The sequence below is a fragment of the Strigops habroptila genome, chromosome 9 (assembly GCF_004027225.2).
Source record: "Strigops habroptila isolate Jane chromosome 9, bStrHab1.2.pri, whole genome shotgun sequence".
Lineage (NCBI taxonomy): Eukaryota > Metazoa > Chordata > Aves > Psittaciformes > Psittacidae > Strigops > Strigops habroptila.
This window is the reverse complement of record NC_044285.2, coordinates 42,136,727-42,246,714: the sequence shown is the minus strand read 5'-3', so window position 1 is coordinate 42,246,714 and position 109,988 is coordinate 42,136,727. Positions and strand designations below refer to the sequence as shown.

Genomic DNA, 109,988 nt, shown 5'->3' with positions numbered 1-109,988 from the left:
GACACAGGGGCTTGGAGCAACCTGCTGTAGTGGAAGGTGTCCCTGCCCGTGGCAGGGATTGGAACTGGATGAGCTTTAAGGTCCCTTCCAACACAGACCAGTCTGGGATTCTATGATCTTTTTGTTGTTTGGGGATGGAACCCTTCTGCAGAGGCACCAGCTCCCCACTCTGCCCTTCCTTGTCTTTGCAGTTATTTGTGCTGTTTATTTTCTGCAAAATCTACTGCATTGCCTGACATTTTTTGGTTATCAAAATATTTTGATTATGTGCAGGGAGGGGGTGGGTTGGTAGTGCAGCTGACATCTCCATAGGAAACTGCCTGTAAAGTATTCTAACTACATTCAGGGCGGGGAAGAGTGAGATCCTCCAGTCTGTCCCAGGCAAACCCTTGCTGTGACCTGGACCTGTGCAGAGCCTGGTGCAGTTTGGACCCATTTGCCTGGGTATTTCCAACCCTCTCAGGTCTGAGAGCTTAGCTGCAGTGTAAGCCTTCCCCATGGATGCAACGAGCACTGAAAGCACAGAAAGGAGGGCAGAGGAGAAGACGATGCTGCATGAAACACAACCTGAAACTGATGCAGAGGCTTTTTGGTGCAGCATGAGAGGGGACAGAGGCAGGATATGAAAAGCAGAGCTCGGAGGGGTGGGAGGGGAGTTGCACTCTGAAAAGGGCTGGAACACTTTGCACTTGGTTTGCTCTCGCTGTGAGGAGCAGAAGCGTGGCTCTTCATGGGATAACCACCAGCACATCGGCTGTGGAGATGTCTTCTGGCTTTGTCTTCAGGCAAGTGCCACCAGCAGCAGATGGGCTGACCCATGAGTGCAGAGCCAGGCGCTCGCATCTTGAAAGCAGCGCTATTCTCATGCATTTGACACAGCATTGAGACATCATCTGTTACAGCAGCGCTCTGGCCTCTGAGTGCAAAGCTGTTAACAACTTTGAAGATCAATATTTCTTCACATGATAACTGTGTCTGCTGTGATGGTTTTCCTATGTCTGAACGAGCTCGTTTTACTGCCCCTAAGCTGACAGGTTTAAAACTTCCCTTGACTTGTGTTACCAAACCTGCAGTTTGTCATTAATACAGTAATTCTGTCAGAAATGCAGGACTATGGGCATGGATGTGTAAATATTGTGCTCTCCTGGCAAAGCAAGATGTCGTGACAGGATAATGTGTTATTTAATAAAGAGCTGTAGATTAGACAGGGACATTTGCAACACAAACCAGTCCCAAATCAGGTATTTGCAAAAGTTCTTGTTATGGTGGTATAGTAGGAAAACTGATATTTCCAGCTGAATATTTGTTGTATTGTGCTCCTTGACCCTGCCCGTGGCAGGGGGTTGGAACTGGATGAGCTTTAAGGTCCCTTTCAACACAAACCAGTCTGGGATTCTGTGATTCTATTCATAGAGAAAGAAGTAGTATATCTATGTCTATGCTTAACATCATGGCTGGGCATCTGTCATTTGAGAGCTGCAGTCATCCCTGCGGTTTCGATGTCTCTGTGTCTCTGTACCTGGGACGTGCCCGGGCTTGTGCCTGTGGCTGCAGGCAACCAGAGCTCTGCATGCAGGGGAAGGATGCAGCACAGCCTGGGGAGATGCAGGTAAACTCCTGCCTTGCACCGAGCAAGGGGGGCTTTGATACCCCCCAGCACCAGGGCCAGCCTCCGTGGAAATCCCTTGCAAATGTGCTGGGAAAGGCAAGAGAGGAGATAACGTGGGAGAGGGAAGCTGCAGCAAAACCAGTCTAACCCAAAAGGCAGAATGCCAAAAGGAGACCACCCAGAATGCATTTAATTGGTACTTTTCCTAAATCAGTGCTTCTCTCTGCTTTCCCTGCTCATCTTTCATTCATTTTCGCCTTCATCAGATGTCAAGTCAAATGGGTGAGAAAACATGTTGTGGGGAATGGGAGAAGGGTGTGCAGGCAGCAAGGAGAGGGTGCAGGCAGGCATTCCGGGCTGCCCTCGGGATGGGGTGCAGGATTGGGCCCCATGCCAGCCCCAGAGCCAGTCCTGCTAGGTATGGATCTGGTTTTTAACAGTGTCGGTGGGGGGGACACAATGGGGTGTGATGGGGGGGACACAATGGGGTGTGATGGGGCAGAGCAGAGCTGCCTGCAGAAATGCACACATAGGTTTAAATGCTGTGTAGGGCAGAGTCTTCATCCACCTTGTGAGCAGCATGATTTGAAAAGCATGTACAGTGTCTGAGTTCGCCCAACTTTATTTATTTAGATGGTTTGTGTTGGAAGGGACCTTAAAGCTCATCCAGCTCCAACTCCCTGCCACGGGCAGGGACACCTTCCACTAGAGCAGGTTGCTCCAAGCCCCTGTGTCCAACCTGGCCTTGAGCACTGCCAGAGATGCTGAAAACCATGAGAAATCATTAATATCTTCTAATGGAGGGGTAAGGAGACACGTGCAGCACCTGGTTCTGAGCATCTTGGCTTCATGGGAGTGTGCCAAGGAGGTGGGACACATGGGAACCACGGAGAAGCAGGGCTGTGTAACACATAGGGCAAAGCCAAGGTGGAAAGCAAGGCAACATCCTTTTGTTTTCCAGTCTGATATGTGATTTGGGAGCGGTGGTGATGGGATGGTCTATTGGAGCCGCTGCCTTTTAGTTTAGTCTTTTGCACTGACTACATCTAATAAACTATTGTAATAAAAAGAAATAATGATTTCTGAATCTTGCTTCTGGGAATGGGATCCATGTTTCTGTACTCCACACAGGAAAGAAATCCAATTCTGTTTGAAAGAAAGAGAAATTTCAGCCTCCTGGGGAAAATACTTCTGTAAAGAGACAGGAGAAAAAGCCCAAATTAGTTTCATGATGTCAGTAAATGATACCATGAATTGGGAAATCCGTGAGTTTCGCTGAAACCAGTCACGGTTTCCACCTCCCTCTGCCTCTCATCTGCCTCAAAACACTTTGTTCAGGCTCGGGGCTGGAGGAGCGCAGAGGTAGCTAAATATTTCCACATCTGGTTTGGGGAAGATTTGGAAAAATCATTTTGCTGCAGAATTAACAACAGTAATGGGGTTTATTTGTGTCTCCCAGTATATGGCAAGGTATTGGAGTGTTTCTCTTTGAGCACACGTGTGCCAGGGCTGCCTGGCCTGGTGCTGCCTCCTCACCTACTCCTTGAAGAGGAAGGTTTGCTGCCTCCCTGAGAGGTAACAGGGCTATTCCTAACCATGGAAAGACTTTGACTGTTTCGTTTATAAGCTCTGGGCTCATGGGTGGGTGCCTGCACTGATGGGTGGGTGCCCCCTGCCAGCGCTGCCAAGGACACCACTTGTGGTGGTGGTGAGATGGGAATAGCCCCATGATGCTCAGAAACCAACAGTGAGCTCTGCATGAGCAGAAATGTCTGCGGGACATCACCCAGTGCCTGCAGTTGGTGTTGAGGGGGCTTCAACAGGGTGCCCCATAGCGAGGTGGGTGCCTTGGGGCTGGGAGAAGCCACAGCGCATGGTGCTGGTCACCTCTGGGCTGCATGAGTAGAAGGCATCGGCGCCTCCTGAAGCTTCTGGGCAGGTTTTGTTGCTCCAGCAGTATAGTTCACAAACCAAACTGGAGCCAGCACTCACCTCCTCTCTGCTGTCCCCCCGGGAATGTGGTGGGCAGGGAGCCACCATGCTCAGGAAGGGCCTTTGTTGCAGGGCTGAGCTGTTGAATCCAGCCACTTTCAGAGAACCCCACACTCAGTTTAAGGATTTATTGTTTGCTCTGGAAAGCGGCTCTGAAAGGCTGAGACTGCACAAGGCTGGACTTGGACCCCATGTGGAGCTACCCAGATTTGGGGTGGTGGTGGAGAAGCCAGGGTGCAACGTGTGCCTGGCACAGCCTCCTTCATTGGTGATGCTCAGTGGGTCACTGTGGCTTCCCGGGGTGCAGTGGCAGTGCTGGAGAGAAGGAACGGATAACATCATTATTGTTGTTGTTCAAATTCCATTCTCTTTCTTCGCCCATGCCTTGAAGCTCCCCATTGTGCTGGGCTGCTCCTGGGGCATCATGAGGATTTCAGCTCACTTGGAGCAGGTATTTCACCTTTTTCCCTAAGCAGCAGCTCCTCTCCAGTCCCAGGAACTTCAGGAGCGTGACCAAACCATGGCAGTGAGTGGGGCAGCAGTTGTGTGGACAGGGATGTGGATGAGAACGCAAGGCTTTGAGCTGGGAGGGCCGGCTGTGCAGCAGCCTCCTGCTCAGGGTCACCCTCTGAGATGTCTGGCTGAGACGAGGCAGCCTGAGCCATAACCAAGCTTTAACGGGGCCTTGGAGAAGGTGTCTTGGCAGCTGTCACTTACACCGTGCAGCGTGCAGACCCCCACCACCGTCCCTTGTTGGCAATAACCGCTACAAAGCAGCCTTGAAACAACAACCAGCTTTCTAATAAAGCTGGCAAGCATTGCCAAGGCAGAAAACGCAGGAGAACCGCACGCGATCACGGAGTGCAGCCTGCAAACCAGACCTTGCTCCGTGATGTCTGAGCCTGGCTTGGTGCTTCCCTGTTCCCTTCCGCAGGATGGTGGATGGTGGCCACTGAGCTGAGCTGCAGTGTTTGCTCCGTGATGCTGTCCCCTTCCCGCTGGTGGCACATTGTACCAGTGCAATGGGAGAGCAAGGTGGGTCACCTCTGACAGCGGTGGTATGTTGCACAGGGTGCACAGATAGTGCAAGCTGTGGAAGTGTTGGTGCAAAAAGATGATTGTAAAAAATGGATTAACAAATCATAGAATCGCAGACTGGTTTGGGTTGGAAGGGACCTCAAAGCTCATCCAGCTCCAACCCCTGCCACGGGCAGGGACACCTTCCACTAGAGCAGGTTGCTCCAAGCCCCTGTGTCCAACCTGGCCTTGAACACTGCCAGGGATGGGGCAGCCACAGCTTCTCTGGGCACCCTGTGCCAGCGCCTCAGCACCCTCACAGGGAAGAGCTTCTGCCTCAGAGCTCATCTCAGTCTCCCCTCTGGCAGGTTAAAGCCATTCCCCTTGTCCTGTCCCTACAGGCCCTTGTCCAAAGCCCCTCTCCAGGTTTCCTGGAGCCCCTTTAGGCACGGGAGCTGCTCTAAGGTCTCCTTGAGCCTTCCCATGTGTGACAATTCAATACAGTGATCCCTGGAGTACCAGTACAGTTTGTGTCATCTTCACCATAGCCACGTGTTGTAGCCTTGCTCAGAGACGTGCTTTGGGGTGTTGCTGGCCCAAGGGCTTGGGGATACCAGTGCTGGTGCGGGTGCGGTGCCGGTGCGGTGCGGTGCCGGTGCGGTGCCGGTGCGGTGCCGGTGCGGTGCCGGCCGCGCCGGGCTGAGGACCAGCAGAGGGAGCACATGAGTGCAGAAATCCCACCTGGGAGCTGGGGGGACCAGGGCTCCGGCCGTACTGGGGTGCACTGGGGTGCACTGGTGCGCTGTGGGCACTGTGGCAGCTCTGCCCTATGGGCGAGACACCCGCTGCCCCATCCCCGAGCTGCGGGGCTCCCCAGCGTCAGCCCGCGGGACCTACAGGGAAAGCACCAGCAGCCTCCATCGCTTGTGCTGGCCGCCAGCAGCCCCCGAGCCATGTTATCTGGTGGGAGGCAGTGGAGATAACGGGTCCTGTGCTCAGGACACAGCCCGTGCAGGCACTCTGCACCTCAGTGTAAGGCATCGTCACAGCCAGAGCGATGTTTCAGGCTCTGGTCTCATTTCAGTTCAGATTTTCCTGTCCCCTAAACCAAGCTGTTCTCCTCCATACACTGCTGGGGTGAGCAAACCCCAACCCCAACCAGCTGGGGCCAGGGGAAGAGGCAGCGGGTATGTGCTGTACCCCAAAGCGCCGGCTGCCCTCCGGCTGTGCAAAGAAGCTTTCAGCACCTCTGAACCCGACTTGAATCTGGAATTCACTTTGTAAAAGACACTGTGGCAAAGTCCAGGGGTTTGGTTTTGATGGAAAACTATATGAGAATGAAACCAGAGCAGCCATGCAATTGTACCCAGAGGACTCAGTGATATCCCCACTGCGGCTTGATGCTGCCTTTCTTGCTGCAACTCTTTTGCTCCCAGAGCCAAAGATACCATGAGGCTCCAGTTTGCACTAGGTTATTCACAGGGAGAGGGGATGTGCTCTCATGTTTCGTGTCCGGAGCTGCTTGTCTTCATCGAATGAGTCTCTGTCTGCATTTACAAAGTGATGGGACCTCCCTGTGCTTGGCAGCAGCAGCCAAGATCCTTGCACCAAACAGGCTCTGCCTAGGCCAGGCGATTGAAACAGGCTATCACAGGGGCTCACAAAGTGAAAAGACAATTTCCAGCACGTCACTAGTTGTGTGGTGCTGAGGGCTGGCTTTGCTTGTTCTTTCAAGAAGAGGTGAATTCCACCCGGGAGGAATTCTCTCCTTGCCTGTGCTAATATTAAAAACATGCTGGATGGTTTAATTTTAGGCCGGGTTATCTTTCTCGCCGCAGAATTTAACACAATTGCGTGGCAGGATGTCTGCAGAGGTCAGATGGGAATAATAGAGGTGTTAGTCACTCCAGAAGAGGAGTTAAATTGCACTGGGGAGTTTGCACGGTTACTTCTGGTGCTGCTGTGGGGACAACTGCTTGGTCTTGTCCAGCAAAGATCCAGCGTGTACTTAGGAAAGCATAGCCAGCATTTCGCACATTTTTGGCTGCTTTACGTAGTGGGGCAGTGGGTCCGTGTCCCAGCTGCGCCGAGGGAGAGTTATTGTCCCATTGTGCGGATGGGAAATGCAGAGCTCTGCTCAGAGGCTCACAGCGGCTGAGCTCGAGTCTCTGGGGGCCTTGGCCTGAGCCTTAACTACAAAACCATCTCTTGCAGTCCTCTGTGTGCAGAGGAACGGGTTTCAGAGCATCCCCCTGTCCCGCTCATGACCCTTCGCCAGCAGTTTCCCTATGCTTGCTGTGGAAACCCTGCCACTCTCTCCAGCTTAGGCAAGAGCATGGAGAAACCTCCTTTACAAAAGCTTGAGCCACAGCCAGCTTTCCCAGAGACCAGCCGAGCTCCAGCAGCGCAGAACCACACAGGGTCCAGCTTGCCCTGGCACCGATGCCCAGCTCCAGACCCCAGGGCTGGTCCCTGGGATGTGGGTGCAGGTAACACCATGCATGAAATCCATGCAATAAAAGTGACCTGAGGGACTCAAGCTCCTCCTCAGCTTAAAACACGAACCAGAGAGCACAGCGCATCCACCTGAAGCTGCCATGGAGGAAAGGGACTGAGCTAATGCCGGGAACGGCAGGGTTGGAACTGGGTCGTGCTTGGGTCTGGCATTCCAGATAGAAAGCCTGAGATGAGCAGCCTGTGCTGGTTTCCTCAGCAGGCACGAGGGCTCTGGTGGGTGCATCCTCACACCCACCACCCCGGGGCATCCAGACACACAAGAGCAATTGTGGCTTCCTCACTGTTGGGCAACGAGCAGGGCCTGAATATTGTTGTGGATTTCAATAGAGAATGCTTTCAGATTGAAATGACCTTGATTACAGCTGGTTGTATAATTTGTTGTGAATAAGGTTCTGTGCAAAGTTTGGCATTTTCGGTTTCATTGCATAATAATTAGTGATTACATTTTTTCCAGTATTTACCCTGTGATAATCTTGATATGAGCCTGAAACGCCAGCAGTGTGGTGACAAGAGCCAGCATCCATGCCAACAGGGGCATTATTTGCTTTCTATAGGCCAGGAACATCAAGCTACTCAGAATTACTTCCCCCTCAGAAACATACAACTCCCTGATTCCCGTTTGGCTATTTTTAATGTTATTAAGGGCTCTGCAAGTCCCCCTTGGGGACAGATGCAAATGGGGAGATGTGTTTGTCAGGCCTGTACATGCTGTGAACAAAAACTTGCTGCAAATATGTATTCCCATGTAAACCAGTTTATTCGTTATTATTATAACTTTCCATCATTATGGGGTTATTATGGTTTTAGTCATGAAAATGAGGAGGAATAGTCTGTGCTATTTACACTGGTCATTTACAGAACCAGAACGTCTTGCTGGTCATTTACAGGACCAGAACATCCTGCCCTCTCACCTTCTCTGCAACTTCCGGCAAAAATGTGTCAATGGAATTATTTAACAAAAAAAAATAATTAAAAATCAGTGACTGCTCAGTGACTGGCACAGGGTGCCCAGAGAAGCTGTGGCTGCCCCATCCCTGGCAGTGTTCAAGGCCAGGTTGGACACAGGGGCTTGGAGCAACCTGCCCTAGTGGAAGGTGTCCCTGCCTGTGGCAGGGGATTGGAGCTGCATGAGCTTTATGATCCCTTCCAACACAAACCAGGCTGGGATCTGTGATTCCTAGAAACATAATTTAGATTCTATGCATCTTTTTGCACACAATATGGATCTGTAGACACACATGGAAAAGAATTGCACTGATTAAACTACAGTTACATCATTTAAGATGGAAAAATCCCCTATATAAGCACCAGTATGTCTTACTCTAAGCTGGAATATGCCCCATTTAAATTGTTTGGGAGTGGGTTTTAAGTAAGCTGCAAAAAGCCTGCTCTAAACCACCCTGATCGTGCCTGTGCAGGAAGTTGCTTCAGTGCCTTTGAGCCGATGCAAATTGGCGTGCAGACAAACCCTGCGTGGCGTGTCCTTGTGGAGGGTCACAGCTCACTCACAGCACGCTGTGCCCCTTGTGCTGACTGCGAACCAGGGCAGCACCATGAGCTAGGGCAGCAGCTGGATAACATGGGCGATCACTAAGGCTTGTCTGTGGTGATCAATGAACTGGGGACAGAAAGTTGCACTGAGTCATCAGCTGCAATGAATTGATCACCCGGGGTTGTTTGCTGTTCTGCTTCCTCCGTTGGATCTCACTGAATAGTAATATTCACAGGAACCTAATAGCATTTATAGGAGCTTATATATATATGTATATATATGGCATTTAAGAAACTTTATTTTTAGGTGAAATGTGATTTCTGTGAAGGATAACTGTGAATTGCAGTCAACAATGCCAATCCTTGCTCTAACTGTCATCATGGTAGGTTGGTTGACATGAAGATGAGCCTGTCAGTCTCTGTATGGGCTTAGGTTGCTGTACAGCATCAAGATGGCTTTGGGACCTGCTGCTGCTTTGAACCCAGCAATGCAAAAAGACAACTTCAACTGTGCGCAAGGATCAGGTGGGAAAGACAATGTCAGAGCATCTCCAATGGGGCACCTCCAATGGGACATCTCCAAGGGGCTGCACTGGGAGATGGACTCATGCCTTCCTGGCACGGGCAGATGCAAACACAGAGCTGGAAGGTGGATTTGCAGCCACAGAGCCCTAGAAGTAGGGCTTGTCCCACGCAGGAGTGGGAGATGAGACCCCTCTGGCTTCTCCAGCCCGGACCCAGGGGAATCCAGCCGGCTCAGCTGTAAATGTTAGTGTATATTTATAAACAAGAGCAGGCTGGAGGGATGACATGGCTCTGTTTACCCCAGTGGCATGTAAAAGTAAACACCCCGGATGAGTTGATCATTAACTCGCCTCCCCTGCTTTGCTTTCGTGCCTTCTTATATGAATAGGAACATTCCCCCTCTCTGCTCCGTCTGGTTTTGTTTGCTCTATCTCCACAGGGCTGATTTAATAACCCTCCTTGAACTCGGAGAAGGCTATCATTTGCTTGCAGATCAAAACAACGCTGCCTGCCTTATATCTGCAAAACCCCCAGATTCAGCTTTATGACCGAGATAAAAACCCTCCTCTCAGTTTCAGAAGACAGAAGCAGTGAAACTTTGCATGGTTTGGGACAGTCCCATGAAAACCCAGACTTTACAGCGAGTTTGGGAGCCGGCCAGTTTGATGCATTAATCTCAAGACATAAATCACACAAAGAAGAGATAAGCACATGTTTCCCCCCAAGCAAACCGAGGCCGCTTGGCTGTGAAAGCCGCGTCCTTCTCAAATAATGAGTGGGAGACTCTTAATTCCGTGCTTGCAGCCGGTGTTTCTGCAGGGGCTGCGAGTGGAGGAGTGGCTCAGCGTTATCAACCATCTCCCGAGAGGCCGTACGTCGTGCTCAGCTCACACGGAGCAGGAACGTCGGCGTCGGCTGCTTTCCCACCCACCCGCTTTCACAAGGAGTCACCGGCGCCAGTGCTGCACAGGTCGTGTAAAGGGTCAAGGATTTATTTTTCTTGAGCAAGCCACAAACTTCTTTTTCCACCAGCAAGAATATTCAGTGACAGAGAGGCACCATCCCTAGGAAACAGCAGTGTCTGGTCCAACCGATGCTCAAACTGCTGGGTGAACACCCACCCTTCAGTGGGGCACTGAACCCCCTCCTTTGCACCGGGTAAGATTTCCAAGGCTTCCAAGATGCTGGAAAGGTGGGAAATCTTAATCCACCTCCTTCATGTTCCATGGCATGAGCCTTGGTAATGAGGGCTCTGCAGGCAGCTCCAGGGATGCTGTTTGGGATGTCGGGAGAGAGCGATAGGCACTGGTGGGGCAGGGGGGTCCCGGGTGGAGGCAACCAGGTACCATCAAAGACCGAGGCTGGAGGATGGGAAGTGAGGCAAACAGTCTGTGGTACTTTGCACCACCTTGGTGGAGCAGGTCCAGAGAAGGGCACCAGAGCTGGTGCAGGGCCTGGAGCACAAGTGTGATGAGGAACGGCTGAGGGACCTGGGGGGTTTAGTCTGGAGAAGAGAAGGCTCAGGGGGGACCTTATCACTGTCTACAACTGCCTGACAGGAGGATGGAGCCAGGAGGGGGCTGGTCTCTGCTCCCAAGGAACAAGGGATGGGACAAGAGGAAATGGCCTCAAGCTGCGCCAGGGGAGGTTTAGATGGAGCTGAGGAACAATTCCTTCCCCAGAGGGTGCTCAGGCATTGGAACAGGCTGCCCAGGGCAGTGCTGGAGTCACCGTCCCTGCAAGTGTTCACACACCGTGTAGCCGAGGCCTCAGTGCCATGGGTTAGTGGTGGCCTTGGCAGTGCTGGGGAGCGGTTGGACTGGATGATCTGAAAAGTCTTTTCCAACCTGGTTGGTTCTATGATTTTCCGTTTGGACAGTGAAAAGCCAGGGGAGAGGGCTTCCCTATGGAGAAGCCACATGGGTCAGGTCTGGTGCAGAATGCAGCCGTAAGCCTGAATGCCATAACTTGACATAAGCAACTGCAGCAGCAAACTCTGGTTAATCTGGAATTCAGCTTTTGTGGCTCAGGAAGGAGCTTCATGAAAACCCAAACCATTCAAGTCAAACCAGGGTAAATTACAGATGCTCCTGAACAAGAATCCACAGACGTGGTAGCCGGACTCTTTGCTAAAATTAAGTGCCCTGAGATGAGCTCCTTTAGTCAGTACTTTCCTAAACTTGTCTTTTCTTGATTTTCTTCCCTCTGCAGCATCCACAGAGCCAACATTGCAGCTCCCTAGGGCCACCCATCCCTGTCTCCATCCCTGGCTCCCCATTCCTGTGGTGCCCTCGAGGTGGCCCGAGCGTTTTGTCTCTCCATCCCCATTTATTCTCTCATTTATTCTGGGCTTGATTCTTGCAGAGCTACCAAACCACATTTCATGAAGATTGATTGCAGAAGCCATTGTTGTCCTGTGGAAAGCCATTTATTTGCTGGTGAATCCCCAGGGTGTCTCCAGAGGGAGAGGGGGCAAGTGGACAATAACGGGAGCAAAGGGACCCTGCTCAGCACAGGCTTTCTCATGATGCAAACCCCCCGGCTAACCACAGCGTGCTTCCACCCAGACACTGCTCTATTTTTAGCTTAACATTCTGGCTGGGTTGATGTTCCCTCCACTCAAAGCCCAGATGTGCTCTTTGGACATGACTAAGCATTGCCATTGCGAGTGGCCTGAGGCGGGCGGGTGGCACAGCTCTTCCCTGCACACTGGGCATCCACCGGGATGTGAAATCAGGGCAGGCAGCAGATCCAGGCTCTTCAAGGCATCCTCTGGTGGGGTCTGCGCAGGTAACTCACGTAAGGCACCTCAATGACGGCACCTTAAGGCACTTAAGGCACCTTAAGAATGGGCATCTGCTGCCCTTCTTTCTCTGTTCAGGCTCTGTGGAGTTCCCAGTGCTGCGTGCAGCTCCCAGGCCGTGAGTCCCAAAACCAGCTCCATGTCCACATCCCAGCGAGAGCCATTTCCCTCTCCTGGTGGCAGAAGCCAGCCCCTCTGCAGAGGCTTTCGCCATCGGCTGAGGCCATCAACGTGGGACAGCATCGCTCCTGTTCACGAGGCCTTGCTGTGCTGGAACAGGAATGACTGCTGACCCTGGGACACAATCCTCCGGGGTAAACAGGAGAAGATAGAGCATAAATACCCTATTACAGTGATTGTTGATGGAGACAGAGGTAATAACCATAGCAAATGAGTCTCCTTTGGGGGAAGAGAAGGGTTTCTGGGCAGAGCTGGGTTGCTTTTGGGTGCCAAGGTGCTCACCAGAGGTGTGGACACTGCTTTCTGCCCACACTGACAATGAGCCCTGACACGGGTGCTGGTGTACCTGGGTGCCTGGGCATGGGGCGGCTGTTCCCGTGCCTGGTCTGGGGGCATTTAAACAGGAGACTGAAGGGCAGTAAGTAAGGAATACCACACTCCATCCCGAGGGGTTTGGGTGAGTAATTATTGGTGTTGAAATATATGAGACCGTGAGTCTGGGCTCTGAGTGTTTCTTTCTTTGCTGGTGGGCTGCAAACCGGCTGTGCTGGCTCCGAGGGGCTCCCAGCACCACACAACTGCCCTGTCCGTGTCCAAGTGTCATGTCTAGGACTCACCCAGAGCTTTTTCCATGAAGAAATCACCTTGGGAGCCCTCGGCTGTGGCAAGATGGTTCATACTGCCTTCAACAACCTCCAAAAGGTCTGTGGCCATTTGAGTCTTAAGCTGACAGCTCCAACCAGGGAAGTGGGTTAGCAAAACAAGGACAGATGGCAAGGGTTTAACTCGAGTGGTTTTTCATTACTGCTATCACCATGCAGCCAGTGGGAGCATCTCTGTTGTGACTGGAGGGCTGGGCTACCACACCGTGCCCTGGCTGGGGTCTGCGGGCAGCCCCTGCACCTTCCCTGCCAGCACTGGGACCATACTGGGAGCAAGGATGCAGGGGCTGCTGTGTTCAGAGAAGGTCCAATTGCAGGGTAAGAGCCCTGTCTAAGAGCCATGTCCCACTGGGATGGGGAAGCAGATGGGCCATGCAGGGAGGGACCCTGAGAGGGGATGGTGCTGGTGGGGATGGGGACGTATCAGGCCAGGTTTCAGCACCCATGAACCAATCACAGCAGCAAATCTGCTGCTCCTCAGAGCCCTAGCATCAGCCCTGACTACACAGGTTTATGGAAAGATGTTGCTGCCTCATCACACAGGGACCACCTCACTTCTCAAGGCACACAGGAGTTCAGACTGCTGTCTGGGCTTAGGGTGGGTACCTAAAGGGTTCTGGGCTTCATCCAGCATCCCACATGCTGCAGGGGATTAAGTGCATCCTGCTGCCCTGCAAACTGGGGGTTGCAGATGCAGACCCATGCCTGGCTGGGTCTCCCCACATTCCTCATCTACCCTCCAAGTCTGCAGGGGGAAAGTGTGTCACTTGTTCTTCAGACAACACTGGTCCAGGCCAGCATCCCCTTAGTCCCACCTGGAGTCAGTCAGAGGCTGATTTCAAATCATTACTAGATAAATGCAAGAGGGATCTATTAGTGACAACATGAGATTCGCTCCTCGCACAGTGGAAAGAATACATCCCAGGGGATGTCTGGTTTCCTGCAGCAATTTAAATGCCTCTCTGGATGTGAGATGAATACATCCCTTTGCCGGGAAGCCTGGCACTGCGCTTGCAGTGCTTCTCCCTCTTCCAAACCCGGCTGCTGCAGAACTGCAGGCAGGCAAAAATGTCCAGGGTCAGGAGCTACCAGCACTTGGTGTTTGAATAGTTTGGCTATTTAAAATGCTGACAGTGCTTGTTTGCTGGCCGCAAGCTCTGCACAGCCTCCCCTCCGGGCCCACCTGAAGCAGAGCTGCTGGCACGGGCGCTGCTCGGTCTAACCAAGGGGCACAGGAGCCGTCCTCACACACCACTTCGAGCACCACAACAGCATAACCTCAGCCAGAGCCTCGCCGAGCGCTGGGGCTGGGTGGGAGCCTCAGGTCATTGTTTTGGGTGTCCCTGAGCACCACTTGTCCGTGGGTTTTTCCTGCCTGCATTGGAGCGGCGGGTTGGTGCTGGTGGCTGTTGCTCTGGGTGGCTGTGCTGGGTGAGTTCAGCTTAGCCAGCAAACCCTCTGTTCAAATCAGCTGCACGAAATCTGTACGAAGCAATTCTCATGCTGTCCAGATGCCACTGCTTCTAAAAATAGCCCTGTCCCGTCTGTTTTCCCAGCTTCTTGCCTTTTATCAGTAAGACTTCTAATAGTCTTTGCAATATTTTAAGGCACCATTTGTCCACATCAGGCCAACAACTACTGGGAACAAGAGTCCTTCCCAGTTCTCCCATACTCCCATTCATGCCCTATGCAGAAAAAGACCATGGAGAAGCAATTTTCTACACTAGAAAACAGAAGGTTCTGGTGCACACTCAACAGGAGCTGTGCCGCTTTGGGTCAAATCCAGGCTTTCCCTGCAGACAAAAGCTGCTGTGGGCCCTTCCTGTGCCACTGTTGCAGCATCTGGAATGGGAGCAGGATGTCCCTGAGGGTCACCAGCATGGTGGATTGTTGTCCAACATGGCCAGGCAATGGAGAGCCATAGGATGGATGGGTTGGGATTGGGTGGGATGATGAGATGAGAGATTTGAGATGAAATGAGATGGGATTGAGAGGGATGGTGTGGGATGGGATGGAAAGGGATGGGGATAGGGTAGGAGGGGGTAGGATGGGGAGCCAGACCAGCATCCAGGGGCAGTTCCCTCCTGTTTCCAGCTTTTTTGGAAAAGCTGTGGCATGGACTCTTGCCTTGGTTCCCTGTCTCTCCAGCTCTCCTGCTGTTTGAGAGCCTGAGAGTCTTGTGGCTGGAGGTCACCACATCAGCAGTGCTGTTATGAGTGTCAGAGACAGATACTATCTGTGACACTATCTCGCTCGCTAATACTTCACTTCATGAAAAATTTATTATCATGCCATTTCTGAAGCATTTCTGCAAACACAAGCAGCTTTTAAGAACCTTGGCATCATTTGAGTATCCAGCGACGTTCTTCAATGTTGTGGCTTTTCCTGTGTTTATTTTTTCTCCTCCTGGACCTTTTTCTCAGCAGACAGGCCGGGTTTTCTCTATTGGCTCTGCCTGCCAAGCGTCCCAGGAGGTGCAGCACTGGCAGAGCTGATGCAGGGCCGTGTTGAAGCCCACGGGGATGCTGGGGGAGCAGGAGGAGATGCATGTGCTGGGGGTGGCCGCAGGAACAGACACTGGAATTCCCTTGTCCAATGGGGCACACAACATCACCTTTGCCCACTGGGGCAGGCGAGCAAGCTGGGAGACCCTGTCCAGGCCCCCCTTTGCCAGGGCTGCCCTGTGCTTTGGAGTCTCGGTGTGCCCGGTAGCTCCCTCAGCAGCCGTCGTGAAATGACCCTGAGAAATCCCAGGCAATCAGCTTGGAAAATCCCAGAGAGTTTGATTTACTCACAGAACATGTTTGTGTAACAATACAATGGTGGAAGCCCTATTTTTGGTACAATGCATCACTCCGTATGCCAAGATGTGTTGATAGTCCCTGGTTCAGGCAGGCACCAGCACAGCCGCGCTAGGCTTGGTCCAGCTGCCTGCTCTGGCCCTGCAGCCCCTCGGCAAAGAGGGGTGCCTGGAGGGCTGGGGGGCACAGGGGGGTGTCCAACCCCTGGCAGGGACCAGCACTGCTGCTTGCAGGGCTGTAAAGCCTTGTGAGCAAAAGTCTGGGGGTTTGGCTGAAGAGATCATTGAAGGAAGGACACTGGATGGTTCTTCAACAGCAAACCTGGGGAACTGGTGGGAGACATCACTCCCTGGGTGGAGGAGCCTCTGTTGGGCTTTACCTTGAAGGAATCCCCCCTGCATCTGAAGTACTGAACCTGGAAGCACCGTCCTCACCTGGTTGAGCTGTTTGCTAAGTCGGGTTCAGAGATTTTGGTGTGGAGATTTGCTTTGCAGTGCCACGGAGCTGCTGCGAGGGCTGGAGCAGCTCTGCTCTGGAGCCAGGCTGAGAGAGCTGGGCTGGGGCAGCCTGGAGAAGAGAAGGCTCCTGAAGGGGAGACCTTAGAGAGGCTCCCAGTATCTGAAGGGGCCAACAAAGATGCTGGAAGGGGACTCCTCATCAGGGACTGTAGTGATAAGACAAGGGGCAATGGGTTTAAACTTAAACAGAGGAGATTTAGGTTAGATACAAGAAAGAAGCTCTTCCCTGTGAGGGTGCTGAGGTGCTGGCACAGGGTGCCCAGAGAAGCTGTGGCTGCCCCATCACTGACAGTGTTCAAGGCCAGGTTGGACACAGGGGCTTGGAGCAACCTGCTCTAGTGGAAGGTGTCCCTGCCCGTGGCAGGGGGTTGGAACTGGATGAGCTTTAAGGTCCCTTCCAACCCAAACCAGGCTGGGATTCTATGAAACTGTGTGTTTCAGAGACATCTCTCCACGTGCAGAGGAAGGCAGGGGTTGAAGGCAGCACATAGGGGGTGCAAGGTCCCTGCGGTCCCCTCCTGCAGTGAAGGTGATGCAGCATCCTCCACGGCTCCTCCACATGGACATTGTGTGGCTGACACGGGGGTTCCTAATCCTCGTCCTGCTTCAAATGCCGTTCGATTTCTCGTGGCATCTCACAAAAGACTTGAATGGGCAGCAAACATAAAGGCAAAATAATCCTTACACTGGGAATGCCTTTGAACAGCCCTGACCTGCCTCTGCGGGCATCTGCTGGTGCAGGGGATGCTGCGCAGCTCTCGTGTGTCTGAAGTTTTGGAGATGGGAGAGAAGACCCCGCCTGAAATATTTGCATCCAGATCAGACTCTCAAATGCCGCAAAATGCATCTGTGTTCTTCCTGTCTTTCTCCCTGCCCTGACCTGCCTGGTCATTGGGTAAAAACCACAACAAATTTCCCTTTTTTCCCCCTTTTGTGTGCTTATTAATTACATCTCTTGTTACATTACACTCTGGCCTCAGCAGATCCATTGGTGATTCTCCTGAGAGATGCAATGCTGTAGCAGCAGATAGTAGCATAGAATCATTTAACATATGAATGCTGTCAAACAGTTTAATCAGATCTGAGATTGCTCCCCATTGTGCCCTGCGCTAACTCATTGTGACTGCAGAGAGCGAGCCCGGCTCCCCTAGACAAAGCGCACTGGCAGCCCGGCTCTTTGTCTGCTCTCTTTGCATAATTTCCTGAACCCTGCCCTGTTCCACCTGCTCGCTGATGTTAAGCTTATTTATGGATAATTTATATGCAGCCCCCTCTGCAAACGCACCCTGGCAAGGATTTCTTTGGAGGAGCAATGGGAACAAGCCTCTTCCTGTGTGTGTTCCCCCCTCCGGTTTGTAAGACCTGAAGTCCAAATGCTTCATCAGCACTTCCTGAGCTGTCCTTGAAACCCCAATGTGCAAAAGCACGAGTGCTCTGGTCCTTGCAGCAACACCTCCCCCAGACTGCTGGAAATCCAAATGGGATAAGCCACAAATCGTTCTTTGTTGTTGTTGTTTGAACCAGGACTCCAGCAGGAGGGATGCTCACCCATCCAGCTCCAGCTTCTGGCCACCTTGAGCGCGGGGTGTTTCTGCAGCTCTCTACCCCCAGCGCTGGTGCTGTGGGAGGAAGCACACGGTTCCTGGGAAGCATTGTTCCCTGTTGTTTGTTCCGTGTCCCCCAGCAGCACCGAGGAGAAGCAGAATAAAGGGCAGCGCACAGGAACCAGCTCCTACAGAGGGGACCAGCTGAGCACCCGCACACCTCCCTGGGCACAGCCTGCACCCACAGCCCTGCCCAGGCACACAGAACCATGGAATCATAGAATGCTCAAGGCTGGTCCACGCATGAGCAGAAACCTGGGTGCGTGTTGGTGTCCATCAGCCCTGAAGGCTGCCTGTGAGGAGAACAAGGCAGAGCTTTGCTGCTGGAGGGTCTCAGCTATGAGCCCAGTGCAGCTGCAAAGCCAAAGTGATGCTGCTGCATCCGGAGGAACACTGTTTCTCTCCCAAACCACCTCTCCAGGAGTGCCTGGTTTGATCCATCACACTCTGAAATTCCCCTGTCTCCTGTACCTACAGGACCTTGTCCAAAGCCCCTCTCCAGGTTTCTTGTAGCCTCTTTAGGCACTGGAGCTCCTCTAAGGTCTCCATCACAGGCATTTCTGCTGGTACCAGTGAGCTCCAGGACTCAGGTCCAGGCTTGCTCTGTGTTCTTACGGCCATCAGCAAGCCCAGCCAGCCCCGGCCCTGCCGAAACAGCCTTGTTGTGACCCATGATAAGCCCACCCTCACTCCCTGCCTGCTGCAGCCAGACACAGGCTGTGGAAACAGCCCAAACTGGCTTTTCTTCCAAGATCACCTGCCTGGGAGCAGCTCCTGGGCTTGTGTGCAGGCTCTGGCCCTGGGTTGTCCCCGTGTCACCCCGTGCTCCCTCCACACTGGCATCTCTGGCTGCACTGCCCTGGTCTGTGTGCCAGGAATGGGGTAAATCCCAGCACCGAGAAACCCAGCCGGCCAGGAAAGGCAGTCATGCCTGAAGCAGTAAGGAATTCATCAAGATCTGTGCTGATAAAGCCATTGCCCTCAGTTTGGGAGGTGATGACTGGCAGCAGGAGGTGAGCGGGCAGGTTCTCTGCCTGCAAAGACAGTCTCAGACACCCTCCAGTCCACCCTGGCCCTTCCTGACTGGCATCAGCAGGGAGGCAGGAGCCATCTTCCATATGTTCCTATAGCTATAGTGTAGGTCTTGGGCTGTGTTCACCTCCACCTGCTCTGGAAGCCCGAGATGATGTGAAACAGCCTGTGCAGGCTTGGGATGCCTGAATGCCTGCTGTGCCAGGAAAATGTGGTTACAGGGGGCTGTGGAGGACTTGCCCCAGCTCCCAGGGTCCCCGAGCAGAGCTGGGTGGCCGTCCTGGGTGCTGCATCCCTATGGACAAATTAACTCACCAGTCTCCTTGTGCTGATGGGCAGTGGCCAGGTTGAAGTTGCTTGCAGGGCTGGCTTAGAAACGTGTCTGTGGCCGGGTCTGAAGCAAGGTGCACAGTGAGGAGTCCTGCAGCATCCCCCTGTCACCAGCCTTGCCTGGCTCCTGGCAGCACTGTGCAGCACATTCAGGACATTATTCCTCAAGACCCTTTCATTCCCATTTTGCTCTTGCCAACTGCCTTCTCCAAAGAACTTCTCCCTGCAAAAGAACAAAAAGTGAAATCAAAAAGTGCATCAAGGTTTTTATCTGGACGCAGAGGGCCCTTGGAGAGCGCTGGGGTGAGCAGGCTGGGCAAGGACCACGGGCTGCCCACCCCAGCACTCCCGGTGCATCAGACTGCAATGAAAGATTTTATTGCCCACTCATCTAGCCCATATCAGTCAGCTATTTGGCTGCAGGGGAGGCATCCATTCAGAGCCAGTTTACAGCAGAGTCTTTATTTTTATTTTAAAAGCATCTGGAAATTAAAAATCCCCCTTGGCACCCGTCCACTTTGGAGGGAGAGCCAGGCCTGTCATCTGGCCAAGCAGCCCCGCTCTATATGGGTTGGATGGATCCATCACCGGGATGGTTTTCCAACCTGAGCAGAAGCGGGATGCTGGCTCTTTTCCATCAGCTCCACAAAAGCCCCATGTCGAGCGTGGGTTTGGTCCTTGTGCCATACATGTGGTCTTTGTGCTGTATGTGTGACATGGTGTGCACATCATCAGGGGCTGGTCGGGATGCGCTGTCTCCAGCCCCGTGCTCTTCCCCAACCCCAGGAAATCTGTCACAAGGTGCTTTGGCCAAGACAACGAGCAACAGGCTGGTTGGTGCATGTAGGGTTCGCCTCAGGTGAATGGCACCAATGCAAAACGTGGGTCACTGATTTCCATTGAAGGGTAGCTGCAGGTCTGGAAGATGCTGGTCACCAACAAGCTGACCCCATGGGGAAGGCACATCACTGTGGCTGCTTCAGCAGTGACACTACCCACTGCTGGCCAAACCTCATGGGACAGCGCTGAGTTTATAGCAGAGCCCTGGGAAGTTCTCCGTGAGCAGTGTTTTGCCCCCAAATCCAAGTCATTTCATTGACATGGCCTTAGAGCACAAGTGTGATGGGGAACGGCTGAGGGACCTGGGGGGGTTTAGTCTGGAGAAGAGAAGGCTCAGGGGGGACCTTATCGCTCTCTGCAACTGCCTGACAGGAGGCTGGAGCCAGGAGGGGGCTGGTCTCTGCTCCCAAGGAGCAAGGGATGGGACAAGAGGAAATGGCCTCAAGCTGCACCAGGGGAGGGTTAGATGGAGATGAGGAACAATTCCTTCCCCAGAGGGTGCTCAGGCATTGGAACAGGCTGCCCAGGGCAGTGCTGGAGTCACCGTCCCTGCAAGTGTTCACACCCCGTGTAGCCAAGGCCCTCAGTGCCATGGGTTAGTGGTGGCCTTGGCAGTGCTGGGGAACGGTTGGACTGGATGATCTTAAATGTCTTTTCCAACTCAGTTGACTCTGCAAAGTCCTGCTCTTAGCAAGAGCTCGTCCTTGCCAGGAAAGACCAATTTCACCATCACACAGACCGGTGAGTGCCGGGCACCAGGACACACGAGCAGAGACTCTTCTCTAATCTCAGCAAAGCTCTTGCAAAGCCCTCCCGCACATACATAAACTAGGCTTTTCCAGAGGCTCATAAAACTGAAACAACTGTGGTTGGATCCTTACGGCAGTGGCAACGCTCCCGCCTCTAGCACAAAGCCTATCTTCCCCACTGGTTTTCAAGTCCCTGTTTCAAAGTATGGAAGCACTAGGTGTTTCCAAAGAAAGGATTTCCTGAATTATTCTAACCCTGAAAAAACAATGTGTTCTTCTGTGCCCTGGCTCTTGCAGGCAGCTGAAGTGCGGGGTTGAAATGTTCCCCAAAAAAAGAAGGAAAAGAAAAAGCCGGAGTCATGACATAAGGATCTTGCGCTTTGAAGGCACAAGCAACCTCCAGAGGAGGCTGTGCTACCAACTCTGCCTTTAATAATATCTGCCAACTTTGTGAGCAGTGTACATTGTTTAAAGAATCTAATCAAGTTATATGTTCCTTTTGAAGTCAGACAACTTTGATTTAACAATGGCTTCAGAGCTTTGAAAAACCCAATCTTTTCTAGTTTGTCTTCCATGATGGCTCCTTACCTGTCTCCCACCATTGAATAAATCATCATAAACACGAACCAGATGCCTAATGCTAACAATAACTTTAGAGAGCCCTGCTTCCCCTAAGATGTATGGGCAATGACTAACACACTTTTAGCCTCCAGACTTAATTTAAAGCATTCTGAAACTGTGCACTGGTGAGATGAAGGCTGCCCGAGACAATAACTTTTACATTTAAAATTAATCTCTGTTTTTAGCAGAGATTATTTTAGCAGAGCAAAGTCAAGCTTGTCCTCCCTCAGCCCTGGTGTCAGCCTGCCAGGGCTCCGTGCAACCATGGCTGCGTTTCCATGCATTCATGCCTGAAGACGTTGGAAAAGGAAGAGCTTACAGAAAATCAGGTGTCTGTGTTTGAATGCATGGGATCATTGGCTGCTGCAGCTTGTGGTGAGCACGCAGCAGCACAACACAGCTCCTTGCAGCAAACCTGGCATTATTTTCAGCTGAGATGTGACAAGGGACAGTGCTGAGCCTCCTCCACACACGATGCTGTGTCCAGCAGGGAGCAGTTGAGCTCACCTCAGCCTCTGCATCACCAACTGAGCCAAAGCACTTTGAAACCTGGAACTCCCCTTGCCTGGAGCCAGATCGCCGATGCAGCAGCTCAGGGGGATGTGCTGGTGGGAGATGGAGTGATCTTGACCCACAGACCTCAGCCTGCAGAAAGCCTGTAGCCAACAGCTGCTCCAGAGCTGCTCCGTAGGGAATATATTGCTTAACAGAGGAACACACTTAAATGCATTACTAGTACAGCTAAATTGGTGCCTGGAGATAGAGCTCTGGCAAAGAAACAAAGTTTTGAAAGCTTCCTTCGATATTTTCACTCTCCTATGCCTGCACGCACTGAATTGGGTTGATCTTGCCTTTTTGTTTGCATATATTTGACATCCCTTATCGACAAGGTTTGCTGTCTTACGCATTTGAAGCAATAACTAAAAAGCATAGGGGAGAAGGAAGGATGGGAGGAAATCTTTGATCTTCCAAAGTTAAGGAAATTCGTATTAGGCAACGTCTTCCATGCAGCCATGCTTTGCCTGTGTGATGTACCAGCACAGCATGGCACAGTGGGAAGCTCAATGACACAGAATTTCCTGTCACGGAATGAACTAAAAAGAGTCATCACTAAACATATACCTCCCGGGAGGCTCCTGGGGAGCTCAGGGGGATTATTTCTCCATCCTGAACTTCATGGCACCACCTCTGTTTTGTTAAAAGACCTTTGTACAACAGCCTCCCGAGCAACCAGGTCACACTTAAGCCCAATGCTTTGTTTGAAGCCACGGCAAAGATACTATGTGGAAAACAAAAGCACACCAAGACAACCAGGGAAGATTTTCCAGGAGCTTGCCCTTTGCATGAAACTTGTGTTCTCTTTGCATCACAGCCTGACTTTTCCTGGTTTCCAGCTGCTTGGTGAAGATTCACAGAATCACGGAATGGTTTGAGAAGGGACCTTAAAGCTCATCCAGTTCCAACCCCTGCCACGGGCAGGGACACCTTCCACTAGAGCAGGTTGCTCCAAGCCCCTGTGTCCAACCTGGCCTTGAACACTGCCAGGGATGGGGCAGCCACAGCTTCTCTGGGCACCCTGTGCCAGCGCCTCAACACCCTCACAGGGAAGAACTGCCTAAGAGCTCATCTCAATCTCCCCTCTGGCAGGTTAAAGCCATTCCCCTTGGACTGTCCCTACAGGCCCTTGTCCAAAGCCCCTCTCCAGGTTTCTAGACTTTTTATTTAATTCTGATTCTCAAATGAAAACTCACCAAACTATTTGATATGGGGAATGAGGCAAAGCACAGAATGGCTTGAGGGGAGTAAAGACTCTGGACCCACTATCTCCCAGGAAACTTTCGCCACCTGCGAAAGTGCTCTTTTATAACAACAGGAGAGCTCTTTGCCAGCATAGGCTCCGCCAACTCTCCAGCCATGCTTGCAGCAATGCCAAATCCACCTCCAGAAGAAGTTAGTAGAGAACAAGAATATAAAAGACCATGATTTATGCATTTCAAGCCATGTTTTTGATTATGTAGAATAGCGAGCAAAACCTGAAAAGCATCTTTTATAGAAAAAGTTAATTCTGTATGATGCTTTTTCCTTATAAATGATGACTTACCTGTCTCTGGGGTTATGGTCTTTGTACAACAGAGCACATGTCTGTTCTGGTTCCTTACATCTGAGATACAGATCCCAGGCAAACAGCTGTCCCATAGTACTGTGGGGTTTTCATGACAAATGGGAATCCTTCACAGGCAGCTTTCATTTCTTCATCTGAAAGTCTCAATACATTAGGAGTTGCCAGAGCACTGTGAAATTTCATATCTACTATGCCATCACCACTCCAAATGCTTTCAAATTAACAACCAGCCAGATTTCCTTTCTATGACCAAGCAGGAAAATAAAGAGAAAAGACAGAAATTATTACATTACAGAATCCCTTCTCCTCCAACCCACTCAGCAATCACTTTGTAAAATGATATGAAAGGTTATTTACATTGAGATACATCTAAGGGGATGAATAAGAGCAAATGCTCCAGAACAGGATCACAGCTGTTTCCTTTCTTACCCTTACCACTGAGCAATCATCCTCATGCTGGGTGCAAGCCGGGGCTGCCACGCTCCGGGACACGCTCAGACAGGATCCTGGCAAAGTGCAAGGAAAATCAGTGGGAAATGAGCATTTTAAGTCATCTCACAAACTCATTATCCGTTTAATTTCTTTTTTAGCTCATTCCTGTTTCTGATTCCTGTTTGGGTTTGGAATGGGGCATCTTTGGTCCCTGTGCATGGATGAGGACAGGCACACAGGGAACAGCCCTCTCTGTAGGTCAGGCCTGCTGTTGCATTGGCAGTAACAGTTTCCAGGAAGGATAGAATGGAAAGCAAGACAACAGTGCAAAAGGAGCGTTTTATAGCAGTGTATTGCACAGCTGTCCCACCATTGCCAACACACACTTCCAAACATGGTGGGATGCTCAGCAAAAGGCTGGAATCATGGCCTGATGCCTTTTCAAAGTCAGGATCCCAGGCACCCATTCAATGCATCTGGCAAGAAGATTGTACATCTAAAAATAATGAGAGTGATATTCAAAAATCAGGGAAATTCACTTTTATGTCTCATGACTCTGGGCTCTTCCTGTTAATTGCAACGTCTTTTGATTGTGCCTTTTCAAACCCTTATCTATGGCCCCATCTGCTTGGCAGCGAGAAGGGGATACACAAGCTTTGATAAGGTCTTGCAGGGCTTTGAGACCTTGGATGGTCAGTGATGGGAGATCACACCCAGGCAACCCCAGGGATCCCCTGGTCTGACAGTCTGTGTAGAAAATCTGTGTGAGTGACCTAATAGCCTCAAAAATTGCCATGGTGAGTAATCCTCCGAGATTTGGTGCTGCCCTCATAAACACAGGCTTGGCAAATGCTGCCTTTCGCTCTTTTTTAAGCATCAAAGGATCACATTTGCTTTTAAAGTGATGTTTAGTCATAATATTCTGTATCTACAAGTCACTTGCATTGAGGGGAGGATGTAGCCACCTCAAAATAAGTGCTGCAGGAGCTGTTCTGCTAACTGATATACTTGAAAAATGCTGGATACAGCAGATGCCAAGGCACAGCTCTTTTATACTAGCCACAGATGATGGTAGGTTATGTTCTATGCTGGAAATGCACACTTGTTTTACTTCTGCTTTCACTGAGGACAGAATTCTGCATTCCTGTGCTTTGTATAATTCTTCCTTCCCCCTGCTATAGCTCATAGCAAAACTTTAGCCTTGAAGAACTGTGGTGGGGCAGCTTTTATCAAGGGGGCTCCAGGGGCTTCTTCTGCCTTCTTATGCCATAGATTCATCCAAAAGGGATTGCCAGGGCATAGGTTCAGCACCAATTTATATGTATAAACAGTGATGCAAAAAATCAGAAAAGAAGCAAATTTTATTACCTCTGTGCTTCTGGGGCAGACTGAGCAGCTTTGACTTCTTCTGGTGCCTTGAGGACAAGACTGTCAGGGCTGTTTCTTCTCGTTCCTTTTTCCTAGGTAGCTTTTAGCCTATGTGAGGAGATCACAGCAGAGAAAAAGGAAGAAAAAGAACCCTCTTTCTTTAGGCTCTTGGCTGAACCCCAAAGATTCCAAACACTTCTGCTAGGGGTTGATTCCCCCAGCAAGTCTCTCAGCTCTCATCTCTGACTGCTATAAAACACAGACTGTTTACGTGAGATCAGCACATGCTGACATTGCTTTACACTTCATGGCACATGTACTTCACCTATCAATAGCGATGGGCAACCCATCCCTGCAAGCCTTTTAGTGATCTTGTGATTACTATGGGGTTTTATTTAATGAAAGGGGAAGCACAATGGAAGTCATGCAAATGATTAAATACAAAGATCTGTTGATCTTGTGAGACCATCGGATCTTTAAGAAATCTCACTCCAAAGGGAAAGGTAGGTTCATTTAAACCGTGCTTTTCCAATTTGGGTGTCTAAATCAGTACTGCAGTCCTTTAAAACAGCCAAACTCTGTAGGAATTGCCATAGAGAGTGAGACACAGAGTTCTGGCTGCCAAGTGTAAGAGAGAAAAATGTGAGAAACTCCATAACAGGCAAACATGGGGTAATCTCCCTCCCCACAAAGAGCTCATCTGAGCCCTAAAGCATTGACCAAGAGGTTTTGCCCTACCCAAACCACTGTTTGTGTGAACTCTCCAGCGACGGCTCTTCTCCATAGGAGGATTCTGCAAAGCTTTTGATAATTTTATGGGAACACCTCATTGCATATTTCAAGCATTCCCCCTTTGCCATCTCCCTCCCCGAAGCACACTAACCTCCCCAGTAAAACACAGCCAGAGACATAACGTCTCGGGCTCTTTGGGTACCTGACTGCATGGAGAAGCCTTCGCTGCTGTGGCTGTTCCAAAGCTGCTCGTGCGAGGAGCGTGGGTTCCTCACCAGCAGACTCCCCATTCCCAGGGAAGGGAGTGCCGGGCAATTAGTCACTGTAAAACAGGCTAACAAGGGTAAAGAGTTAGGGCTTGCCTAGGCCCCAGTAAAACCCAGTGCTTTATGCGACTCAAGATGCCGCTGGAGGAATCTGGCTAATCTTTTACTCTCCTAGTAAATCATTCATTGAGGCCATCTGTGAAATATGAGAGGAGCAGCTCCAACCCAAGATTCCCGCTTAGCAAAGCTTGGCCGGAAAGAAGCTTTCCTGATAAAGTTGATAGCTAGTCCAAGCCCTCGTGATTTCCAGCAGCATTAATCCTGCTGGGGAGATTAGAGAAGCAACCCTTGAAGGTCCTGAAGTGTGACCGTGCATTTCAGCAAAGGTCAAGGGAGAAGAAAAAAGAGGAAAAAGGGAGAAAAAGGGGGGAAAAAGGGAAAAGAAAGAAAAAAAGAATAAAGGGAAAAAAGGGAAAAGAGCAAAAAAGGGGAAAAAAGGAAAAAAGGGGGAAAAAAACTCAAAAAAGGGAAAAAAAAAGAAAAAAGATGAAAGGAAAAAGGAAAAAAGGAAAAAAGGAAAAAAGGAAAAAGGAAAAAGGAAAAAGGAAAAAGGAAAAAGGAAAAAGGAAAAAGGAAAAAGGAAAAAGGAAAAAGGAAAAAGGAAAAAGGAAAAAGGAAAAAGGAAAAAGGAAAAAGGAAAAAGGAAAAAGGAAAAAAGGAAAAAGGAAAAAGGAAAAAAGGAAAAAGGAAAAAGGAAAAAGGAAAAAGACAGCATTTGCCAGGGCCTGGCTCAGGGATACACCTCTTGGCACTTTCTCTTCCAGCAGCCTCTGCACACAGGTCTGCCAAACAGCCCCAGCCCGGCTGCTCACAGCCTCTCCGGGACAGGAGCATTCCTGGGGCTCAAGGAGAGCATCAGCAAAGAAACCTGGTGCCTCGATGGCCAAGGCTGAGCCATGGTTTTGTTCAAGGAGGGGCACATACACCCCTGTCCAGCTAAACCCAGACCCCAAACTTCCCTGTTTTGGGGAAGTTCATGCCCGAATCAAAAGTGTACAGCATGGGATCATGTCACTCTGATGAATAAGTCATCCAAAACACCCCCACCAGCTTTCCACGCCAGGTGGCTTATCTGCATCCTCCACCCAGATTGGGTTCAGGTTTTTAAGCAGCAGTTATTCCTCCTCCACAGGCGTTACTGCTAACCTGGGAATAGAAGAAAGTCCTTAGGCAAATACTTCATAGGGCAAACCAAATAATAGTAAAAAATAGCTTGCAGAAGAAATGGTCTGAACACCTAACTGCAGGATTCAAGAACATCAGCTACAATCTGCCCCCCCTCAGGAATAAAGACAATACAGTTTTTGATGGCTTTTTTTCTCAAGTCTTCTAGTTTCTGAACTCTTAGGATCCCCAATTCCCAGGTGGCTCAATAGCTAGAAGGAACAGAGAGTTTCAAAGTGAAAGATGAGATGCCCCAACTCCTAGAGCCGAATGCTTGAAGAGAAGCGAAGCAAAAACCTGAATAGGAGACAAAGCAAGAGCAAAGCAGCACCTCATTGACCATTACACTGACCAGCTTATTAGTGGTGCATTTGCTGTGGTGGAGAGAAATAAGTCAAGGCAAATAAGATTGGAAGTTGGTTTATTTTGGATTTAAAAGTGAAGTGTTCTTCCTTCCTGCTTACTGTCTACACAACTGTTGAAGAAGCTATTTTACCTTGTGCATCAGCTAAGATGCTCCCCCTTATTCCAGTTAGCTGTAAACCAAGCACTATAAATGCCCCTTCCTGTAATGCTGTTTCTATTCTTAGCATGTTCTGTACCATCCCTGGCAGTCGGCTGTGATGGTACCAACTGCAGCTTGGATGACTGTGAACAGCGAGGGTCTGGAAGGAGAAGCGGTGGGGAGAGCAGCCAGCATCTGCTCCCTGCGTCAGAAGCAAAGTAGGGGAGGAGGAAGATGGTACCCAAAGGGTAGCAGAGAATTGCACAACCTCAGCAGGACCAAGGGTGTACTGTGGCTGTGGCACTGAAAACTGCCTGAGCAGAGGTGCAGAGGAGACAGGTCCCAATGTGCCAGAGCTCATTCCAGAAGGGGATTTCTAATCTCTAGGGGACTACCTAAAGGGGCTACATGAAACCTGGAGAGGGGCTTTGGACAAGGGCCTGTAGGGACAGGCCAAGGGGAATGGCTTTAACCTGCCAGAGGGGAGATTGAGATGAGCTCTGAGGCAGAAGCTCTTCCCTGTGAGGGTGCTGAGGCGCTGGCACAGGGTGCCCAGAGAAGCTGTGGCTGCCCCATCCCTGGCAGTGTTCAAGGCCAGGTTGGACACAGGGGCTTGGAGCAACCTGCTCTAGTGGAAGGTGTCCCTGCCCGTGGCAGGGGTTGGAACTGGATCAGCTTTAAGGTCCCTTCCAACACAAACTATTCTGTGATCTCCTGTCTTGGTGTTCCTGGGACAGAGGTTTTCCACTAGTCGGACAGGACTCACGTTGTTCAGCAGAAAGCTGCTCCGGCCTCCGAAGCTTGATGGATCCTCCACCCTCCAAATCGCACACAGTGAAGGCTGCAGGAGCATCTGTTACAAATCCTCTTCCCTGGGCAAGAGCAGGAAGCACAACTTTCATAAGACTCTTAAATGGAGAAAATCATCCAGGCCTTTTCTTTGCAAGTGCTGCACCCCTCCTGGAGCCCGTTGTGATCTGAGTTGTTTAGAAAGTAAATGGAGTGAGCCAGAGAGACAGTAATGGTTCTTTCTCCAAGAAAGAAAAGCTTAATTTTACCATGGGGATCTTATGTCTGCCATGACCCCTCCAGCAGCTCTCAGGAACACAGGAGGAATTAACCAGCAGTGAGGACTGGTTCATTCTTGCAGATCTATGAAGTTTCATCTTAGTTCTTAACAGAAATATCCCCTCTCCTGCAATTAAACACCCCCCCCCCAAACTCCAAACACACACCACCTTGTCCTCACTTGCTAATGTGCAGCTTCTCCATAGCTTACAGCACTCTCCTTTTTCCATCTAACCAAAACAGACCTAGGTCTTGTAACCTCTTTGGAGATTCCCTGGGCTGCAGCCAAGATGGTCAATGCATGAAGAGCATTCCATGAGTGGCAACGCTGGCAGAGCTGGTTCCAGAAAAGAGAGGGGAAAGGGAAGTGGGAAGAGGATTACCAAGCTCAGAACCATTTGTTGTTTGCTCCTGGTTAATATCTATTCAGCTAGCTAGAAATTGAGATCAACAGCTAGGATTTTTCCACCCAATCTGTGTGAGCCAGCAGTTGGGTTTCATTCAAGTAATTGTTCTAATGAATAATAATGTCTTATTATGACTAGAGGGCTTATTGCTAGAATGTTGTACTAAATTCAATAACCTGAACTCACCATATATATTGTCCCTCTTGTGGGAGCTTCAGCTGTTCAAGAAGTAGATTCAGAGTTGCGTGATCATCCCTAAAACCTTCTCCCCTAAGTTCCAACTTTGGAGAACAAGTTGTTCATCATATGCTGAATTCAGCCTTGGAGTAACTCCAGTGAAAACAAAAGGAGTAACAACAGGAATGGATTAGGCCCAATTGCTTTCACATTTCTCCAACTTGAATTTTCAATTCCAGTACTAAAGGAGGAGTAAAAAGAAAAAAACCCTAAAACCCCAATGTACGGCACAGTGACAAATACACTTCAAAACCTAAGTCTGCCTATGCTGTGGCCTCATGCCCTTTGGAAAGTGCATCATGGTGAGCTTCCCCAAGCTTACCTATAACAAAACCCTGCTGTTATTTGGCAGGAGCATGATATATTCCTACTCCTGCCACTGTATTGTACCAATTTTTGCACAGAATGGTCAAATGGCCCATGGCAGGGGGTTGCAATGAGATCTTTGAGGATCCTTCCAACCCAAACATTCTGTGATTCTATGAAACCCATCCGGCAGTTCTAGGCTGAAGGAATATTGACCTCACACACATCTGAAAAAAGCAGCATCTGCCAAACTGAGATACAAAGTCAGAATCACAGAATCAAGGACTTCATTTCATAAAAGCACATTAAGATTGAATAGTGTGTGTGCTGTACCAACCCCAGGCACAGCTCAGGAGAGGGCACATCTCACCTACAGACCTGTATTTGATAGATCATCTCCTCGGCATCTCTCTGTGTGAGCCAACAGAGATTAAGTGGAGTAAGGACTGAGATGGAGAACCCCAAGCCCCTCTGCTGGCTGTTGAACCACGCTTTCTCTCAGTGTTTGCTGCACCACTCTCTCATTAGCTTTTAAGTTCCTTCTAACTCTGACCTGCTGTTTCCTGCCTGGGCTGATGGGCCACGAGTGCAGTTGCTTCCTCTGGGCAGTTCCTCAGGGCACCCTTTCAGTGGCTGCCACATGGTGTTAGCCCAAGAGAAAACGTTGCTCTTGTTTTCACTGGAGCTATTCCCAGCTTATTCCAGAGTGTTATAAAGAGGGTAACAGAATTATCCAGTGATCAAACAACTAAACTGCAAGTCAGAAGCCCTGGGTTCCATTCCTAGCTCATTAAACCAACAGTAACCAGATGACCTCTTTGTGCCTCCAAACCCTCGTTTGAAAGTTGATGATGACACTCAAAGTTATTCCTATACGAGTCAGAAATTTATGACACATCGCAGCAGCACCAAATGTTAAGAGCAGGTTTAACCCATGAGCTTTACAAAGCAAATGCCCAGCTCCATTCAGCTGGCAGGCTGGAAGCCGAGGAGCTCAGCTCAGCTGCTATCTAGCGCCGAAATCACTGCACATTGTTTGCAAACTTATCAGGAGTGACTTGAATTGTGAATTAGCTTCAGCAAGGCAGCTGGCAGGCTGCTGAGGCACACAATGCCTGCTGAATCTGCACTTCCTGTTGGAGACGTGCGAAGGAGAAGGCAAACTATGAAAGAGCAGAGAAACCCCTCCCAGCTGAAGGCAAGGCTACGTGCAGCGCAGGCGTAACAGGGCCAGCCGCTGCTCCAGGCGCCAAACCAGAATTCCCAGCAACAGTGGTGCTGGTGGCACTCAGCCCTGCACAGTGCTTGCCATGGAGAGATCCCAAAGCACTCTGTGAAGAAGAGCAGGCTCACCCATCTTCTCTCACCTCCTTGCTATGCTGGGTTAGGCTGCAGAGCTAGAAAGGCAGCGGTCAGACCCTCATAGACCCATGCTATAACCCTGCAGGCACACAGCCCAAGGTTGATACTTGCTTATCTTTACATTGAATCATAGAATTAGGGTTGGAAGAGACCATAGAAACATAGGTTTGGGTTGGAAGGGACCTTAAAGCTCATCCAGTTCCAACCCCTGCCACAGGCAGGGACACCTTCCACTAGAGCAGGTTGCTCCAAGCCCCTGTGTCCAACCTGGCCTTGAACACTGCCAGGGATGGGGCAGCCACAGCTTCTCTGGGCACCCTGTGCCAGCGCCTCAGCACCCTCACAGGGAACAACTTCTGCCTAAGAGCTCATCTCAATCTCCCCTCTTCAGCTTAAAGATCTAAATAGATCTATAAATAGAGGGTAGATCTAAATCAACCCTCTTTCAGCTTGGTTTTCAGTAAATAATACAGTCTATGTCAACAGCAGCAGCAGACACCAAGCCAAGTTCCAGCCAGCCTTGCCCCAGCACTCACTTGGACACGGCACTGGAGCACAGCTGCCTGGTGGGATGCTCGGTCCATGAAGGCAGATGCTCTCCATGCACTGCAGGTTACAAAGCTGAAACTGCTGTAAATTCACCAAGATCCAGCTTCCGTGTGTGCCCACACAGAGAAATAACAGAAAGGTGCTTCCTGCATGTGGTCTGATGGGAAAAACCCCAGCTTGAAATTCACTGAAACCAACTGAAATACGCCCAGCATGCTTCTGAAAGACTTCACAGGGCTGGGAAAACAGCCACTGTGTAATATGCTCCTAGAAAAGCTCTCTTGCTGTGATAGGGCCTATTCATTCATTTCAGGTTGTCAGTAAATTTGATCGAAGCCTCCGTTAGCACAGGATTGTGTTATTCCTTATAACCAAAGAGCATCTGCCTTTTCTGTCTCAGTTTTTAGGTTATTAGTACAATGAAGTGCAAACCTCACTCTGGGAAGTTGGCATTTAGTGGGAAAGGAAGAGGTTACACTGTGAGTGAAAAGAAACCCGGAGAAGCCGCAGGATGAGCGTGGTTTAGACGCTCCAGCCGGGATTCCCAGCACTCATCAGACACCACTCCTTGCTTTGCAAGCCACGATACGCCATCCCGTGGTCATCCCATCCCGGTAACTTCTCATGGCTCATTCCAAGTACCCAACCCAGCTCAATCAGCGTTGCATGTGCTGGCACTTCTGCCCATTGTCAGTTCTAAATGCTCTGTGTTTCTTCTTGCTACTGCAAAGCAAGGCTGCAAAACTGCAGATGCTCTCCCCAAAATACCTGATAAACCTCAAAAAGTGCAAGATGTAAGACGTGGCTGTGGCAAGGCTGGTGTGATCTCTGCATACACCTATATCACAACTGTTCCTCCTATATCACAAATGTTCCAGCATGAGCATTCTGTTGGCAACAAAGATAACTATGACACTTCACAGGAAACCATCGCTTTCATAGAACCCCAGCCTGGTTTGTGTTGGAAAGTATCTTAAAGCTGATCCAGTTCCAAGCCCCTGCCACGGGCAGGGACACCTTCCACTAGAGCAGGTTGCTCCAAGCCCCTGTGTCCAACCTGGCCTTGAACACTGCCAGGGATGGGGCAGCCACAGCTTCTCTGGGCACCCTGTGCCAGCGCCTCAGCACCCTCACAGGGAAGAACTGCCTAAGAGCTCATCTCAGTCTCCCCTCTGGCAGGTTAAAGCCATTCCCCTTGTCCTGTCCCTACATGCCCTTGTCCAAAGCCCCTCTCCAGGTTTCCTGGAGCCCCTTTAGGCGCTGGAGCTGCTCTAAGGTGTCCCCTTCAGGAGCCTTCTCTTCTCCAGGCTGCCCCAGCCCAGCTCTCTCAGCCTGGCTCCAGAGCAGAGCTGCTCCAGCCCTCGCAGCAGCTCCGGGGCCTCCTCTGGACTCGCTCCTACGGCTCCACGTCCCTCTCGTGCTGTTGCCCCAGAGCTGGACACAGCCAACACCAGCCTCCTGCCATGCCATGCCATCTCATTCCTGCTGGGTGACATTCCTCCTCCCGCTCCTCCGCTATGGCACTCTGTCCCACCAGGTCCCCCATGTCCCCCCACTGCACCCGCAGCTTTTTGGGCATCTTTGTCCCACTCCTACACCCTCAATTCCCTTCTCATTTTCCCTCTCCCCTCATGAGGGGTTTTGCCCACTGATGTGCAGCACATGTCTGACAGAAGCTGGCAATCCTGTTCAGTAACTATTCTGCTAAAGACAAGAACTGAGCATCCAGCCTTGCTTTGGTTGGCCCACAAATGCAACCAGAACCTTCCAGGCTGATGCAACTGAGTGTAAAAGGGGCAGGAGGGAAGCTGTGGAAGTCCACACAAGTTCAGCGAGCCCTCTGTACCCATCCTTGCTGCCCATGTGGTCACCCTACCCGAGCTGCCTCACATTGCTCATGCTGCTGGGTTTTACTACAGAAGAGGAAAGGAATAAGGAATAAATAAAAAAGAGAAGTGACCAGCAGCAATAACAGTCCTCAAAAGGCAAATGTTTCCTATTACAGCAGTGGTTCTTTGAGGCTTTGATGTCACTTCTCCCACACAAAGCTGTTTCTTTCACAGTCTGTTCTTGCACACGATCAAGATGTTACACGTACGATACACGGCACATCCTCAATTCTTATTTAAAGCACATTTGTCCCCACCCTATTTTGTTCTCTGTATCGCTTTCCAAACCAATACTCACACATCGTAGCCATAGAGGCAGTTTGATTCTAGCTCCCCTTGTCACATTTATTTTAATTCCAAATTCTTGGAGGTTCTGGTCATCCCCGGCAGTGTTCAAGGCCAGGCTGGACAGAGCTTTGGTCGACATGCTCTAGCGTGAGGCATCCCTGCCCATGGCAGAGGAGTGGAACTGGGTGATCTTCAGGTCCTTTCCAACCCAAACCATTCTATGATTCTATAAATAGAGAAGCATTGACACTTATCGAGGGTTGAGGCTGAGCTGCTGTTTGTGGCAGTAGCTGAATTTTTCACACAATTTAAGAGGTGTGTAGAGCAAAGGGTTTGCTTCATCAGAGGCCAGGTCCAACATTTCAATTCTGGACCAGCTAAAACTTTAGCAGCATTCTTTACTCTACTATAGCCCATAGTTTTTGATGTGACATGGTTTAAGCCACCTACTTCCCACCTGCAAGTTACAGATCCTAACATTTCATACTGAACCAATTGCTGACTGTGCATTACAGCTCTCATGACAAATTTAAGTTGCAAATTATTCGGGGCGAGGAAAATCTTGTTGTTCTAGCACCATAGGGTTTTCATGGTGTGCATTACAAACTCCCCCAATACAAATAATAGCCTGGCACTTCTGCCAACTTACTTCACTTTGGTGGAAGTTCCAACACGGTGCGGGCTGCAGCAGGATGTAGGTTTCTTTAGGTGCTGCAAGGGTTAAACCAGTCGACCTCTGGAAAAACAAGCACATGTCATTGCCTCCAAGATTCATTGGACTCGTGGTGTTAAACAGGAGTTACTCCTGCACAAACTGTATCCAAATGTCTTGCAGAATTAACACACAACGGATAATTCTTCCAGAAAACACACATTGCCTTACCTGAAAAATAACCCAAAATCCCAAACTCTGTTATACCCCAGAACAAGAGACTTGCACAAGGAATTTTACCACAGACAGTCCACCTACAGCAACTAACAGCAAATACTGTGTTTGTATAAAAGGTAAAGATCTCATGGCCCTCAGAAACAAGCTAACAGAGACTAAAGGAGTTGGAATTACTGTACAGTGTAAGGTGATGCTTTTGGGGCAGAAAGGAACTGCTCCACAGCCTGGTATCCCAAAGGGCCCTGCTGAATCACAGGCCTCTGTGATGGTTTGTAACTGCAAACCATTATTGAGAGACTGAGACAGGCCTCTGTGTGCGAGAGATGAACAAATCTCGTGGCCTTCCAGTGATAAGTTCTTGCTTTACAGCAAGGAGTGTTTGGGGGTGAAAGCATATTGGATTGTGTCATATTACTAATGATATATTCAAAAGATTATTTCCTGCAGTTAAAAATGAAGAGTCTGGTATCAAACCAGCTGAATTGGTTCGCTAAAAACAGGTTATTTCTTTGTTCTGTGTTTTCAGGTGTTATTTCTTCTAAACCCCCCCAATCTTTCGTGCTCACCAAAGCTAACATGCATTCTTTGTTAACAGCAAGGACCTACCTGCTTTGCATTTCCCAGCTTTATAATGCAAGCAGCGCAAAACAAATTGCTCCAGGTTTAAAAGGAAAACGTTGGCCCTGGCATGCTAATCAGAGGCAAGACTCAAACCCAAGGCCCAACAGACCCCATACCAAAAGGCTTTAAGATCTAAAAGCAAGTAATAAAAAGCAGCTTTAATGTAAAACGGTTTGGATTGAAACAAGAGACTTCCGTAAGTGCCCAGTACACTAATAAAAGGATAGCCTTGAGGTACGTGTACAAGTTGAAAGCGGAAGCTGGGTGCATTTGTATTTATGGGAATGGCAGCACCAGGCCAGCAGCCACCCCAACCCACTTACTCGAGGGCTCCTCACCCACAGCAGGAAGCAAACCCAGATTTACCATCCTGAAACCAGCTCATTTACTCCCTCAGAAAGCATTCTTGCCCTAAGACAACATCTACTCTTGACTTTAGCCTGATAGCAAAGGTCCTAGATAACCAGCCCTTCAGGAAACCCAACCACCAGCTCCCTGCCCTCTCCAAAGATGGCTAAACCCAAGACAACTGGGACTCCAATTTTGACTAGCAAGCATAGCTTGCTCTTTTTGGGGGTGGATTGAGCAAAACAGTGCTAGACTTGCCAACAGGGAGTCTTCTCCTCTCAGTTTGAACACCCCAGGCTGTCACGAAAGTCTCAGTTGCTTGAAAATGCCTTTTTCATTTGAAAACGAGGTGGATCAGCTACGTCTGCATTGAGGGGTAGAAGTCTAATTTATAGTGAAAGGAGCTGGTTCCTACCTCCTTCTGACTGGGTCATCTGGTACCTCCAGTGACTCAACTTCTATCAACCACCAACTTTGCTAAGGATTATTTAACAGATCCCAAAAGAGACTGAAATATTGACTGGTGGGCAAAATCCCTTTCCACTTAGTATGGACAGCTGCCATTCCTCTAACAGCCTTGGAATACAAGAGGCGGTTTGTACTGCTCCAAAAATATTGCTTGGCCTTTACTCCAAAAAAGCAAATGAAACAATTCTATGACTTCATGAAATACTTGAATCCACGTTAACGCAAAGCTGTTTTATTATGAAGTTACCAGGAAGATTGTATGCAGATGAAATTCCTGCAGGAAAAACAAGTTCTTGCCTTTGTTGTCACAAATATATTAGGAAGGTCTACAGATAAGAAAGTGAGTATTTGCAAAACATCATTTCCCAAGACTAGCCTATTGTGTTGGTGCACCAGAATACAAGTTCCACATCCTCCTAAGCCTGCTCAGGTTAACCTCTGCATACAGCCCCCAGTGCGGGTCTGGCTAGAGAAACATGCCAGGTTGAAGTCTTACATTTAAAATGGTTTTTAGCATTCTGACTTGCTCTATTTTTATCATTACTTATAAAAACCAAACCCCAGCATAGCTTTCCTTGTGTATTTCAAGGAGTTTTCCAATAAAGTCTGCAGGACTCAGATTTACATCCTCACCCACTGACAGTTTAATTACTTTCATTGTGGAAGAAAGTATTTAATCACATACAGTCAGAAAAACAGCCCCTTAAATACAGGCTTTTGGGCCTATGATCCCCAATTTGAAATTCAATGAAGGAGAATGAAACATGCATACTGCAATCCATTTCCTGATTCAGAACACTTGATATTATCAAAACATACAGAGTTCCACAGCTGACACACACATTTTCCTAAAGCATTGGTAAAACCCTTCCAGCATTTTAAGCCCATGAAATGAGGATTCAGCATGGTTCAGATCTGATCTAAAGGCAGTGCTAGTCAAAGACCAACAGCGTAATGCTGTGCTCATGAACACATTAAAAAGTCCATCTAAAATGCTGCTGGAATTACGCTGGTGTTTGAAACTTGCTTCTCAACAGTTACAGCATTAAAGGTAAGTCATCACTGGTGATTCTCAGCAATAGATCTGCACTAATGGTTCCTTATTTAAAACAAAACAAAAAGGAGGGGGAGGCAAGACAGGAATTCTCAGACACTCATATGGCAATTCAGCACAAGTAAGTCTGGTGAGGTCATAAAAAATGTGTCAATAGTTATATATTAAAGCTGCCTACCAGCCCCAGCTGGCCTGCTTCCCCACACTGGTACCTAACTCATTACAGACAAGCCAGTTACTAAGTCCAGAAGTGCACCTTCTAGTCAGTTTTAGCCAGTGTGTGGTACCAGCCTTCACACTGCCACAAAGATGGGTTCTGTAAGCAGCAGCAACTCACATGCAGTTAACTGCAAATGTCAGCTATTAAAGTATTAGAAAACTCAGTTTTCAAGTGAACACATTGTCTTACAGCTACGAGTGTGAAAGAGAACGTGGTCCGAGGTGGTTCCTACTGCACTGCACAACGCCATTCATTCTGAAACGAGAGAGCCTGTGTCTGTGTTACAGATATAGTTTATAAAAGAGCAATGACTTCTGAAGAGTGGGGAATAGCCAGAACACTCCAAAAACTGCTGTAACAAGAGTATATGTGCATTTGCTTTATGCAGCTTACATTCTAATGTTTACAAAGGCCAGCACTTGTAGAAGACTCTCCGCTAACAAACAAATCTGGAATACATCAACTGTACAGGTAAGTCAGCCAAAAATAAGCAATAGCTATGCTCTTCTCACTTGTAGGAAAGCATACAATAGGTTTCCCCCTTCTGCCACCCCCTGTTCAGATTTCTACACCACAGTCCCAGTAAAAGCACCGTACGATGAAACTGGGGCACAGGTACCAGGTTGAATTTTGTCACAGATACCGTTTATCAATGTCCTGCAGATGTCAAAGCAGCATTCTTCTAGCACCAGGAAGGCAGAGAGGATACAAGCATGAATAAAAAAATATTTAAGTGATTTAAGACATCAAAAAAAGTCAAGAAATAGCACTGGGCATATACAAATAAACTGAACATTCAATCCTGCAGAGCTCCTTTAAAAATGGCACCAATGGACAGTATTTTACAATATGCACATTTATTCAAGGTGGGGAACTAATGCTCCACAGGTGAAAAAGGAGAATACAAATAAAAGTGCCACTGTTGGCCCGTGATGGTTATTTCTTACAATTGAATGGAAACACTTTGAAAAATAATCTGGTATGTACATGTCTTCAGGGAAGTTAATGGCTTCTTCAGAACAGAAATAACTATGGTTGTCCCCCTCCCCTTTTTTAGCCAGACAGTATTGCCAGAGCTTGTGCTCCCTTTTCAAGCACATCATCTTACTTGAAATTCAGTGCTATTTTCTTTCAGAAAGATCGGAAGTTGTACTTTTAGGTAACAAAAGCATTTATGTTACAAACATTCAAAACTGGAAGCTTATGATTCTGGCAGACAACGTTGCGTATTAAATACAAACCAGCCAGCAATTACTGAACATAAAAAACTTATTCAATCATAAAAAAATACTATAATTCATCACCACAGACTTTTTACATAGTTATAAATAATAAATAGCATAACACAGTAGATTACAAACGGATTTATTTTGCCCCGTTAAAGTCTTTAAAAAGTAAAATATCTCTTGTCTTACCTCAGACTGACCAAGGTACTGTAGCAAGCCTGCTCAGAGCTCAAATATAAGCCAAGCAATATGCAGAGCTCATGTTCAATCCAAACTTTTAAGTCTTTCCTTAGAAATGGAACCTTTGCTCAGCTGTTTGCCCTGCTCACGACCAGCGAAGGTGTAAATGCAGCTGCCGAGGGCATCACCTTGGCTGCTGTCTTGGGCTGCCCACAGCACTCGGAGAGGAGCACTAAGGAAAGCAGCCTCCAGGACAGGTTCTGGTGAGCACTCTGTAAGAAGCTGTACACAGAAGGGCTTTCCCCACCCACCCCTCTGGTTTTACATTCCATCATTTTGTAACAATGTCCCCTAAGGCACAAAAATACCTATGACCTCAATGCCACGGGAGACATCGGCGGTGCCACACATGGTTCTCCTACACAGTAGTTTAAATAACTCCGTTATCTGCACTGTATGTCTTAGATCGAGGCATGGATTCATTTTCCTTGGCCAAACCTTGCTGAATATTGACCTCATTTCATAAAATCTGTAGGGTAAGGGATCTGGGGAGAGAACTATGCAGCTATTTTAATCATGCTTGTAGAGTACTGTTATTTCTTCACTGGTGGCAAAAGTGCCAAACATTTTGTTGTGGGTTTTTAATGTAAGAGAGGGAGATTTCCACACCCACTGTAAGAAAAACAACTAGCAGCACTAAGAAAAGTTTTTTCTCCCTTCCATAAGAGAATTTTTAGCTAGTGACTAAAAAAAAAAAACCACCAAGGAGAGTATTTTTACTCAATGGTAGAAGTGCCAGAGAATAAATCAGTATTTTCAAATCCCTCCAAATCAAATTCTTTCCCTAGACATAGTGACCACAATAATAATAGAAGTATTCTCCTACAAATTGCAACACTACTAGGCAGATACCTATTCTTGGAATCAAATAGTGTATGCAAGTTCCTGAAAGCAAAAAGTTAGTATAATCTGAGCAGACATCTCGTTTAAAAAAAACACAAATTTGCAAAAACAGACATTAATATGGTCTACAACGTCCATTAAATGGAAAAAATCAAAATCACTGGAAAGTCACCAAGGATTAAAGGAACAAGAATAGTTTTCTTTCAATAATCCTCGTGTTAATGGTTCAAGAATGAGAGTTCATTTCTCCGTACAAGTGTACAGTGAGGAAACAGCACAACCAGACACAGATTAAGTCACTTAGGTGAGAGATCATCCATCAGAATGAACGAAGAGCATGAGTTGGAGCATGTCACTGGAGACTCTGTGGTTATGCTGCCTTTAGTCAGCGAGTCAGAGGACGAGCCAACACTGCTGCTGCTCCCATCAAGAATATCTGAAGACAGGCTGGGGAAGAAGGAAAAGTTCTTTACGAACAGGGGCACAACGACTGTGGGTACAAAGCCAATGTACAAAGCCTTGTAGAGGTGTAGGAGACCTATACTACCACTCAGCCTTTACTGCAAGACTGGCAGCCCTGAAGACTCCTTGTTTTCTGTAGCATGTTATAGAGGTATTCATGCTCCTTATGGGAATGAGGAGCAGAATTTCTTTTTTCTTTTTAACATGCAGAGTAAATCATCACTCTCATTTTAATCAGTCATAGAAAGGAGATGACAAACGAATGAGAATAAAACCTTAAAAGATTATAGAAACAAATAATAAGAACCCAATCAGCAATGCAGCAACAATGTCATTACTTAGCTACTATGTTCTTTAATGTTGCACTACTCAAAGCAACATCTTGAAACCTGTTTTGCCCTTGGAAGGAATTCTTGCGTTTGGATTTTGAAGTCTTGATACAAGATTCCAGAGGGCATAAATTGATGCTTTTACAATTTATGCTGGCAGCAAGATGAACAAAGTATCTCTAAGCAGTTTCAAGTCTGTAAGTAAACTGAAATTGTAGTAATAGAGATGATACTTTACAATACTTGTTTTCTGACTCCTGACACAAAAGAGAACTCAGCTTTTAATGAATCCTGATAAAGGAGACAGACTGTACCACTAAAACTCACGAATAAAACCATGAACTATGTAAGCACAGTAACTATTCACACATGCATCTGAGTATGCAGACAAAATACTGCAGATACTATATGAGCACCACCTACAACACAGTGAAATAATGAAGCATCTTCAAAAGGAACTTTGCTTATGAACCACCAGGGATCTGTAACAATCGTATTCAGTATAAAAGTTTTATACACAAAATCTAGGTTAGAGTCTGCTCGGGAAGATTTGATCAAAGGAGCAGGAACACTGTCACGCTACCACAGGAGCAGTTCCCAGTAACATGCATACACAAGCTACATGCAAAGTCATTTTTCCTGGAAAACAAACAAGAACAAGAACACTTGCGATCAATGCACACTCCCTGTTTTGGCATTTCAGGGCACATGAAATAGTTTACCATGAACTGAGATCGGTCAGATGTGTAACATCTGGAGAAAGCATGTTGGTTGTTCCTTGAAAAAGTCTCTTTGGCTGACTTTCAGTTTCCATTTCACCTAAGGAAAAGAGTGCAAATAATCAAACTCGCTTGAGTCTCTGGAATGCCTGCCCATTTAACATTTGTCTATGGTAAAAGAGAGGATTGTCCCATGACAGAGCAAGGCTGTTGTAACCCAAATCCTCTAATTCAGCCAGCCAAGCACTTGGGTAAGACATTAATTTGATGCCGTTGTATAACCATCCAGGCCATCCTTAACTGAACTAATGCTTCAGCAGTATCTGAAGGGCTACAACAATCTCAACAACATAAAACTAGGCACTTGCTACCTGGAGTATAATCAGGTAAAATAATCTAAAGCAAACTAATTACTGTGACTTAATTTTAAGTAAGCAGTTGAGATGAAGAGACTGGCATAAGCCAAAATAGGGAGATTAAAGTTCTTAGTGACTATGAAAGCAGGAACAGCAGCTTGGCTCACAGTTTCACCCTCCTGCAGACAACAAATTCTGATGCATATGTACACTGCTACACAAAAGCTGAATAGAAAACAGAATGGCATGTGTATGCATTTCCACTTACACATCGTGGATCGGACTATCTTTGTACCTGTAATCATCTACTGATATTAGAAGACTAAACATGAGGAGGAGAATACATATAATCTGTTTAGTATAATCTGCCCTGCGAATGAGCAGGCTCATGAATAGCTCCTGTACAAGATACACGTTTGGAAATATCATGAACTTGCCAATGAGTAGCTTAAAAAAGCCTGTTTCAGCTACAGTATATTTTCATTTTTAGTTTGGCAACAAACACATACGAAATGGGAAGAAATGTTCTGGCTTTTTAGCTACACTTCACAGCAGTTGTGGTGTCAGTTTGAGAAGCTGACAGAGGTTAAGCAGTATAGCAAACCAAAGTATATTTTAATATGTTATGCAAGAGAATTATATTACAACTTGGTTTATAAAAGACTGATAAGCCCCCTAAACTTTCTTTAGCTCATGAGGGTACATTCCCTTCTTCAAAGGGAAAGAGTAACAGCTTCTATCAAGCTGAGTGGGCAAAAAAAACCATTTATAAAATACTTATCTTACACAGAAATGAAGAAAACCCAAACCACCAACTTAAGCAACTTCAAATTTCACAAGGCAAATCTGCTCCAACACACTGCACAGTCTACCAGCATTTATTCCCTACAGAAATGTTCTTCAATACATTGCTTTCTCCTCCCACATATCACAGTGCCCCTTTGTTACCATGTCACATCTATAGAATATGAACTGTAAAGCTAGTGCTAAAATTCAGAAACAACAGGATTACGTATTTAGGAAAAGAAATTAGGGACATTGACATGGGTTGGATGTTTTAAATTTAAGTAACATTGAAAATTCCTTGATATTTCAAGTAAAAAAGGCAAACTCAGATCTCCACTTTGTAAAAGATGCTCCACAAGAGCACGTGGATAGGGTGAGGAAAGCCTGCCCTTCACCTGCTTTTAATACAACCTGGGTAAAGCCTACCATAAAATGTTGAAAGTAATGCAATATGAATACTTATTCCCTACTGAGCCTGGTAAATTTTTGTTCCATATTTAATGCCTCTAAAATTCATAGAAAATAACAGCCAAGATAGAACTGGCATCCATGGGAAAACTTGTCTCTCTCCCCTGTCAATTTGATGTAAATTAGACAACATTCTTTATCTGACAGAACAAGCAGCCCTAAAATAACGGTAACCAGGAACTCTTCTTGAAGGCCGAGTCTTGTAAAACAAAGGGAGATGCTTTTGGTGCAGTTAAGAACGCCCAAGTTAAAATGGAGAGAGAATAAGCATAGCTAGAGGCACGCTTGTAAACATCTCAATCTTGCAGTTCTACTATGGAGACTTGTTCTGGGCTCTAATTTAAATACCCTTAACATGGAATACTTCCAGGGAAGAATGCAGTTTTCCCCCTCGAGGAGGAAAGAGCACTGATCTATTCCACTTCTCTAAACACTCACCTTCTGAACTTTCAGAGTGAAAACAAACATTCAGTACTAAGTTTAGCAGATGCTGCACGATAAGCAACATTCCTAAGATGATCTGAAGGGTGTGCACTGTACAGTGGTACTCTTAGGAATGTCAGAGCTTAGGAATATTCAGAACATTGCATTTGATGCATAATAAAGTTTGCCTCTTCCAAGCAATAGCTGGGACTAGATAAAACATCTGATACTTTAAATACACATACCTTTTCTCTTAATGGGGCCAAGAACACTGGGCCGGATACAGTTAATAGGACTTTGACTCCTTCTGCTAGAGAGAGAGAATACCAATACTCAGTCAGGCCTGCTCCACCATACCTAGCATCAAATCAACACAACCACAGCACATGAAACGTTCTTTAAAGCTATTCCTGCACAATTGGAATGCTTAGGGAGTCTAAATACATAGATAACAAAGAAGTGCCTCCTATTAGAGCAGATTTATCTGCCACACAAAGTTGTAGTACATTTTCCAGGGCTTTTTCCTTCCCTTAGTGCATCACATCCTCATGTCAATCATGTCCATTTCTAAATTGCATTTAATATATAAAAATCGCTATGCTGAAAAAGTTAAAGTTCATTTGAAGTACCTAGGAATGTCCCCACAAGTCACCAAGTCTAGTTTACAGTCGACACACGCTTCTATAAGAGCACCCACATAAAGCTACTACTGGTAAAGGCTGAACTTTCAGAGCATTTTTATGTGGCAATACTTCAGTTATTGCAAAACTAAAATCTCTTTTAATGCCTTCACATCACCTTTAGCTAATCTTCATGCCAGCCTTGGAATTTAAGCCAATGTATACCTGTTCCTTGCAGATATGACTTACTTGGTGAATCGCCTTGTTGGACTGGGAATAGGACTTGGAGGTAATCCATTACTGCTCACAAACATTTGCAAGGATGGTGAAAAACATTGCTGCAGAAAACATCACAGGAAGGTACTTCAGAATTCCCTTTGAAATATTCAGCTGTTTCACCCCACCCTCCAAACAAAACATCCCCAGTTAAAGAAAAGCTGGTAACAGAGCAAGGCAGAGATGATCAAACACAATCTTAGACGCGTTAAAACCTTAACTTGCAAAAACAGACTGCCTAAAGCAATACTGTTGAGATTAACGTGAAATTCAAAGCCACAGGAAATCTGAAATGGAAATAGAAGCTGTTTTCTAAATAAGAGAGTTGTTTCTGGTCTTCCTGTTACATTTAGAAGCAGCAGTACTGTAGTCAGGACTTGCTTCTTTCAAGGGACTTGCTACACAAACAGGTTGAGTTTACTCAGAATACATCTGACCTGAAAACACAGTATTCCAGACAGAACAGAGCTCTGTGGTTCTGCAGCTCATTCGAGCTTAGCCCATGAATGCCCAAAGCTAAGCACAAGAATTGTTTTCTGTCAAGTTATCTACTACTGCTTTACAGTCGTGATTTCAAAGGTACAGGAGCAGCTGCCAGCATCAGGGTGACACTAGGAACACCTCTACTCAGCACTGGTATGATGCTCCATGCGTCGATACCGGTCGAGGCATGCAATAAAATATAGCAGTACAAAAGCAGAATCACAAAAGAGGGTGAAAACAGGGTCAAGCAGCCCATCTATAAACCCAGTTGCCAGTTTCTCTGTGCTACATTTCAGTTTTCCAGTCCTCACCGGAAAAGGTAGTTTATCCAATGTACACATATTCCCTTTCTCCAGCATCTACCATCAGTCTTCAGTGCAAGTTCTGCACACCAGAATCCTCCTTCACAGTGATTTATGCCTTCCTTTCCATAACTGACAGATATATTTTCATCCTCCTCACCACACAGATCTGCAGCTTCTAGTCTTTGCCTACACTCTTACTCTACACATATGATACATTCCAATGTTGGTGCTTCTTCCCCAGTAACCCCCATTTATGCAGCTGAAAGATCATGTCCAAATCTGATTGCTATAATGACCTCTTCCAGCTTCCCTAGAACCAGGATCCTGACACATCTCCACATCACACAAACAGCAGCAACTGCAAACATTCAGAGTGGCAGAAGTGGGACACTGCTGGAACTCTGAAGGCTCTAAGATGGTAAAGATCTGGTTCTTAGAAACAAGTAAAATGTGGGTTTGGGTTGTGGGTTTGTTTTGTTGTTGTTTGCTTGTGGTTTTTCTTAAAAACTATCAATTTGTGAAGTTACACAAGTCCTCACAGTTCACCTTGGGCTAAAACTCTAACGTGTTCTCTCAGTTTGGTGTTTCACTTTTCCTACCTTTCCTATTCCTCTTGTAGGTGAAGGTGCAGGCGAAACTGGAATGAAGTCTATTCTCTTTGGGGAGGAAGATTTCTCAGACTTGTCCAAGTCATTGTCGCTCTGTAAACACAAGGTTTCAGACTTAACACTGCCACAGGACACCACCTTAGAAGCCAAGGCACAACCTTCTAGTGGGAAGTCATTGGGCCAAATGCACAAAATAGCTAAAGCAGATGAACTTAAGTTCTTCTTCAGTTACTTTCAGAGTTAATGTCTCTCTTTCCCTTAAATTCTCCAGTTGAGTGTCATAGTAGAATTAAATAGGAAACATCTATAAAAAGATTACCAGGCTCAAGCTTTCCTCCCATGACTGGCTTATCTGCATTGCTGTCTGCACTTCCCTAGAATACAAAAAACCCCATCAGTAGCTACAAAGAGGATAACTCTGGCTATTTTATCATCTTGTGTGAATAACACCCACCTTTCATGCGCTGTTTCTCGGTTCATTAAATCCACTCCCTCCTCCTGCAGGAGATAAACATCCTCAGTTTCCCCATAACATTTGCTTTGTCACAGGTAGTTGGAATAGCACTCACGATTCAATAACTTGCCATTAGAATTGAAATACAAACAGCAGGACCACTCCAGGAAGAAAAGAGAGCTACCAGCCCAGCACAGTTTCTCTTAAAAGAAACAATACATCAAAAATGCAAGGTAGCTTAAACATGACAACAATAAACCTTGCACGGATGCTTCCTGGTTGGAACTGAATCTTAAAAAAGACTGGGTTTTCTCTAGTACTTGAAAAACTCAACAGGAAAGAAGCTCCCATTAAGTACTTCATTATTATATAATGTTTTTCATTCTGTTGCTAAATATACAGATAAAAAGCACACTCACCCTTCTGATCTGATGAAGTCGGCTACTAGGAATACGAATAGGAGATGATGACAACAACTGAGGAAAAAAAAAGGGACAGCCACAATGATTAAATCACACCTTGCATACATCCCATCCACCATCACCTGCCTTCTTAGCGAGTTAAAAATGAGCTGTGCAACTACACGTGGATGACTCAAATCATGTCGCAAAAAGAAAACAGTGACCTTCAAGAGAGAAGACTTGTTTTACAACTTACAAATTCATTCTATCACTCAGCAAGTGGCCCAGAGCTCAGGCTTGCACGCAGGTACTGCTCAGCATCTCAAACGCACAAACTGCCATGAGACAGCTGAGAGATTTTAGGTGAAACTTTGAACATTATACAATTCCCTGCTGCCCACAGCAAGATGACAAACTCCTGTATCAACTTACTCAAGGAGCTGGCTATTATAAAGGAGGAATCCCAATGTTTCAGCCCAGTTTTGAACAACACTCCCTAAAAACTTTACTGTTGCAATTTTCCAACTGCATAGAATTTTACACAGCTCATTCCTCTGGAACTCTGGCCACCATCACATACAAATGGGCCAACAGTTCCCACTGAGGGTGCCCATGTATCCTCTGTAACACCTTCTGATTTGAGTTCCAAAATGTTAGATTCTTATTTTTAAGACATCTCATAACAAGACACAGAAGAGAAACCTATTTCAGGACTTTAAGTATTGCTTTTCTCAAAGCCTGTAGAACTTTTCACTAGCCTCAAAATGAGAAAGAAAGTTTTCAGTGCAAAAGAGCACGTAGATCCCTGAGTGGATATGATGGAACAAAAAGAAATGCACCATCTTTGACAGGATAAACAGCAGTACTGTTACTATCAGACTTAAATAACAGAGAGCAGAACGTCACCCAGCAAATTACTCTTCTTTAGATAATTTTCTAACATGTAGTGTTCAGCCTTTGCAAAGAGAGGTCATGCCAAACAAACAGGTCAATGAAATCTCCATCCCCTCTTCCATTTTTACAACAAATTAGAAGATTTTTAACAGCGACATCAGTTCTCTCTTCCAGCCCATGGTCAGGTCCAAATTAACTTTAAGCTGAAGCACACACAGCTTCAGCTGCTGTTGTCTTCTTGGGGACACACAGGTAATACACCAGCATTATTTCATTGTAGGCTGCACTTACAGCTGGAAAAAACCGCATATTCTGCAGCCTGGAAGCTTGCTGGGATGCCCAGTGCAAACACAAATCGAGTTTAACTTCATTTCTCCAGCTCAATTACTTCTTGTTAGGTGTAAACAAAGCATGCTTAAGATTCCTCACCATGCTATGACGGCTCGTAACTGTTGTGCTGTTCCTGCGAGTTCGCAGCACGTAAGGCTGAAAAACCTGCGAGTTGTCACTGGGAGTGGAAAACAAACTTTAGTGAGCGACTTCCTAAGGCGTGTTTTACTTACAGCTGCCCAGCGCCCGAAAACACCCCTTTCATACCGGCAGAAGCTCCGCTTTGGCTGGCGGCGCCCGGCAGCCACCTTCCCCCGCCACCCGCGGGGATCCGCTGCCGCCCTTCTGCAGCCACAAGGAGCCACCCGCCACCCCGACCCGAAACCGGTGACATGAGGCCTCCAGCGCGCACCCGCCCGCGCCGAGCACCGGAGCGCAAGGGCCCGGCTGGCAGCGGGGCGGCCCGCGCTGCCCCGCGGCCGGGCCCTGCGGGACGAGGCGCTGCGGGGCCGCACTCACCTGAGCCCGTGGATGAGCGGGGCGCTGTTGGATCTCCTCAGGCCGCCCCCGTCGCTCGGGGCCGCGGCGCTCCCCGGCGGCAGCTCCAGGTCCAGCTCCATTTTCTCCTGAGCCATCGCGGCGGCGGACGCGGCTCCGGCTCCGGCTGCTCCCGCTCCGCCGCGATGCCCATTCACTGCCGGCGGCCGCAGCGGCTCCTCATGCCGCTGCCCCCGGCCCCTACAGGCCTCGCGGGCGGCGCCGCAGGCACACGCCGGGGGCGCGCCGGGCCCGGCGAGGGGGGCGGCCCCAGCAGCGCCCCATGCCGGGGGCGGCCCGGGGGGCGGCGCCTTCCCCCACCCGCCGCCGCCGCCGCCGCCGCACGGACGCGCTCCCCGGACGCGCTCCCGCCGCTCGCCCCGGTGCGGCCGCCTCAGGCCACGGAGCGCCCCGGGCCGGCCTCCCCTCACACGCGCCCGCCGCCACCGCCGCCTCCCAGCGCGCACGCGCGGGAAGCCGGGCGGAGGCAGCCGGTCCCCCCCCCCGCGGCTGGACACAGCGCATGCGTCCTGCGGCCCGCACCGCGGCACCGCGCATGCCCCACACAGGGCGCCACCCCGCCCGCCAAGCAGGGCTGCGTGCGCGCTCCCGAGAGCGGCGGCGCGGGCGCGGCGCTGGTTTGAACCGGTACAGTGGGTGCCAAGGGACTGGCTCGGGGGAGTGGCCCGCCGGAGGCCGCGGGTTCGAGTCCCAGGGCGGCCACAACGCTGGGCCGGTCTTAACCAGGGTCTGTCCCGGGCTCTGCTCCGACAGAGCCGTGGTGAAAAGCGTTTGGGACCCTGCTCAGGGTTAGGTTCTCCCTCTTCAGCTGAAGTGGAACAGCCTTCCCCAGCGTTCTGCTGTGCCACTGAAGAATGCACTGTTCTTAATCAGTACCAAGAACACGAGCCTCCATGCTGCTCTCAGAAAGCCAGTATAAAGTTCATTACAAGACACAAAATTCTAGTTCTTGGCTGCATTTGGGGCTCGGGATGACATTTACAATTCCAAGCGGTAAAAGCTTGTGCTTACTGATTTCTATTTTCTCATGTTTTCCTACAATAACAGTTACATGTTTGTCTCTTACAGACAGGGGGTCTTCAGGGTTTTTCATCATTTCAACTTTGTTAAGTGGGAACATGGCTGTACTAATTATTCTCTTAGAATATTAAGGAATACTAGAAGAAGCTCTTCCCTGTGAGGGTGCTGAGGTGCTGGCACAGGGTGCCCAGAGAAGCTGTGGCTGCCCCATCCCTGGCAGTGTTCAAGGCCAGGTTGGACACAGGGGCTTGGAGCAACCTGCTCTAGTGGAAGGTGTCCCTGCCCGTGGCAGGGGTTGGAACTGGATGAGCTTTAAGGTCCCTTCTGGACCCACAAGATTACATTTTAAATATTTTCAGGATTTTCCAATATTATTTATATTGGAAAAAATTGAGACAAAATTCCTTGTTTTTTATTAAAGCAGAAGGAAAAAAACACCTTTCCCACTGCTCACACTATGGTATATCCTGTCCATTAATGACACCTTTCTGTGAGATGCTGCAGAATGTCCATCTCCTGCAAAGATCAAGAAGGCAAATATCTAAAACCTTCTTTTGCTCAATTTCTAACTATTATGATCAGTCTGATTCACTGGAAAATTAGGATCTGCTGCAAAAGCAAAGTTTGTCGCCTCTCGCTGTCACCACTCACTGAAAGCACCACCACACTTTGAACAGTGCATCATTCTTCTGGTGAAGTGCTTCAGCAGGAGCACTCTGCAGCCTGGAACAGCTCTCCCAGTGGCTGGAGAATAACCAAAGGGCAATTCCAGTGACAGCATTCCAACAAAACACCCAGCCCTGAACGGAAATCCACTCACACATATGTTGGCTCTGCTAATACAAAAGCCACCTGCAGAATCTGGCTACATTGCCAAACTATGTGGGGTTTGCTACTTATTATTGTGGAGTTATTTTATTATGTCCTTGCCACTATGGACAACAAAAAGCTTCAAATGCTGTGTACCAGGATACTCTTCAGGGAAAAGTAGCTCAAAGCTCAAAAACATCTGCTTCATGTGCTCCAATTTTCCAGTGCCAGGCACCAACACATCAGGCTGTCTGATTGGGTTTTCCCACAGCCAAATAACCTCAATGGGAATACAAGAGATGTGCGGACTGTCAAGGTGACCCTCAAAGGGTAATGAGGCAGAGAAAAGGGGACGTGGCTGTGGGAGAGTTGTGCTGTGGAACAGACTGAGGAGAAAGATGGAAATGAGGAAATCACAAATTGCTGAGCTGGAGAAATGGCACAAATGAGCACGGTGAGAGGGATTAAGTAAGGAGAGAATATGTTAAACTGAGCTTTGGGAGGATACAGGTTAAGGATGGAGATTCAAAGTGGGAGAATGGAGACTGGGAGAATGAGAGAGGTGGGTACAGTGATGAGTGGTGGGCATGAAGTTATAGTGTGGGCAATGATGTGGGAGATACTTGATACTATGAGGGAAATATCCCCGTGGGTGAAATAACCACAGCTACGTGAAGTTACAAAATGCTACCAGCATGTGACCTGTGAAGAAAACATTTTAGCTACCTACAATCCACCTTTCTTCTCCGGTTATTTCTGTTCTTCAAGACTGCCTGAGAGTCTCACCTGGAATATAAGCTGCCTGAAGAACCATCAGCTGTATTTCTGAGAAGCGACAGTGGTTAGCTACAAACTCAGACGCTGGTTTTATTTAAAGGTCAGCATTGCAGCACTTCACAAGCAAGCACTAACGAACATACTTTAGACACCTAGAACATTTACTTCTGAGTGTAAATACTACAGTCTAGATAAAATGGTTTAACTACAATTGGATGGATGGGTACATGGTGACAGTATTGACACTGACACCTCAGACAGTGAGTGCTCAAGGGCAGAACTGTTTTGTACACACACGTTTAGATTAGGTTGACAGAAGCTGCTCGGGCACAGCAAAACAGGGGTACGGATGTCTCCTACAGCAGGGAGTCCCTGTGCCTCCGAGCCGCGCTCCACCGCGGGGGGCCCGGGCAGCCCCGGGGACGGGACAAAGGCACTTTTAAGCTTTCTCACCGCGGCTGTACTTGTCCCGGCCCCGGGCGGGCAGCGCGGCTGGCGGGGCCGGGTCACCTCACCTCAGCGGCGGAGGCCGCGCCTGCCCGTCCCGCCTCACGTCTGCCAGGGATTGTGGCTGTCCTGAGGGGCTCGGCGGAAACAGCAGCACCGAGCCCCGGGGCACCGAGAGCGCTCTGAGCATGCGCCCGGCCGAGGGCCGCCGTGCGGGATGCCCGCGGTACATGCGCACTGAGCGGCGGCGGGCCCGAGGCGCTCCGTGGCCTGAGGCGGCCGCACCGGGGCGAGCGGCGGGAGCGCGTCCGGGGAGCGCGTCCGTGCGGCGGCGGGTGGGGGAAGGCGCCGCCCCCCGGGCCGCCCCCGGCATGGGGCGCTGCTGGGGCCGCCCCCCTCGCCGGGCCCGGCGCGCCCCCGGCGTGTGCCTGCGGCGCCGCCCGCGAGGCCTGTAGGGGCCGGGGGCAGCGGCATGAGGAGCCGCTGCGGCCGCCGGCAGTGAATGGGCATCGCGGCGGAGCGGGAGCAGCCGGAGCCGGAGCCGCGTCCGCCGCCGCGATGGCTCAGGAGAAAATGGAGCTGGACCTGGAGCTGCCGCCGGGGAGCGCCGCGGCCCCGAGCGACGGGGGCGGCCTGAGGAGATCCAACAGCGCCCCGCTCATCCACGGGCTCAGGTGAGCGCGGCCTCCCAGCCCCGGGTCAGGCTCTGGGTGTGTATGTGTCGTTCTGCCGTGTGCTCTGTAGCTGAGGAGCATGCAGTGTGCAGCGTTAAGGCTGTGACCGTTGCTATAAAGGAGCAACCTCTCTGGTTTAAGGTGTCAGGTCTGACCAGAAAACCCCCCAAATCGCTGAACCATATGTGACTGCAGACAGTAAATTCCTTCGGAACAGGTGGGTGAATTTATGGAGATCACTTCATGGGACGTTGAAGCATGCACAAGTTTTGCATTTAGTGTAAAATATTACGTCAGTTGTCCTGGAGTTTTTCGGGATGATACTCATTTTGTTAGTAAGTAATAACGGGAGAGACACATGTAGATAATCTTGCTTGGATATTGGCATCAGCCTCTGCCTGGTGGTATTTGCAAGGGGGGGTTGGCCCCGGCTGACAGGGCAGAGACAGGGAAAGCTCTCAGGTGTGTACGGTCTCATGTATAGCTTTGTGTTTGGGTAAGTTGATAACTCAAAGTGCTATTTCTTGCCTCCTCTGGGTTGTCATGAAGTTGGGAGATGCCCACTTCTGCTGCGTGGTGTGGCTACCACCTACCTTCAAGATGGTTCATGTGCTGCTACTATAGTAGTATGTTTGCAGCTTGGGAGAGTTTATTGATAATAAACTTTGTAAAACATAGTATAATACATAGATAGTTCCTTGCCACAAGGCCCCTTAAACTTCATGTCTCTGTAATGAACTAGGTATCAAGTGCTGAACCAACCTCATAAATCTTTTGTAGCAAAATGATTAACAGTCCATTTCTGTTCAGAGGAAGTATTATTGTTTATTCAGTCATAATTTAATGCTAAGCAAACATTGTGATTCGTTTAATATTCACTGTATATAATGGTAACTGTAAAGGAACAACTCTCAGTTTACATTTTGATGCAGTATACAAGTATTGTGAATGGCAGTCATTCCTCAGGCAGATTGCTGAGCAGGTAAACTGGTTATGTGGCTGAAATGAGATGGTTTTATAATCTCGGCATTTTGTAAGTTGGCTCTTACAAACTGTGAGACCCTTGACTCCTTAGAAAAGGCATCCCATAACCATGCTGTAACCGAATTCAGGGTTTGGGCAGGTAGAAGGCTTAGCCTGAGCTCTTCCCTTGACACTGTGCATGCACTATAGATTAGGTGTGTATAGAAATGAAGCTGAAATGCCTTTGAGCTGATTTGAGGTGGTTGCAGTGTTTTGCCTGTTAGGAATTTTCCAGCAGAATATTGTTTTTGCAAGATTGCAGCTCTTGGCAAGAAACTTCAGTTTTTCCCAGAATGGCTTCACTGGGTAAACTGAAACAAAAGCTCTTGAACAGCTTTTGCTACTCTGCCTCCTGTTTTGACTTCTTCAGTAGCAGACTTGGTAAGGAGCTTGGAGAATGAGTTACCGTAGAGCCAAAGAACATTTTTGGGTGGAATGTTTTAGGTCATGGAAGTTGCATTTCACAGAACTTTTGACTCTCTTTCATGCCAAATAAGATTGATTTTTACTGGGCACTGTGAGTATTTTCTGTGAAAGGTGAGTCTGTGATGTGACCAGCTTTTGCAAGGGAGATTAAAAGTAAGGATATTTGCAGGGTTTTTTCCTCTTCCCTCTTAAGAGGAGCTTATTTTATATCAAATAACTAAATCTGTGTTACTTAACTGATGTGCTGCTTCCTGGTTAGAGAAGCAGTGACTGTGGTCAAAAGCCTCCAGGCTTTAAAAACTGCTTTTATTGTAGGTTAAATTTAACCTTTTCTAGAAAAAGCATTTAGCGCTTTAATTAAATGTTCATAGTGATTTATCAAGATACTGTTTGGGGTTTTTGTGTCCTATTTTATATGAGGCATTGAATCTGGCTTCAGCCACTGGTTATATGCCATTTATAAATTCGTTCTGTTGAATGATGCAAGTTGCAGCCATTCCAAACGTAAGAAATTCCCACAGAAGTCATCAGTCTTTATATTTTTTCAGTTATTCTGAAGATTGAGGATGATTAATTAAAATCATGAATTAAAGCAGCTGGGACTCGGGGAAAGAGCAATTTGTTTTCCACTCTCTGCCAGCAAGCTGCAGGAGTTCTTCCATACCTGTCTCTGGAGTGCTTTGTCTTGAAATGAGAGCTGTCACAGCATTTGGAACTGCGCTTAGGTTAAGAGATGCTTTTTGATAGGAAGGAAATGGCTTTTGCATCTGACAAGTGTTTCTTTTCGCAGTGATAACTCACAAGTGTTCCAGGCCAACGTTCTGCGGACCCGCAGGAACAGCACCACAGTTATGAATCGTCACAGCCTGGTGAGGAAACTGTTAAACCAACTGCATTAGGTCCAAAGTGTGCAAACAGGATTAAAGGAGAAAATGAGATTGTTGTCTGTGAAACTAATAGCACATGTTTTCAGAAACAAGGCTTTAACTGTGACATTAATGTGCTGTAGCTATAGTGAAATGTTATTTATAGGCCATTGGGCCTTGGAAAGTACTTGTATTTCATTCTGATCATAACTTCATTTATAAAATGCAAACAGATGTTCTAAGAGTAAGAAAGGTAGTTAGTGAGGAAAACTGATTATGTAGATGTATTGTTGTTCAGTATTCACTGTGTTAATCATTTCTGATGTTTAAAAAAACCCAGGTGGTGATGCTCTTACCTTAAATAGTCTTTTATGTAGTAATGACAGAATAGACTGTTGTAATCAACAACAATCATAGAATCACGTAATCCCAGACTGGTTTGGGTTGGAAAGGACCTTAAGATCATCCAGTTCCAACCCCCTGCCATGGGCAGGGACACCTCACCCTAGACCGTGTCACCCAAGGCTCTGTCCAACCTGGCCTTGAACAGTGCCAGGGATGGAGCATTTACCACTTCTCTGGGTAACCTGTGCCAGCCCCTCAGCACCCTCACAGAGGATGATATCATTCTATCTCTAGGTATCTATATAGATATCTTCTATGATGATGACTACAGGGGCAGCTGTGCCATTTGCCTGGGGCTTAACCTGCAGGTTTCTGTCACTACATGTCATTACCAAGGAAGGGTCAACGAGGCCCAGTGTCTGCTGTTACTTTCCCTCCAGAAGATAGCAGTGGCATCTAGTGAGTAAATGTTTTGGTGGTTTCTGTTTTGTGTGGTTGGGGGTTTTGTTTTGTTGTTTAAGCAAAGCATTTTAGCCTGTGGTTAGACATTTAGGTGCTATTTCAGCATTTTCTTTGTTTATTTTCTGTACAGCTCAGTCAGTTCCCTGTCAGGGTTCACTGTGTGACCCCACAGATGCTTGTGCTGCAGAAGGCAGGGGGCACTGGAGGGACAGCAGTGCAAGGGCAGAGGTGCCAGGGCAGGTGGCTGTTCCCCTTGGCAGTGGTCCCTCTGAAACTTTACCTTCAGGGAAAAAGATTTATCTGACATACTGGAGAAGGGGAATGGGGAAGGTGTCTCCTCTCATAGTCTAATAGTTTGCAATGGTTTTCATTAAGCTTTGTACTCTCAAAGCATTGGGGATTTGAGTAGTATCATTTCCTCAATGGGTTCAGTCTGCTTTAGCAAATATCTTGAAAAGGGACTGAGGTTTCTTTTCACAAGAATTAAATCAAAGGACTGCAAACAAGGGAAAAGTGAGTTTCAAGCATTGGCAAAGAGAAGTGATGACTTGTTGGAAACAAGCTGTAGGATCCTCAGAGTTGCTGCGTTTAGTTACTGCATTAGATCCTGCAGAAAAACACTGTCTTTTTAGGATTTCTGTTTTACACTGCAAGCCACTGGTTTTGTATTTATTTTGTTAATGTCAAACCTTAAAGCCTGTGGATCACACTCATAAAATTAGAACAGAATGAGTGGAACAAATGCATTTTACTGTGGAGTGCCAGAGTGAATAGGCAGGAATGTACTATTGTTCAAATCCTTTTCTCTGTGTGAGAATCAAGGTCACTTCAAGGTCCACATTGGCTGGTACAGCTTGGAGGAATTTTTATTAGGCTTTTGGGGAGCCCATTATAATAGCAAAACTGATCTAAACTGGACTTAAGAAGTAGCAAATCAGAACATTATAGCTGTTAGACTTTGGTGGTGTGTATTAAGATGACTAGATTCTGGCAGAAACATTGAAGCATCCTCTTGTGAGTCAGATAAGCTAATATCTTTTGTGGGAAGGCTGTGAAGTCTTGGTATTTGGGTTAGAGGGAGGATTCTGGATATATGAAGCATTAATAGTGTATGATAACTTACCATAAGCTCCTGTGTAAGGCAGCAGGATCTCTGTGTTCTCCGTGGTACTGACGAGAAGATGGTGCAGTAAGTGGGTAACTGAATGTTCGTTAGTTCTCCAGCTTGAGCATAATGAAGAGCTCTAGTAGTGTTTTGTGAAGCAGATGAAGCCTCCTACTGCATAAAGCATAGAAACACTTAGTAATAATGCAAACCTTACTTGCTGAACACACTGAATCCATTTTAAAAAGACACCTTGTCAGCTAACCATTTCTAGTGACATCCTCTCTGATTTCGCCCAAATTGAAGTTCTTGAGTGAAGTTCTTGAGAAACCATAAGGAAGATATTTAAATCTTGTTAGCCTTCTAATAGCTAATTTCTTTCACCTGTCAAAGTAGGCATTTGTAGGCAGACAAAAGTCGAGAAACCTTTTTGCACAATGTGTTTTGGCTTTGTATTTTTAAAGGAAGAAGGTGTTCCCTGTGAGGGTGCTGAGGCACTGGCACAGGGTGCTCAGAGAAGCTGTGGCTGCCCCATCCCTGGCAGTGTTCAAGGCCAGGTTGGACACAGGGGCTTGGAGCAACCTGCTCTAGTGGAAGGTGTCCCTGCCCGTGGCACGGGGTTGGAGCTGGGTGATCTTAAGGTTCTTTCCAACCCTAACTATCCTATGATCTATTGGGAAGCCTTCTGGATCACTTCAGTGAAGATGTTTATGCAGCAATATACATTAAGGGTGGCAGTGTGCTACTTTAAAGCAGCTTTATCTGTGGAGAAGTGAAAGCCAGGCTGATGCCAACTAGCATCATGTTCTTGCAAGTAATTGGTGTAGTTTCTATATACTATGAATGTTTTAATTCTTTATTTTATTCTTAGTTTGGGATAGCACTATGGAGTGGGTGCTGACATTCCTGTGCCTTTCCCTCCCTTCTCCTGTGGTTTCTAAGTGTGTTTCAGTTGTATATGGCTTTGTTTTGCAGTTTGTGCCATCATCTCCTATCCGTATTCCCAGCAGCCGTCTTCATCAAATCAAACAGGTAAGCACAGATTCTAATTCAGTTTTATTTAATTTTACAGGTTTTATAGGTGGTTGGGGGTTTTTGCAGTTAATGTGTAATGTCCTCCAGGTGACTATGGATTTTACTTTGAAACTGTGTCTGCAGTATCACTTCAAGATGTTTTCAAAAGTAAAAGCTGGATCCTGTCTACAGAGCATCAAATTTCATGAATCTTACAGTAAGAAGAAGATTTGAGCAGAAAGAGGAGTCTGAAAATGGACATTTTGGAAAGGAAATCTTTCATGTAAACCCTTAAAGTTTCACCAAGTTTTTGGCAGTGGTGCCAGCATAAAGATTCATGGCGAATACAAAGTGTTCCTTAACTCGTGTTGGCACAAGACTTCTGTTCATTAAGGGTGAAAATGAACTGGATAAGGAAGCTAAAAGAATTAAGTTTGGACTCTTCTTGCTGGGCTGGTTTTCATCCGTATAATTTTGTGATCCAGATGATGGCACTTGTGCTGCCACAGCATGAGCAGAGGGGGAAGGGCACCAGAGCAAACACTTGGGGAGGTGGCAGATATCTGAGTAGGCTTAAATAGCTCTGCTGCCAGAGAGCAGCCCACAGTGAAACCACTCAAGTTTGCAAATCCACAAGCTCAGAATCTTGTGGCTCCTCCATTTCCTATGTCCACTTTTTGACAGTAGGATGTTTATAAGATTTCCTTGAAGATGCTTGGTTTTATTTTTATATATATATATATTTAGGTTGCTGGTTTTCAATGGATAGGCTTGATTTTTACAGCGTGAAAAGTGAAGAAAGCAATTTAATGCTTCAGACAGCATTTTCAGGGTCTGATGTCTGAAGTGATAGAAGGCACTTTGCTTCCCATCTCCGATATTGAAGGTGCATGCATAGTAATCCTGAAGAAAATAACTGCTTGCTTTCATTATGGAAGTAATCTACTGGTTTAAATAGACTGAGGCACTCGGGTCATTTGTAGGGTTGGTTTTATCTACATAAAAAAGCATAGGATTAATATGTAAGTGTGGTGAGAGCAAGGGAATGAATCACTGCATGGTTAGAATCATAGAATTAACTACTGTGGCTCTGCTGTGTTACATGAAGTTGAAGTTTGATAATCCAATTCTATTGAAAATATATCTGTATTCGTACTTGTTCCATGCATATTTTAAAGCCAACAGTGACATTTCCTAATTCGTGTTTGATCACTGAATTCTCAAGTTGGAATTCCATATCCTGTATGCTTCCTGGCACAGATGGGAACCTGTGTGATTTACTTCTGATCTCTTTCAAATCTTACCAAATAATCCCACGGTTGAACTCTATTAGTAACATTGGGAAGATGTTTTGTTGAACTTTTATTCTTGAACTGGTCTGAATTAGGGAATCTACTCATTCACTCAACAGACTGAGCAGCATTCAGTTAGTTTGAAGGAATGGTGTCTACCTAAGAGGAGATCAATAGTCAGGTTTGTACTTTAACTTGCTGTTAATGTTTAGTGTGATTTTACATCTTTGATCCATTTTAATACTATTTTTTGGATGGTTTAGGAACAAAACACTAAACTTCAAATGCATTGCATAAAATGCACTGTATTGCAAATGAAATGATGACGGGTGTCTAATTAGTTACTCATCCATAGAATAGGGTAAGAATCCAGCCATGCTTTTGAGGATGATTTATGCTAGTTTCCACTTTATGACATAATACCATGCATAAAGCTGCTCCAGCATGTGCAGAAGTTTTGCTTCATTGTTCAGTTTTGTAACTACTTCTTGGATAGTAATGAAACCAAAAAAGCTGCTGGAGAAACAACCAACTCCTATAAACACTTCTTATGTGATGGTCTCTCTTGCTGCATCTCTTTCCCATCCTCTCCCCCTCACTCCTTTTCATGTGGTGAGAGCTTGAGGTTATTGTTGCTTAACTGAGTTGAATTGATTTTTCTGCATAGCAGAGAGAAAGGAAACCAGAGCTCATTTATCTTCATTTTTCATCTTTTAGGAAGAAGGAATGAATTTGCTGAACAGAGAAACAGTACGTGAAAGGTAAGCATCAAGGTGAACTGGAATGCTTCATGAAGTTTACTATGAACCTGGGATAATACATTTCTTTTCTTCCTTGTAGAGAAGTGCAAGTAGCAATGCAGATGAGCCACTCATGGGAGGAGAGCTTGAGCCTGGTAATGCATTCATGCTTTAATTTGTGTTTCTGTTATCAGTATCAGGACAGAAAAGACTCTCATGTCAACATTTCTTTATTAGCTTGACCTACAATTAAGGCGTTTGTATATTGCTGCTTTTGATCAGCACTTTCTCACACTAACAAGGCATAGAATGATCAGTTGTTTGAGGATACCTCTGGGTTCCTTGGGCTGCTGTGTCAAAAGCAAGTTGCATGGATGTCTGCCTGTTCAAATTTTCTTCCATCTTCTGGTACTCACCGAATAATGCTTAAGGCTTTTTTGTTATTGTTAAGCATAAGCTTATAAATGGCTACCTAAAAATGATTAATATGATGGAAGATAACTCAGTTCCACACCAATCAGCCCTTTTCATGGTAAGGAACTTGCTCATGAGGTTAATTCTGTGTTTCCAGAGTGACAATGATTTTGAGAAATCCTCATCACCAAAGCAAGTGGACTTTGTCCCAGTTTCTCCAGCTCCTTCACCTACTAGAGGAATAGGGAAGGTGAGCAAAATGTGGTAATAATGGGTTTATCTCGAGTAGTGCTAAATAAATCCAACCCAATTGGTAGCAAAAGATGAAGCCACCTGCTCCTTTCTGCCTCAGTGGCAAACAAGAAACTAGAATAAAGAAACAAAACCACCCCTAAAATCCTAAACCAGAAAGTATCAGCCAGCAGGTGCACATCTTGTGGGTGTGAAATTCTGTGGAGTGTTCAACTGTTAATGTGTGGTTAATAAACCTTATTCTTTATTTGCCTTCCTCTTGGAATAAGAGCAAGGGGTATTCATTCCTATTTTCAGAGTCATAGAATGGTTTGTGTTGAAGGGAACTTAAAGCTGATCCAGCTCCAACCCCTGCCACGGGCAGGGACACCTTCCACTAGAGCAGGTTGCTCCAAGCCCCTGTGTCCAACCTGGCCTTGAACACTGCCAGGGATGGGGCAGCCACAGCTTCTCTGGGCACCCTGTGCCAGTGCCTCAGCACCCTCACAGGGAAGAGCTTCTGCCTCAGAGCTCATCTCAATCTCCCCTCTGGCAGGTTAAAGCCATTTAACCCAACTACAGTGAAATAAATCCTTATCAACTTGCATGTTCTCTGCATGAAAATGGAATCTCCAGTTTTAGGAGTTTTTTGTTGCCAGTAATGAGAAGTGGTATCTGGGTATACCCAGCCCTGTTGCCTGGGTGCTTGCATCAATAATGGGTTGCTTATTTACCCCCAGTAAGGATCAGTTGTTACTGTATGGGTGTGATACAGTGTTTATACATAAATAACACAAGGCTTTTTCCTCTCAGCAATGTTTCTCACCATCTTTGCAAAGCTTGGTGAGTAGCAGTGGGTTACCTCCAAGTCCCAGCCCAAGTCCAACAAGGAGGTTTTCAAGGTCAGTACCAGATCATATCAATAATAGAAAATCAGCATAGCTTGTTCATGGAAGGCTTTTGAAATCCCAGAATTTGTTATAGACACAATTGATTTCTGATCACAAATACAACTTCATATATTCATGAAAAAGGGGGGGTCATGACACTTACATTGTATAAGCGGTTTCAATGCCTCTTTTCTTAGTGTTTTCCACTTAGTAGTTTGTTATTTGAGTATCTTTTAATGCTTTACCTGTTTTCAAGCTTCCTTTGTTAATGGTGATCAGTACAGCATATGCCTTCTTTTAGCAGGAGAAGCCAGAGTCCAATTAACTGCATTCGACCGAGTGTTCTGGGGTCAATAAAAAGGAAAGGTACAGTATTTGGTTTGGATTAATATAATATAAATTAAATATATAAAAATATAAGATAGCTTTCCTCATAATTCTGTCCAATTGGCTGATACCTGAAAGAGTGCCTAGAAATAGAAGGTATTACAGGGGACCAAATAAATAGAACTGATTACAGAAATAAACCAGATTGTTAAATTAGTTTGTACTCTTCCATAAAACTAATAGCTGTTCTGTTCTAATGCCTCTCCATTATTATGTCTGTATAGTCATATAGATCTGATAACATAATGATTGTGACAGACTCCTATAGATCTGATAACATAATTATCAGATATATATGCCTAATAACATAATGATGATAACAGACTCCTCTATAGTCATATAGATCTGATAAGAAATGGATGTAACCTGCTTAACAAAACAAGAAATACAACTATTGGTATATTTAACTTACCAAGTAAAACGTTTTGAAAGTCCTGGATAACGCAGCACACAGGTGCTACAGATGTAATAATCACCCTTCAAAACCAAAAGCTGATGCAGAGACCTTGTAGACACCTCACTGCTTTATTGGGAAATGTTTCCCAATTTCACTACGTTTTTCTTGAAGTTTAACTTCTGGTTATTTTATTGCATCTGGTTTTATATCTTCCTGCTTCACCTTTGTAACAGAACACTCTGGCTCTGAGACAACTTATAAAATACCTCTATTTGAGTTCTGTCAAAGCCTGTTTAAGCATATATCTCTCCTGCCTTCTAGGGTATTTGGAAGTCAAAGTCAATGCTTAAGTTTAGTGATAATCCTGAACCTTGTTTTTATTGATTGCAAGAGGAAAACAAACTTCCTTATTCTCAGCTTCTCTGCTTTGGTGGAGCTAGTCAGTGAACTGGTAGCTGAATAAACTGGAACAAAAGGATTGTTCTTCACTACAGAACAATAAATCCTTAATATCTAAACTCAGTTCATAACTCACTAAACTTCATTGAAGTTTGGACTAAAATGTTGCTAAGAAACAGACAGTCTTTAAAATTTCAGCATCAAATTTCTGTTTCACATCTAAAATAACCCTCATTCTGTTGTGTAAGGTTGAACCTCTATTCTGTTTGCTGTTCACCGAAAGCAGATTTTAGTTTCGATGACTAATAATGTTTTATCATTCCTTATCTCTTACCAAAGGTGTAATGGAGATAGAAGATCATCCAAAAAGGTTATTCCAAGGATCCACCAACATGCTTAGCCCTGAGGTTTCACATCAGGCAGACCTTGGAGGATGGTAAATGCTGTGCTATTTATTGTGTCCATATCTTCAGAAGCATTATAGATCTCTCTTCATCTAGCAATGATTGTGCTTTAAGTTGTTTGTTTGGTTTGGGGGTTTAAGTACAGACATCTCATTTTACAGCAGTGAAATCAGCACAGTCAACAGGCAGCAATATTCACTACAATGTCCAGTTTCTAGGACAGGCTGTTGATGTGCTTCACCTAAATGGGAGTTGAGCATGTTTAGGAAAAGATATCTCATGGCTGACAACTCCTGGAGTCTAGTTTCAAGTTGCAATCAAATGTGAATGCTGATGCTTGGAGGTGGATTGAGGGTTTTCTTCCTTCTGTTTTATTTTCCTTGCTCTTAGTCACATAGGAAAACTAGTCTGCCCCTCCCTGCTGGCAGGAATTAAAAGTACTACGTTAAAAATCATAACAACTTGAAATAGCAAGGGCTTTTTATTCAGTATTTCAGTCAAGAGGTTAATAATACATAGGGTGTGCCCACACAACTATGCACACAGGCTTGTTCACAGCACTCCTGTCCCCCTTGCCTCTCAGCTGATGTACATAGCTGTGCACAGCCTTTGAGCCGTAGCAGTGGCAACAATAACATAGATGTCTTAAAGGTACTTTAAAAACATGCCTTTTCTTGCACTCCTAGTCACAGCAGTGCAGGGTCAGTGGCTGCATCTTGGTTTAGGAGATGGTAATTTTAAAAAGCATTTTCTGATGCTATTGCTGATGATAGATCACCTCAGGTATGATTTTGAGTCCTGTGCAATACTTAGTGAATGGTACAATTGAGGTATGTACAGTTTATCATCAGCTCTCCTGGTGGCAGAGGCCTCTGGATATATGCTAGGCCAGGATGTTGCAGGAGATGGGTTAAAGCTTGGGATGAATTCCTCAGCCTTGTGCTTTCTAATCTGTACACTCTCCCTGGGTGAGCTGAAGGAGATGGGCAGGATGTTATCTGCCTGGCTGGAAGTGATTGTACAGTGTGTAGTTGCAGCTTTATTTCAAATCATAGGGCTTACTGCTCCTTCAGAGATGCTCTAAAATAGCTTTATAATGAGTGGAAGCTGATATTTGAAACTTAGAGTCCCTCATGTCTCCTAACTTGCTGTTCCTCTGTTTGCAGTCTGTCGTCACACGCTCTCGATGACAACAGGAGCAGTGCAGGCTCTTCCTGTGACTCACCAGCTGAAGTTGGCACCAACACAGGCTCTCCAGTCTCACTTTCCGACTCCAGATCTCCTTTTTTACCAGTAGATCTCACAGCTAAGTTACCCATCAATTGAGAAGCAGAAGTCTGCTAATGGACACCAGGAAACAGGCTGGACGTCAATAAGACTTTCTGTTGTGTGTAACTGATTCTGTTCCTCATAGGAACTTCCAGAAATGTCATTATTTCTAGAAAACTTCCAGAATAGTTCCTTGAGGAGGAATTCACGTTTCTAGTGATTTGTATGACATTTACTACAATACAGTAAGCATTTGAATCGCAAACATATTTGATGCTAACATCAGTGAGCAAGCTGTTGATTTACAATGGATATTGTCTTCTTGGAGTAAGTTACAAGTATTTTACATACATTCTGCTTGTGGAACTCTTGGCTTTCCAGCAGCTGCCAGGCAGCATCCTCACCAATATAACGTGGTGCTTGTGTAGTAGCAGATAACTTTCACACTCGTCCTCAGTCTGAAACCAGCAAAGCAGCTTTTACTAAGTTGTTTTTATTCCAGGAGTGTTAGATATTTATACTTTTTGTTCTTCATATGAAATAGGGAATATTGGGAGGGGGGAATTGATTCTTGTGTTCTATTATGATTGGCTGTTCATCAGTTCTGTGTTCTAATAGAACAAGTTGGTAAATTGTCAACTTGAATTTGTACGTTGGATTTTATCCATGATCATGACTGCTCTTGTGGCTAAATTCAGATTAGGTGTGGAACATTCTTCTGGGGGCTTGTATTTTCATTTTCTTCCCCATTTAGATGATTTATTAGAGTGGTAGATGCTCTATTAAAGGTCTTTTAAGAATGAAATATAGTAATAATGTTTGGAACAAAACATTAAATCCTGAGGTTTTAGCAATTAGTGCTTCAGAAGTGCGTTGTTTTAACAGGCAGTATTTGTCCCCATACATGGCTTTTGTGGGACAGAGAGGAATCTTGAATGCCTTTATACAGACTGAGGCGATCAAACATGTTTAATCTCCTGATGTCACTTCCTCACACAATGGCTTTGAGTTATTTCTGCTGTTGAAAGCTTCAGGTGCTGGTTGGAAGAGGTTTCAGGGTTCTTGTGCTGTATTGGAAAAGTCAGTGGGGTTGAGACAGCCTGATCTCAACTTGGGAATTCCCCAAACAGGAGGAAAACCTGCAAACCCCACCAGAGCCAGCTGGGTTCAGGTTTTCCAGCGGCAACCTCCTTTTGGTTGTCCACTCCTGTTACACAGCTGAACTTCCCCAGCTGGGTCCCTGTTTGCACGTGTGTGTGCATCTGTACTCTGAGGTTTCAAGCCTTCCCTCCAGAGAGGTTAATAACGAAGCAAAACGGTTTCTTTTTAAACACTAAATCTTTGTACTGTGTAATAAGGTGAGAAAAGTGTGGAAACTTCCTCAAGTAGGAGAAAAGCCTGAACTCTGCTGTGAAAGATTCACGTGGATGAAGCTTTGACTGGCAGCAGCCATCAAAATTAGAAGTGGACAACTTGGAGTGCAAAGACCTGGTGACCTGAGGGCCAGCGACCAGTGTCCGTACGTCCTTATTGTAGAAAGAAAATAGAATGTATTTAATAGTTTGGCTCAGTTCAAGTAAGATATGACATGGTTTACTTCTGATTTCATTCCTCTTAAATTATTCTAACAGTCAACTTCCTGATTGCAGCTCCCTTTTAAATCCCATCTGCCTTCATCCCCGTGGCGGATGGACAAGCTTGTGTTTCCTGTCTGTCGGCTCTCTCTAATACAGCACAGTTTGGTTTTGCAGTTTGAGGTATGTGCCAAAGAGTTGCTGTGTGTTCACTCTTTTGTGGTGAGGGCAAGATGGGGTCTCAAGCATCTTGCAGAAGAATGAACCTCCTGGTGTCTCTTCCAGTCTTTTCTAAAGACGCATCAGTAGAGGGTTTGATAGTTACGTGTGGGTCAACTCGTCTCTCTTCTGTTGAATATTTATGCTATTTTTCAAATAAGTGCCAATAAATGGAAAAATAAACGTGTGTTGCTGTTTGTGCACTTTGTTAGAGCCAACCACGTTCTGGTTTTAATGTTTAAATGCTTTTAGTTTTAATTCAGAATATCTATTGTAACCCACTTCTACCCAGTTGGAAATGGATGAGTTTTAAGGTCCCTTCCAACCCAAACCAGGCTGGGATTCTGGGATCTAAAAGTTCTGTGGCAGCTCTGGGAAAGCCACAAAATAAACCCAAATAAAATCAAGCCCAACATTTTCAAAAGACTTTATTAGCTAAATGTGTTCGTGGTTTATACCTAGAGGAGGTTGTGGTGAAATAGTTTGGAAGTGAGAAGCTGCAGTTGGTTGGGGGGACGGTGCTGAGGCTCTCACCTCTTGGGAAGAAGTGGGGGATCTTTGTGGTTTGCCTTAATGGGGCAATTAGTGCTGTTGGAGGAGAGAGGAACAGTGATGTACCTGCAGTCTGGAGGTATCCGCAGTCGTTCCTTTCCCTGCTTTTGGAAAACGAATCACTTTGAACTTGTGGAAAAGGCATCTCCGTTTCTTGGCCACCATGTCATTGAGAAGCTGCAGGTTTGTGCCCTGGGGTCAGGAGGCACATACAGGGGTTTTTCCACTGACGTGAAATATTACATCTTGGAACCAAATTATCCTGTAAAATCTGTGTCCAGCTTGAGGGGAACTGGGCTGTTACACAATGTGCATCATCAACCCTGTACTCGCTGTTAGTGTTACCTCTATTTTACTGTTAACTCATGAATATTGAAGCTTTGCTTGCTTAAGTGTCATCGTTACAGGACTGTTGTATATGATATTCCTCAACTGATCTGAGTTTGTATTACTCAAATGTGTTATGCTTTTGTCTTCCTCTGAGAAGAAACGGGCAGCTTCCTTGTCTCAGGCCTTACTGGAAGTAGTATGATCATGTGTATATACATATATATATAAAAGTGTAAATATATAAGTATACAATATATAAACTTGTTTATCCTGCAGCTTTTTGGGGGCATAGAGCCATTCCTCTGGGATTCTGCTGCTCCTCACCCATGGCACCCTTCCAAAGTCCTGCTTGTGATCAGCACTTCATTGCTCTGCTTGAAAACTATCCTGTGGGATTCATTGGCAGTGAAATCAGGTCTTGGGCCAGTGTGTCTTCCTTGACAACTGATAGGTGTTTTTCTTCCTTCCACCTTCTCCAGAGTGACGTGGCTCCTCAGGGAACATGGATAATGGTGCCAGTGCTCAGTGGGACAATATTTATGGAATGAGAGCTCCGGTGGCTGCTGCATTTAGCAGAGGGATAGATACTTCACACTGGAAAAGAGGTACAAATGCCAGGGAAAACGAGTCTGTGCAGCAGGCACATTAACTTGCTGGGGTCTTCTGTGTGGTCAGTGAGATCTGAATAACTCCATAGTCCTCCTGAGATGAGTTGAAGAACTTAATGCTAAGTTTGTTCTTCTCACTTTTCTTTAGAAAACTTGAGTGTGAATGATCACCAGCCCACACAAACAAAACAGGGCTCCAGAGTCTTCTACTGGGGAGCCTGAGATGTTTTGATCTATGAATGTCTATTGTGGTTCTAGTATCAGTGCTCTGTGTGTGAGCCCAGCCCCGCTGTGGTGAGATGATTTGCCAGTGAAGTGACTAAAGGCAGGAGGGACGTGTAGTGCTGTGAGCTCCCAGCTCGAGAACAGCTTGTGCATTCCTTAGCACGAGAAGTGTTCACTTTACACTGTTGTGCTCTTGTTGGAGTCATAACTCATTGACTTAAAATAGGGAGCTTCAGGAGTCATAATTAAAACGTGAGCTCTTCATAGCCTGTTTCAAGCAGCCTTTCTCTATCATCACCAAGTGGCACATGGAGTTGAAGTTGATCCCTCTTCTCCTGGAAGCACCACGTTAAATATTTGTCAATGTAATTGGATGTTTACAGCTCCAGTACAAGAATTAAAACCTTAATGACAGGAAGGTTCAAGGGCAGGTTGGACACAGGGGCTTGGAGCAACCTGCTCTAGTGGAAGGTGTCCCTGCCCGTGGCAGGGGTTGGAGCTGGATGAGCTTTAAGCTCCCTCCCAACCCAAACCAGGCTGGGGTTCTGTGGCTTGCAAGAGCCCTTCTCAAGAACGGGATGTCAGAATTGTCACCTCACATTTTTGATGTGGTGCCTGTCTCCAAAGGGTCTGTCTTGGATGGATGATTGTTCATCTGTTTTATGTGTGACACTGGAGTCTTCCCATTTCTGTGTGCTTGGTATGAGCTTCCTTGCCTGATGTCTTCCTTGAGACCTGCCAACAGCCAGCCTGGGTCTTGGTCAGGAGATGCCCTTCCTCTCTCCATGCAGACAGCTGCCCTGCATCTAAAGACATGCTGGAGGGAGGGATTCCTTCCTTCCCCTTTGGGGTCTGGTGGTAGAAGCATGAGAGAGGAAGGGAAAAAATAACCCACCGGAGGAGAATAACCTTGTTTGACTTCCAGTCGCTGGCTCAGGAACAGGAATTTCGGAAGGGGGGAGGAGCTGAGTGCATTTAAACCAGAACCAAACACGTCTCTACATGCCTTCATGCTGGCTCCCCTGTGTCTCTCAAGGGATTGGTGAGACTTCCCTAATGCAAGGGAGATTCCTCAGACAAATCTGGCATTTATAAAATATAGAGTTCTTCTGAGGGTTTAGTTTCTTCCTGCTCCATAAGAGCCTTGGAAAATGTTTGTTAAATTCAAGGTTTCCTTCCATGACTACTAATGGCATTTAAATGTTTAGAACTTTGCTGGGTGTCCAGTAGGAAGAGCTGCTCCAGCGGGAGCACTTCTTGCTGCAGGTGCTGTCTTTGGAAACATGGTTTTCATGATCACTTTTTCTCCTCGTGCCACAGAGAAGAATCAAACCCAAGATGTGTGTGTCATGCACTGGGTTTTGTGGCACAGAATTAGAGCACTGTGGTGTCTTAGAGCCAGCTTGAATCAGACTCTGTGGCATCGCTGCAAGAAACTGCTGCCAGAAATAAATCAAGATGCTTTCACTGTAAGTGCATTCACTGCACCCTTGGGGTTGGGTTTGGAGATTCCTGGCAGATTCCTGAGGGAAAGGCACTAATGGGTTGGTTGGTGTGTTGATGGAACATGGGATTCCAGAGCCTTACTGCAGAGCTTTATTTGTCTTGTGATGGGGGTTATGCTCCTGTAACGCCTTGGTGTTCCTACCTCGAGTATCTCCCTACAGAAGAATGCTCTCACTTTCTTATTGTAAAGTGTATTGTTAGTTCCTCTCTTTTTAAACTGTAACCAAGGCTTTACGTTCTAATACAGACTCTTTTATTCTTTCATTCCATGTCTTTGATAGGCATTTGATCAGTCACCTTTGCTCCTTCTTCTTACCTCTTGCTCTGCCAGGCTCAGGATGACAGCAGTTACATGTGTCTGAACTGATGCTCCACAACAGAGGTGTTACAGGGAGCCTGTTACTCAGGTGAGCCTCCTTACTAGCCCTTTCCTCACAGTGAGGAGACGAGCCATGGCTTTGGTGCTGCTGTAATCACGGTTGTGCTCATTACGTTACTCCTTTGCAGAGCCTTGGCTGCCTCAGAGCCAGCGTGTGTTACTTTCCCTGTGCGTAATTCCATGTTGGATTGTCAGTGTGGTTACAGAGCTTTGCAGATTTTCAAGAGCTGATGTGCATTAGCTACAGTTCATTATCCAAAGTAAACAGCTAGTTAGCAACCAGCAGAGCTTCTATAAAAGACAAAAATAGACCAAAAGAAGTGAGTGTATCCCCTTACCTGGCTGTAGTTGTTACACTGCGAGTGTTCATTCCTTCTGTACTCATTTTTTGGGGGTATGCAGGTTCTTTAGGACTCCTTTCATTTACACATTCATTATCTTTAAGTGGCTCTTGCTAGAATGAGTAGCAGGGGTTTCCCAGTCTTCACTAGCTTATCTGGAGCAGCACTAAGTGAGTTACACACTGCTGGCAACAGCTACTGCACTCTCCTTCAACGGTTGCCCAGAGAAGCTGTGGCTGCCCCATCCCTGGCAGTGTTCAAGGCCAGGTTGGACACAGGGGCTTGGAGCAACCTGCTCTAGTGGAAGGTGTCCTGCCCGTGGCAGGGGTTGGAACTGGATGAGCTTTAAGGTCACTTCCAACACAAACCTTCTATGATTCTATGAAGCATCTCTTATTCGGCACCTGAGAACTTTCTTTCCTGTAAGCAAAGTACTCCTGGGTCTGGTTCACTGGCTCAGGGAAGTTCCCCTTTGTGGAATGACTCCCAGTGCACCTAAGTCTGAACGTATGATATTCATACTCCTGATAAGGGAAAGGGGTGATGGAACTTGGCGTTTCTAAGGACAGCTGTTACAAGGAAAGCGAGGTATTTGGAATACACATTGACAAATGAGGACTAAAATATGGTGATTTATTGCCAAACCTCTTTCCAGTTTAGGCTTGTTGGTTATCAGATCCTCCTGTGTGTGAACATGAAATGAAACAACACACGATTGGCTTTGACAGTTCAGAGCTGGTTGGTTCCGGAAGGATTTGGAAGGATTTGTCCTGTGTTGAAGGCACGTTTCTGTGATGGGCTCCTTGGAGCCCTTGTTGGGCTGTTTGAGAGCAGCAGTGGCTGTCACTGGCACCACGCTGGGTTGTCCTCCTGGGGTGGGTGCTGAGCTGCCAGCAGCAGCGTTTCCCTCTGCAGGGACTGGATCTGTTCCCGGGTGCTCTCCACAGGAGGCTGCTCCACCGGCTCCTCCAGCTCCGATCCCTGGTGAAATAAGTGCAGTACCTGAAGGTCCCTGCAGCTCAGAAACAGTTCTGTGGGGTTTGGTGTGGTTTGAAGCATTCTGTGATCCCTCCTTTAGAGAAAACAGGGAAGTTTAAGTGTTTTCTGATCCCAACGAGTGCAAACACCCAGAGGAGCTCATGTCCCTGAGCCTACAGCTCCGGGAGCGCCGCTGATGGACATGGTCTCAGCAGTGCTCCGGCTTCCCGCCTGCCAGCGTTCCTGGTTCGAGATCCCAGTGCCACGGCGAGTGCTGGGTAAACAGGATGATTGTTTCTGCTGGATGATCTTAAAGGCCTCCTCACTGTCTGCTGGAAACACTGCTCCATGTCACGGAAATGACTCTTTGTTTAAGAGGCAGGAATGGGAAATGACGCGGACACTTAACTGTTTTTCCTGGTGTATTTAGAAGGCACAGTCACTGTCTCAGGTCTTATTTCCAAAGGTGTTCAGTGTTTTCCACAACCCTACTAAGTACTACAGGTATGTGCATGCATATATGCGTGTGTATGTATATATATATATATATATGTACAGGCATCAAAAAATAGCTTATAAATCGTGTGTATCCACTGGTGAGGTGACACTAGTGCCTCCCTGTGCCCACACTGCAACAGGGTTTGACACATTCCCCCCTCGCAGTGCTGAACTCAAACCATCCTCAGGTCCTATTTCCCAACGCTGGCATAAATCTGTGATTACAGAGTGTGCTGTGACCTCCCTGAAGTAGAAAGAAGTCACGGTTCACATTTGTCGCACTTTTTTTGCCCAAGCAGCAGGTTTATCTGCATGTGCCCAGTCACACTGTGCATTTCATCTTTATCTTGTATTGCTCTTTGCTTGCCCTTGAAGAAACGTTCACATGTTTTAGTCTTGGTTGCTGGTAATGTTTTATTATTGGTTTCTTTGGTCAAGGTGTTCTTCTAAGCCAATCTTCTCAGTCTACATTCCTTGAAGGTGTCAGTCATGGTCTGTGTCCTGTGGTCCCATTCCCAAGCTGTGTCCGTGCACCATCTGCAGGCATCGACACTTGCGATAGCGACTCAAGAGTTCCTCCATGTGGGATTCTGTCTCTTCAGTGCTTCTGCAAGAAAAGCACAATCCTGGAACTCCAGGATACGTGTGGAAAAAGGTGGGTTTGTGGTTGTGGTTTCTCCTTTCTTTATTGGGCACAATAAAACGTGGATCTTGCTGCATAACAGCAAGATGGGCTCCATAACAGGCTGATGGGCTGCACGGCAGCTTTGTCCTCCTACCTCGTGCTCCATTCCTCGCCCTGCTCAAGCAGCAGCAGGTTCAACCACCCCATGAAAATCAGAATGAGCAGCAGAGGTCTTAAAGAGTTAACAGCAAAGCTCTGGAGATCAGAGCTCAGAGAAGACCCTGTGCCCCAAACCAGTGCCACTGGTGGCTCCAGCACAGGCGCTGGAACACGGCGTCCACAAACCCGTCAGGAGCTTTGCTTTGTAACCAATGTTAATGTTTGACTTTGCCTCATCATCTGACACTCACAGATGACACAATCTCAGTTCTCCTGCGAATCAAACTGAAGTTACATTTTATTGCCCTTTAAAGACTTATTTGTATTGTATATAAGAAAAAACATACAGTGATGAACAACTTCAATTCAACCTTTCTCTTTTTGTTTCTGTGGGGTTTTTAAAGCAACACTTATCTGCATGGTTTCTTTAGCCTTGCATGCACAAGCAGGAAAGTGACCCATAACATGCAGGGGGGGAAAGAAGGTTTAATTTCCAAAATGTCATTTATACAGATCAGAGCATGTTCTATAGACTTAAGGAACAAAGATTTGTGTGTCTGAATCAAACACAGCAATAGAGGCCCTTCAGCAGAAATACTTCTCAAGTTCTCACCCATGAAATGTCAAACGAAGGGAAATACTTGTATGGAACAAGAGAAATGATCACCTGGAATATAGAACTGGAATTTGAGGAGTTTCTGACACAAAACCCCTGCTCTGTCTTGGCTGGGGGGTGTGTGGAGGAATCCCTGTGCTGCTCTACTTAGTTTGGTCTCTAACAGAGAAGAAATGGTGAAGGTTTCAGTGTGAGTTCAGCTTCTGTTAATGCCACTCGGGTCACCTGCACATGCAGCCTGTGAAATGAGAGGACCTGAGGCCAGGACTTGGCTTTACTGTCTCCAGTCGTGATACACAACGAGCACTCCAAGTGGCAATGCTGAAGTAAGGACGTGGAGAAGGAATTCTTCACCTAAAATTCATGGTTTATTTCATCGTTTCACGGATGGAATTTGCCATTCGCTTCCATGATCAGTCATGACTCTCATCCTGGGAGGGATACACAAGTGGTGGGCACCAGCCTCAGCACGTACAACCACAAACCAAATGACTGTTTTACAGAGGACAGGTTTTTGCCTTTGGAGTGAGCACACACCGATGTGAACATAGACTAAAAATAACAAATGTTGCTTTAATAAGGATTTTTTACAGTAGGCGGAGATATAAAAGTTTTCCAAATGATTTTCACAGGTATCACTGAACATTTCGTAGCTGTCTGATACAGAAGCACCCAAAAGTGCTTTGAGTCTTTCATTTATTATACATAGTTAAAATATATTACACTTCTGAAGGTATCTGAAATCACTGAACGGGTTTTGCTAGCATCTTAATGAGCCAAATGGGAGTAAAAGGCAGTCCACATTCATGATGTGAATATACAGTAAGGTGTTTGACATCCTAGTAACTCATTGCTCATGTTCTCAAAATAACCATGGTGATGAGACCTGAAAGACAAGAATGAACAACTAAATGCTTTAATTTCACAGAATAAAACATTTCAAATAGACACTTTACCCTGTCACAGGCCAGAAAATAAGGTGAAAGTGCATAGATACATGCAGAGGTTGTATGTACACTTCATTTAAATAGTAGAAGGATTGCTCCTAGTTGATGGAGTCACAAACTGCTTACAAAGGCTGACACTCAAGTGCAGCGTAGCTGGTACCTAAATGTCAAAGCAGCTCTAAATAATCCAAACAATGACTGAGCTCAGCCCTGGACAAGCTCAACCTTGAGCTTTTGACTGGGGCAAGTCTTAACACCAGCACCCAAGCCCCAGTTTTCCTGGGGGCAGTGCCATTCAAATGCTGACTCAGCAGTCAGGCAGATCAGCTGAAGGCTCCAGGCTGTTGTTTCTGCTCTGTGCAGAAGAGCTGATCAAAGACCAGTTCTAGACAAAGATGTGAAGCTTCCTTGTCAGTCTGCACTGGGAGCTTCCTACAGACTCTTTGTTGTGACCTTTAGGAGGGAGGAAAGCAAAACAGAACTGTGCTGATAGAGGTTAAAAGCAATTAAACCCAGATGAAAGCAGGAAACGTGGGGCTCATAAACCTACTTATGGCACAGTGAGAAGTTCACTTTAGTTATGTGCTGATACAGGAAAAAGTACAACTCTGCAAGTTCTTAGCCATGATTTATATTGCTCTAGGTGAAGAGGTGTATGGAAAACATGAGGGCTCCTTCAATTCCAGCCTGACACGACATCCAACTGGTAATTTATCAGTTCTTGGGCAATGTTCCTCTCCTGCAGGCTCAGATGGTGTTCATGGAACAGCCTTTCACTGCAGAGCTCAGCTGAAGCCTACACATCTCTCCTACCACAGATGAAGACATTTCTGAGACTATTTTACTGTCCTGCCACTACACAGCAATTGAACTCACTGATTTGGTAACGGTTTGAAGGTGGAAGCAGGGCAGAGCAGAGCTCTGACACTGCCTTCCATGAGATAAGCAATGCCCCCACTGAAGAGGAATTACAGGTCAGCTATTGCTTAAGGTCTGTGTTAGCTTGGACAGTTGGTACTGCCACAACTGCTGTAGGCCTTAGCCTGGATCACCTAAATCATCACAGAGCAGTAACAGAGGCTTCTGGAAGGTGCTACAGGACAGCCCGTACCACTTGTAGAGGGACTTTCAGGCCATAAAGGGTTTAACTCATTGCTGTAAAGCAAATACTTCTCAGCTCTAAGGCCCAGTTGATGGGCATTAACCTCCCTTTTCAATTAAAGCCACACAAGGCAGTTGTGCTTTGGTGCAAAGAAAGTGGTTTCATCTTCTCAAGAGCACTCAACTTCGTACACAAGAAGAGTTGCACATAAAGAACCTTTTCATGAACACTAAAAGTGCTGCTACCACAGGAATCAAAACCTGTAAGAACTTTATAGTGAAGCTACAAACAGGTCAACCTGTTGCAAACATATAAAGCCAAATGGTTTAAAGCTGTTGTTGGCACCAGCAGAAACTGGAGTCATTTTCAAAACTAGAGATAAAAACACAGCAGGAATTAGTGCAAGGTCTGAGAGTACACCACCAGTGGCTCAGGCAAAGAGCAACAAGTGAGGTTTCCAACTGTTTCAGCAGACTGACTTGCAGGAGTCAGTCAGTGAACTCAGTGTGTGTATGAACCACCATGAACTTGGGTCTTTTCCCACCACTACCTCACCTCTAGCTATCAGTCTGAAGCTGCCTAGCTCGTTTGCTGTAACTCCTCATTTCTGCCAGGTAGTGGGACAGGAGAATTGAGTTTAGTGAGACTGTTCTTCAAATCTGAAACAGTTATAGAAACATAGTCATAACAAATGAAACGTGCAACTTCTCTCCACTTGCTAAGTTAGGAGTCACAAAGCAGGAGGAACTGTGGCTACTGGTGCTCTCCTGGGAAGGGTTTACAACAACTTATTTCTACACATTTCATAGAATCAACCAGGTTGGAAAAGATCTTTAAGATCATCGAGTCCAGCCATTCCCAGCACTGCCAAGGCCACCACTAACCCATGGCACTGAGGCCTCGGCTACACGGTGTGTGAACACTTGCAGGGACGGTGACTCCAGCACTGCCCTGGGCAGCCTGTTCCAATGCCTGAGCACCCTCTGGGGAAGGAATTGTTCCTCAGCTCCATCTAAACCTGCCCTGGGGCAGCTTGAGGCCGTTTCCTCTTGTCCCATCCCTTGCTCCTTCGGAGCAGAGACCAGCCCCCTCCTGGCTCCATCCTCCTGTCAGGCAGTTGCAGAGAGCGATAAGGTCCCCCCCTGAGTCTTCTCTTCTCCAGACTAAACCCCCCCAGGTCCCTCAGCCGTTCCTCATCACACTTGTGCTCCAGGCCCTGCACCAGCTCCGGTGCCCTTCTCTGGCCCTGCTCCAGCACCTCAATGTGTCTCTTGCAGTGAGGGGCCCAGAACTGACACAGGATTCAAGGTGCAGCCTCACCAGTGCCCAGTGCAGGGGGACAGTCACTGCCCTGGCCCTGCTGCCACACTGGTGCTGATACAGGCCAGGATGCTGGTGGCTTCTTGGCTGCCTGGGCACAAGCTGCTCATGCTCAGCTCAATAATCAGCACCCCCAGCTCCTTTCCCAGGAGCAGTTTCCAGCCACTCTGCCCCACGCCTGGAGCGTTGCAGGGGGTTGTTGTGACCCAAGTGCAGGACCCAGCGCTTTGCCTTGTTGAACCTCATCCCGCTGGCCACAGCCCATGGATCCAGCCTGTCCAGATCCCTCCGCAGAGCCTCCTGCCCTACAGCAGAACCACACTTGGTGTCATGTGCAAATGTACCGAGGGTGTCCTCGATGCCCTCATCCAGATCATCAATGAACATGTTAAACAACACTGGCCCTAACACCGCGCCCTGAGGGACACCACTAGTGACCAGATGTGACACCATTCACCACCACTCTTTGGGCTCTGCCATCCAGCCAGTTTTTTACCCAGTGAAGAACCCACCTACCCAGGCCACGAGCAGCCAGTTCAGTATTTCAACTGCTTATGGAGAAGGCAGTGAACGGAGCCTTTCAGACCTGCTCCTCTGGGTTGGAGAGAGCAACAGAACAACAGAGGAGATGGAGGTTCTGCAACGGAGGAACTCCCTGTTTCAGTGTAAGAATCAGAAATGGCACATTCCATTCAGGTTTGTTGGCAGATGACTACAGTTGGCCACTTGTCAAATGAAAGTGAATTCACACGTAGGGGCCTGTATATAATAAATATCAACTAAAATCTGGTCTAAAACGCTTATGAGAATGAATTCACTCTGGCTGCCAGTTAAAACCTAAGTAGAGATGCAAACCAAAAGGTAATGTGGTGATTTGTATTCCATCAATCACTGGCAAATGCAGAAGCTGTAAGAAAACATTTACAAAAGCCAGAACACTTACCTAAAACATAAGCAGCTACTAACTTTTGATTCACACTTAAGCGGAGGTAGAGAGGCACCAGGGATTCCGCTTCCCCCAATGTAGGTAGCATTAGTGCTGCAATACACACTATTCCTAGGAAGACTGTTAGTAAACTAGGTCCCGACGAGGCAGTTCTGTTTTCTGAAAGAGGAAGGAACATCCAAGTGTTAAGGAACATCTGACCAAAATAAATGTTAAACATTATGCAAAAAACATTTATGGTACATTGGAGCTGCGAGATTTTCTGAGATTTTCTTATGCCTTTGGACTTTTGAGGGGGTGGAAAACAACTCTTACACCCACCCTTGTAAACCTTCCACATTTTGCTGCTCGCTGTTCTGATGCTGGAACTTGTTTTCACATGATTTCCCAAACCCCTCCCTCCTGGAGGAACAGAACCTGCCAGGCCCAGTAGCTACATACACACACTCCTGACAGCTGGATGCTTCAGCACAGCTTGAGGTTTCACCATGCATCCTGCCTCTATTCCCTGGTATGTTCCTTCAGTGATTAGTAATCGATGAGGAAACAACATCTAGAAGAGCTGCACAGGCAGGTAACAGCTTCCACACCCAGATCAAAACCTGGCTACAGCAGGAGCTCATGTTCTTGGGCCAGATGAGATTCTTTCTTTAGAGGATTCAAGGGCTGCACCTCCCTGAACCAGTTTAAATGCCAAAAATTAGTAATATTGGAATCTTATTTTAAAACCTATGAGGATGAACCACTCTGACAATGTCACCAGATTAAGGAAACACAAACTATAAAGGAACTGTCCTTCGTGCAGCTGGAATCTACCCAAAGGCACACTGTGTAATCTCTGGGAAGAGCTGTTAACATGTTAGTTGAATACCTCCAGCCAAATTCTTACATCCCATTGGAAACCAGCCAGTGTTTTTATCCAAGTTTTCTATCCTCAGAGACCAGCAATATGTGTCTTGTTTTAATTCCATAAACCTGTACTTTCTAGGTTGTAGGTTAGATGCAAAGCCTGCAGTTGCTTTGTTGGCTGTTTTGCTGTTAACAAGCAGTAGAATGAAGTCAATAAAGGTTTTAAGCAGAGGAACAGCATTTGGATCAAGACCAGTATCAGATGGTTCAGGATGGTTCAAACCCTCTGTACTGGAACAACTATCATGGTCACATTTTGCCCTGTGAGCCCAGAGACCTTTGTAGGCTATAACCATCTACCCCACTAACACCTATCTCTTGAGGTTGTTTGGTTTTGGTTTCATCAGAAGGTGTTTCACCAGCCAACAACCTATGTGTAACTAGTGAAACACTTTGGTTTTAACAAGAGGAACACTCTCAAAAGCAGGTTCACCTGTTTTCAGGAACTGATTTTTGTTCTTGTCATGAAAAATCAAACAAGTGACAAGAACATTTCAGTATAAATCAGGAAGAGTGAGGGAGACTGTCAAGAATTAGTTTAAATTCAGTTCTGGAACAACTTGGTACTTTTTAAATCTCCCCCTACCACTTGAATTTAACTGTTCAAGTCCAGGTTTTGCCCAAGACTGTTGATTCACTTCCTCATGTATGAAACATGCAGTTTCCAGACGATAACTGTGCTGTTCTGTACTTGTGAGACACACAGAGGAGACGGCACTGAACAAGGAGCACTTTAGAAGATGTTTCTGGCAATATTTCCTGCTCATCAGGAAATGGAGGATTAAAGGTTTGGAACTAACTCAGAAGGGGCATATGTTCTGAGAGAGCCCAAGGGGAAAAACAGCTACCACCCTTTTGCAGATAAACTCCCTTTGGCTGTTTGTGCACCAGAGGAAGGGAGAAGGCACTCTGCAAGTGACACACAACCACGGGGCAGCAAAGGGTCTTGATCAAGACAGCATTAGCACGACAGCCACAATTTGGGTTCTAGGCCACTATCATCCCCCAGTGATAAAGGCAGCGGCCTTGCAGGTATGTAAAAAGTATTGGGTTAAAATTCACTCTAGTCTTTCTAGTCACTCGAGCTGTTCATAACTGCTTCAGAAGACAGGAGGGTCAAAGGTTTCAGGTACCTGGTTGACACAAAGTCTGCTCAAAAAAGACACTTTCAGCCAGGTGTTCTTTTATTCGTTTCTCCTCCTCTTCCTTTTGCTGTTGTTGTTCCTTTGCAGATGGAAGCAGAGTTGCAATAATCTCCTTTTTCCCTAATGCTTTCCTCTGGCTCTGCTCAGACACTTGGAGACGGAATTTATCTATCACACCAAAGTAAGCAGCCCGAACATCTCGGTGACGGATCACGCTGCAGAGGAAAAGCACATTTTCAAAGACAGGAACTAACAAGCAGCACTTCTCTTGTGGAATTACATCCTACATATCCCAGTGTTTCCTCTCTTCCCACCCTACACAGATGCAATAGTTCAGATCCCTGTTATCTCCTCCATCACTCCATGTGCTTGAAGATTTGATCTTGTCTTCTCTCTCCCCTCCTTCTGTTTGCTCTGGTTCCCAAATATATCTGCTCCAATTGGCTGGCCAAAAGGAACAGTTAATTCTCTATCTTAAGCCCACCTTTGGCCCAGCTGCCAGTCGGCATGAAACATCAATTACCTGCATGATGCCTCCTCCCTCATCAAAGTTGTTTGATGCTGGCCAGTGATTTTAAAAGGTATGGGGGGACTGGACAGGGAAGCAGAAAAGTAGAGCTGCCAAACACGTGGGCAGGCGATGGCCAAAGTCCAGCTTTTTGAGGAAACCAGGCTCAAAGCTTTACAATTATACTTTCTGAGAAGCCAAACTCATTCCCTCTATAGACAAGAGCCACCAAGATGCACAGGCATTTCAGAACCAGAAGCCCACTAAGAGCATGTAACAGTGCAAGTAGAAATGACAGCCACAGATCTCCACATATATCTTTCACCTTTCAGTGAGTAAATCTGGGTAACCACAGCAGAGCTCTGTGCTGACAGAGCTTTGCTCTCAACCTAGCTACCTTGAGCACAGTTCACAGCCTGATCTGGAATGCATGATACTGCAGATACTTCACTACCTACCAAGAGCTACACCAGGTGTAGCTACACAAGCTACAGTCACAACTCAGGCTGCAGGGTAGATATCCTCTGAGTTATAGCCAGTTATTTTCTTGGTAAACCTTCTCACTGTCCAGCAATCACTCTGTTGCTCAACTGTTTTGAATACACTGCCCAAGATGGCTTCAACAGCAAGACAGGGTGGGAGCTGTTGCATTCCTTCTAATTTTATGGTATTCCATGGGAAAAATGTATGTGGGACTTACAAAAGGCACAGGTTTAAAAGAACACTGCTCAAAAGCACACAGACATCTGAGCAGCGCTCTGCTCAACTGCCTCCCCTCTGCAGTTATGATTCATTACGAAAACACATCTCTAGCATTAAAGAGCTGTAACATTCAGGTTCCAACTCGTATCAGCTCTCAGGGTTAATACGGATTTGAGTTATTTTTCCAAAGTGGAAAACTCGTTTTTTGTGAAAGGCTATTCTCAATTTCTAAGCTAACAAAAGCTAATCTGGAAATACACCTCCACACAAGTGAGTTGGCTTCAAGAAGGCTGCCATCTCCTGAGGGGAAAAAAATGATTCCACCCTTAGTAATACAGGATAGTAGTCTTAAACTGCTTCAAGAAACCTATCTTTGTGATAATACAGACATTAAAATGCTGCAAGAAACAGATTTTTGTGTTGTGGTCTTCATTTAAACGAACTATATCAAGATACCCACAGTCAGTAACACAGAGCCAGTGCTTGTAACTGGTATCTGGTTTGAATTGACTATCCAACAAGGAAGCAGAGACAAGTCACCCTCCAAGCAAGAAGGTGCAGTACTGTACCTAGGTTTATGTCACTTTAGAGGTAAAAAAGTGTGCTTATGACAGGCTTCCAGTGAGCTGAGTGTTGGCTGGGCAGCTGCCTTCACTAAAACAAAAGGGTTTTCCCCCCTGACAATCCTAATTCATACAACTCTCAGCAGATTCAACTCTTCTTTCTTCCTTCAACACTTCCTTTTCATTTTCTGTTTCTACTCTTAGTACCATGGGACTAACTACCAACCTAAACAGAATCTGTGCATAATGCTGTGCTTTGAGAACATGCATCTGCTGCCAAGCAAGGAGATATTTTCTGCAGACCCCTATAAACAGCTACATTCTCCTGTTTCTTTTTAGAGCCCATTGCATAATTGGAAGCTCTGTAGAATATCTGTTTATCTGGCAAATGGCCACACTTGCATAGTACTGCTCAGAGCCCAGCAGTCAACACTGCCCTTAGACAGCAACCATTGGAATAGGATGGGGGTTCTCCTGGAAACAGTTTTCCCTTGGCAACATGCATATGTCTTATTTTCCTTTCTTTAATAAAAGACATTTGTTTAAGATTAACCAAATGTCCTCAAGCTTGTGTAAATGTCTGCTAAAGGCTGGAACAGCTCACTGATACACTGATATATTCTGACCTGTTTTGTTCCATTTGTAGGATTGTTGCCCCTGCCCACTGAAACCTTTTAGTTCCATGTTTTAAACTTCCTTTTTATTCGGTGAGTCCTTGGAATTTTCCAAATTACACCTAAGGAAGGCAGTCTACAGGAAAGAGCCATTCCCCAAGCCCAGTATTATTTATCTGACAAAAGACAGATCCTTCACTAGTGGAGTTTTCTTCCATGGCCATTTGTTAGCCAGAGATCCCAGAAGGTGTTACACTGCTTGCAAACTTCTATTCAGAAAGCTAAAGTCTGCTCTGTCAGGTATTTCATACTTTCTTCGGCTGTACCTCAGCACAGAAATAAGGTGCCAAACGGAAGATGCAAAGAAATTGGGCTAAAATAGACTCAACTTTCAATTATAGCAGCCTACAGACCCTATACATTACTGTGGTCACTTCTCATTTTCTCTGTTACTGAGCTGGGACCTGACAAGGGGAACAAGTAAAGGGGAGACAGATCTGAGAACAAGAGAGGCCATCAGGGTGAAAGGTGGGCAAAAGTACCTTTACTAAACATGGCCCAGGAACGTGTGCTCAGCAGAACTCACATTTTCATTCTGCCCATCTGCAAACAAGTACTTCTCACACAGAAATCCCCTGTGTGAGGAAATCCCTCCCTGTGTGAGGGATTTCTGTGTGAGAAATACTTGTCTGCAGATGGAGTCTTGCTTTTCTTGTCATTTCTAACACAAAAGTGCTCAGAGGATGCTCATTTTACTCTCACCACTGGTTTACAAACTGTACTGCGTTTACTGTTTATGCCTAAAGACAAATTAAAGAAGGAAGTATGACCAATATTGTAATACCTCTGCCCTAGAGTGAAAGAATGGCAAAGACCAGACAGCCACAAGAATATAGGAGATTAGGATAATACTATATCCAACTTAGTTGATACTATGCATGCTGTCATTTACTACCTCTTAAATAATAAAAGACATCAAGATAAGTCAATGTTGTACATTAGAAAAGAAAAACAACCAACTTTTACTTACATATCAACACAGCACTGAGGCTTCACTGCACCAGTAGCATCAACCACCGCATATTTGCTTGGAGTTGTACAAAGAACTGCAACAGAAAGGACAGGAGTGGTAACAACTCATGACTTAACACCTCACCAACTTCACCAACAGATACACGTAAAGATACGAGTCTGGGTTTGTCACAAATGTGCTTTGTGACATGAATTATAATTGGACTGTTCAAGATCACCAACTAACCCTTAAATAGAACTTAACCTAAGAAACCCACCTTTGAATTTTAAGGCAAACTCATAGGGGTTATATAGAGTCAACACCTGCTTGTGTGTTGACTGGTCATCTGCATAAAATATAAGTTCTGTAGGAAAAACAAAAACAGGAAGATTTCCTTCCACTAACTCTGGCTGTCTTTTTTGTTGCTGCATTGGCACTGAATCCTCCTTGCTGCTTCTTGGGTTCTTATGGTTTTGTATCCTCAGAGACTTCAGGTTTTGAAGCGTTTAAGAATTCCAAAGCATTTTGGCAATTCTAAAGGGAAAAAAAGGGGGGAAAAAAGAGAAAAGGCAAGAAGATTATTTCCATAAGTCTCTACTGAGCTGAGGCAGTCAATAAAGGTGTAAAAATATACAATGTGATGCTTGGTTATGAATCTACCTCTACTTAAATTCCTTTCAAAGTACAGAAATATAAGAAAAGATTTGCATCACATTTCCATCTATGTAACAAACTGCTATGAAATAAACTGATAAGCACTTCTTCCAGGTATCATGGCAGCATTTTGGGGTCCCAGCTCACAACCAGGGTTGCTTATGCTGGGTCTCTGCAACACAACCAAACGATGGCAAAAATATATCCCATCCTTACAGATATCCCATCCGTGCCTTGGGACAGCAGAAGTGAGGAAATCCCCATTTAGGCAGGAATCTCTCTGCAGTGGTGCCCTTCCCGGATGAGGGGTAACAACTTAGGCATCTGCTCACACAGGCACTGAGGTGTGCCAAACCCCAGAGACTCAGAACAAAAGAATGGGGAACACCTTCATGCCTTGTTTAAACTAAACTCTTGTTATGACTGCATTATAGTTCCTGGGATGAAGAATACCAAACAGATTTGGGACTTACTGTTTGATTATTTGACCACCGCTGTCTCTAACCAAAGTACAACCATCGTAATTCTCCCTCTGCCACCCCCCCCCCAGTTCTGTTTCATTTTGAGTGACGTTCCAGAACTAAAACCAGAACCCATGACCCGAGCAAGCAACAATCCCAAATGTAATTCATAAAGGCCAGACTCCCAAGCACACGTACCTCTGACGACAGACAGAACAAAGTGAAAGAGCTACTTCTATTCTCCCCGCCACCCCAAGAACATCATGTTTTACTGTAGCTCCTACAGGTTAATTATCAACCTGGAGATGTCCTTTGAGACTCAACATTATTCTATAGCAGAAAATAGTGAAAGAACAAAAAGTTCCTACTGACTCATTCCTATTTCCACGAAGCTTTTTAAAACAAGGTCCATCTCAGCTGTTCTGCAGCCTAATAAACTGATTTAGTTGTACCTTAAGACATTTAGTTTCTGAATTTTCTAGCCACGAACAGCCCTCGCATTATGAACAATCAAAACCAAAGGCTTGTTTCTGCATTCTGAACATCATGACGTTCACATTTCCAAGCACCAGATACATGTCTCATACTTGAAACATGACCCAAGTTGAGGTGTTTACCAGAGTACATCTGTCATATCTTCAGATTTACAGGTTCTGATTCTTATTCCCAAACTAAACTTTTCATTCTTTATTCCAATAGCAACTCTTCCTTGTAGAGTTGAAATTCACAGTTCTCCCTGGAATGTCTTCCCCCAAGATCCAGTTTCTTTTCAGGGCACAGGTTTGTTTCCACTTCACTGAAATGCTGCTAATAATACGCTGAAAACAAATCCCCAATGCTTGTGTTCCAAGCTGATGTTCTGCTACCTTATTAAGAAGAGTCCAGAGAAAGTAATAGATCTGGACGTGGCAATTTGGGTTTGGAGTGCTGCTTGGAATTCTGTTGAATCCCTTTGGTTTCAGTAGAATTAAACTCTGGAATCACTTTGTGCAGCAAGTGTAAGCGTTAGTTCTTGAACGACTTTATGTACAACTACAAAGCGAGAATCATTGTTCCATGCAAAAATCTGATGACTGTATGAGGAGCTAATGTGGAAAACCTGCCAGCTCCCAGGAATGCAAAATGACTTCTGAAACTTCTCATAGGCAGAGGGGTTTATTTGTTACAGCAGTTAGCTCGATGCAGTGAGTGTATGTTTGAGAACCAGAGGTTCTCATACATATCTATACTGCACACATTGTGCGTAAGAGAAACACAGGCAATCTCTGAAGCCAGCAGAAGTGGGTTTTCTTCCCCTAATAAGTGTTTTAAACTACTGCTAGGCACTTTTGAGTGGCTATATTTAACAAAATGTTTAAAACGTTATTTCTAATAACGAATGCTATTTTGATTCTTTAGGTTTTTATTTCAACACTGCACAAGTTTCATTCCGATTCCGGGTGTCAAACCACAACTCGGGTTTCTTCAGCTCAGCAGCAGCATGTGTTGAGGGGTCCAAAATCCCAGATCACCACATCAGTGGAGGTGTGGATCACTAACCCTATTAATAGGCTCATTTTCCTTAGACACCTGTTGAAAATCCCAGGATTCCACAATTTGCAAGCAGAAAACCACCAATCTTAAAAAAGTATATCCCGTTATTGCTTCCTTTTCTTATTTGACTTGGCTGGATAAGAAGTTACCACCCAAACTGGCAGAAGTAAAAGCTGGCAAACCCAAGCCTATAATAGATGTGCTCGCTGACACAGCAGTGTCGTTCAGGTTATAAATTTCTGGATTTCTAAGCAAGCAACCTTTTTGAGACAATCCTTTTTGGCTTGGAAGTCGCCTTATTGGGATACTTCACCAAGTGCCATCTGTAAAAGGGCTTTTCCCAAAGATGGAATTATAAGCTACACACGTGCTTCAGAGATTTGACAGTTTAGTATTAATAACAGCATAGCTTCCATACAGCACTTATCAATAGGAAACTGCAGAGACTTTTACAGAGGAAGCCTGTATCATCAGAACTTCCCTGAGGAGGTTAACCCTCAAGCAGTGCTCATGCAGTGTTGGTTGGCAAGAAGCTCCCCACGACCCAGCTTCAGTGTGCTGGGCTGCACCCCCAGAACATGAGCAGCAGGTCAGGGAGGGGATCCTGCCCCTCTGCTCCGCTTTGGGGTGACCCCTCCTGCAGTCCTGATCCAGCTCTGGGGCATCAGCACAAGAGGGACGTGGAGCTGCTGGAGCGAGTCCAGAGGAGGCCCCGGAGCTGCTGCGAGGGCTGGAGCAGCTCTGCTCTGGAGCCAGGCTGAGAGAGCTGGGCTGGGGCAGCCTGGAGAAGAGAAGGCTCCTGAAGGGGAGACCTTAGAGCAGCTCCAGCGCCTAAAGGGGCTCCAGGAAACCTGGAGAGGGGCTTTGGACGAGGGCCTGTAGGGACAGGACAAGGGGAATGGCTTTAACCTGCCAGAGGGGAGATTGAGATGAGCTCTGAGGCAGAAGCTCTTCCCTGTGAGGGTGCTGAGGCGCTGGCACAGGGTGCCCAGAGAAGCTGTGGCTGCCCCATCCCTGGCAGTGTCCAAGGCCAGGTTGGACACAGGGGCTTGGAGCAACCTGCTCTAGTGGAAGGTGTCCCTGCCCGTGGCAGGGGTTGGAGCTGGAGGAGCTTTAAGGTCCCTTCCAACCCAAACCAGTCTGGGATTCCATGAATAAGGCTATGCAGCGGGCTGCCTCTGGCACCCCAGGCAGGCCATTTACAAGAAACACAGCTGCCGCTTTGCGCACCACAACAGACTCTCACCACGATCACTCAATGCTGTAGTTGATAGTCACCGTGATGACTTGCAGAACACAGAGGTAAGCACAAACCACGATCTGTGATCTCAGTTCTGTGACCTCCCCAGTCTGGGCTCCTCCCAGTACTGCTAATGGAACTCCTCACTGGTGCAGGAATCTGTCCAACAGAACTCTCATTATGGGACACAGGCCAAAGAGTAACACCTGAACAACGCCAGCTTGCTTTCAGCTCACTTTGAAGCCCAAACAATCACCATGGATATCTTTTTTAGCACAATAAGGATCTTTCCTCCCTTAAGTTACTAAATATATACTGCTGGTGTCACAATAGCACAGATCTGCCAGCGTTCCCTTTGAAGTCCCTTCCTTCATAAATTTAGACAGAGAAAAAACACAAAGCGAAACACAACTTCTCTCCCGGGTCAGAAATAACACTGATTGTGATTTGGTTTTACTTAACAAGTATCTGCTGAGAACATAAATCAAGTGAGGAAGTTTGTTGTTCCCATTTTAACTTCCAGCAGCCTCATCACCATGGCTTCCAAGTTCATCTGTTGGATGTTGGTTTTCTCCTCACAACTGCAAATAACTCTACAGAGTGTCATCTGGTAAACACTTTATTCAGATGAAAACCTCTTTACAATCAGTCTCCACGTTCTCCTTTCAAAAACTGTTCAATTACAGTGTAATCTACTTCTGTTCTATCTCACGATCTGTGCTCTAAACCTACACTATAAGCCTTTCTACACTATATCCTCAAGAAAATTGATGCCTTTTGAGTGCATGTTTACAAAATAAGCCACAAACTCTCCTTCAAAACTCCCTCCTGTGTCGAGCTGAGCAATTACTTTAAGCTCCACATAAACACAGCACTGCATCTTGAGCAGATCTATCCACATTTTGTTTCCCCAGAAGGTTTTGAAGGCCTCACCGTGCACTTACGCAAACCAATGTTTAAACTACCTGCAATTATTTGGGAGAGTCATCCAGTGCCGAGAGCATGGAGCCAGCAGCCAGGATGGCTGGATTCCATTATTGTTACCTCTGCCACCGACACTCCATGACCTTGAGCGAGTTGGTTAACCCCACCTCAATGTGCTGATCTAGGAAGGCACATGTCCTGCAAAGTATTTCAGTAGGTGGACAGTCACATTTAAACTGGCAGAACTACACCGATACCTCGTGAAGCCTGGGCTGAAATATGTGACTGTTTACCTCTTACACGGTGGCCAGAAATGCAATTAGTAACTGTCTCCAGGATGCTGTGAAATGAAGTAGTCTCAGCGCGTTACCTATTAGTACGGATGACTACAACATGCATAAATCCTGCTAGTACTGACAGTAAAATTTATTAAGACCACGTTGGTTCTTTTCCTTTATTTTCTCAAATGCTGAAAAGGTGGCAATAATACAAAAACAATGCAACTAAGAGCTGTGCAAAAGCAGGGCAAAATGAAATAACTGCTGTGTGCTGCTTCTGATCCATTCTGCTGTATTGCTCAGAAGAATCCTATGTGTAAATCCAAACCTCAGCACTGTACCGGCTACAGGGAAGAGAATTAACTGTATCCCAGCTGAAACCAGGACAGGGTGGAAGCGTTTCAAGGGCATATCTGCTTTAGTCTCTATTTTCTCACTTTCGGTTTGTGTTTCATGCACTAAACCGAAAGACGTTTCGTGCTCCTCAGCGCTACGTGGCCTTTCTCCCTGTCTCACACCAGGTCCAAACACTTGTCTCGAAAGCCAAGATGCCACAGATAACCGAGGAAAAGGCTCCTTCCCCCGAGAGCGGCGGGAGGAAAGGCGTTCCGACCCCACTACCGGAGTGCACCTACCGAAGGCAGAGAACCACCAGTAACTGCACCCACTTAATTGATCCTCTTTGTTCTCCGGCAGCGAGCAGCACAGATAAAGGCTGAGGCATCCGCGCTCTAAGGGCCTCTCTCGGCAGCCGGCGCCCTGCCCTGCCCGTGCGATAACGCCGCAGCACCTTCGCCCCGCACCGCTGCTCCACCGACCCCTCGGCGCAAGTTCAACCGGGCCCGCGCCCCACGCACCCCCCCAGCGCCCCGGCCGGGCTGCCCGGCTCCCGCAGTAACAGCGGCCAGGCCGGGGCCTCGGAGCGCGGCCGCTGCCCCGCTCCTCCTCACTGCCCTGCTGAAGGCAGGGCCGCGGGCGCCGGGCTCCGACAGCGCTCCCGCCCCAGCGGCACGGCGAGAGCTGCCGGCGGAAAGCCGGAGGCGAGGCCCGGCCCGGCCTGTCACGGCCCGTCGCTGCCCGGGGCCGTCTGCCCAGCCGCGGTGTGGGGCGGTGGTGGTGGTGGTGGTGCCGCTCCGCTCCGCTCCCCCCCGCGCCCGGTCCCGGGTGTCGCGCTGCGCCCCCCGCCCGAACTCACCCTCCGGGGCCGCTGAGGTGCGGGCTCGGGCCCCCTTTGTCCGCCCCCCCCCGCCTGCTCCCGTCACTGCAGGCAGCGCCGCCGCTATGGCTACCGGGAGCGCGGCGGCTCCCGCCCGGCACCGCCAGGCGTCACCAAACCCCGCCCCGGGCCCGCACCGATACCCGCCCTCCTCTTCTTCTTCTTCCTCCTCCTCCTCCTCCTCCTCCCCCCGCCGCCATCTTGGGGTGGGCGGGTTGCGGTGAGGCGCTGGGGCTGTCCCCGGCTTCGGGGCTTGTTCCTGGGCTGCTTCCCCGCCGGCAGCCCCGGCTCCCCTGTGGTACAGGAGGTGGTTGTAACAATAATTTACCTCATGGATGGTTTCTGAGGCACAACCCCTTCCCGAACGGGTCCCCGGCCCCTTCACGGCGGTCGTTGCCATTGACCTTGGGCCGTGCGGGTCCATCGCGGCTCGGGTTCCCTTGGCGCGGTGTCGCCGATCCCTCACAAACCCCTCGCAGGAAGGGTCGGTGTGGCCGTGAATGCAGAATAAACCCGCTAAAGAGGCGAATATGGGTCTCTAACCACACAGCAGTGCAGCTCAAATGGGGCGTGCTGTCCCCATAAGCTCCTTCTTTTGCTGCTTTGTTCTATATTCCTCTTATTCGTGTGTTTTTATTAAACTCTTTGTGGACTTCAGCTCATTTTATGCAGTATCCACTATCAGCTTGCTTTGGTCTTTTTCCTGACTTGGGCTTTTAAGCCCTATATAATTAAAAGACTGCATTAGCATAACCACCACCTAAAATAATCTCCAACTTTAAGATTATTAATGCAGCAAAATATTTTTGTTGCAAGTCAGGTGAATAATTGAGATTTACATGAAGCCATCCGTTCAGCAGCACTGCAAAACCTTGTCCCCATTACCAGCCTTCGCCCACCAGTGAAATGAACACAGCAGCCAGAAGTGTTTCACAAGAACAGCATGAAACAGTCCAGGATGGGAAGTAGCATATTTTATCTATTTAAAATCATGGGAGACATTAAGTAAAATGAAACATAAAGACCCATTTTGCAACTTGGCCAAGTGGTGTGTATGAGCATTCATCTTTTCCAAGTACTACCTTCTGCACGTCTAATAGTTGCTCATAGTTCATTAACAGTTTCAGTCTTAGAGCCAGATGACAGAATATTGCAGTTTTATTATAGATAGAAATTATAATCTTGTCAGAATTTCTGAGAATGTAAAAAATGGCCAAAAAAAAAATATATTTCTTGACAAGTGTCACTCAGCTCATGGTTTAACATTTCTGTTTAAAAATAAAGCGGAATTCTTGTTTTGAAACAGACTTACCAGCCTTCAGCCTTCAGGATACATTCAGAAGCTTATGTTTTGAGCATTACTCAAATGGAGGGTGTTCCTGATTTTGGAGACCTGGCTCAGGAGAAGCTGCAGATATAAACATGTTCCAGAGATATTCAAATTCATAAATAAACAGAATGATCACATTAGAAAAAAGCATAATTTAAAATGGCGAGACTTAGGAGCACGTTAGTTACCCAGGTTGGCGTTTTCCAGTTCATCCAGCTCATGTACAAAGGAGGTTCAAAATCCCTAAAATTTAGCAGGGCTTAGGTCTCCCTTTATGAGTTTTCCAGAAGTCAACTTCGGTTTTAATATCACACATTTAATAATGTTTGCATCCACTGTAAACCTGCTGAAGATCAGGAGTCACACCAGTCTCCTGCGTCTTCCACCCATCTACCACTGCTGTTCTGTTGTTTCAAAAGCCCTGTGTTAACTCCAACTAAATGTGAAACATTGAATGCCTGGAGAAGAGAAGGTTCCTTAAAGGGAGACCTTAGAGCAGCTCCAGTGCCTAAAGGGGCTGCAGGAAACCTGGAGAGGGGCTTTGGGCAAGGGCCTGTAGGGACAGGCCAAGGGGAATGGCTTTAACCTGCCAGAGGGGAGATTGAGATAAGCTCTGAGGCAGAAGCTCTTCCCTGTGAGGGTGCTGAGGCGCTGGCACAGGGTGCCCAGAGAAGCTGTGGCTGCCCCATCCCTGGCAGTGTTCAAGGCCAGGTTGGACACAGGGGCTTGGAGCAACCTGCTCTAGTGGAAGGTGTCCCTGCCCGTGGCAGGGGGTTGGAACTGGAGGAGCTTTGAAGTCCCTCCAACCCAAACCACTCTCGGATGCTACGATTATGCTCCATATCCAACATTACTAAAGGTACATTACTAAAGGTACTAAAGGTAAAGTGTGCCATCGCTATTTAACCAACACTGACACACGCAAAAATACTACAGAGCCACTTGATAAACTTACTGGTGCCGAGGTTTTTGGTTTGGGGATGCACAAAGCTGGCTGGGCACGGTCCTGCTGCTCCTCTCGCTGTGCAGTTAAGTGCTTTTTGTGGAATAAAAAACCATTGAGAGGATGGATGTGAGTGTGCCCACATGCCATGTACTGTGGGTAGGCTGCTCATCTGCCATGTGGGAGATGAAAACTACTGCCATGTGTGGCAGAAACCAGAATTAGATCTGTGGGAAGTTCCTTCCTTTGTCATTAGCTTATTGTTTCTTTGGCTTTCTCCTTTTTGGGCTACTTTATTTTGCCCAAATAACTAATTATTCCTGGTATTGGAGGCAGATTGAGTTTGCAGTCCTTGATACGATGCTGGTAGAGCAGGGAAAAGATGAAAGGAGAAATTGTGGGTAAAGAAGTACTCAGAAATACAGATGCAAAGGAGCGGAGACACAAGATGCAGTAGAGAATCTGCAACAAGTTTGTCAGGTCACTTTAAGTGCAATCTGAGGCGTAAGAAGATGCTGTTCCTGGAGCTGATGTTTGGTTCTCTGAGGTTTTACTGACTGTAGAAACCACTGTGAGTTCCCTCGGAGCGCTGGCTAGTCTTGTGTTATATAAAATATTGCCTCCTTCAGCACGAAACCTGAGCTTGGAGCCTGCACATACGCAACGCTCCTCGATGACTCTGGCGGTTTTGGTTGCTGTGGTGATTATCCATCTGTTTAAATACTTCATCTGGGAGATTCTCAACTCATTTACCATGGAGAAGATTGTCTTCAGTTGTGAGAAACACTGCATTAGGCCTGATTCTTGTAATTTTCACACTTGATTAGCAAAACATTCCACTTGATCTGCCGTGGTACAAGGACATTGTGTACTGTTTAGATACAGAGAGTCTGGTTCTGTGGTCACCGCTGGCCCTGTAATGTTGGCACATACATGGTGGTTGTGCAGTTCAGGAGGATGACTGCAACACTTGAGGAGGGGCCTCAATGGATCCTCATCTGAAGCAGTTACACAAAATCACTTGTATTTTTACAAAGTCTGATAGCAAAAGAACTCAGGTGCAGCCAGGAGAGAGCTGAACATCCCCATCCCCATGGCAGGGGGCTGGAACTAGATGATCCTTTCCTTGGGTCCTTTCCAACCCAAATTATTCTATGATTCTGTGATATATCTGAGTCATTCCTACAGCTTTTAATGCATTTAATTCTTAATAGTGCACATTCTTAATGTGCTCTTTTGTTTTTTCTTGACAGTTGCTTTCCCCATGGCACAACATGGCAGATCCTCTTTGACTGAAGTAACTCAGGAAATGGAGTGACGCATCTGCGTTTCCATCCACACCCATGTTGTGTTGTTTTCCTCTTGTCCCTCTGTACAAAACGATTTCAGTTTTCATTCTAATTAATATCAAGTTATTAAAAAAAAGTCTTCATACTTATTTTTCATTTTAAAACACTATCAGAAGAAACAAAACACTGCATCCAAACACCCACCTTAAAGCAGCATGCATGTTCTGACTTACAACAGAATCAAGAATTGCTCAACCTAAGCTGTCCAAGCTGTTCTGGTAACTTTAATTCACCAGTAGAAGGTTTGGTTGGGGTTTTTTTCCTTGCTGATGTGCAGATTGTGAGCCCCCCTCCCCAGTGGCAGCATGCTGTATTCCCATTTCATGGCACTAGGGACTTCAACGTTCCAGCATGTAGCTTTTTGTGTCAGAGGTTAGACTGTTTGTTTTTCTGACTAATAATGTGGACCTTGGGAGCCGCATATCTGAGCACCGTTGAGGAAATATCTAGACCTCTGTTAAAGTGTAATCCCTCCCAGGGCATGCCTATACAGGAGAGTAAAGACAGCTGGAAGCTCTCTCTGCCCGTGCTCCCCACTGGCTGGAGGCAGGCCAGTTCCACCTTAAGAAGACCTTTAGCTCAGCTCTCTGCCCATGCTAGTGGTCCCTGAGATGTGGCTGTGGACATGGAGAGCACAGCACGCCAGAGAGCTGTATTTGCTGCAGAACAGATACAATTATTTGGGGAAAATACAGCCTAAAGAGTAGGTGTCTTTAAAATACTCAATGTAAACAAGGGCAGGTTTCGTGCTTGCTCATTCTTGAGAACAAAGCCAGTGTAAGATCTAAGTGATCATTCAAGTCCCTCTCAGGCCTTGTACTGAGTGAATCTTGCCCAAAGTATGCTTGCATTGCACTTCAGACAGGTATCGGGGTTCCCTTCCTCGTACAATTGCTGTCTTCATGTGGGAGCCCCTAACACGCATCTGGATCCATGAAGCTGTATGAAGGAAGCTGTAATTGAGTCTTAGACACCATGGCATTCATAATAATTTAGAAGCCTCAGAGAGAGCAAACATTTAGAGCTTTAGAGACAGTCATCATCTTCATGAAGTGTAGGATCTATTTCTGCATCATCTGTGGGACCCTGCTGAGAATCTCCATTGTCCTGCTCATTGGAAGGCTGCAGCCCAGCATGGGCTCTCCTTCTTTCAAGCATGTGCACGTGCATCTCTTATAAATAAGCAGTTATGGTTATTTCATTACACCCCTAATAACATCTCTATTTCATTTTCCTTCCAAAGATGTTTACTTCAGTGCTGACACATATTTATAATGTCAAATCTCAAAAGTAAGAGGCTATCCTGTCAGATTTACAGCTATTATAAAGTAAGATGCTATCTGCATACCAGTGGTCGGTCGGAGCCTTACCAACATTTCCCCTATTATTACTGCCTAAGGAAGCAATAAAAATTTGACATTTACCATCGGGAAACACCTGCAGGGATGAAATTAAAACGAGATTATATGCTTATCAGTTAAACGTTACCAAAGCAAACTCTTTAGAGATTAACATAAAAATCAGGGTTATCAAAATCTTATTAAAAGCTTCACTTAATACATATTGCGCCTCCACTGCTCAAGCGTTCTCTGTGTGTGACTTACTCAGTCCTTGTGGGGCTGTGCAGAGGGGAGGCAGAGCAGCCTCGCTGATGGCTTTGCTATTGTCTTAGCAAATGCCTACCCTGATATTTAGATTTGTCTTTAAGAGCTGGCCACAAGTGTCATTTGTCCTTCTCTTTCTGATCCCAGTCCCGCTCTGAAGGGCTCTCTGCATGGCACGCTCTGTTCATGAGCATGGCGCCAGGGCATGCTCCAGGCTCCCTCATGGAGTTCTGCTGGGAATGACTCTGGAAACCACTCGTGCTTCCTGCTGAACTCGTTCCTGATTATGGTCAGCAGGACAAAGACAAGGGATTTAAAAAGCTGCGAACAAGGAGCTGCTGTTGCTGCTAAGCAGATGGTCTCGTGCTTAGTTGGTGCAGCCTTTGGTCCATTACAAACATGCTCCAGAGAAGAGAGATGTGGGAGGTGATCTATGACCTGGAAATTCAAAAAGCTGCTGGATTTCAGCTTTGCTGACACCACTGATTGGGCAGTTTATAGTGCTGATAATCTGCGTGCACTGACTTGAAGAGGACGCCATCAGCACACCCGGTGCTTAGAGTTTATTTCTCCATCTGGTATTAGGTGACCCCTTTGGCTCAGGGCATTAGAAGCAACCTGCCTTGGGCATGTTCTGAACTGTGTATGGGAGGGTACAACTCAGCAACAGCCACATCCTGAGTTACTTACATGAAGGCCCAGGCCAAAAAACCCCTCTGATTTTGGGACATCCTACTGAGTTTGGTGGATCTGGAGAGTGTGACACTAATGGGAGGTTGAGATCATCGATGAGGTGAGTGTAAAATAACTCATGTAGTTTACCAAAGGCCAAATTCAGAGGGGGATGAGGGAGTATCACACCATGGTTTCATTAAGACATTTATCCTGAAGACAAATATGATGGCTGTTTTTTCCAACCCCACGCCATCTCCTCTGTTGTGGTGGCACGGATTGTAACGTTTAGTTAAGTGAATCAGGCACATGAGGGGGGAATTCAACTTAAAAAAACCCCCAATAACATCTGAGGCTTATAAAAACAGACAAAACAGAGCACGGAGCAGTGGGGTGGGGGATGCAGAGCCAAAGCGTAGCCAAAGATGAAGGGAGTAGAAATAGCTGGACCTTGCTTTGCAGGGAACTGAAAACATGGAACCATGGCCTCAGGTCTGAAGCAATCAGTGTGCTGGCCCAGCTGATTTGCACTGCAGTAGGTTAGGGAGTGTTCAAACAAGGATATCCAAATCAGAGGGGTGGTAACCTATTGCAGGGTGATGCTCCCCAGCCCCTGGGCAGGCTGGGGGAGGACTGTGCTGTCAACACAGCTGGATTGGGGAGGAGATGCGTGTCCACAGACAGATCCGGGCACTGCCACAGCCCAAACCCGTCCTGCGTGTGCCCTGCTCCCCAGAGCAGCGTGTTCCTGTGTGCCGCCGGGACATCAGCATTTTGATAACAAGCTTCCCTTCCAGGGGAGGCAATGGACATAGCTGGGAACTCCGGCAGAAGCCATGGGCACATCTGAACACGGGGTGTGAGCCTGCGTGCTTGCATTTTATTCAGACAGATGATTGTATGTAACTTGGAAAGAGCTGCTCGTGCCTCTTGCTCGAGTTCCCGGCTCTGAGCAGCGTGAATTACAGAAATGAGGGGGTTAAGATTTCATTTTCCAAAATGGATGCACGTTTTTGCGTGTACATCCCTCTATCCGAGATGGAGAAACTACTTGACCGTAGTCTGAATTTGCCAGTCATTATGCTAAGTAATTCACTTCTACTGCCACTAGAGGTATAACATTCACTTGAGCAAATACCAAAGGAAACATTCACTTGGAAGCCTTGCCCATATTAATATTTCATTTTTCAAGCGGTGTTTTTGATCTGGGGTGGTTTTGGAGACCTCAGCCTACTTTCCCTATTCCTTTTGGGCAGCCTTGCTTTTATTGAACTGCAGCTGGCTACTCAGGAGATGAAATGCCACTTTGTGATGAAAGGGGACAGGATTGAGTGCTCATTTAAACTGCATAAAAAGCTAAATTATAGTATCAGCCATCATATCAATCATTTGTGACTGCCTCATGTGCGAGCTTGTACCAACACATTTGTAAGTCTCATTCCACACCGCTTGTTGTTCTGGAGCAAATTTACATTCACTCTGAAATGCCAACATAACAAAATTTGGTTTAAATTCATTTCCTTTGTTTTTTTGGGGGGTTAATGAACAATTCTCACGTATAAGCACCCTTTGGAGAAAACCTCAGTGGGGACAAGGACTGTGATGAAACTGCCACATGTCCCTGTGCTGGCAGGAGAACTGCAGTGTGATCTGGGCTTTAATTGCAGCCCTGCAGTGCCTGTGCAGGCTGCGAGCAGCACAAGGGCTGGCTCGGCTCCGTGGTGGTGGCTTTCTGAGGCGGGGAAGCAGAGGCTGGCTCAATTCTGCTTAGCTGTGACCCTGCTGGGGCATAATGAAGCTTGTTCACCTCCTGCTCAGCCCTGCCGCATGAGTGCAGCACTGCGAGGTGCCAGCTGAGGAGACAGCGTGGGGCAGGGAGGGGATGCAAGCCCCCAAAGCAGCCTTCCTGCCATGTGCTCCTGTGGGGCTGCACCCACCTCGCCCCAGAGAGAATGGGACAAACCAGGAAATCCCATGATGAACACTGGAGGGAGAGAGCTCTTTCATGGGTTATCATAGTCCTAGAATCCCAGCCTGGTTTGGGTTGAAGGGACCTTAAAGCTCATCCAGTTCCAACCCCTGCCATGGGCAGGGACACCTTCCACTAGAGCAGGTTGCTCCAAGCCCCTGCGTCCAACCTGGCCTTGAACACTTAACTTGCACACTTAAGTGAAGTTTAGTTTGTTCAAGACGTGATAGATTGAAATGTCTGTTTTCATTTAGACTATTGCCCGACAGCCCGGCACACACCGTGTTTATAGGCACTGTGCTGCATGTCACAGTAAAATGATTTTGAAGGGAAAATATTGAAACTAGACACCAGATGCTGTCAGGATTTTTGTTTCTCTCCTAAAATGAAATGTTTGAAGCATTTAATTACAGTAAAAGTGGGAATTTGATGGGAAAGGTGTTTCCAGCGGAATGAAGCACAGGTCCTCATAAAACCTCTGGCCTAGTGCAGCCTTTGGGTTGCTCCTGTCCCCTGTGCTAACAGCACAGTTCACTACAGACAACATATATATTGCGCTTGGTGTGTTCTTATCTTTAGTTTCTTTCTACTTTCTGTAGTGATGCTGATAAATTCACTGAAGTCTTATTACACTCACAAGAAAGTTCTGACTAAGGGAAGCAGTGTACAATTGGGATACTTTGGATTATGTTAGGGTAAAAGATGATAAAACGGTGAGATAAAAATCAGATCCACTGAATTCATTGCGAAGAACAGCACTGCTGTCTGACCTTACTTCTGCCCTATACACAGCCATTAGCAAGGCTGTGCCGTTTATTTACAGCTTCCCCCTCTTGCACACACAACCCGAGGCAGTAAACTGCATTGCAGGAGTATGTCACAGGAGCAGTTGTGTTCACACTAACGTTACCAACATGCTTCCTCCCCAAAACCACGACGATGGGTGGCAACGTTTTATGCTTTGCCCACAGTTTTGACAGCTCTTCCCAATGGCTCAGTTCAGTGTCAAGTTGACCTTTATGGTTTTCACAGTTACATAAAAAGGATGAATGAGCAACAACAAAAGAGGAAGGCTGGGATCATATAACCTTGAAAGCTGGAACTGCCTGCATTTATACTTTACTATTGGAGGGAGGAAGGCAGCACTGGAGGCTGGTGAAAGCTCGTGGCTGTAAGGAAACAGAGGTTCTGCTCTGTATTCCTTCTATCGCCCTGTGTAAGTCATTTAAGACCAGACTGCAAATGTCACCCAAGTGAAATTGAAAAGGCAGAAAGTAAAGTTTTTCAAATAAACCCCAAACCTGTAACCAATAATCCAGACTATGGCCACTGGTGAGGAAAAGGAGGCACGCAGCAAAGGGGATTTGTAGGGACAAAAGTGCCTTTAGCTCCTACTGAGCAGACTTTGATTTCTCCCTCAGTGAATGCAAATGAACCACTCGTACTGTGTGAAGCATGTTGGATACGAGTTAATTTATATGACTATTAACAGTTGGGTTTAATGTTTGTCACCAAACCAAAATATTGGCAAGTAACAGGACAGCATCGCTGCTTCTGTCGTGCTGGTTGCTTATGCTCCCCCCTTTAGTTTCTGCTGAGATACAAAAGGCTTGATTTTCACACAAACTAATACTTTAATTATTGCTAAAGCTGTATGACATGTCCATACCTGTGGCTGGGTAGAAGGGTTTCGCTTTGTTCTGATCCTAAACCAGATCTGGGCTCATTTGGAGAGCTTCTTCCCACCTTGGGTTTAGCTGCACCTTCCCTCCTTGCTCTGCAGGATTTTGGGGTGGATATCTGGGATGGCTTAAGCCACTGCATAAAGTTTGGATCCCCTTAAAGGAATAGCAAATAGTCCCTAGCCTTTGAGGGCAGAAATTCGTACTTTCTTCACTGGGTTCTCTGAAAATGGACATGTTTGTCCCTCCCTCCCAAGCCTCAGAAGGAAAGGGAACCTGTTGGGGAAGCAGCAGGTTGGCCTCGGCGCTGCTCAAGCTCACTGAGTTTTGTTCAGGTGCTGTACCTGAGGCCTGCCTACTTCTGATTCTGACCATTCCTCAAACACCTCCAGAGCTACCAATGCAGAGTATCAGCATATGTAAACCTGTGGGGTTTGCTAAAGCAGTTTGCTTCTAGTTTCCTTAACCTTGGCAGCAGTAAACGGTTGTGTTTTCCAAGGGAGGGCTGAGTTTCTCTGTATGTTTGTCGTACGCTAGCTCTTGGTCTGAGACTTTTTCTGCTATTGTCTGTTAAAATTTGTTTTATGGGCCGTGTGATGCAGGGACTGATGCTGAAATCCTCCCGTGTCTTTTGGAAATGCAACAGAAGCAATTTCCAGCCCATGTGGCAGGAAATCTGCATGTTCCTATGAATAAAAATGAAGATGAAAGCAGGGTGTGTGGGAAGACCTGGTTGTGACAGAACCTTTCCCAGCTGCTTTCTTGGTTGGAGAGCAATCACAAAAAGAGGATTTTTTTTTTACCGAGCTGGTTTAGATCCTTGTAAGTAGGTTTTGGCAGGAGGCAGGACGTGGCCACTGCCAGCTGCCTTGCTGAGTTATGTGGATGTTCTGTACCGCTGTAAAACTAATGATGAGGCCATGATGACAAAATAAACCTCAGTAGGAAAGAACAGGCAGCAAACCCCCAAAGCCCACTGTGTGCAAAGAGTCCCGTTCCTCAGACGGGTTTGCTTTGCTTTAATGACGGGAGGGGAAAAGCTCCGTTTGGAGACAGAAGGCTTAGTGCAGACCTGGCCTCTGAAATGAGATAGCACTCTTTTGCCTATCACCTGGGAAAGGAGCAGCTGAGTATAATGCTCCAACACAGGCAGCTCTGTACAGCGTGTCAAGAAAAGCTTGGGAAGAGATAAGATTCTCATGTTGTACTTTGACAAAGAGTTGCAGTGACTGAGGAGGCTCCATGTTACCCTCGCAGCCAGCACAGCAGTTTTCCATGGCGTTGCTGCAGCACTGCCCTGCCTCATTTTATTGCCCTCTGTTTGCCACATCACCAGCTCCTGGAGCCAGGGGTGCTGGGGATGTGCCAGTCCTAGAGCCCAGAGGTGAAGGAACAGCTTCCAGAAGCAAAGGGACAGCTTTCTGAGTCTCTGCAAGTGAGCTGCAGCTCCAGGGGATGGGGAGTCCAGCTTGATGACAGATATCCTGTGCTGCTTCTGTTTGAAGACAGTAAATGAGCAAGGAAAACATTACGATTGTACATGGTGTGCAGCAAGGCTTGAAGTTTGAGTTTACTTACCTCCCAGCTCTCCACATCTCCCTTATTTGCCCAGAGGTTTGCAAACAGAGCCATGGGAGGGTTGCAGGGGTAGCTGGCCGGCAGCCTGGACTGTATTTAATAGCAAGGAATGCACCGGCTGTAGCTGCATTCCCTACAGGAGCTGCACCCCACATAGCTGCTGCAGGGTGCTGTCCTCTCCCGAGGTCCAGAGCCCGGCTTCCTGCATGCAGGAGCGCTGCCCCTTCAGCCTGTGATGCACAGGGAGATGTTTGGCTATCACCGTGAGATCAGAAGTCTCTCTATATCCTGTTTATGGCTCTGCCAGTGATGGCAGGCAGGATGCCTTGGATTTCAGGTCCTGCTGCCCTCTTGGCCTTGTTACAGCTGAATCCTTGGTTGTCAAAACCTGGGTGGAGTCACAGTTCTTAATGCCTCTGATTAACCATTTCAGGGCTGCCAGGCCTAACTCTGCCCAGCATCAGCTGCTGATCTTCCTGAGTTCAGCTGAGTGCCACGTGGTTGATACCTCTGAGAATGAAGCTCCATGTGCCCCAGGTTAGACTGCCTCGAGCTGGAATACCCACAGCCAAAACCCAGGAACTGGATGTCTGTGTCTCACTGAGATGCTCTTTGGAAGGTGAGGCTGATTTCTGCTTTCTTGCTGAAGTGTTGTACCTTGATGCACAAAATATACTGTTAGCATTTGCTTTATTTTTTAAGTGATGTGATTGCTACATATCCTCTGAATCAAAAAAGTTAACTTCTATTTTTATGGTCACTTTGGTTCTATCAGGGCCATGATTGAGGTAAGCTCCTGTTATGTGTATCAAAGGGTAATTTATGTTTTCAGTTTATGAAGTTATGCATTTTGTGTAGCTGTGGCTACACAAATGAATAGTTGGAACCATGTTAGAACTGTGCTTCCCTCTGCTTGTTTTCCTTATGAGCTACACTTTTATTTTCACAACTACTTTCCAAAGTGGTTTTTCTGTGTTTTGTTCCCAGACATCCATTCTCCTGCCATGTTCATTCCTCCCCTGTTTGTGTTTCTTAACGTGTGTGAGCACTGAGGAGAGCTGAGCATCTGGAGAAGGGCAAAGGGGCTTGTGAGATCTTGGTAGGGCACTCCAAAGCATTGGCACAGAGATACTAACCCTTAAAGTGCAGTACCAGTGACTGCCTTCCCAGGAGAACCACCTTAGCAGGACTGCTGAATGACTTAGGCCTTCCTTGCCTTAGTGCAAGTATCCCACTTGTCTTAATGTGCTCCGAAGTGGAGAATACAAGTGCTGTGGAAACCCTGAGTCATGAGTAGCTCATCACACGTTACCACTGAGCTAGGCTGTCACTAGGCTGCTATGGTCTTCCCCCTTCAGCTCTTAATCCTGTTTCAGTTCTTGTCTGTATGTTAATTCCGTGCCCAGCGCTGATCACCCACCACATCCTTTTCCTTCCCCTCTGCTCTGCTGCTTTCTCCTCTCTTTCTTTCCTGCCCGGCTCCTGGATGGTGAAGGGAGGGAGCAGGATGTGTGTGTGTTGGGAGGAAAGGGGAGATGGCAGCTGGGAGGTGGAAGAGGGCAGTGCTGCTGGGGGTTAAGGGACAAGCAGCCTGTCCTTGGCCCAGGGATGTTGTGCAAGGCTGGAGAAGTGTTGGGGTGACGGACGAGCGTGTTATGACATGGGGAAATAGCTGGCACAAGCTCCCAGTTCGGCTGGCTTTTCCTTGCAAACACAATGGGTTTAGCTGAATAGGGAATAATTGAAGTTTGAAAATGTTTCTGAGACTGTTCTGAAATTGTTTGGAAGAGAACTGGCATTATTCTAGTCCTGTTTTGTTTGTAAAGGCTGGGCATGGTCAGAATTGGAAATTCTTGCCTGTGTTAAATGCTGCACACACCATCTCTTATTGCAGTTACTATTTTTTAAAGTGAAAATGAGTGGCTTCAGGGTGGAGTTTCTGTTTTTCCTGTTTGTGTGTTTGTTTTTCCTTGCGTCTGAGGTAAACTGTTTCTTGCACTTGGCTGTGGGGAGCAGGTTTTGGGTTAGCTCGTCTGTCTGTCTTTGTAGATAGTACAGATTGTTATTGGGGACTGGGAAGCTTTTTGACCAAGAATAGAGGACAGCTGCATTTTCTACCCTTTAAATACAAGACACATACAATGAAATATCAAACTATAGGATTAAAACTTTCCTTGTTTAAGCTCAGATTTGCACTTCAGTAGCTAATGTGATATTCTCTCTCTGCACAATTATAAGTGTGGTTGCTCTGGGGAAAATGGGGGAGGAAAGGTTGGATTGCAAAGCTCTGCCTCCTCCTGCAAGACGGAGAAGAGCTGAGCAGAAGGATGCAGAGGACTGTGTAGTGCTCAGCGCCGATGGGCAGCACCCGGCCTCGCAGCTCAGCCCTCAACTACAGGAACTGCCGCGCTGCTTCCAGGAACAGATGCTTAGTGATGAAGGCCACAGACCAAATCCTCTTGACGTGGTGTCTCCCCCCAGCTCTGGGAAACAAGCTGAGTAAGGGTTCGAAAACCCCGAGGTTTCACCTCCGCTCCCGTGTGTGTTTGCTGTTGAGCACACTGTCCCCTGTGAATTTGTTTAATGCCTTTTAGAATCCATTTTCAGGCTCTGCAGCCTCCCGAGGCACCGACTGCCACAATGCAATTATGGACGGTATGAAACAGTACTTCCTTTTGGGTGTGTTTGCTTTAAACCTGCTGCTTAATGACTTTGTTGGATGCCCCCTCAGAAAGTGAACAATTATTCAGCATATTACGGACTGCTGTCATTTCCCTGTGCAGGCATCTTTATTCCTAACCTGAAGAGTTCTTGTCTGTTTAATTCCTTCTTCTAGTGAAGCTGCTCTGTATCTCAAAGATAAATGTGGGGTTTCTATTACTTCTCTCTTTCCTCTTGGACAAAAGTGTCAGGGAAACCTTATCATAGTTAAATGATTACTCGGTCCCTCTTTGTGCCAAAGTAATTAGTTTTCAGCTCTTGTAAATTGCCAAAAGCTTCTGAGAGGACGAGAAAACTTTGTTCTTGCACTCCCCTTCAGTTTGAGGTTGCATTTATATCCCAAACTAGGTAAGAGCATGCAGCAAGTAAACAGGAGGAGGGTCTGGATTTGAAGTTCTCCTTTGCTGCCAACAAACCTTCAAACTTAATACACAAAAACCGAGCGAGTGCAAGGAAGTGACAAAATGGGGACCTGAGAGATCAGGAAGCTCAGTAATTCAGTCAGTACCGAGCAAGGTCAGCAGTGCTAAACAGGAACAAAGACAGTGACTCCAGACAGAGCAGAGTTTGGTGGGGGGTTTTGTTCTCCTTAGTCCAGAATAAGCACAATATTTTCTGTCGTGTGTAAATCTTGAGAGAGAGGAGTAAAAAGGATTTTTATTTTAAATGTTCTCATCTGGCATAAATACCCCATTGGAGAGAGAGAGATGCAGATCTCCTCAGATCCAGGAGCAAGCATCTGCAGGGAGCACCTCGCTGCCCATTCTGTCTGGCAAAGTCACACAGCTCTTCCACCTCGTGCCCTTTGTTCCTGCCCCACTCGAGCTGACTCCTCAGACCTCTGCACACTTATTTCTTGCTTGCTGCTGTGTCTCTGTTTTAGGGTTTCCCATCTGGGCTGTGCTGCTGCACTGCGCTGTCTGCTGCTGCCATCTCCTCCTTTTCATGTCACTGCACAAGGAGCTGGTCTTGCAAGATGAGGTTGTGTCCCTGCCTAAGCTCTTCCTGGAAAGAACACCTACCAGATACCTCACGAGATGAGCCTTTGCTTCCTCTTCTTATTATTTATCTAGAAACAAAATACCCAAATGGCAGCTATTGAAGAATGAAAGGATGTTTCACATTCTCCTGTGCTTTCTGCTGAGTTCCCTTCTCACCTCACAGCGCTGCTCGGGCCTTCCTCTCCCATCCTGCCTCGCTGGCTTGTTACCACCCACCCATTAGATCATGTCTGAAATTAGCTGGTGACAACTACAGGGCAGGGTTGGTTTCTCTCGCCTCCATAGGAAAGGCTTGGCACAGTTTTGAGTGGGTTTGCAAAAAATAGTTAAAACCAACAAAATAAGCCCTTGTGCAGCTGAGGAAACCAAGGTGGGAAGGCTGGGTACCTGGGGGGGATGCTGGTGAAGGTCTGGTGCAGAGACAGCCAGAGCTCATGTGGCATCAGAGCTTGTGCTCAAAGTAGGTAATTCTGTCCACTGTGTAAGAGTGGACATCCTGAATAGTCATGAAGACGAAATATTGGATTCATCGGGGGGGGGAATAATGTCTTGACATAAATGCTTATGGTAAAATGCAACGCTTTTATTGCACAGTGTTTTCTGTGGTAGTTTTGGGGTTTTGGGGCAACTAAATGAAGATAAAATAGACCTACTGATGCATGAAAGTGTTCAGTTTCAGTAAGATGATGATGATCTGTTAAGGTGACGTTGGAAATGTTAATATTCATCCCTACATAATACATTAGATTTCCAGTTCAGAACCAGTAAGTTGATTTTAGGTGCTCTCAGCACAGAGTTAACATCCCATAGAGTGGTGTCCCTCCATATTTTGGGGACTGTCCCTTTTTTGAGACACCAGGTGATGCCAGCAGGGGACAGTGGGTGTTCCTGGGGGAGTGAAAAGATGCTGAGGGCTGAAGAGTGATTGCAGAGCCCAAATCGGAGTGCTGAGGCTCCCTGAGACTCGCAGCAGGGTCTGGGCTGCTTTGGATCAGGCACAAGCAGGATGTAGAGTGCATGGTCAGGTTAGATAAACTTTCCCTGTGGGAGACACTTTGAACTCTGTAAGGGAGAATTTCTGTTGGAGGCAAACCACAAATGTAGTGAATAATCATGTCTGTGTCCAGAAATGAAAGAGCCAAGTGTGGCTTTCCCTTCGTGGTGATTCCTGTCAGTTAGAGCAGGTCCCCAGCCTACACGGGTATTCTTTGTCATAAAAGAAATGCTGGTAGTTAATAGATTAAGCAATGGTAACTTCTCACTCTGTGGCAGAAATGTGACTTTCCTAGCTCCAGTCTCATTTAAAGCTGTGTTTCCAGGTGTCAGTTCTGGTAACGATACACTGGGTTTAGGACTTCCTCACAGCAACACAGGCAGAAGGATGTAGTTTTCCTCTGAAGAGGCAATTTTTTTTAGCCTGTCTTTATGTTTTACCTCGTAGAATGTAATAAAATCCAAATCCTGCTACTTTGCACCTTCATTTAATTCATATTGTTGCTTTCCACATGGGTAATACTTTGGATTATTATATACTTTTTTTTATAATGCCTTTCATCCAAAGATCTCAAGCTGATTTGGCCTGATTCCCAGGTACAGCTTAGCAACACTTAGCATAAGACCAGTAAAAGGAAGTCAGAGGGAGTTTCATGCACTTCTTGGCTGGCTGTCAATTCAAATGCAGCTACAGGTTGGCGCATCCCTGGCCCCTGAGCCCCTGCTTCCTGGGGCCGTGGCTGCCGCGTGTGAGTCTCTGTCTCAGCCAGAAATGCCTCTCCCTTTCCTTCCTCCTGCCCCCCCAAACAAGCTCTGCCCTCTCCCAGCATTTATTAGAGAGAAGGGACATGTCTTTATGTGGGGAGAACTTGGTGGGCCGTGTAGGGGGGACCCACCCCATTAATCTGATGTTATTTGTTGTCTGATCACAGAGATGCACTAAGCCAAAGCCACTTTCAGTTCTGTATCTCCCTGCATGTGCATAGGTATGTGCAGTGTTCATTTCTTTTCCTCACCTTTGCATTTAGACTAACTCAGTTCTCTTGTTTGCTGTATTTACTGAGGTGGTTTCAGTATCTTTTTCAGTTGCCAGAATGTTTTTCAAACTTTTATTCTGAATTGTTGTTTCTTCTTTGGAGAGACTCTTGGACTTTGGAACCAGCACTTATATGAAAAGTCTTGTCTGTCTGGAAATCTGTTCCAACTCGGTTTGCTCTTCAAAGTGCTGCTCCTGAGGTTCATTTTATGTCTCCTTGGAAGTATTTTGTCAGAGCATTGCTTATCTACCCTTACTGCAAAACAAGCCACCATCTTAGCTAACCACTCACTTCCTCATCCCCTGGTCTTGAAAGCAAGAAGGGAATGAAGCGGTGTCTGCTCTTACACAGTGATCTGCCTTCACCTTTGCACCATGGGCACCATTAGCTGTGCTCACCTAAAAACCTTGCAGGAAGAGGAAAGATGCTGTGTGCCATACACAGCAAAGGGTTAACCCATGTGTTGGGGAGAGGAGCAGAAAATCAGGCTGGTGGGACTCTGGGTTGCCCTGGATTATTTTCCTGAGCATATAGCTTTCCCTTTTTGTGGTTAAATATGACAGTTACGGTGTAATGTTTATGCACAGTCAGTAACTCAGCAGAAAACAGGCTGCAGTCAGGGCATGTCTCTGTAGCCTGTTCCTTATACTTCAGCTGAAAATGGGATTCTTCAATTCACTGAAGCCTGTGTAAAGAAATTCAGGTCCATGGGAGACTTACACAAACTCCAGTGGCCCACAGTGATGTGGGATTTGCACCTCAGCTCCCACTTCTGTCCTCCAGGCTGCAAACCCAGCCTCCTGAAAGGCACCAGAAAGGCAAGTTTTGGCTCAGGCTCCCAAACTCTTGCTTGTCTTTTGTGGAGTGACTGCAAGTGAAAGGGGCAGGAATCTTGAAGGGGTGAGTCACAATTTTGTGGAAGTTTGTTGTGTAGTTACAAAATCACACACACACAAAAAGAAAGTGCTGCTGAGCAATATCCTGAAAAACACTGGTTTGCTTTTATTTCTTCATTTCAGAAGGGGCTGTGTGACACACTGGCAGCCTTTTCTGCTGGCTGGCTTAAGAGCAGCTAACTGCTGATGGGTGAGAATATTTAGCCCTGATGCAGCACACTATCAAAGGACTTGAATTTGCTCAGCTTCTGCCATCTTCAATGCAGCTCTGTATTCTCACTCTGGCATAGAGTTACTGAAGCTGTAAAGGAGAAATCATTATTTAACACAATTTCCTACCTTTCATACACAAATTCTTTATGTAAATAGGGGATGACATCTCTCTGAAAGGGACAGCATAGATCTGTGGCTTCTGAATTCTCACTGTGGTGTTGAAAATTGCATCTTGTGTGGTGCAAAGCAAGTCCCTCAGCTCTGGTGGCAGCCCCTTTTGTTGTGTGAGAAGGATAATACTTCCCAACTCACAGGATGGATTAGTCAGTATTTTTATAGTGGTTTAGCAGTGACCATTTCTGCTGTGGCTTGAAGCCTTTTAAATCAAGCAGGGAAGTCACCAGGGCAGCTGTATTACAAGACCAAGATAGGGAGCCACAGAAGCAGAGGGAGGTTTGAAGGGTTTAGCTGTTGATCCAGATTGTAAGTAGATAATTTCTGACTGAGGTATCAAATATGCCCCAAATTCAGGTGCTAATCGGTGCAAAGCTGACCTCCTTCAGTGCCTAAAGGAGCATGGCTAATGTCTCACGGGTATATTCCTTGTTCAAGTCGGAAAGCAGCTAGGTGAGGGGAAAGAATAACAGATGAAGCAGTATAAAAGCTTTAAGAAGAAAGGAAGATTGTTAAAGCTAAAATCCTGTTAGAGGTAACAGCTTAGATGCTAAGCTGTGTTAGGACAAGGAACAGAAAAATAGTAAGTTATCAGCACAACAGGGAAAACCACCAGTGATCTGTTTGGTCAGAAACTGACTGTAATTATTCTCCCAGAATTATGTTCCTTTTTACTGTGGGATAGAATATCTATGCGGGAACTATCTCAAAACATTTAATTATAAGAGAGCTTAATCTGCAGTAGCTGTTCTGATTAATTTCCCCACAGAGACGGTTTCTTTCACTTTTGCAGCTGACGGAATGTAGAGGAGCGTAATTTCAATTAAAAGGCAAGAAAAGTTTGAACTTTACAGATGTAACAAATGTCTGTTGCTGTAGCTGCCAGGCAGTCAGCACTGCCAACACAAATTATGTGGAGGAGCCATAAAGGAGCACTCGCTCTATCTGCATTCATGCACATTAGCAACCGTGGGGTCTGTTAGTTTCGGGAATAAAGGAAGTCTCATTAAACTTAACAAATGCATTGCATTGTGCCCAGAAAGATTGTTAGACTTCAGCTCTGGTGGTGTCCAGCAGGAGCAGGCTCCAAAAGCCGAAATCCTCAACGGAGAAGGAGGGAGTGTATGTGAATCTTGCCTGCTGCTGCCCTTGGAAAGGTCAGCCTCTGAAACGGGAAACAAGAGAATTTCATCTTGACCTTTAAATACTGTGTTTGGATGAGAGAAGTGGCTTTTAGGTATCTGGCAGTCCGGAATAGTAAAATAACAACTATATGGTGAGGGTATGAGCTTCTAATTGTTCAGCACTTCACAGAGCCTGACTTGAGGACGCTGTAGGACGCGGGGCCTCCAGGTTGCCAGTTGGAATTGACTGAGGTCAGCTGGAGTCAGAAGTTAGTCTCTGATCTCATCTGGTTGCTGTGAGGGAAATGCATAGGTGGCCTCATCAAGTTGTCAGTGCTGGGACCTAGTGGAATTAGCTGGCATCTTCTACCAATACTGTAGTTTCCATTCAGTCCTTAGCAAATCTCTTCCTACCCAGGAGTTTTCTTTCTAGACTAACATGTAGCAGGATGTTTGTATCCGGTATCTGTGTTTTTGTCTTGCTTTATAGAGATTCAAGTCCTGGTTCTTTCAGTCTGGCTCCACTCCTGTGCGCTAATCACTTGTGTAAAGGTATTTATCTGTTTATCCACCCTGGCATCTCTGCTATGATGGTTAAAATTCAGCAACCCTGATCACAGTTGAACTTGCACATATGCAGCTTATGGAGAGGGCCTATAATCCCCAAGTTTGACAGTATTTGTTTTCAAAATGAGCTGCTTTTCAGTTTATCCACTTTTGGTTCACTAAAATATTTTGATTGTGTTACATGAAAAATATTTGCAGAATCTGAGACTCTTGAAAGTACAAACTTTTTTCTAAAACTAATATTGAGACTTGCCACTGTCCTGTATTCAGACATTGGGGGTTTTTTGGTGACAAAAGGGACAAGTACACCCCTGAATTAAATGAATTTACATCTGATCATTTTAATCAAGATGGGTCATGGTATCTTTAGAATATTCATATTTCAAAATGCTTTCGATTTTAGAATTTACCTGTGGTGGTGTGAAACAACAGTATTGTCCAAATGCTTCAGATTGAAAACCCTGCCTGTTGTTCAAACTGCTGTTTTGAACAGCAAAAATAATGTGTGGAAAAAGCCTTTGGGTCTAAAAGCGTTGGAAAATATTATCAGTTTCTGAATTATTATTTTAAACTAAGATTCGCGTTGACAGCGCTGCTTTTGTGTGTGTTGGATTCGGTCCTGGAAGCAAACAAGCATTCAGGAGCAGACATGGTGCTAAATGTTTCCTCGGTCTCACTGCAGCCCCAGTCAGGAGCGTGCAGGGGCCCGTCCCAGCACTGCCTCATCACAGCTCACCCCTCCAGTTTCCCCTCGGAGCTGGACACTGAGATCCCTTCTTTCAAATGGAGACTTTTATTATTCTTACCCGAGTGGTAGGTGAAAAAAGGAGTTTTACTTTACAGACCTGTGAAAGAAAAGCCTTTAAACTTAAACTGGAAGTTGTCTTGGCCAGATATTAGTACATTTAACTGTTTATAGCACCAGCTTGTCACCAAAAGAGAGCGATCTCGTGTCGGAGGTAAGGAAAGCCCCATCTATTCCACCTCAGTAATACCATACTGCCGTTAGCGTTTGTTGTTGTTGCCCTTCTGAACCTCTCATTGCTCTGCAGTCACTTTTTTGTTGGCTAAAGCATGCAATGGGCTCTATGCCAGCGACTTTGAGTTCAAAGCACAACCATATGTTTTCCTAATTTTCTTGCATTGTAACTCAACGGCTTTCTAGTCCATTCCCTCCTGCTTCCAGGCAGGTGATACACTGCTTTAAGGCCCTGACACCATTCTTTGTGTGAAGGAACAACCTCCCTACCTTGATCACCGCCTCCTGCTGCTTTGATTACTGTGCAGCATCAGGCAGTGCGGCTTTAGAGTACTTTGTTTTTAACGTGTTGCCGTCCTGCCTTCATCCAGGTACCATGAGGTGCCCTGTTCATGGAGACGGCGGTTACCTGGCTGGGAACAACCACACGGATGTAGTGCTTAAGCGTACTTAAAGAGTACCGGAGCCATCACATCACGGGGTGACCACCCCAAGGGCCAGCCCACAGCTCCCCTCAGCCCTTCTGTGGCTCCCACCGAGAGCCTCGGCGAGGGTAGGCCGCGACGGGCAGGTGTGAAGCAGCGGCCGGGTGTGTGTGTGCTGACTCAGCCGCGGGACGGCTACCGGGAGCGCGGTAGGAGTGTATGGATGTG

At 46.6% G+C, this 109,988-nt stretch overlaps 3 protein-coding genes, 1 long non-coding RNA gene and 1 other non-coding gene across 7 annotated transcripts; 1 reads left to right on the top strand and 4 right to left on the bottom strand.

The window, feature by feature from the left end:
* Nucleotides 1–19,067: 19,067 nt before the first annotated feature.
* LOC115612502 lies at nucleotides 19,068–26,544 on the bottom strand. Its single transcript, XR_003993042.1, has 4 exons — nucleotides 26,148–26,544; nucleotides 25,214–25,321; nucleotides 23,393–23,919; nucleotides 19,068–19,304 (listed from the first exon to the last, which is right to left on the bottom strand). It is a non-coding gene; the product is annotated as an uncharacterized LOC115612502 (long non-coding RNA).
* An 11,937-nt stretch (nucleotides 26,545–38,481) lies between these two features.
* On the bottom strand, nucleotides 38,482–48,932 carry FAM122B (family with sequence similarity 122B). Its single transcript, XM_030496793.1, has 10 exons — nucleotides 48,389–48,932; nucleotides 47,969–48,047; nucleotides 46,664–46,720; nucleotides 46,245–46,288; nucleotides 46,110–46,164; nucleotides 45,782–45,883; nucleotides 44,368–44,456; nucleotides 43,744–43,808; nucleotides 41,469–41,565; nucleotides 38,482–40,402 (listed from the first exon to the last, which is right to left on the bottom strand). The coding sequence occupies exons 1-10, from the start codon at nucleotides 48,502–48,504 to the stop codon at nucleotides 40,252–40,254; spliced, it is 855 nt and encodes a 284-aa protein (XP_030352653.1). The 5' UTR covers nucleotides 48,505–48,932; the 3' UTR covers nucleotides 38,482–40,251.
* On the bottom strand, nucleotides 40,481–40,627 carry LOC115613381. Its single transcript, XR_003993382.1, has one exon. It is a non-coding gene; the product is annotated as a small nucleolar RNA U109 (small nucleolar RNA).
* Nucleotides 48,933–51,720: 2,788 nt separating the features above from the next.
* LOC115612500 (protein FAM122A) lies at nucleotides 51,721–65,815 on the top strand. Of its 2 annotated transcripts, none has more exons than XM_030496791.2 (10): nucleotides 51,721–52,155; nucleotides 54,395–54,473; nucleotides 57,358–57,414; nucleotides 59,406–59,449; nucleotides 59,529–59,583; nucleotides 60,000–60,092; nucleotides 60,887–60,975; nucleotides 61,265–61,329; nucleotides 62,486–62,582; nucleotides 63,717–65,815. In XM_030496791.2, the coding sequence occupies exons 1-10, from the start codon at nucleotides 52,040–52,042 to the stop codon at nucleotides 63,874–63,876; spliced, it is 855 nt and encodes a 284-aa protein (XP_030352651.1). In that variant the 5' UTR covers nucleotides 51,721–52,039; the 3' UTR covers nucleotides 63,877–65,815. The 2 variants fall into 2 exon arrangements, with proteins under 2 accessions (XP_030352651.1, XP_030352652.1); XM_030496792.2 differs by having other exon boundaries at nucleotides 51,722–52,155; nucleotides 61,268–61,329.
* Nucleotides 65,816–72,235: 6,420 nt separating this feature from the next.
* On the bottom strand, nucleotides 72,236–88,609 carry MOSPD1 (motile sperm domain containing 1). 2 transcript variants are annotated; one of them, XM_030496789.1, is made up of 6 exons: nucleotides 88,483–88,607; nucleotides 82,475–82,731; nucleotides 82,216–82,291; nucleotides 78,787–79,013; nucleotides 76,742–76,903; nucleotides 72,236–73,315 (listed from the first exon to the last, which is right to left on the bottom strand). In XM_030496789.1, exons 2-6 carry the CDS (start codon nucleotides 82,626–82,628, stop codon nucleotides 73,284–73,286), a joined length of 651 nt encoding a protein of 216 aa, XP_030352649.1. In that variant the 5' UTR covers nucleotides 82,629–82,731; nucleotides 88,483–88,607; the 3' UTR covers nucleotides 72,236–73,283. The 2 variants fall into 2 exon arrangements, with proteins under 2 accessions (XP_030352649.1, XP_030352650.1); XM_030496790.1 differs by lacking the exon at nucleotides 72,236–73,315 and adding an exon at nucleotides 73,328–75,137 and having other exon boundaries at nucleotides 88,483–88,609.
* Between the last annotated feature and the right edge of the window lie 21,379 nt (nucleotides 88,610–109,988).

Bases quoted from the DNA above. Each gene is read 5' to 3' on its own strand.
- FAM122B (XM_030496793.1), bottom strand. From the start codon at position 48,504: ATGGCTCAGGAGAAAATGGAGCTGGACCTGGAGCTGCCGCCGGGGAGC. The intron at 46,165-46,244 runs GTGGGTGTTATT...TTTGTATTCTAG, and splicing joins CGAGAAACAGCGCATGAAAG to GGAAGTGCAGACAGCAATGC. The intron at 45,884-46,109 runs GTAATCTTTTTA...TTGTGTTTACAG, and splicing joins GGGAGGAAAGCTTGAGCCTG to AGCGACAATGACTTGGACAA.
- LOC115612500 (XM_030496791.2), top strand. From the start codon at position 52,040: ATGGCTCAGGAGAAAATGGAGCTGGACCTGGAGCTGCCGCCGGGGAGC. The intron at 59,450-59,528 runs GTAAGCATCAAG...TCTTCCTTGTAG, and splicing joins AGAGAAACAGTACGTGAAAG to AGAAGTGCAAGTAGCAATGC. The intron at 60,093-60,886 runs GTGAGCAAAATG...TTTTCCTCTCAG, and splicing joins CTACTAGAGGAATAGGGAAG to CAATGTTTCTCACCATCTTT.
- MOSPD1 (XM_030496790.1), bottom strand. From the start codon at position 82,628: ATGCAGCAACAAAAAAGACAGCCAGAGTTAGTGGAAGGAAATCTTCCT. The intron at 79,014-82,215 runs GTAAGTAAAAGT...TTTCCTCTGCAG, and splicing joins CCTCAGTGCTGTGTTGATAT to CGTGATCCGTCACCGAGATG. The intron at 76,904-78,786 runs GTACCTGAAACC...TTCCTCTTTCAG, and splicing joins GCAGACTTTGTGTCAACCAG to AAAACAGAACTGCCTCGTCG.